This window comes from Mytilus galloprovincialis, chromosome 1 (genome assembly GCF_965363235.1).
Source record: "Mytilus galloprovincialis chromosome 1, xbMytGall1.hap1.1, whole genome shotgun sequence".
NCBI classification, from domain to species: Eukaryota; Metazoa; Mollusca; class Bivalvia; order Mytilida; family Mytilidae; genus Mytilus; species Mytilus galloprovincialis.
The window spans coordinates 83,809,028-83,953,206 of record NC_134838.1 but is presented as its reverse complement, the minus strand read 5'-3'; the positions used below and the strand labels follow the sequence as shown (position 1 = coordinate 83,953,206).

Below are 144,179 nucleotides of genomic sequence, written 5' to 3'. Positions count from 1 at the left end.
CGTTTTAAATGTAAAGATTACTTTGCACTTTTGAAATCAACACTGACTGATTCAATATTCATAGGGAGAATAATTTCACGGCTGATTTAAGTAGCGGTAACAGGAAAGACATGAACCTCCTGTACGCAGATTCAATTTAGTTTGTAGATAATATGTTACATACAATGATATAGAAGCTACGAATTTTCGTTAGAGTAATATTTAACGTTCTTAAAAAGTCCCTTTTGTAGATATCAAGGCGATCAGAAAATCGCAAAAAAATCATTTGAAATGTGTTTTTCTGACACTGTACGCAGACAAATACCCCCAAAATGGGTCTTAAATGCAGTTTAATCTTATCAAAATAGATGTAAGGTGTGTTTATTATTAATGTTCCGAATCACAAATCCGACAAGCTTTCATTTAAACCATTACAACTGACATTTCCATTAGAAATAAAAAAAGTTAGCATGGGTGTACTGAAAATTCGACATTTTTTTAAAACGACCCAATTAGTCAGAGAATTAACAAGAAAACATGGCAACGCACATTTAGAGAGGTTTTGCATTTCTGATTCTTTAATTTTTTTGTGTGTTTCGTGTACAGTTGTTTTTCTGATTGTCTTTTCCTCTATAAGCCATGGCGTTGTCAGTTAATTTTCAACTCGTGCGTTTAAATGTTCCTTTTGTATATTTCGCATTTCGTTCATTATGAATGTAAATTCAGAAAAATGAATCGATCTCAACAAATTTATTTATGAATATTGAACAGCGGTATATTACTCATGCTGGTAAACTGTTTGTCCCCAGATGGTAAGATCAGTTCAGTAGTTTGTGTATCTTTACTAACTTGGTTTTCTATAGCGTACTTTTGCATATGAATAATCCATTGAGAAATTGTAACATTATTTTTTTTCAAAGTCTAAGGTTCTAACTTTTCAGGTGAATTGGAATTACGTTTGTTTTGATTATTCTTTTCATTATTATGCTGTTCATGTTTTCTTGATGGATTGATGATGAAAGTGTTATTCAATTTTTCATCAATGTGCGTTTGATATCCATGTTGCTTACATTTAAATTTGCCATTTACAAATTTACACTTGAATACAAGAATAAGTATATCATTAATACTCTATATTTATAGGTGTAAATTCTTATGTCTGTCTTACACCTACTGTCTGTCTTTATCTCAGGCAAAAGTTCTGTCCCTATCCATTATACCCTCTTTTTACAGTGGCAGTCCAAATTTCCACGACCATCATCCCTAATGGCCTCTATTATGACAAGACCTACCTATTGTATTTATTGTGAACTTGTTCTCGTCCTGAATATGCATGAAATGTTTGCCACTAGACGTTAAGCAACCAACAATCAATCAATCTATATTTATATGTGTAAATTCTTATGTCTGTCTTACACCCACTTTAGTTTTTTATCTATTTTACTTATTTTCTTTTTTTAAAGTTTGATAACAACTAATTCATGGTCAAATAGACATAGTGTTAGTCCGTCTGGGGGCGTATTGCGTTTCTGCAAATTTTTCACAGTCCCAATAATACGTTTCCGGAAATTTAAAGTATACGTTTCCACAATTTGTATTTATTACTTTTCCGGAAACAGTCTATGGAAGAAGCGAATCGATATAAACTTTTCTTATATCAACGAGTGATATTGTCTTATATCAACGAGCATTGTGGAAAATTTCAGATGAATGTTAGCATTTGTACGAAGAAAGGCAGATTTTTCGGTATAAAGTAAAGACTCTTTTCTTAAAACAAGGTTACATATAACACGATACACGTCTGCTGTACAATTTCCATGAATTTTTGTATGTAATAACAAGCTAGGTGTATTAAAGCGAGAAAATTGAATTGTTGAATGAATGAAACATAAATGCACTATTTAGCATTTGTAGATGTACACATTCAATAAATATCATGTAGCAAATTCAGTGGAATGCAATTGAGATGAATTCAATTGTTTGCTAAGCCCAAATCACTTACAAGTCAAAGATACTGCTATATTTTATTATATCTATGCAATGTTTGTCTTGTATCGTAGCGATGTTTTTTTAATATAAAAAATTTATGAATGCAATACTTTTCTAATATAACTGCTATAGTTTTCTAATATAAAATGAATACGATGACACGTCAAAATGCATGTGAAAAAAACCGCAAACATAATTCACAAAGTTAGTTCATGACCGGCTTAATGTTTGAGGATCAATATCACTAAAATTTCGTATCTGTAACAAAATTAACGCTTACATGAACTTATCATTTCGAAAATGTTGCTTGACCCTATTGATATTTGAAAGTGTTAACAACCTGTTCAGTGTATTGTTTTCAATCACATAGTTTAACCGACTAATTCTATTTGAAGTGATGATGCAATGGCGGAATTTAAATGCGGTTGTAAATAGTCTTCCGACCGATTAGATTCTAATATAGGTCCAGTGGCGGATCCAGGGGTGGGGAGAGGTTCCGGGGGTTTGGACCCCTCTTCTTTTTTGCCGATCAATGTATTTGATTGGGGACATATGGTTGGAACACCCCCTCCCCTTTATCCTGGGTTTAGAACCCCTTTTCAAAACGGCTGGATCCGTTCTTGAGGTCACAATGCTAAAGCCTATCCACATGAGTGATATCGAAATAGACAAAAAAAGAACAAAAAATATTCGTTCAAACAATCCAATCCAATACAGCTCCAAATAACAATGAATATTCAAATGGTAAAATAAATCTTCCAAACAAATTAAAATGTACCAATGCAGATGTCCCGAACTTAGAAGATACCAAATGAGTAGCCTCAGACTATAAATTGTTCAGATACAACGAAAATCGAAAATCTTGTCAAACAGAAAATGTAAAAAAAATATGGAGAAGGAAAACAGTTTTTTTTTGGATATCAAAGACTTTTCCCGTTGGTAAGTCGATATCTCTTTGAACATAATCAGCTCGCCGCTTGGACGCTCTTTTAAATCGCGATGACCGTGAGGGCATCCCGATGTATTGTTGCCACAGATATTTGATTTTCGTTTTTGACTAGTAACCGATCGTATAAATACGCGAACATTTCTAAGTGCAAAATAACAATCCGTATCGCTTGTTATGAATTTATTTCTTCAATGAATACTAGAAAAAAATGTTTAGAAAACAAATACATAAGATGTAAATGTCTGTTGACGTTAGAAATGTGTATATATCTTAGAAGTGTGCTAGTTCATATTGCACTTTACAAAAGATTCAGCACCCAAATGACGTTTTTGGAGGACTGGAAAGCAGTTATTTATAAGGGGACATTTTAAAGATTTATAGATATAAGAAGATGATGCACGAGTTCGAATGAGACAACTTTCTATCAAAGTAATAATTTGTTTCAAGTAAACAATTATAGGTCAGAGTATGACCTTAAACACGGAGCCTACACCACCCTATATAGGAACCAAAAAATTACTAGTGCTAAACCATTCAAACAGGGAAACCAACGATCTAATTTGTATAAAAAAGGAGATTCAAAAGTACAGGTCAGATTTTGTCGAATCAATTTGAACGAGGACAGTATGATTCATCTTTGTCACAAGTTAGTTTCATTGTTATCAATAAAGAAAGTCTTCCATGCGTGTGTTGCGAGCATATCATATATATATTATTTCGGTGCGTTCATCATAAAATTTGCTAAATGTTATACATGTGAACAATAATTTTGATACTTAGCTATTTGATTACGACATTGTTTATTAAACCCCATCTGTATACTGGCATTTTCAAATTTTGAAAATGGTGGATTGAACCTGGTTTTATAGCGCTAAACCTCTCACGTGTATGACAGTCTCATCAAATTCTGTCATATATTAACAACGATGCGAGAACAAAACAGACATAATAGGTAAAATTGTCAAAATATGGGTACAGCAGTCAAATACTAATACTAATAAGTACTAATATTGATATAACAAAAACACCGCTATGATATTTTAAAAGTATCGCATTGATATTAGAACTAATAGCATTTGTATATTTATGTATATAAGAAAAACACTGCACTTCAAATTTTACACGGACATAAACGTTTGCTTTTAACTAACTTCTGAATGTATATTTAGACTCAGTTGTTGTTTATATTTGAACAATAAGTTTTAAAGTTAGTATTTTCTTAATTTTTCGTTGCCGAAAACAACATTTTCCACATGAAATGTCTGCATATTTACAATTGATATTAGACAATATCGCTATGCAATATAAGAAAAGTTTTTATCGATTCGCTTCTTCCATAGACTGGGAAATTTACCTGGTATATTATAAATATTTGAATATATACATTGTATTAGATAAATTATTTCTTTATTTCTTTAATAAAGAAAAGGGTTTGATTTTATATCTAAAATACACCATAGATATAACCATGGAAGAAATATTTGAATATTAGGTCGTTTACAAAGACAAAGATTCGGATTCAGGTAAATGGCTAACACCTTTCTTTGGTTTGGCTTACTTGCCAACTGACAAGATTGAAGAATGCTCCCTTTGACGATAATTGCATGTTTGTCGATTATATATTCGAACTTTATATCGATGGCATTTCGAGATTTCCACCAACCATTTGGGCATCACCTCCTGATTCTGAGGAAAAGAGAACAACTAATGGTGCCGAGTCTTTTATGCCCACCTGAGCTAGCAGTTTTATTCTAGCCATCCTAACATTTTTGTCTTTGTCGATGCGTTATTGAAACTGCAAACAACATCATACATAAAGATGAGAACTCTATCTGTAAAACATTATGAAAAGGAGAAGATGGACTTCCTTCTAGAACGAAATACAAAACTTGTAAACGGTGAATGTACTACTGTGGACTTTGTACGGCGTGTTGGCAAATATTCTGCCAGAACTGACATAAGAACTCATCAAGATATATCTGATTAGTGCTGACTTTTGAACATACGTTTTCATACATTTTAATGATGAATTTTACTTGCATGTTATGATGACCTTTAACATAATAAATATTTATTTTTTATTATGACTTTGCTTTCGTTCAACAGCTATACCTTAATTATTTGTCAAAAAGGAATAAAAAAAAATCCGAAAAAGTTTATTCATTTCATTAACACATAGGCGAGTGACAGTTTAAAAAAAAACCTTAGTTAGCGATTTTGATGCACAACCCTAACATACGAATATATTATATAACATTTGAAAGCTTATTTTTGTACTTTTTGTTTTTCCCTATCGTCAATAAGTATTTTCTAAAAATTATCTTAATCTTATAATACAAAATACCATAATTCCGAATAAAATGCAAACTAAAATGTTAACTGCACACAGAAAAATGCATTTCTGGGGAAAAAATGAAAAATTATAAAATTGAAAAAAAGCTTAATGTTTGCTGAGATTTGAATATTATTATGTCAGTAATATATATAATATAGCTATCGTTTATCGGCCAAGAGTTTTTTTTTTTCATCATTTAAAAATGTAATTAATATGATATAGGTTAGGATGCAGCCTTCTAATGAAGCTCAATCTATAAAAAAAACACCATCTGCAAATAGAGATAATTTTGATTTCGTGGGCTTAATAATGTTGCAATTAATTTGTCAATATCGGCAGAAAATCATTAACCATATTTGAAAAAGGAGTAATCTGAAAGACTTTAAGAAACAAACCAGATATAGCTAGAAAACATTAGTTTTCAGATGTCGAAAGACATGTTACGAAGTTTATTTACGTTAGTGAAGTTTTAATTTTAAAAGTGCTCATATGCAGATTGTACATGAAGGGAGTTTATTTCATATTACACATATTCAAATAGAAATAAAAATAGATTGCACTTCAAATTTACCATAACATACCTGCTTTCAAGCTTTCTCATTAAGTTCACCCCGATCTTATTGAAATGTAGATCTCTGATTTCGTTATACGTATACGCTATATGACCAGGCGATTCGTAGTTGGTTTAATTTTAGTCAGATTGTTTTATTTTAACCTATGTTTTACACATGTTACACTTATACGTACCATTTTGTACGTTGTTTTTACATGTCAACTAATATCCCTTATTAGTCGGTGAGATCTTCTCAATTTTATGTACTATCTTTAATAAGATAATATTCAATAAATGCTTGACAGATGATCTACTAAAATAGCTCTCTGTTTTTCGGAATGCCTTAAATGTAAATATCATGTGGCACATCTACATTTAAATTTAAATGCCATCCTATTATATGGCCAATCAAAATTTTTGAAATGAAAGAGATTCAAATGCATTTAAATTTCAGATTCTATTTATTTGTAACATGAAGCCGAAGTAAGCATTAAAAACAAAACTGCTTGGTAATACATGTAGGTTGTCTACGTTCACAAAAGGATATTGGTGCTAATTGGAAGATTTGTTGTTGTGACTCCTACAGATTGTCGTCCTTGATACTAATAAATAAAAGTAATGTACTGTTCACGGGGATTGCCAGTTTTTACTGTCGAAGGTCGGTTGTTCCGTACTTGGGCTTCCACCAATACAAACTGATCGCTTCAAAATACTTTAGTCGCGTAAAGTGCTGAAAATTGCGTTCAACACCAACATTCAATCAATCATCTTTAGTTTTTGATGGGGTTCTTGTTGCTTAGTCTTTAGTTTTCTATGTTGTGTGTTGTTGTGTACTATTGTTTGTCTTTAGGTCTTCTTTTTATACGCCCGTCAATTTTTAACGGGACATATTATGGTATACAAATGTCCGGTGTCCGTCCGTCTGTCCGTATGTCCGGCGTAAACATGTCGCACCGTAACATAAGAACGACTTATCCAAATTTCATGAAACTTTAAATAGTTGTTTGTTATGATGGTCAAACAATCTGTATACTTTTTGGTGATGATTTAAAATTTTAATTTAGAGTTATTGGGTTTTTTTATTAAAAAAGGGGGTGTTTTTCACATGTCGCATCAAATCTCAAAAACAATTTATGATTATTGCTTCAAACTTTACACACTTCTTAGTAATATAAATCTACAGATCTGTATACTTTTTTGTGATGATTTAAAATTTTATTTTACAGTTATTGAGTTTTTTATAAAAAAAAAGGGGGGGGTCCAAATGTAGCATCAAATCTCAAAAACAATTGATGATTATTGCTTCAAACTTTACACACTTCTTAGTTATATAAATCTGCAGATCTGTATACTTTTTGGTGATGATTCAAAATTTTATTTTACAGTTATTGAGTTTTTTATAAGAATAAAGGGGGAGGGGTGTCAGTTTTTTATAAAGGGTGTGGGGTCACATGTCACACTGTATCTCAGAAACTATTAATGATTATTATGATTATTGCATGTAACACTTTCTTTTTCATAATAATTCTTTATTGTTTTAAGTAGTTGAACTTTTATTGACCTTAAAAGTTTACACGCTTATGTTTTGCCGAACATCCCACTAGCAGCTCCATTAAATATAGGGGATTTCAGTCAGTATTTCAGATGTGCTAGAATGGAGTATATTACAGCTTGAAAAAGGTAAATATTGATTAAAATCCTTTAGTAAAATCTTTGCACAGCTTTCATATGGCAACATTCAAATCAGATGTTTTTTTTCACCATTTTTTTTTAAATAGCAGTGTTAAAACTGTAAAAATTCAGCAAACATTCCTTCACTAAAGACAAAACATTTGGTTTGAAAAAGGGTTTCATTACATCTGATGTTTGGCTAATGCTGCTAAAATATGTCACTTTTACATATACAGATCAATTTCATTGGATATCAATTATAATTCTGACAAAAAAACAAAAATTGCCTGTAATGTAACCCTTTCCATGGTCAGCTCCCTCATAGTGTTGCCGGACCCTCTACACTTAAGGTGGTACCCAACACTTTCCCTAAAATAAATTTGGCTGGTTTAATTTTCATAAAATTTTGACAATGTATTTACTTTGACCCTTTAACAAAAATAGAAAAATCTTAAAAATTTTGAACCAACCGTTTTGTCAGAAAAAAATACACTGGTTATATAGCAGTTCGACAAACACCAATTTTGATCATTGAGACGTTTAATATTCCCTTTACAACACAAGGTAATTAAAATGTTTAGCTGACTTTACAGAGTTATCTCCCTGTAGTGTTAGGTACCACCTTAATCATTAGTATGCTTCATCACAAATAAAACATAGTTTATGCATGTTTTGTAGCTTTAACTCTTACCAATGTATCATTTAAATGTTGTAACATACATCATGCTTTTCTATAAATTGCATGCCTATCTTTAAATATATTCGCATACTAGTACAATTAAGTTTAATAAGTTTGGCATGACAAAAGGACCATGGGTTTGCCCAGTGGCATGGACAGTAGCTGCAGTGGCTGGGATATTGGTTAATACATGGGTTTGCTCAGTGGCGTGGACTGTAGCTGTAGTGGCTGGGATATTCGTTAATAAAATCTAGTTTGGAGTAGCTGCAGTGGCTGGGATATTTGTTAATACAATCTAGTTTGGAATGTGACCACATGGCTTTGCCTGGTGGCATTGACATCAGCTACAAGGCTGTGATATTCATTATTAGGGTCTTGTGAGAACGGCAACCTCCTACAGTCAACACTCTCATTGTGTTTGTGCGTCAGCATTTTCAATGATATACCATTACTCAAGTACATGTATTCTTTGGTCAATTTTCAATTTTGAAATATTTTCATACCCTGCCAATTAAAGTATTATGTGATTTCACTAAAAAAAATTGCCATTGATCTGTCCTCTCATGGCAGGTTCCAGATGATAACTAAGAGAAAGTATCAATGGCTTAATCCAAAATATACTATGCCATCTTTCATTTTATTCCCATCTACTCCTTTTCCATCGGTAAGTGGCAGGGTATAACTGAATGTTCCATACTTGTTTTTTATGTAGTTAAAAATGGACAAGATTAACAAAATTGCTGATGATATAATTGCTGTATCATATCAAATAAATGAATGCTTTGGAAAGGTATCAAGATCAAATGATGAACATGGGAGGTTAATGAACTCATTAACATACAAGATTAGAAAACTAGGGAATGAAGTTAGGAAAGAAGCTATGAACCTGAATAACGAACTTTCAAACCTAAAGAAGACAATGGCAGAAAATGAAAAAAAAATTAGAAATGAACTCTGCAGTTTGAAGAAAGAAAAATTTGACACGAAGAGAAAATGTGAAAGATATGAAAGAGAGCAACAATTTGAACTGGAAATGTCACTCTTGGATGACTCAATAGAAGAAAAGAATATTAAACTTTAGAGTGTTCTTTTACAAGTACACCAATTAAGAAAAATGATGAAGCTTCTACGAGTGTAATCACAAAGAATGATGATCAAGCCTCTACAAGTGCCATCACAAAATATTCTGATGAAGCATCTACAAGTGCCGTCAAAAAGAAAGATTATGAAGCCTGTACGAGTGCAGTCACAAAGAATGTTGATGGAAAAACCAAAGACAAATAATCAATAGAAAAAACTTAGTTACAGAGCTGACATTGCAAACCTTAATGTTTGTGTTGTTAATTAATATACTTGTACACAAAGAATGTACTTTGTAAAATTTATGTATTTGATAATAATAAAGTTTTTTTTTAGTGAATGGATAACCCAGTGATGTTTTCATGACTAAATCCAGAAGTATGGAATTGATTGGTGCAAAATAACAGAGTATAGTGGCAACTCAAATCATATTGAAATAATACTTTGTGAAATCGCACTATTATCATGGGCAAGTTTAAGAAGAAGTCAGAAAAGACATTACAATTGGAAAGAAAACGGAAGAGAGAGTCATTGATATGTACCTCAAATGTTGCCTTTTCAAGGCTCTTTCATCAAACATTTATAAAAGCGACCAAGGAGGACCAGAATGGGGGTCTAAGAAATTAAGTTAAGAGAGGATGAAACATGTTAAAATCGGCAAGTGGAGTGAAATGTGAAAAATTCATTAAAAACACCTTTTTTGCCACTTTTGCATGTGGTGGTATGCCCCCTATGAATACATGTTATGCAATATAAGATAACAGTGCATTACAATATAAAACTTGTGTAAAAGGTATCCTAAAAGTTGCATGTACATGTATAGTTAGTTGTCTATGCTTTTGTTTTTAGATTGATTCCACTAAAGGAGGACAACAAAACTCAATGGCTACAGACAGAACCAGGTCCAGCGAAATATTCCAACAAGATAATTATGTTAAGTATCCTAAGAATTTCCAATTTTACAGTAAAAATCTACAAATATTTAACATACTCATTGAATGAAAGAGTTTTATGAATCTGAAAACTGGCTTAGAAATGTTTTGAGGTTTTCTCATACCTTTATGCAGATAATTCTTTCAGAAGTATAAATCAAGAACATATAAAATTGAGAATGGAAATGGGGAATATGCCAAAAAGACAACAACCCGACCATAGAAAAAAACAACAACAGCAGAAGGTCACCAACAGGTCTTCAATGTAGCGAGAAATTCCCGCACCCGGAGGCGTCCTTCAGCTGGCCCCTAAACAAATATATGCTAGTTCAGTGATAATGAACGCCATACTAATTTCCAAATTGTACACAAAAAACTAAAATTAAAAATAATACAAGACTAACAAAGGCCAGAGGCTCCTGACTTGGGATAGGCGCAAAAATGCTGCGGGGTTAAACATGTTTGTGAGATCTCAACCCTCCCCCTATACCTCTAGCCAATGTAGAAAAGTAAACGCATAACAATACGCACATTAAAATTCAGTCCAAGAGAAGTCTGAGTCTGATGTCAGAAGATGTAACCAAAGAAAATAAACAAAATGACAATAATACATAAATAACAACAGACTACTAGCAGTTAACTGACATGCCAGCTCCAGACTTCAATTAAACTGACTGAAAGATTATGATTTAATCATATGAACATCAGGCACAATCCTTCCCGTTAGGGGTTTAGTATCATACGATCATAACATATATGAGAAGATCATAACCCGTGTCATGCCAACAACTGGTTTTTGAATAAATGTGTTTAGTTCCGATGCAAAGACCCTATAAGTGAATCAATATTAACGCCAAAATATGCAATCTTTAATGACCTGACAACAGTATCGTAACTATATCCCTTCTTAATAAGCCTATTCAAAGGTTTTGTTAGTTTTTGAGGTGAATACTGACACCTTTGTGCTTTATAAAGAATATTTCCATAAAAAATTGGATGTGAAATACCTGAACGTATAAGAAGTCTATGTTTTTTTTAGGTTTCTACCACCAAACAGCAGGTCCCAGTTTCAACTAAGCAACAACAGAACATGAAAAAGCCATTTGAAGTGACACAGCTGTGTCCATCCATCACTTCCAGCGAAAACAGGTCCATTTAAACAACAGGGTCCATCTAAACCACATGCAGCCAAAACAAAACCACATAAACAAAGGAGTCCATCCAAACCACGTCTAGCAAAAAAAGAAGCAGATGAACAATCAGGTCCATCCAAACCAATTGCAGCCAAAACAGAACCAGACAAACAAAGGGGTCCATCCAAACTATGTCTAGCGAAAAAGAACCACATGAACAACCGGGTCCATCCAAACAACATGCAGCCAAAAAAGAACCATGTAAACAACAGGGTCCATCCAAACCATATCCAGCGAAAACAGAACCAGATCAACAACCAGGTCCATTCAAACCATGTTCAATAAAGCCATGGTACATGAAACAAGCACAAGTACCCTCCTTTGTGAGACAACCCATTGCAATGACAACCACACCAAGTCATGTGGCACTTCCTAAAGAGGTATAAACATGTATTGAAAGCTCTTTTATGTTCAAATGATTCATCTGTCTGTCTATCTGTGTAGAAAGTAACTAGAGGCTCTAAAGAGCCTGAGTCGCTCACCTTGGTCTATGTGAATATTAAACAATGGACACAGATGGATTCATGACAAAATTGTGTTTTGGTGATGGTGATGTGTTTGTAGATCTTACTTTACTAAACATTCTTGCTGCTTACAATTATCTCTATCTATAACAGTACTTTCTGTGGAAAATGTTATTGAAAATCTTCAAATTTTAAGAAAATTGTTAAAAATTGACTATGAAGGGCAATAACTCCTTAGGGGGTCAATTGACTATTTTGGTCATAGTGACTTATTTTTAGTTCTTACTTTGCTGTACATTATTGCTGTTTACAGTTTATCTCTATCTATAATAATATTCAAGATAATAACAAAAAAACAGCAAAATTTCCTCAAAATTACCAATTCAGGGGCAGCAACCTAACAACCGATTATCCGATTCATCTGAAAATTCCAGGGCAGATAGATCGTGACCTGATCAACAATTTTACTTCCTGTCAGATTTGCTCTTAATGCTTTGGTTTTTGAGTTATAAGCCAAAAACTGCATTTTACCCCCATGTTCTATTTTAGCCCTGGCGGCCATCTTGGTTGGTTGGCCGGGTCACCGGACACATTTTTTAAACTAGATACCCCAATGATGATTATGGCCAAGTTTGGTTAAATTTGGCCCAGTAGTTTCAGAGGAGAAGATTTTTCTAAAAGATTACTAAGATTTACGAAAAATAGTTAAAAATTGACTATAAAGGGCAATAACTCCTAAAGCGGTCAACTGACCATTTTGGTCATGTTGACTTATTTGTAGATCTTACTTTGCTGAACATTATTGCTGTTTACAGTTTATCTCTATCTATAATAATATTCAAGATAATAACCAAAAACAGCAAAATTTCCTTAAAATTACCATTTCAGGGGCAGCAACCCAACAACGGAATGTCCGATTCATCTGAAAATTTCAGGGCAGATAGATCTTGACCTGATGAACAATATTACCCCCATGTCAGATTTGCTCTAAATGCTTTGGTTTTTGAGTTATAAGCCAAAAACTGCATTTTACCCCTATGTTCTATTTTTAGCAATGGCGGCCATCTTGGTTGGTTGGCCGGGTCACCGGACACATTTTGTAAACTAGATACCCCAATGATGATTGTGGCCAAGTTTGGTTAAATTTGGCCAGTAGTTTCAGAGGAGAAGATTTTTGTAAAAGTTAACGCAGGACGACGACGGACGACGACGACGACGACGACGACGACGACGACGGACGACGGACGCCGGACGCCAAGTGATGAGAAAAACCAAGATTCTAACTTGAAATTTAATGGAAAATCAGAAGACCAAGAAAAACACCCACCAACAAAGCAAGAAACATTCAATAACGAAATGAAATATGAACACAAAGTAACTAAAAATAAAAATAGAAAAAATTATGTCATGTTCATATTCCAATCAAAGAGCTGAAAGCTCTGAGGAAAAATGACGCCACTGTCTCTAATATTGGGATATATTTATGCTAGTCTTGATTTTCACATACCGAGATAAGTTTAACATTGCAACATGTCTCCTAAGCATTTAATTGATATTCGTATATGAGTATGTGAAGTAAAGATGACAACTGACTTTTTTTTTTTAGTACAAATGAATAGGTCAAGAGTCAAGACTACCTGAATGATATACAGTATCCAATGACTACTGGCTGTTTTTTTTTTTTTTTTTTTTTTTTTTGTATAAATAAATAGGTCAAGACTACCTTAATGATCTACAGTATCCAATGAGGATTTTGAAAATAAATAACTCAGCCTTGATAAATCACAAAAATAAATGGTTTGTTCTGTGGTAGTTTGGAAATTAAATGACCTAACTTGCAATGTATTGAAAATAAATAACTCAGCAGGTCTAATCGAAAGTATGAGATGGCACCAGATTCCTGATAAATTCATCTTTTTTCCCCAAAAAAATCGGGAAACACTTCCCAATTTTTTTTTTTTTTATAATAAAAGTATAAATATTATTTAAATATACTTGAAATGTCTGAAAATTGGTTTCATTTAACTTGAGGTATATTGTCTCAGGAAACCTTACCTCACTTTTATTTTAATTAACATGACCGTAACTACATTGAGGTAAATGCCTCATGTAGGAAATTTCAAAACCAAACGCTTGTCTCCATATCAAATTGTGTTCATAGCGAGTGCCTAGCAAATAGTAAGTTCTGTTTTCTCTCAGACGTAGCTTTGATTTTTTTGGGATCAATGTTCCTTATTTATTTGTCTTTTGTTCATTGATTACCCTTCTGTATTCTGTTAGTGTTGCATTCCTTTTGTAATCTAGTAATATTGTTAAGAACTTGATCATGAGTTTAAAAGAAACCAGATGCTCCGCATGGCGCAGCTTTATATGACCGCAGAGGTTGAACCCTGAAGGGTTGAGTCAAGTATGGACACAACATTCAAGCTGGATTCAGCTCTAAATTTTGATTGTGATTAAATAGTTGACACAGCATAGGCTTCGGACACAGAATGAATGTGGTCTAATGAACTTAAAAAAATTTTTTGCCTTTGAGCAATTCACTATGCTGTTGAATATTAATCCTCTCAAAATATGTTTGAAGAAATTTTCTTTTTATTTATGAAATCTGAAATGAGAAAAATTGACCCCCCCCCCCAATTTTTTTTTCACATCCCCCTTTCCATTATTCCAAAACTGTTCTCAATTCAAATTTCTAATGGAGTATGCAACAATAACTACTCAACTGAATACATCATAAAATATTAAAATGTCAAAAAAAGTGCTTGTTATCACTGGATGGTAAAGATTGTTTTAATTTATCAGTTGGTAGTAAAAGTGAATATACATTGTATATTGTATAAAACAATGATTTAAGTTGATTCAACTACTATTCTGGACAAAGAAAGATAACTCCAAGTGAAAATTTCTTGCTATTGCGCATTATTGTGAAATTGAAAATACTTGCTATTGCACAATTCTGTGCAATTGAAGATTTCTTGCTATTGGCAATACTGTGCAATTGAAAACTTCTTGCTATTGCACAATACTGTGCAATTGAAGATTTCTTGCTATTGCTGAATACTTTGCAATTGAAAATGTCTTGCTATTGCACAATACTTAATATAATAATTTTGGATCCTGCTTTGGACCAACTTAAAAACTGACCCATAATCAAAAATCTAAGTACATGTTTAGATTCAGCATATCAAAGAAGCCCAAGAATTCAATTTTTGTTAAAATCAAACTTAGTTTAATTTTTGACCCTTTGGACTTTAATGTAGACCAATTTGAAAACCGGACCAAAAATTAAGAATCTACATACACAGTTAGATTTGGTATATCAAAGAACCCCAATTATTCAATTTTTGATGAAATCAAACAAAGTTTAACCCCAATTTGGACCAACTTGAAAACTGGACCAATAATCAAAAATCTAAGTACATTTTTAGATTCAGCATATCAAAGAACCCCACGGATTCAATTTCTGTTAACATCAATCTAAGTTTAATTTTGGGCCCTTTGGACCTTAATGTAGACTAATTTGAACGGGACCAAAAATTAAGAATCTACTAACACAGTTATATTCGGCATATCAAAGAACCCTAATTATTTAATTTTTGATGAAATCAAACAAAGTTTAATTTTGGACCCTTATTCCTAAACTGTTTCGACCAAAACTCCCAATATCAATCCCAACCTTCCTTTTATGACTTGACTATATATGTATTATTTATGATAAACAAATCATTAAAAATTGTATGTTTTCGAACATCATAAATATAGTTGTGAAAATGAATAATCGGTCCCATGCTTTGATGAAAATAAAAAATCTTTCTTCAATAGTGCAGAAAATGAAATAATCTGTCCTCTTAGTTTACAAAAATAAATAACTGATTAAAAACAAATCATCCTGACCCCCCCCCCCCCCCAAATGGTCGTCCCCTAATGCTCCCGAGGTCATATGTTATAGGACTAATTACCCACATACTCATTCCATAAGGTGCTAGTTATTTCTTTTACTTGAAGTAAATTCGATTTCTGTAGATTTACACAATAGCATAATATTGTTATACAAGTTTTATTTCACCTTGAAGATTAGACAAATAGGGATACTCCTTTGATTTTTTATTTCATGTCAGTCAGGTCGCTTTATATGAAACTTGAAACCACTTCTCTGCCATATTGATATTCCATAACAACTCTGCCAAACAATTGATAGATATGTCTCCAAAGCCCAAGAGCCTTGGCTCATCCCGAACAGCAATCTCAGTTTGTTTTTGCATAAAAATTGTTTCCACGTTCAAGCAATACTGATGTTTCTTAAAGTAAGTAAATCGAAGGAAAACGGGTCATTTTTAGCCATTTTACTGCGAGAAAAAAAAATCAGTAGGGGGCTGCGCCCCAAACCCCCCCCCCCCTCCTTAGGGGCCTCAATCGGCGGACCCCAAACCCCTGCCTCCCCTGAATTCGAACCCTAGATACGGCCCTGCCATTTAAGTTTATGCCAATGCATTGAACCATCATGGTATTAAACACAATACCAAGTTATTATAAATAATGGGCAGTGGCGGATCCAGAAATTTTCATAAGTGGGGGCTCATTGACTGACTAAGAGGGGGCCCGCTCCTGTCACGCTTCAGTGATTCCCTATATAAGCAACCAAATTTTTTCCCAAAAAGGGGGGCCTGGGCCCCCTGGGCAACCCCCCCCCCCCCTAAATCCGCCTCTGGTGGGTCAAAATATATTTTCATCTTGGGTGGCATTCCAGTTGTTGAAATTTGTGTCAGATTAGAACAATGAAAGAGACCTTTAGGAATTGATCTCAAAATTTAATATGGAGTCATAGTATGCACCCCCTGTCCGGTAACAAAAATAAACAAGATTGAAAGGATACATGTCAAGCGGCAAAATTTATCACCAGAGATTACAAGTCAAGAGAGGATGGATATGTCTCCAAAATGCTTCCCAAACTGGAACTTACTACAACAAGATCTCCAGACAAAAACTAACAAGGCGTTGAAGCCTAAATTAGTGTTTATGTAAAAAGTAGTTGAGGGGCTGGTTCACGCTATTGAACTAGACGAATTCCTCAAAAAAGCATGTCCGAAGAGAACCATAACTGCTGAGAAATTCAAAGAATACCACGCAACAATTATTGTGAAAAAGTGAAAAATCCGGCAAGTGAAGAATACCTCTGACTGTGAGTGTATTGACATTCCACCAAGTAAAACACCTTACAATATTAATTTGTATTTGTAAGACAGTGGTCGCGTCGAATTAGCTAGACGACACTGTTGTGCAGCATCAAACGTAGAGAGCTTCAAATCTGTTCTCACACCCGCCAATAAATCGGAGGCGATCTCTCAAACCGTTATATTAAAGCCAGCATCAATATCGACAATTTATTCACATGTCATACAGATACAGTCTGTTACAGACTCTGCTGCTGTAACTTTGTAAACAAAGATTGAGTCGGACCTGCCAAGTCTGCGTCGTTAACCACTAGCCCGATGCCCAAGACTAGTATTAAATTTTCAGCTCGGACTAGTAAATTTTAATTATCGCTATCCCGACCTGACTAGTAGGGAATATAACGTCCTTTCTATGTCATTTGCACATATTTGAAGTTTAGATTGACAAGTAATGCAGAAAAGATCGTCAAATTAATGCATGTCACGAACTTAACTATCGAGATCGATAATTAGACATTTATCCTGAGAAATGAAACAGAAACGTAAACCAGTCGCAATTAATATTTTCAGTACTTCGATCTGTAGAAAGTGGACCAACACGGACACATTATATTTTTATTATAATAAAGGCAGTTGTTTGTAAAACGAAAAGACTATCAAGTTTTCCCCCGATTAATTATATATCTTATGTTTTAACAATGTTTTAGTTTTATTTCACATAATCAATAAAGTTATAAAAAAAGATTTATGAGTTTCTTAACAGCATCGTGTTCGTACACTTCGATCTTTTTGGTAATAAGGACCGAACCATGTGTAATCAGACGATTCATGCGCACCGCGTTGGTATTAATTTCCGATTATTCAAAACTTCGTTAATCTGGATAAAAACCAGTATCTATCCAATGGATGTCAAGGTGATTCCGATTAATACTTTTTTAATGGTTGTTAAGTTGAAATGGTAAGAAAGGCTGACCTTATTTAGGAGAACTTTTTTGTCTAGCGATTGCTGATCATTGGTGTGTGAAAAGTCCAGAACCATGTCAAAATGGATCTATTTGTTTATTACGTAGATAAAAGCGAAAGCTTATGAAAAATATAACAAAGGGAAAGCTCATACCATTGTGGTAGCAATAAACATATGAACAGGTCAAAATGTTTTATTCTGTAAATAAATTATGTAAGCTGGTTCCCGGTTAATTACTACACAATAATGATAACACAAGCAGATTCCAGTTTGTATGTAAAATAGTAAATACGAAACCAAGCGCGGTAGGCGGAGAAATGTAATGGAAAGTAAATACGAAACAAGCGCGGTAGGCAGAGAAATGTAATGGAAGTTCAGGTCAATAGTATCGGAATCATGCCGCTGAAAGCGTCATTTTTCCAAAAATGCCTTGATCAGATGTTCTTAATGATACTTGAAGATACATTTCATGTTTATCTAAAGCAGGAGTTTATTCTACCCTCATGTAGAAATTACAGGGAATCTGTAAAATTTATCGCTTCGAACGCGTCAACGTCCGGATTCATTTGTATCGGGATTATACGGGGTGATAATTCACACCTTAAATTAATGTTGGCGTAACAAATGTGGTATGTGTGAATAACTTGATCAAATTCAAACTCTATTACCTTGTCACACGGTCAGAGCTATTTGTAATTATGTTCAAGACGCGCGTTTCGTCTGCAAAAGACTCATCAGTGACGCACGAATAAAAAAAATGATAAAGGTCAAATAAAGTACGAAGTTGAGGAGCATTGAGGACCAAAAATTCCTAAAAGTTTTGAAAAATACAGCTAAGGTAATCTATTCCTGAGGTGAAAAAGCCTCAGTATTTAAAACATTCGAAGTTTTGTACACAGCTAATTTATAATTATGACCATATCAATGATATTCACGAAGAATTTCCTTAGTTAGGTAAATTTATTAAGTCGTATGCATAAACTAACTTAAGTATGCATTTAACTAAGGATACTTAAATCGGAACCTTTCTCTAATTACCGTATGCTATATATTAGCTCATCACATGTAATCGTCTGTGTAAAAGTTTATGATTATTTACATTGATTGATCAATATAAAAAAGAAGATGTGGTATGATTGCCAATGAGACAACTATCCACAAAAGACCAAAATGACGCAGACATTAAGGATTAACAACTATAGGTCACCGTACGGCCTTCAACAATGAGCAAAGCCCATACCGCATAGTGAGCTATAAAAGGCCCCGATAAGACAATGTAAAACAATTCAAACAAAAAAACTAACGGCCTTATTTATGTAAAAAAATGAACAATAAACAAATATGTAACACATAAACAAACGACAACCACTGCATTACAGGCTCTTGACTTGGGACAGGCACATACATAAATAATGTGGCGGGGTTAAACATGTTTGCGGGATCCCAACCCTCCCCCTAACCTGGGACAGTGGTATAACAGTACAACATAAGAACGAACTATAAAAATCAGTTGAAAAAGGCTTAACTCATCAGATGGACAAAAATACAAATGGACGTGGCCCGGTACTTATACATCTCGACACAAAAAGACACAATGAACAGATCTAAGAGTACTCGCAGTTATCTGACAGCTAGTTCAAAGCCACTAACAACTAATAAAAAAATCATGCAACTAAGACTAAATTATTAATCCGTACACATCCAACATCCAATGGATTTAGTGTAAAGACGTCATAAACAGCCAGAGAAAAACATAACCTTGTGATGCATTCTTTTATTTCTAAGAGCTAGGGTTTAATTGAAACCGGTTTATAAAACAATTCAATAATACGTAACATATAACAATGATCTACAATGTTGAAACTGATAAATAAAATGGCTCATAAGACAAAAGATAGATGTTTTGATGCATAAGCCTAGGAAGAAAATATATTTGTAAACCAAAACTTTCCCCTACTTAATCTTTAATACATCTTTCATGTGTGTAATATTTTCTGGAGACAACAATATGTTTTTTTTAAACTCTTTTTAAAGGTTTTAATGACGTTCTGCCAGTGTAGGATTGTAAACATGTGCTACATGTAACAAATAATTTTATAAAACACTTTTTTTCAATAAGAATTTAACTAATCCTGCATCTTTTCCTGTATGGGCTGCCGTCCTCCACTTCCAGATAATTTGCTGGCATCCCCTTTTACAACAAAAAAGGTGGTGGGGTCTAGGAACAATTTTCCACGAATCCCCTGAGGTGAGGCTGTCTGTAGGGGAGGTGAGGACCCTGCCATGGCCTTCCTTCTGGCAGCTCTCCTCCGGCGGTCTTGTCGACTTCTGGTCCTCTTATTGACTTTTCTCTTCTCAACCTCCCCTGTACCTTTCCCTCAGTGGCACCTTCAGACCCCCCGTCTGACCCCCACCTACCTCTAACAAGGGCCCAGAGATTCCATGTGCATCAGGGTCCAGCTCCCACTGCTCCTCCTCCGGTACAATAACCACCAGCTCCTCCACCACTTCAGTGACGGAGGGCTGCACTGGGGAGGATGGCGGGCTGCCATTCCCCGGGTCTATTTCTGGTCTTCGACTTAACTTTCCTTCTTATTGTCCATCTGAAAAAAATTTACCTTAGAGTGCAGGGAGATCCTGGACACGTGCACTCCTGTGGAGACAGAACACCCAGGACACTGATAGGCGTCCATTCCGTCAGCCTCCCTGGGAGTAATATTCACACATCACCCATGAAACATTCCCTGCACTCGTCACACCTGATCATTAGACCCCCATCATCTGGTCCCCGGCATGAGCAATAAATGTTCCTACCCTTTTTCTCCTTAGATCCCAACTCCTCTATTTCCTTCAAATTTTTACTTATGACTTGGGCTTGTAGTTTTTTACACCAATTTGGGACTTTCCTATCCTTACACAACTTAATCCGGTCATGATGTGCCACTACCATTGCTTTTTCATTTTGACCCGGTAAAGGTATGGCGTGAGACTTTCCACCACCACCCCGGGGCCCTTCCATGATGGATTCAATTTTCGACATTTCCCCTGTGGTGGCTGTATCCAATTGATACACTAGATCCCCTACTTTGAACCTTTTGACCACCACCTTGAGGTCGTAATCCCTTTTGAGGCGTTCTTGTGCCGTTTTTAGATTGGCCCTGGCCAGCTCATGGGCCCCTTGGATGGCTTCCTCTAGGTCCGATACATATTTCTCTCTATCCTGAATATCCTCCCCCTGTGGCCCCCTGAACATCAACTCAGCAGGCTGATTGACTTCTCTGCCCAACATGAGATGATTAGGAGTAAACCCGGTGTTTTTACTAACTGACGCACGGAACGCATCAGCTAATTGCGGAAGGAATAGATCCCAGGACTTCTGATTTTTTCCAACAAAGCACCGCACTGAAGCCATCAGCGTTCGATTGCAACGCTCTACTTGACCATTTGAGGAAGGGCGGTATGGGGTGGTTCTACTCTTGTGTATTTGAAGCAGGTCACACATGGCTTCAAACAGATGGGACTCGAAGTTCTTCCCTTGGTCAGTGAATACTTGAAAGGGACTTCCGAAACGAGAGAAAAATTCATTCACTGCTGTACGGGCTGTTAATTTAGCGCCCTGGACTGGAAGGGGGATACATTCCACTCATTTGGTAAACTGGTCTATCATCATGAGTATATGTTCATTCCCTCGTTCAATTTTTGGGAGGGCCCCACAAAGTCTAAATGAACCCTTTCCACTGGTGCCCCGGCATGATGTTTTACCATAGGGTGACGGTTTGGACGGGTAGCCTTTTTGTTTTGGCTACACAGGGCACAACTTGCTACATACTGTTCAATCTCGTTCCTTATCCCTCTCCAATAATACATTGACTGGATCATTTGGTAGGTTCCACTACTGGACGAAAAAACAACTGTCCATACCCGTAACAGTCGATGTACGACTGTCTTATGTAGCAATACACAGTTAGGAGTTTAGTTTCGCATTTTGGCCCCTGTGGATTTTTCAAATAGGAAAGTTATTGTGTAATAAAATTCATTTTTAGACAGATGAGTGCTAATTTAGCCTTCAAAGATGGTTTATAAGTGCATCAAGATTATTTTTTACATGTTTTATGGGCTGTTTTCTGTTTGACAATCCGTATTTTCATAGCTAGACCGGCCATCGGTCCAGAAATTAATGTACTGTTTACAGAAAGTCTTTTTCTACACGAAGTTTTTGACGCAATTTTACAAAAAAATGAGACGAAAGATTTGCTGAATGATATATGTACACAGTTTCAGAAAAGGTATTACTTCAAGCGATTGAAATTCTACTTTTAGCCAAATTTTGGGAAAATATTTGACATTTCCCCCCCCCTTTTTTGCAATATTGTATAACAAATAAATGCAGATTGTTGCCATGGATACACCAAAAAGAAATTATATTTTACCATTTTATCTACTGGATATAAAATCTATGGAAGATTCTGATTACATACATATGCCCATATATGACACAAACAGTAAGCTTGATATTGCAAGAAAGCAATGAAAAGGGGATGGTAAAATTCATCAGGGCAAATTTTAGTATTCTTTCCTAACTGTTTATTGCTACCTTAGTTTGTGAAAGACTGGTGATGATTGTCAAATCTGTCATATTTCGTTGCAACAGTTCATTTATGTCTGTCCCAACTCTTTTACGGGATTTGAAAGTCAAAAAATGCTACCAACAGTCATTTAAAAACTGTCGCAGTGGTTAACGGTGTTGTCACAGTCAAAATCTATTTATTATAGTCTTTCTAATAGTTGTGGCAGTGGCATAATTTGGTCCCCCCTTGATGGCCCGCTGTCGGAATATCATGACACAACTCCATGAGCCTCTTCCGAGATACTGGAGGGATAACCACCCTGTTTGAATCCCCTGTAGGCCCTTTCTTGTACATGATGTTATCCTAAGGATAAATAATTCCAGATTTAGCCAATAGTACTTGGTGGCGGGGCCGCTAAGGAAAATTTCCTCCTCAGAGGGTTCCCCCTTTGTTTTTCTCCATTGTACCACCCATTTTATATCATCCAAGAAGGCCAGCACTACCCGCCATGTTAAGCCCAGGAGTACAAGGCTGATAACTCGCGCGTATTTGGCTTGGGCATTGCATAGCCCAAATGCAATGCGTGTAAACTCAAACAGCTGGACTGGGGCAAAAGCCCACTCGGATACGGACGGCTGAATTACCCCAGACTGTAGCATTTTTTCCAACTGGGCCTCCCCTCCTTGAGTAAAACCTAAGGGGGTACGCCGCATTCGCTGTTTAATAGGGGGATGATCACCCGTGTCAATGCTATGTTCCAAGGCAGTGAAATGACCCAGGTCCAAGTCACTACAAGCACATCCTGAAATTCCTGTAACAGGGAACACAGGGTCTCCAGATCCTCCAGGTCTAGAATTCCCTTATCCTCCCTTAATTCCCAGATTTTTGCTGCAATTTTAGCCCCCACCCCTGGAATTAATGGGCACACTTGGAACACAAATAATAAACAATAAACAATTTAGGTTTAAATTAGGGCTTGGACAGTGGTATCTACTGAAAAGGGGTATTTATACTATAGAACTGTTTTTTGTTTGGTTTTACAACAACATTTTTTTTTAACTGGGGATCAAGCTTATAAGTTGACCCCAGAGGTATGTATGTAAAGGGCAAGTGTATGTGTGTGGGTTTTTTTTACATTAGACACTTACAATAGTTCTTCTTTCTGTTTGCAAATGGAAGCTGAACTGCGTAGGTCAACTTAATGCAATACGCGGCGGAAGTGGATTTGGGGTCTACACAATTCCTTACAAGGGTTTTGCAGAAAAATTAAGGGGTTTACACAGGTCCCTACAAGGGCTCCGCAAACGGCCAAGTGTGAAAAAATCCCTAAAAATAAAAAACCGTGACTAAAACTTAGCCACAAAAGGTTGCCTTCCCGGTCCTGTAACTTTCCCTCCCAAATAAACCCAACAAAGCTGTGGTTAGCGAAAACTGAAAATAGGTAACCTGTCAGGGATCCCCTAAAAACAAAATGGAGGTGCTGTTTGGGGCCCCTTAAAAATCGGTATTTCTCGATTTAAAATTCAACTCCCCGAGTGAATAGGTACGAAAAATGTTCGCAGCGCCAATGTAAGCTTCTACAAACTTACCGTGACAATATCTCGTACTTTAATTGCTATGGAATCGTCTCAGAGATTAAGCGTGCGTGTCTGCTTGCTTGTAGTCCTAGTTGGCCCGAGACCACAATTAATTCCTCTATCATTTCTTTATAACGTTTTGTCGCATTAAAAAAAAATTGCCTATTCTTTTTGTCTAATTTTTTGTGTGTATAATGTACAGTACAAGTCCAAAAATATATGCAATTTTCAGAAAAATTGCATGTATACATTATTCAAATTTGGCCAATACACATCCATACCCCTATAGGCAAGTCAAGAGATGTTCCGATAAGTGTAAATATTACATTTTTGCACCTGGTCTAATCACTCTTTCCTGATCAAAATCAGTTAAAATAAAACACCCAAAAGTTTATTTCAGCTCCCTTTTTTCATTTCCACCCCAGAAAAGCTAACAAATGTATGAGAAAAGGCTTTTTAAGCGGATCATTAATTGTGGTCTTGGGCCAGTTTTCGATTGACAGATCCGGAACGAGGCTCTCCGTCTTCCGGATCTGTCTCCTCCACCAGTGGAGAACCACCAACGACCCTGGGGTACTACAAGTCTGTTTTTTTGGCAGTGGAAATTGAAAACTTATTTGCAGCCACTGTAGCTCTTTTCGGAGCAGGCGAACGTACCCTGAAGCATGAATTTTTTGAAAGACCAGGTAAAAATCTATGAAATTTATACAATTTTGATTATGAAAAATGTGCAGTTATCATGTCTTTAGAGGTATGCACATGACCTGATTTCTGGGTTTTTAAGCTTAAATTAGGTAATGTTTTCCCAGTTTCTCTGGATAAAACTTTTTTATACTATTTAAAAGTACACTTTTTTTTATTGCATTATACATATGACTTATGATTCGGTAAAATTAATGAATATAGTCTTCAAAAACCAATCATAGGGAAGGTTCGTTAGTCATATGATATGTTCTTTTTAGTGAAACTACATTAAGTACGTTCTCACTCTGTCTTTTAGATAGTGAATTTTTAAATATGATTATTTTGTCAAAATGGCAGAAGAACAAATTATTCTGTCAATAGAACAAAATTTGCAATGGATTTTTTTTTTTTTTTAGAAAATCTAGATTCAAACTTGTGACAGTAAAGTGAAACATATGAAGAAGAGAAAAAGAAGTTTGTTTTAAATTGACTGATTGCTGGTTTGTTTTGCTTTCAGCAAAATTAACTGTTTACAAAACTTTGAACTTTTGAAATACTAAGGCTCTCGGGAAGAGATTTTCTTAGCTGTATTTGGCAACACTTTTAGGAATTGTTGGTACTCAGTGCTCTTCAACTTCGTATTTAATCGGGTCTTTAACATTTTTTGATTCGAGCGTCACTGATGAGTCTTTTGTAGACGAAACACGCGTCTGGCGCAAGTAAAAAAAATCAATCCTGGTATCTATGATGAGTTTATTCAGTAGCATTGGCTACTGGGGCCCTGCTAATCAGTTGCGGACCTAGGATTTCCGAAAAGGTGGCTCGCTGACTGAAAATGGAGGCCCCTCATGGGGATGTTCAATTAATCACATTGTCACCGTGACATTTTTTTTTGCGAAAATATCACATAATCCGCATTATAAAAAGGGGCAATCATTAGTTATGAGATATATATTTTAAAAAACCTAAATTATGATATATTTTTGTTCAATCATTAGTAAAAATGAAACAGCCTGTAATAAGAATTCGCTTTTAGCAGCCAGTTATGTTCAATTTTGTCACTTGAAATTAAGTTAAGTAGAACAAAGGTTTTGATTACCTGGTTCGATCAACATTAGAATAAAAATTTCCAACTTTTTTAGTTTTAAACAAGATCATCAAAAATACAGTACTCAAATGGTTATCAAATAATCAAAAAGTCATGAAATGTGTTGTCCGGTAATCAAATAAGGGAGCTACCATTTGATTTTTACGGGGGGGGGCGGCTAGGATGAAAAATTTTGTCCTGCATTTTTTTTTAGTTGTAATCTCTGTCCTGTCTTTTTATTTTTCACTCTATTCGGTCCTGCCTTCTTTTTATTAGTTTATCCTGACTTTTTTTACCTAAATTGTCATCCTGCCTTTTTTTTGCAAAGTGTCTCATCCTGCCTTTTTTACTCAAAACTCCTGTCCTGCCTATTTTTTTCAAATTTCATCCTAGCCCCCCCCCCCTAAAAATCAAATGGTAGCTCCCTAAGTAATCACTAAAAAAGTAATCACATATATAGTCAAAAATCCCATTATATATAGATATAGGTTTCAGAAAGGGGGCAGCTCCAGTCAAGCTTCAGTGATTTCTTATAAATTAAAGCTACCAAAATTTTCTACATTTAGGAAGAAATATAAATATAGCAATCCTTAAACAATTTTTGAAATATTTGAAAACCCGCGGCTTATATTGACGTCAATGTAACATAGACGACAAAAGGAGGAACTGTTTGGCCAATCGAAAATGATCTTACATCACGTGAAATCGATACGGAAGAGAAGAATTCCGAGGTCAATCATATTTTCGCATTCTTCTGAGGTAGTTGTTTTTAGTTGCAGGCCTTTAGCATAATAATGGGTTGACATTTCCAAACACCAAATATTTCACCTGAATGCATTCCCTACTAAAAATACCATCTATGTATCTCTTCACACCTTCATTTCCCCTCCTGCAGGCAAGCCGGTTAAGTGGCCTTCACCACTTGTTTTTGCGAATATGTAAACACTACGGTCTATTCTCGAAATTGCTTTTTAAGAAATCTGTTTCATCACTTGTTGGGTGGAAAAGAAACACTCATACTGTGAAAAGAAATTTGAAACATGTAACTGATAAGTCAAAATTTTAATTGACTAATAACATCAAATTATGCATAATTTATCATTTATCCAAAAAAACACATGAATATGAAGCTGGTTTTGCAGGTTTGCTTCTCCTAGGCCTGCTTTGATTCATCCAATGTGTTTTGACTTGAGTAAGAAAAACAGTGCTGATGGGCATGTGTGCAATCTTTAGGACTCAAAGTGAAAACTCTGTAAACATCAAAAAATTATCCTCGTCTCATGGATTTTGATGCTATAGAGAATGCATTGTGACCTCATAATTTCCAATGAAAAAGCATGCCTATTACAAATTAACATGACGAATGAAACATATGATCTGTCCATAATTATTCAGCATTGGTTTTACCTTTTATTGACCGCGATAATACATAGCTGTTAAGTCCAATCCCAAAAAAAGCCACTTAGACAACTTCTTGTTTTGGTCAAGTCTTGCAAAAATTTAATTACATCAGTAATATCTTACGATGGTTCAAACATGTCTTAGAAAAAGCTTTACACATAATAATTGTTTAAACAGGGCCTCAGATAACTTAACCATGTTAACTGGATGAAAAAATTTTGTAATTTCAATACTTATCCGCATTGCATTGCATTAAAGATGATCAGCTATAGTTGTATGAACAATTTCATGTTCAAAATATATGTTACATAAATAAATTAAAGAACTTACTACTGATGTATTACATCAGTTATTTATTTTCATTCTTTTTTCACTTTTTAGCTCACCTGGCCTAAAAGGCGAAGTGAGCTTTTCTCATCACTTTTCGTCTGTCGTCCGTCGTCGTTAACTTTTACAAAAATCTTCTCCTCTGAAACTGCTTGGCCAAATTTAACAAAACTTAGCCACAATCATCATTGGGTATTTAGTTTAAAAAATGTGTCCGATGACCCGGCCAACTAACCAAGATGGCCACCATGGCTAAAAATAGAACATAGGGGTAAAATGTAGATTTTGGCTTATAACTTTAAAACCAAAGCATTTAGAGCAAATCTGACATGGGTTAAATTGTTGATCAGGGCAAGATCTATCTGGCTAACAATTTCCAGACGAATCGGACAACCTATTGTTGGGTTGCTGCTCCTGAATTGTTAATTTTAAGAAAATTTTGCAGTTTTTGGTTATTATCTTGAATACTATAATAGATAGAGATAAACTGTAAACAGCAATAATGTTTAGCAAAGTAAGATCTACAAATAAGTCAACATGACTAAAATGGCCAGTTTACCCCTTAAGGAGTTATTGCCCTTTATAGTAAATTTTTAACAATTTTCATAAATTTTGTAAATTTTTGTAAATTTTAACAAAATATTTTCCTCTTTAACTAATGGGCCAAGTTCATTATACATAGAGATAATTGTAAGTAGCAAGAATGTTCAGTAAAGTAAGATCTACAAACACATCACCGTCACCAAAACACAATTTTGTCATTAATCCATCTGTGTCTTGTTTAAGGTGGTACCTAACACTACAGGGAGATAACTCTGTAAAGTCAGCTAAATGTTTTAATTACGTTGTGAGGTAAAGGGAATAATAAGCTTCACAAAGATCAAAATTGGTGTTTGTCAAATATAACCAGTATAATTTTTCTGACAAAATGGTTGGTTAAAAATTTTTGAAATTTTTATATTTTTGTTAAAGGGTCAAAGTAAATACTTTGTCAAAATTTTATCAAAATTAAACGAGCCAAATTAATTTTAGTGAAAGTGTTAGGTACCACCTTAATATGCACATAGACCAAGGTGAGCGACACAGGCTCTTAAGAGCTTCTAGTTTTAAATCTCCTGCCTTATCATCCTGGGACTAAGTATTTAAAATTAACATAAAAATATAAAGTCACTATTAACACTAATGAAACTGCATGGCAGAATCCTGCACATGTTCTGTGTAACTAAACAATCTACAAAATAAAAACATGTTGACCAGTATATTGTATAAGTATCTATAACCTGTTTTTATGTTTAGTTATGAAACTATGATACATAAATTATTTTGTATAAAAAGAAAAATTAAACTTCTGACTATAAAACCTGTTTTGGTTAAGCAAAATTGAGAATAGAAATGGGGTATGTGTCAAAGAGGCAATGATCATACCAAGGAGCAGAAAACAGCCAAAGGCCACCAAAAGGTCTTCTACATACTAAGCGAGAAAATCCTGCACCCTGAGGCAGCTTAAGCTGAATCCTTTAACAGAAATCTGTACTTTTTCAGTGAAGATGATTGTCACACTAAACCAGGGCTTCCAAAAAATATTTGAGCCAACCAGACATTTTATATCTGATCTTGATTTTAATCCCCTAAGACTTTACTTTGATATGAATTTGATATTCGGATGTAAACTGTTAAATTGGCTGTGCATCATTCATAGTGTGCACATTAGCGTGCTCATATCTGCCTTAGACTCTTTATTTGTTCAAAATAACATTGTCAAAAACTTTACTTTTGTTTTTAAAACCTAAACTGGATGTTGACTTGTCAATGGTAAAACATGGACCATAAACATGATAAAAGGATATGTAAAATCCGTGTACGTTAACAAAGCACGACTGAGTGAAGAAGCTCTTTCCACATTATTTCTTCAACAAACTACTTGAAATGAACATTAGATACAGTTATCAATGATAATTTTAGCATTTTTGAAGAAATGTAGGATGCATAATTAAATTTAAATTTCCCACCTGTGCACATGCGTACACGTGTTCCAGTTCATACAACGTAGTTCTGACGAGTTTTCATTTACAGTGGCGGATCCAGAACTTTGCCTAAGGGGGGGGCCGCTCCAGTCATGCTTCAGTGATTCCCTATATAATCAACCAAATTTTTCCCACGAAAGGGGGGCCGGGGCCCCCCCCCCTGGATCCGCCTATGATTTAAACCTTTTTAAATTTTTCATCAAATCATGTTGATAACCAAATTTCTTATAATTTTAATCTTTTGGACTAATTCAATTAGATACAAACCGCTGAAATGTAAGAAAATAATTGTGAATAGACCGATAATTTTTACGATGTCCGGTACTGAAAATAGTTTACCTGTCATCTGAACAGGTAGATTTCAGCTGTCCAACAACTAATTAGCCTTGATTAAAATTAGAAAGTATTGAAGTATGGATTGTTTTGACAGTATTTGATCATCATATCACTTTGTTTATGACCAGAAATTTGTGGATGTTAAAGACAAAAGGTTGTGTCAAAAAGATTGTGAATTATGTTAAAATGACCGAAAAAGCCTTGAAAACTAAAAAGTAGATGACAGTTTCATGCTTTGCCCAGCCAGACTTTTACCGAACATTTTACAAATGACCGGAATATATGACCGTTTTGGAAGCCTTGCACTAAACTCTGAAACAAATAAATGAATGAAAATTTATAAAAAAAACATTTGAAACTATTAAAGGCTAGAGGCTCTTGTCTTGAGACAGTGCAAAAAAGGGACGGTGTTTAGCATGTTTTATGAGATCTCAACCCTCCCCTATACCTCTAGCCAAAGGAGAATAAACACACAGTTAAAAATGACAATGATACATAAGTTATCAATCAATCATTTTGCCTACAGTAGTAGATATACATGTATAAGAAGATGTGGTATGAGTGCCAATGAGACAACTCCATCCATGTCACAATTTGTTAAAGTAAACCATTAATCACGAGGATTATAGGCCTTCAAAACAGAACCTTGGCGTACACTGAGCAGCAAGCTCTAAAGGGTCCCAAAAATGGCCAGTGTTAAATCATTCAAACTGGAAAACCAAGGGTCTAATCTATATTAAAAAACGACATGTAAATACATGTCTCTACAGTACAAAAAAATGTATTTCCAATATTTGTTTCTTCAATGGTTATTTTGTGCCTGTAAACATGTAGTTAAGACATCCCTGAAATTACCTATATAAAATACACAACTGAAGAGAATAGAATTCACAAATCAATATTTATAATAGAATATGAAGGTTTGACAGGATAATCTAGGGCTAAATTTAAATCTAGAATTCAAAGACATTACAATGTAAAGGAAAAAGGGGCATAATCAAAATGGAGTGATCAAGAGGAAAATAATAAACACATGATAAATTAAAGATCCATCTGGAAAACTTTTTTCAATGTACATGTTCATGTAGAAAAAAAATCAAAATTGCATGGCTGATTATCTTCTACATGTATTACATTTCCATATACATTTATTTTGTACATACTTAATACCTGTTACAGAGTGAATTATATTTGTATGACAATCTTTATATAATTTCTGACTACTTTCAGATTTTGTGTATTGAATAGAATTAGCTGATAAAAAGATTTAAAGAAGACTTCAAGTTGTTATTTATATCTAGTAAGTAGTAAGATGTTTAGAAAAGAAACAGGAAGATCAATTCATTTGAAGAACAATTCATATAGTATAATACATTTGTCCTTTGCCCCAACTGACAAATGAAAACAATTCAAACCAGAAAACTAATGGCAGAATTTATTTACAAAATAATGATTGAAAAACAAATATGTTACACAGCTACAAATGACAACCACTGAATTAAGGCCTTTATTTGGGACAGCATATACAGTATGTGGCATGGCTTAACTTGTCTGAAGGGGCAAACCCTTCCCTAACAGTGGTGTTATACATGTATATGAAATGATCTGAACTGTGAACTCTCTTTTTTTACACTGAACCTAAATGTTTAAACAAAGTTTTTTTGTATTTGTGCTTAATATTTGATAGCAAGTGCTAATTATGGGGTTCAATCACCACTCAAAGAACTATGAAGGTGGGAAATTAAAATATAATGGGCACCTTACCAGGAAAGGTTCGTAAAAAATGATAAAGTGAAAACTATAATGAAATATGTTTATATTGCATACTGAAATAAATTTTTGAAGGATTATTCCAACTGAGTACTAACAATAACAAAAGAAGACAGTCATGGGACTAAAGTGAGTCCCCACTAAAAAAATGTGCTATCATTTCAATTAAAATCAATATTTTTCCAAAAAAGATATTACTGAGTTACTTTAAGAGCTATTTTTATTAAACAAATGCCATAAGATGTAGAAATGTCTGCAAATTTATTATTTATTTAGCCATAGTTTTTGTGTGGTTCGTTTTCATTATCTGATGGGTTCAACACAAATGCAAATTTTTACTACATTTGTATTTTAATTTGGTTAGAATACATGTATATAGCAAACTTTTCAAGAAATATTTTTCTTTGTGCTCATCTCGTCAGAAAATTAAAATGAGCATGAACAATATCATGACCAAATAAACAGTAAAACTTTAAACATTTCTACAGCTTATGGTATTTATTTGATATAAATTAGTCATGTAGTTACTTAGTAATATTTTTTGAAAAATATTGATTTTAGTTGAAATGATAGGACATTTTTGTAGTTGTAATAAATTTGTATTATTTTGCTCTTCACATAACATGAAAGTAAACTTAAATTCAGAAATTAAAGCAAGCATTTATTATTGCTATTTTCACATGACCAACCAAAGTTTGAGAATAATTAATACATTTTCAGGAAAAGCAAGACACAGGTATATTTGTATCAGATATTAAAGTGCGATTGCTTATTACTGTACTGGTAATACTCATCCAGTTTTGTTATTGCCATAAATAAATATCTTGCAATAACTTATGAGTTCACGGAACTTTTTTTATCTATGCTAAACATTTTAATATATTGCAAGTTGGAATAATTAGAATTTTGATAGATCGTCATTTTTATCAGTGACCTATAGCAGATGTGCTGGAGTTGTCTCCCTTTGTATGTTGAATTTTCAAATTTGAAATCAAAAAGAGGTTTGCCACATTTTGTCTACATTTAGTAATTCGTTATGATTCTTTTTAATTGAGTTATAAAATTCACTTTTATTTTGTCACTTTCAATCCTTATTTATCCTGGAAAAAAGTGCATCATATGTTTTAAAAGGCAATTTGCTTTGATTGTTAGCATGTGGCACCATTTTGAGTTCAGTTACATATTCTTAGATTAGCTTGGGTTCTCAGTTCTTTTTGTTACCTTGACTTTCACCTATGTGTATTTGAACATTGAACATCAGTTAACTACTGTTGCCTCTAATAAATCATCTTTGCCTTGTTAGTGAGCTAGGATACCTGTTTAACCATTGCTTCTGATGTAATACCTTGATTTAGATCATTGTTTTACATGGAAATAAGATTCAACTACTGTAGTTCCTTATTTCATTTTTATAATCAAAGATAGTGTCAACATTTGATTTTGTTGTGTTTTAAGATAGCTTTAAAATGAATTAGTTTGACTGAATAATCATAATTTGTTATATTTTTTAAACTGTTAAATACATATAGTTTTGTTAATGTCATAGGGGAATTCCTCTGTCATCTGCAAATTAGACTGCAATCTTGTATATATAGTTCATCAAAATCAACTTATTTTAGCTTGTTCATGTTAAAAAATTATGCCATGTTTTGAAATGAAATAATACTGGTGAAATTTTGTTTAATCTAAATGATGATTTTTTTCTCTTCATATAATTCGCTTCCATTAATTGGAAACCACAAAATTAAATCCAAATGAAAGTTAATATAGAGACAAAATCAAGCAATTTTAACCACACAAAAATTAGTTTTTCTACAGAAGTCAAAAGTTATCAGCTAGATGAATACTACCAATAAGTCAATATGGCCAAAGTTCTCAGTCCATTAAAGAATTTATAACCTTTAAATGATGATTTTTTTTTTTATCAATATAAGAGTTGTCTAATATTCAAATCATTATAGCTAGACTGAAGTTATTATAAGCAAAAACTATTGCCAGCACAAGACCTTCAAACAAATCATTATGATTGAATCGTCAAAAGACTCCTGACAGGAAATTTGCTCAACTCCAATAACTCACAAAGATGAGACTTTGGCATGAAGTTCCCTGCAATTTAAGTGGCTGCATCATCAGTTTCATAGTTTGTGTTTATGTCAGTTTAACCACTATGATAGGTCAATACAATTTTGAATGAAGGTGAAGTGGCATTGGCACATCCTATTTCCATGGAGATTATTTGGCCTTGAACCTTAACTTATGGTTTATTGACTTGGATGTTTTGCAATGTGTCAAAGTGTTGCCATTTTAATATCAATATTTGTATCTTACTAAGTTTCTTTTTAAAAGACATACAGGTGAGACATTTTTCTGTGTCAACAGTTAAGTAACCCCAAATCACAATTTCAATCAATATATTTGCATTTTGACTGATAAAAAATGCATCTTCAAAATTATTAAAATTGATAGACATAATCTCTTTCCAATACAAATTATCTGTAAGATTTAACCATTGGCCCCAACAATTTCCAATCCATATGTACAAATATTCTATACATAAATGCTAGCTGATCTGACAACACAGGCTGCTTGTAGCCTTTTGTGATGTATATATAATTTCAGCTATATACATGCTGTGTGTTAAGTATTATGAAGCATATTTTATAAACCATTAACTCACCCCATCCGCCAAGTGAGGTTTGGAGTATATACAATGTAGGAACCAATATCTTAGGTATTAGTCCCTTTGAGGATCAGTTAACTTCCTCTTAAACCAGGCTGCTACTTATTGCTATTTGTTCTGTCAAAAAGACTATAATACAATGTAAAGAAATATACAGATTTCATCGATGTGTCATTTTCATGATAATACAGGGAATATATTTACTTTCATCCATTATTCAGCATTGTTGATTAATGTTTGATAACATTGGTCAGTTGTTATTAATAGTGGTCAATGGTGATAGAAATGACTCCTTCTGTCACAGATTAATGATAAATGGCAGGGGAAAATTAGAACCTACTTAAAGGGTGTTTATTATTACCAATCTTTTCTGTCAATTTAGTAATAATTTTGCATTATTGGTACTGTGACAAACAAGAAAATTGATAATTCTAGTCGGGCAACAATGAAGAGTGATTAATATTATAGACTTTGGCTATATATGGATCAAACAGATTTGCATATACATTTATCTATTTTCAATGTACAATAATCATAATAAAGCTTCGTTCTTTAGGATTCAGATGTAACGCTTGTTTTAAGAATCAATATAAACCATAAAGTACCAATTTACGTTTCTGCAGAAATTTGCCCACACATATTAAAGTTAAGCATTTTATATTTTCATAAGATTGTCCAATTTTTATAAATAAATTTTATATGACAGTTATTTATTAATTATGATGAAAATATGACGTCAGAATTTTGTTTTCCTTTTGTTAAATATTCATATGTAAATATAGACTGAACAAAAACTGTTACTTACATCAATCTAACAATAGAATAAAAGGTTTGACACTGCATCAAAATATTCTTTTCATATAAACTAAATCCTGCTTAGAGGTTAAGTATTGTAAGTATGTATTATAAATTGTTTTCTTTACAAACCATCTAATTTTGTATAATTTTAGTAATTTTTAATCATGTGAATCTAAAAAAAAAATAATTTTTTAATGAAATTAAGAATTTGAAGGAATTAAACTGAAACTGGTTGAAATTATTTAAGATTTACACATTTGCCTCATCAAAGTACGTCTTTGTGAAGTGAGCTGTTGGAAATGATGAAACTTTTCTCATGCCAAGTATTTCTTTATTTGAAACCAAGATAAATTCTGCACTATTTTTTGAAATGTGCAAATTTAACAAAGACTTGAATAGGGGACAATCAATGGTGGTATACTGAGTCAAAAAAGTTTAGCAACAAACTTGTGAAATTTTGTATTATTGCAAAATAATAACAACATATAATTTTTATAATAACAAAATGGAATTATGACATGTCAGAAGCAACATGAATGTTTATCACTCACATTCATTAGGATTTTTTTTGTATGGAGCGTGGGAGGGTCAAAATGCGAAAAAGAGTATAGTGTTATTCAAAATCAATTTCTCAGCCATGCCCTAAGTGCACCAATGAAGGACTGGCAGGCACACCAGTAGCTGCCCTTAGTTAATGCACTACTCTTGTGGCCGGAAAAAACTTGTCACACGTTGACGTGAACGACCTATCCTGTGCAGTTGCAATTTGTCGATATCTGTTTGTTAGTCTCTAAACTGTTGCCATATGCACATTAAATCAAGCCACAATGTCAGCAATACTCATTCTGGCATCAACCATTCCAAGAGCTTTCTGAAGGTCATTTTCTTACCAATGGTATGCTTCTGAACGTTAACTAGTGAAAAAGAAAATTTCAATATAGTTTCAAAAGTACAGGTACAGAAGGTAAAACATCAAATGAAATGGCGTGAAATCAATCACCAGGAAAAAAAGTACAACTGTTTTAAATTACAGCTGGTAAAACAGGATTATATCAAATGTATAAATAATTTTTTTCCAGAAACAACAAAAATTAAAAATTAAAAAAAAAGTGTTGCTAATCTTTTTTGGCTCTGTATATATTTACGCCTATAAAACACTTACTCATCCTATAGTAACTAGTAATGTATACTTTATTGTCCTATTTAATGGCAATGAGGAATATTTTAACTGCCGAAGATGAAGCTTCAGTTCAATAAGTAGTAAGACTGCAAAGGTTGAGGTAAAAACATAAGTCATTTCACAATTAAATCAACAATTTTGTTTTTAATTTAGCAACATTGTTATGCCTTGTTTTAGATGGCAGAGGCATTATTATACCATATTGATATCTGTCTGTATTATTTTTTCGTTAGTTAGTGTCATATATTAGCTTAAAATTTCTGTTTAAGGTAGTTTACATGTACATGTGTACCATGAATTTGTGGTCACATGAACTTTAAAAAAGTTAGTACATTATGTTAATTACGATATTTATTTTTTAATTTATGCTATATTAGGGTGTTGACCCTGATTTCCTAATTACTATATATGCATAGAAATTTGCAAGTGTGAATTACTCTACTTGGCATAATGATGTTCAGACACAAATTTTTGTTTTACCCTTTGGTATGCTTTTAAATTTAGGTCATCATCTTTGGTTTTCATGCTGAACTCGCCTCAAATATGGGAGGTTGTTTTTTATCTTTTGATTTTATGTGGTATCACACTTTTACATGTACTGATATTCTGTTAAGTACAACATTTGTTTGCCCTCTGCATTTTAAAACATATTTTTTTTGTACTAAAATTTACATTGTTTTGATGTCATCTATCAGTCAAGTCATATGGCATGATTGATATTTCATTAGTTTACACTGAATAAATAGATTTACCTCAAGTATCACTATCATTACAAATTAATAACTTAAATACATATATACATGTAGATGACAAAGAGGCTTGGTGTTTTCATAGCAAGTTCAGGCTACTAATAAAGTTACAACTCAGTTCTGGCTATCATTATGCAAGTTCAGTCAGTTGACTTAATTTCTTTTAGCTTTAAGGTATTTAAGGTAAATGATTTATTATAGAATGATTTTTTATTAGCTTAAAATTTTCTGACATCTTACTTTAGGCACTGGATCCTAATGAATTTGTGTTATTTCTGTACTAATCTGTCTGTTATAATATTTGGGAAAAAAGAATTTGACTTATATTACTGCTGCTGAGTAACGGACTTTACTTAAATATAAGTTAACATAGAATTGTACTGCCTGAGTTTGTCAACATTTATTTTCCTCAAGTAAAACATCAAGATGTTGTCTCAACTGGACAAATAGTCAAACTCTTTTTAAATTAACCTACATGTACCCTCAATTCAATTTACTTACCTTTAAATTTTTGTAAAAAAATGAAATTAACTGGTCGAGCAGGCAAGTTGAATTTTGGATAAGTTTGCTCCAGTCTCTACTTGCTGCAGGCCAATATGAGATCTCTAATTTTTAAGTACTAGAAATAATATGTATATGAATATATGCTTATCTTGGAGATCATACTAGAAATAATGATATATAAGACAGAACATAGGATATCTTGATTGCACTGATGTCTGACCGTCATCATGTTGAATTACGGCCTTTTAAATGTAATTGACACGAAAAAAATGTTCTTGCTTTTTGACTCACCTTTACAAATAAGGGGAGACAATACTTAGGCATGCTGATTCTGGAATCAGCGCCTACAATGTATTAAAGTTTGTAATTTAAGGTCAGTTTGACAGGGTCTGAAACCTAATGATAAGTCAATGATATATTTTGTTTCAGCATAAGCATATTTTTCTGGGATATTTTTGTCTGGCACCTTCAATCATTGTTTTATTTACTTCAAATGTTTTGCATAGTTCACATGTTAAAGAATTGCCCATTTACATTTTGCTATGAAAGATAACTTACAGGCGAGTTATACATCTGTGTCAACAGTTTATGTTTATCAAATTATTGATGTGATCTTGTTTCATGAACTGAGACATATCCTTATTTTTCTACTACCATCAAAATTTGATGTTGTGATTTGAACTTAACAAAATAACGCCATTAGACTTATTGTTGACATTTATACAGAGGTCTATTCAATGATTCAGTTTGCCAATCTCCTGTCAAGAGAAAATGTTTACAGAACAAGTTAATAAAAAGTTTTGTCACATATATCCTAGAACTTATTGATTATCAGCTAGGCTAGTTATGCCTTAGGGCTGATGAAGGTAAAATTGCTAAATGAACCTTCCACAAATCAATTTATAATCTAAGCTGCCCTGTGTGTTCTGTTTGATGGCTTTCAATCTATATAAATGTTATTTTTACAGTCTTATAAGATACATAACTAGTATTTAAAAGTTCAAAGCCAGTGTAGCTGTCTTGTTAATAAAACTGAATTATTTAAAAGTTCATAGTCAGTGTAACTGTCTTGTTAATCAAAGTATTACAAGTTAAAAAGAAATGACTCACTTGAAGTTGTAGTTTTAGTTTCAAGGTTTAGCCATATTGTTTTATGCTTTATAAGGGTTTGATCATATGTATATATATATATATATATATTATTGAGGAAATCGGGTATTACTGTAAATATATGTAGATACATGTATAACTTATCTTCTTTATACTTGCCTTTATTACTGTAAAATCTTGTTTACCTGCACAGAATTCTTTATCTAATAAAAAAAGTTATGATACTAAATTTTTAGGACCTTAAATGCAGACCGGCATGAAGAGGATAGGTGAGGTGAGGTGAGACCTCCTTGTGTATTATGAACATTATTATTAACTGGCTATTTCTATATCGGCCCTGTTAAAGATGTGAGAGTTGGCTGTATTAGAACTTAGACTCGCAGAGTAGAGGGCTAACACAGATGATCGAGGATCTATAACATGACGAATACAGAAACTGTCAGTTCATAATACTATTATTAAATGATATCAATTCTTCAATTGAAATGGTTCAGTTCTCTCACTTTAGTTTGCCTCAACCAAATGTTATGAAACTTATACACAATGCTTTTTACCATAAAACACAGGTCAAGTTTGAATTTTGTTGGCATCAATTTCATTGTTCTAAAGTTATGTCCCTTTACAAATGAAACAAAATGCTGGAATTTTTGTTTCTGTTCTCTAACTTTAGTTTGTCCTAACAAAATCTTATGAAACTTATACACAATGCCCATTACCACAAAACACAGATCAAGTTTGAATTTTTGTAGCATCATTTTTACATTTCTAGGGTTATGCCCCTTTACAAATGGAAAAATTGCTGGAATTTTTTTTTCCATTCTCTTAACTTTAGTTTGCCTCACCTAAATGTTATGAAACGTATACACACTGCTTAGTATAGCCACAAAACTAATATAAGAGTTCAAATTTAGGTAGCATCACTTTTACAGTTCTTGATTTATGTCCTTGTAAAACGTTATATGCTAGTGGAGGCATCATTTAAATCCCATGGACACATTCCCCATTTATTTTATGATATTTTAGGTTAAAATTGTGAAATAAATGTATTTAATGCATACATATATATCCAAACCATATTTTCCATATTGTACCAGTCTGAAAAGCAATATTAACTCTTGATTTATATTGACAGTGCAATGTCATCAGTATTGCACATGCTGATTTATCCATATTAGGGCTGATTTGCTCATATCATTTAATAAAGTTGCATAGTAAATGTAAATTGGACTCTGGTGGATAGATGTCTGATTAGCAATCATACAACATCTCCTTATATTTATATATGTTATTAGACTTAAATATGATGCCACAGGAGCAATAATAATATTAGAGCTATATTTGGCCCCAGAAATTACAGAAATTATGGAATTTCTAAAGTTCACAAAGGTTATAATTGCAGACTGTTAATTAGAGGATTGTATACTGAATGTTAATATTACCACTTTGATATTTTATTTGCATGGTTTATTTCTGTGAGAAATTAGAGAACTATTTAAGCACACGACCACAGACAAATTAAGTCATCGTAATTATTATAGACTTGATATTATGATAATTGATTTTACACATATATGGTGTACATGTAATATGTATTACCTTTACTGGTTACCCAGTCTTGTGGTGACGATTTCTACTTATTATCATGTTTATTAAAATCCTTTATGTACATACAAATCCGAATATCAATTGTTCAGTTCACAATTAACAAACGAAAGTGTAAAATGATATAGTTGTAAGCAGTCCAAATCTAACTTGATGTTCATTGCTTAGAAAGAGGTAATTAATTTTTTGTTTTATTTGATTTTGTTAAATGTCAGGCTAGATTATTTCCACACCTTTTTATGAATTTACAGAAAAAGTAATTGAACGAGTCATAAGGAGTAAAACTTTTCATGTAAGATTTAATTTAGGTTGTCCTTTAAGTTTCCAAAATCAGTTTGAAAATGAACACCCTATGAAAGTAAGCCATTAATTATCTGATTGGTTTTCTCCTGTAAACAGTTTCTTTTGGGAAAAGAATTTTTACTATATAAAGGCATTCTCTGATGACATTTGATTATTGTCTCTTCAGATGAATATAAAACATCTTTAGAATTTAAAAATCTTTTAGGAATTTCTGCAGCCAAATCTTTTGATCCAGTCTATAATTTTAAAGGCATCAGCCTTAATAGACTTATTATGTTTTTTAGTCCCCTGCATTGACAAGCTGAAAAATCAGTACTAATTAACTATTTTTTACAGGAATTATGCTCCTTCACACAGTACCTATACTTTTTGAGAGATTTGCATGGGGCAGAATTTTAACTCATAATTTGTTGTTTATGAATTTTTTAAAAAATCTTCACTTAAATAACTGGACCAAATTTATCCATACTTTGACACAATCATCATTGTCGACTCAATATTGGGGTCACTGCCTTTTAATGAAGATTTTTACCATATATTTTTTTACTATTTGCCTGATATGATAAAAATGATAAGAGATAAATCATAAAAATGATCAACAAATTTTGCCCCTATAGTTAGTAGATTTTCACTCTTTAATTGAATGGTTACCCTTAAATGAGGATTTTTCTACCCTTTTTTGTGTTTTGAGCAAAAAAGTAAAGAAGATAAAGAGAAACTAAATAAGTTAAATGATCAGCAATATTATAAGTAATATTATAAATTCAAAGTCAGTAGTTTTCCCTCAAACTTGTATATTCATGTAAGTTTAACGATGCAGTTTAAAATTAAAGAAAGTCCTGAAATGTTTTTTGTAAGTTAGTTAATTAAAGTAATCATTATATAATTCTGATTTTCTTAAGTTTTTCTTTTTCCGTTATAATGTTCTCATAATGGACTACTTGGCCTTGCCATAATTAACCATGATATCAAGGTTATTTTAAAAATCCATCTCTCAGCTTGTTGTATGGTATATAAATGGAATATTTATAATAGTATAGTATTACCATACATAATTTATAAGTACTATTTTTAGATTTAATTTTTTAAATAAATTAAGTAACAAATAGAATGTTGATTCGAATTACTCGATAAACAGATTTAAATGGGTTAGATCGTAGAAGTGTTTTAATGTGAGGTAATGATAGTCGAGTGACATAAGAGAGGGTATTAGTCATTGTACAACTTTGGTTAACCAGCAGGCCTTTGAGATTTGTACCACTATAGGGAAATGGACTATAAATGTAGAGTAAATGTCAGTTGGTAGATATTTGCTACTAGAATCAATATCATTACAATTGATTATAACCTTTTATTTGATTTCCTTTTATTCTAACACTTAAACATTTATTTTTATTTTCCCATATATCAACAATTTATTGTTGAAATGGCGATAAATGTAACAGGCTTGTTATCTTTTAACTTAATTGAATGCATCTCATATATAATGTCGAGATCGGTGCACCTTTGGCTACAGGTACATATGTATTTGCTTTTCTTTAATTATAGTTCCAAATGATCCATTATTAACTTCTTACTATAATTTTAGCAGCAAACTGAATAGTTTTATACTCTGATTTATCTCATTTGAATGTATTTTTAGTTCATCTTTACTGTTCTATTATAAGACATGTTAGGCAATGAAACATGATTGTCAGCCTTGTGGGTGTAGATTTTCCTTTATATGGATACAAGAATCTATTCAAAAGTCTGTTTTTATTACTTGTCAGTAGGTCTTATTATTTACATGGATTGGAATTGTTTGATTTAGTGTTTACTTGTCTAAAAATGTAAACCAATAATGGTGCAATTAGGATTTAAATCAGTGTTTTTTTCAGTTTTCATTTATATATTATGTTTTTTGTCATCTTCAGAGGAAAATGGAAATATTATTTAACAACAGAACCAGAATTTGTTTTCTGAATGTTTGAGTGGGACTTTTCGTTGCTATCATGTAAATGTATACTGTGAATTCATTATTATTCGTTGGATACCAATTTTCGTGGATATTGTGGGTACACGTGAACCACTAATTCAAATGTTTAACGAATAACAATTTTTCGAAAGGCTTTGTATACAGAGTCTGAGATTGGCAAAAGCACCAAATCAAATATCCACAAGTATGCAAGTTTTCAGCATTCCTTGAAAATTGATACCCAAGAAAAAAACGAATTCACAGTACTCGTATCTCCTTTCATTCATATTTCTGTTTTGCCAACTTCTTGGCCTGTTGTTAGGTATATATGTATATAATTTTCTCCTATTGAATACAACTAATTATCAGTTAACAGTGGAAATAATACATTTGTGGATTTTCATAAGTGAATTATTGCCGAGATAATCATGTAGTTAAAAGATGAATAGAATTCAAATACTGTAAATTCAGAAATTTTCGTGATGTTTTAATTATTGAAAAAAATTGCGACAGGATTGTTGTTGCAAAAAAAAACTTAGTTAAAGAATGACTGGAATTGCAAAAATTAATCTTGCATTTTTGTTGATTATTAACAAAAGCAATAATAAATGCACACCCAAATTTCTGAGTTGACAGTAGAAACAGTTACTGTAAACAAACTTATTTTCGCGGATATTTTATTTCGCGCTTTACCCTTTCTTGACCACTTCACGGCTATTTAATTTCGCACTTTTCTGATTTTCTTGATGAAGTTTATTAAGAAAAAATCCAAGTTTTACACATATTCGCAACGATTTATATTCACGTAATTTTTCTACTCGCGAAAGTCACGAAAATAAAGCACTCGCGAAAATAAAGTGCTTGCGAAAATAATTTGGTTTACAGTATTGAGTTAATTTTTACCATTTTGAAAGGAAGTACAATAGGTTAATTCAAGAAATGTTTGGGTGTTTATTTCATTAGTTATAATAACTTTGTCTTAAGGGAGAGCATTGATAGCAAGAAAACATTTCCAAAAGATATGATTTATTCCTTAGTGAAAAGAAATATATAGTTATTTTATCATATAGAGCTTATAATAGTACAAAATGAAAGTACTTACTTGCTGCCCAAGTGAAATTGCTAATTTCGAAAGAAAAGGATGGAAAAAAATATTGAAATATGGCATTTTTTATGATATTGTATATATATTTGTAACAGGTATGAGTAACAGTGTTCACAAAAAAAACCCCAGCTCATTGACTTTTCTTTCTCTTATTATGAAAGAAAAGGAATTGTAAAACACTACCATACATTTTATTCTGCCCTGCATTGAAGGAAAGACCATTCTCAATTTCTGTTTTAGTTTACTTCTCTATTTTCTTTCTATACAGGGCCAACTCCTTTCTTATCTTTTTGATGTAAACTTACTGTAATTGACTTGTGGGTGTGTTATATAAGACAATATTTCACAATTGAGTCAGTATATGTATAGAACAGTTCTAAAGCTTCCATCTCTGACTCGGGATCCGGAGGTGACACATTTTTAAGGTCTTTCCTCTCCGCGAGGAAAGACCTTATTGTTTTTCTAATGTTTTTTTTTTCTTTTTTTTCTTCCAGCATTTTTTTGGCACTCCCTCCTACCGCTTCTATTGGAGTTATCAATACCAAAATTGAATCATCGATAGACCTAAACATGAACTTTTACCAGATGAACTTTTGTAGGATTTCACCATCCCCTTTAGAAGTAATCTCCCTTTTATTGATTTTTTTCAACATGGTCCCCCACAAATGTGTTAAAAGATATCATGACTTTATTTGGACAATATGTAGATCTCATCATGATGTATTACCATATGAGGCTGCATAAGATTTCATCATCCCCTTTGAGAGTTGTATCCCCTTGAAACAATTTCTTTTATTTGCATTTTTCTCAAAAAGTATTACGGATAGAATTGAACTGAAAATGACAGCATGTATTAGAACAGATGGCAATGTTTATAAACATAAACAATTAATTTGTTACTAACCCTTATATGGAGTTATTTCCCTTTAAAATAATTTTTCAAAAATTCTATTTCGAGAACCGGAAGTCATAGAGACTTGGAACCTTTACCAATAATCTTAAATTCATATGACTTTTAATATGCACCTAAGGTCAAAGGTCATCGAGTGCAAAAAAAAAAATTAAGCTGCAATTTCAAGCTTACATATTAGGAAAACGATAAGACTTTGTTGCATACATACAGCGTATAAAATGTTGTTCTCGACGAGCTCTACATTTTATACTATAAGTCCAAAAATGTCCGACCGTCTGTTCAAAAGTTGCAACGGGATAAGTCTTAAAAGTATAGTATTGTGTGTATATCTTTTTAAAGGTAACAGATATCAACCTACTATAAACTGCAAAGATGATCAGTAATTCAAGACCTTCAATTTGAGGTCAATGTCAGGTCATGACGAAATTTCACCTTGACCTTCACAGTATACAATGACCTTGACCTTGTGATATTTGAAAGGTTAAGTGGTCCTGAGTTGAATGGTGCTAGTCCCATGTCTCTACGACTTCCGGTTCTTAAGTTTGGTATTGCATCATATATTTGATGATTAATTGTGACCTTGGTGAACTTTGAAATTGTCCCAATTCTTTTTCTATAATGTTGTCCTTCAACTGTAGATCATTTATCATTTAACAGATTTGAGATATCTATTGTCGTTTTAGAGATAATGCAATTTGAAGTTTTGCGAGTGGAGGCATGTATTTCTGAATCATCAAGAGCTTACCACTTAAAATGTTTTAGAAATTGAAGAGATTGACATAGTTATATGTTTGACCAAATACCAAAAACATTCCATGGAAAAAAACACCAAAAAATCAATTTGAAATTTTCAAGTTTTGCAATGACTTTGTAAGTTTCATAACTTCTATTTATATAGTTGATATTGCATCATTTTTGGCACTTTGTCAAATGGGGTCATCTGATATATCAAATTGAAGGTCTCAATAAACTCTACTTAAAAATGAAAATTTTAAACCTCTTTTTCATCCCAGGCGGAAGGGTGGGGTCATTTAGTGCAAACATTCAAATTTCTCAGATGGTAAGGTTGTCGCATATCAAATGAAAGAACATAAAGCGTACATTTTAAATTTCAAATTGACGTTTTCCAAAAATGGGTTGGATGGGGTTATTAAGTGCAAAAATAAATTTTCTTTTAAGATAGGGTTGTTGTATATCAAATGAAAGGTCATGATGTGTACATTTGAAATATCAAATTCCCAACCTCCAAAAATTAGTTGGATAGGGTTATTAAGTGCAAAAATCAAACTTTCTAGAACATGGCGTTGTCGCATATGAAATGAAAGCTCAACTACTCTATGTTACATATATCATACTTCCAATCTCAAAAATGTAGGCGGATGAGGTCATTAATTGTTAAAAGCGAAAAGTTTGAGAAGGTATGCTTGTCGTATATCAAACGAAAGGTCGTACAAAGTACATTACGAAAACATCACTTTTACAGGAAAGACCTTTCAATTGTTTTACAAACAATTGAGATACTAGTTTGGACAATGTAATTATGAAAGTGACTATTGTCTAACAAACTGCATTAATAATTGTGTTGTAAAAGCACATTTTATACTAATCATATATATGATGTCTATATATAAGTTTGATATTTGTACTGTCTAGTGTGAAGTACTAATTACAGTTGTGGTTAACCATATTCAGTACCATGCCTGAATGTTAAAGGTCACACATTGCTACATGTAAATCATCTGGTAGTAGATAGTAGGTATCTTATAGACTAGTTGATATTATCCGTTTCTTCAAAATCAATTTTACAGATATTCTCGAGGCTTTATGTATCTGACTGTTTACAGGCCATTTGTTTTGTTCACACTTAAATAACATTTAAGTAATTCAGTTTCCAAGATAAAATGTAAATTACAGGAGAAAAATCAATCTGCATATTGTGTTCTTTTTCTAATTATTCAGCTAAAAAGCGAAGTTTCTGTTGATGATGATATTCTAGGCATGAAAATCTACCAAATAATGCCAGTGTATTGTTATTGGTAAAACTTCAGTTTTTTGCCTACAGTTTGTATTTAAATTAAGAGCATGATAATGAAATTTGTCAATCAACAAGAATTAAAATGAGAGTGTCATGACATTTTATTCTTTATCACTCAACTTTTTTGTTGGCGAATGAAAGGATTTGGTTTGTTAGAAAAAGAAAGCTACAATTAGTTGAAAGCTGGTCTTAAAATTTCATGATTGAAAAACTAATTATGTAAAAGGTTGTGTCAAATCCTGTATTGATTTCATAGAAAACAGATTATCAGAGTTGAAATGATTGAAGAAATTGAAAGACGTTCTCTTTGAAGTCTTTTTCTTTTTTGAACGAAAAATTTGAGGTTCATTATGAGAACATTAGGATAACGTTTTTATCTGTATTTTATAGTTTTATTGAAAGTTAATGATATGAGGAAGTCTGAACTCAAACTTATATAACAAATCTAACAAATCTTGAAATAGATTTAAGTTCATAACAAATGGTATGTTATACATGTTATATGTGTTTTGTCTGACAGTCCTAATTGTACTACAAAAACAAGCTGCATTGCATGATTAGAAATAATTGGTATGGTATTTCTGGGCCAAAACTCAATAAGTTATTTAGATATATATATATGCAATTATTGTTGTTAGCCGCAAACAAAGTTGAACTTGGCTTATAATTCAATGGATTCCTTTAGATGCTCAGTCTAGTTGTCTACATGTTGTAAATTTAATGGTAAAAAGTGATCTCATTCACAATCATACCAAATCTCCTTATTTATGTAAATTTTTTAAATCCTTGAAATGCAATTTAAGAAACTAATGATCTTGCATGTATATGTATGGCCCTTATGTGGGAAGTGGGGTACCTGATAAAACCGAGAATGGAAATGGGGAATGTGTCAAAGTGAAAACAACCTGACCAAAGAGCAGAAACATTTTGCATAGATATTGTAATATGAATAATTTGTTAAGGCTAATATAGGAATCCATATTGGATTATGTATGGGATAGCCTCCACAAATATAGGAATCTATATTGAATTATGTATGGGATAGCCTCCACAAATATAGGAATCCATATTGGATTATGTATGGGATAGCCTCCACAAATATAGGAATCCATATTGGATTATGTATGGGATAGCCTCCACAAATATAGGAATCCATATTGGATTATGTATGGGATAGCCTCCACAAATATAGGAATCCATATTGGATTATGTATGGGATAGCCTCCACAAATATAGGAATCCATATTGGATGATGTATGGGATAGCCTCCACAAATATAGGAATCCATATTGGATGATGTATGGGATAGCCTCCACAAATATAGGAATCCATATTGGATTATGTATGGGATAGCCGCCACAAATATAGGAATCCATATTGGATTATGTATGGGATAGCCTCCACAAATATAGGAATCCATATTGGATTATGTATGGGATAGCCTCCACAAATATAGGAAATTGTATTGTTTTGAAGACTCTTAAATGTAAAAAAATATACACACATGTTGAAAGTTAAACAATTGAATTTTACCGTAGGTCTTATTACATAAAATCAAACCTTTGTAGTAAATGTAGATACAACTTTTGTTTTTAACGTCTTCACGAGTAGTCTATTATGATTCTTCCAAAGTATAAACTAGAGTTACCTCCCATTGAACATAATTTCTTTTCTTTTTAGGTAACAAGCTTGGGGAACTCAAAGGATTATCAAACTATTGCCATAAAGAGTAAGTAAATTATATAATAAAAATGTCGTGCTGTGATAATAAAAGTGCAGATATAAAATTGTAAGATTATGGTAATAAAATTTTCTCCTACCATGATTTTATGTCCTACATAATGCATTACATATTTTAGTTTGATGTTCAATGTTGTAGACATTTATGAATGTATAGGCATTTATTGATCATATCTTTTGTTCAATCAACTGATGAAGTGTTGATTGGGGCTTGAAAATAATTTGGAATGCAGCCCTCCATAATTGATTGGAAAGATGAAGTTAACTTTATAATGTGAACACTTTCTCACTAACTAGAGAGTTCCTTAGTTACTGAATTCTCGAGCGTAAAAACTATAAACTTCTTATAGATATTCATTTATATAGTCAGAGGAATGCTGATACTAATGATGTTCTTAAGATTCACTGATCTCTAAAGCCTAAAAACTATGCTCTATCTAAAATGTTGTTTAGTCATTGATATCTATAGCCCAAAATATCTTAAGTGTTCTTTAGTCACTGATATCTATAGTCCTAAATATCTAAAGTGTTTTTTAGTCACTGACATCTATTACCGAAAAAAACTATGCTCTATTCTCAAGTGTTCTTTATTCCATGATATCCATAGCTTCACAAATAAGTTCTACCTAGAGTGCTCCTTAGAGTCACTGATATCTACAGCCTTAATCTATGCTCTAAATAGTGAGTTCCTAAGTGTCGATGATATCTATAGACTTAAAGCTGTGCTCTATTTAGAGGGTTCCTTAGAGTCACTGATATCTATGACCTAAAAACTATGCCCTATCTAGAGGTTCCTTAGAGTCACTGATATCTATAACCTAAACACTATGCCCTTTCTAGAGGTTTCTTAGAGTCCCTGATATCTATGGCCTTAAAACTATGCCCTATCTAGAGGTTCCTTAAAGTTACTGATATCTATGGCCTAAAACTATAGCCTAATATCTAGAGGGTTCCTTAAAGTCACTCTGACTACTACTAGTCACTGATATCTATAGCCTAAAAACTATGCTTTACTTAGAGGGTTCCTTAGAGTCACTGATATCTATGACCTAAAAACTGTGCTCTAAATAGAGGGTTCATTAGAGTCACTGATATCTATAGTCTCAGACCTATTCTGTATCTAGAGGGTTCCTTAAAGTCACTGACATATATATATATAACCTAAAACCTATTCTCTAACTAGAGGGTTCCTTAGAGTTACTGATATCTATAGCATAAAAACTACCCTATCTGGCTCCTAATAGGGAGTTATCTTTAGCTTAAAAACTACTCTATCTGGAGGGTTCTTTAGAGTCAATTACAGGGGTCCAAATTAGCTCTGGTCTGGTGGTCCAAGACCAGTAGAATTTGTGTCTGACCAGTAGATTTTGACAGCTGATGGTCCATCAGACCAGTATAAATTTGTCGATAAAAATCATGGACAAAAAAATTTACCTGCGAAATCAATTACACGGTACTCATGGTACAAAGTATTACAATTAACTTCACAGGTGAGCTTCCCTCACAACACAAAATGAGGAAAGTTTTTGGAGGAGTTAAACCACCGGACAAAATTTTTAAAAAATAAATGAATTTGTCAAATGAATGTAATTTTTACAGGACTAGGAGATTTTTCAGTCCACTGGTCCAGCTGGCCAGTACACAAAAAAGCTTAAATTCGACCCCTGGTCAATGATATCTATAGCCTTTAACTATACTCTTTCTAGAGGGTTCCTTAGAGTCACTGATATCCTTGATTGGGTTGTTCCTTCTGCTTTTTCTTAAAGAATGTACATATCTGAATTTGAGTTTGATATAAACTGCATGTGTTTATATATATACTATGATGTCTCGCATTTCAATGATTATAAAATTGTTGAACAATTTAAAAAAAAAACTTTTATACCATTGATATAGATAAATCAGTCCTCAGTTTGACTCAATTTTATCACAAATGTAAGATTTATTATTGAAGTCAATTAAATTCAACTGCTAGAGCTCTTTTTACAAAATATTGTAGGATAAAATTAATGTTATAAAAAAGTTATACTGAATTGTTCATGACTTGCATGTACTTTTTCTTCATGTGATTTTTTTGTGAAATTAGTTGAAAGATTTTGATAAAAGATAGTATTTCACACCCACATTTTTACACCTGTATTGTTTATAAAGTTTCAGGAACTGATCTGCAGACTTTTTCTTGCTTTTAGATATTTTATAAAGGTTGTTATAAACCAATTATGATGTAGGGTAATGTAGTTTTTGGATAAACATATAATTTGATGATAAATAATTAGAAGTAAGAGTGAAATGTTTTTTGGGGGGATTTTATGCATTGAAATTATGTGGAGTTCACTCTTGGTATTGTACTAAATTTTGTCAATAGGCAGATTGGGGGGAGCTGGACCCCCCCCCCCTTTTGTGGGAAAAATTTGGTTAATTATATAGGGAATCACTGATGCATGACTGGAACGGGCCCCCCTTAGGCGAGTCAGTGGAACCCCCCCCTTATGAAAAGTTCAAGATCCGCCACTGGTTTCTTTATACAATGATAATGGAATCTTCTGTGGAGTGCAGTCTTACAGAATATTAGAGTGTTGGACTGCATTATGTCCTACAATATCAGCAGTAGTTCAATTGACATCGTAACATCAAGCTTCATTTAACGTTAAATAAAGCAAGTATGGACACAACATTTTAGCTTGATACAGCTCTGAATTTGGATTGTGATTAAATAGTTGACACAACATAGGTTTCTGACACAGAATGAATGTGGTCTAAGAACTTAAACTTAAAAACTTAAAAATTTTATATTGGACATTTACCTATTATGGTCCAATATCCAAAATCTAAATACATGGTTAGATTCAGCATATCATAGAACCCCAAGAATTCAATTTTTGATGAAATCAAATAATGTTCAATTTTAGACTCTTTAGACCTCAATGTGGACCCGTAAATTTGATAACCGGGCCAAATATTAAAAATGTAATTACATGGTTATATAATGAGCATGCATGTTCCAATAGAAAGAGGCTTGCTTGGTTTTCTGAAGCCATATCAGAATTTTTTTCTTTTTATTTTTGAGAATTTAGAATGTGGTGCTATTTTTGTTAATTTATTTAGTAACATTGTAAAGGCAACCTTGTTAGTTAATTTTATCATTGAGTTGCTGTCTCATTGACATATATTATACCCACATCTCAATTTATTCATACAAATATAGAAATACTGTTATACTACTATCATAGACCAAAAACAAAGATAATTTGTTTGATGTTGACCCCCAGTGGTCAGTTGTACACTGAGATAAGTAAAATAATGAAATGGTTGATCCCCAATAGTATATACATTATCATTTGTATAAGACATGACCTTATGTTGCCCAAGGAATGTATAAGTTAGTATAAAGAATTTTGATAACATCATTATTATTTAGGCAGTCAGTAGTTATCACTGTGTTGGCCAGATGCTGAAGCCTTCAAGATGTATATTGATCAGCATTTTATTGATTATTAACTGTATGTATTGTAATTAAACGTATATTAATTTTGCTTGATTAATTAAAGATGCATAGAAACCCCTGTGAGGTGCCCATAAATTCCTATGATAAAGATCACTAGATATAAAATTACTGACTAAGAGATTATGTTTCACTATACCATATTGTCATATATACATGTGGTATTATGAATAATGAAAAAATGTAAGCAATTATTGATCGATTTGAATGTTCCCCCTTTTGGTACCCCTTATTGGCAGGAACAATTTCTCCCTGACATTGGGAAGTGTAATACACAGAATTGACAGGAATTACCACCACAATAAGATCACAATTGGTTTCCATAGTGAAATGTACAAGCTAGGTTGCACATTTCTACAATAGTTGGGGAAATATATATGTGTATTTTTTCCACCTACATTTTTTCTGTGTATAATTTAGTGGTGTACAGGCAATGACCAGTGAAAGTGTATATTGATTGTACAAACCAGCAGATTTTATGTTAATTTTATGTCAAGATTACTGTATTTTATATATCTATGGATTAATATTTCATTGGTAAGTTCTTCTTGTTAAGATTACCTCTGTAAAATTTGATGAGAGCACCAATTATTTTGGCTGTGTGTTAAAAATAACACAAAATGTGTAACTATTGATTGATCTGTTATCTTGTAACAGGTTTTCCTATTCTAATGAGATTGACAACTCACAGAAAACTTGTTTTATCTACTTAATTCCTTACGAAAATTAAAATATTAATTTTGATATTTGACAAGGAACAAGGAACATTTATTGAGTAGGATAATAATTTACATGTTTAAAAACAAGATTGATTTACGATTTAACTTAGCTGATTAATCTAATTGTAATACAAAAGCATGTTTTTGTCAACTCAAGTTGTAATAGATAATGGGTGTTAGCTGTTAAATCAGTATTATTTAAACACTTTAGCTGCCTGTAGTATCTCACAAAGATTGAATAATCAATCAAATAATTATCACACACTGATTAACATAAAACTTAAGTCCTTGATGGTAACAGGTGTCACAAATCTTTTTTAATATTGTAGTAAGGTATAGTTTTCTCATAGTGACTGTATATAGAAAGTTTGTCGTCATCCATCATTAACACCTTTGTTTCCTAGTGTGTAAACAAGTGATGTCCTTGTTATGAATTTCACAGTATTTTAAAGATCAGATTTCAGAAATCAGTGACCAATTTAAAGATTTTCTGTCGATCAACCTATAGATATTTACTTCGGAATATTCATGCAAGAATAGTTTGCTTTGTCAGCGGAATAAGACTTCTTTCCATAGTATTTCGACGAAATACTATTTAATTTATTTAAGGTTGGCATTTAAATTTGATCCTACAGTATGGATTAATTTGGTCATTCATAAAATGCATTCCGTCATTGTGTCAATATTTGTACAGTATGATCTCCTGGAGGGGAGAAGTTGAACTTAAATTATATAATTTATGATCATCAGTAATCTCCCTTTGACAGAAAAGAAAAAAATATGGCTTCCTTGGAATTAAACTTTGATTATCTTGGAATTTAAAATCACTGGACTATAGGTTTATCATTCTGTAACCATCTATCCAGGTAAAATATACTCACATTTAATTTAGGGAAAGGTAAATATACATTTTTCTTTCACAAATGCATAAACAGCTGGGATGTGTATGTACATAAATTTTCTATTTTCGATATATTCTTACACTTAGGAATATCTTGATTGTGAAAAGTAACCATGCATTGATTTTATATCATAATTGTACTAATTATGGACCTTATGAAACCTAACTGTAGTTGAGTAGAAATACTTGGCATTTTGTGTAAGTTGTATACCTTATTAGCCAGAGATCTTATCCTTCAGCTGTATATAATGTGTATTCTTGGGATTAAAGAAAACAAACAAACTTGGAATAAAACAGATGGTTTTAGATTTATTTGATGGGTTTAGATGTAAAGTAAAGGTTAACCAGTCATGTTTATATATACAAATGTATAAGACAAATTAGTGGTAAAATCCATGAAAATGTCATGGTTTTTCATGTCAATATTTAAACAGAATTTCGCAATCTTACAGAGAGATATTTTAGTGTGGCAGCCCCCTCCCCCTTTATGGAGCTACATAAATGTTTAAACTGTATAGATATGTCACAGGTTCAACTCCTTATGTTGCCTAGTTTAACAACCTCAAAACCCTTTCACACACACACACCCTTTTCCCCCCTTAAAACCTTAACCAATGGGGAGGTTAACGCATAACAATAGCTCAAATAGTCCTCAATGGGGAGAGCATCCACATTGTACCATTAAAAAGATGAAATAACTTCATGGTTGTCTGACCAAATTGCTAGTGTTTTATAAACAGGGCTAGGGTCAGTTGATTTTGTGTCTTCTTAAAACAAATTCAGGACATATATATTTTCTGGACTGATCTTGATCAAATGAACTTACAGAAATAAAGTAATCAATGACTTGAAACAGCTGATAATAACTATAACTATAAGAAAAGAGAGAAATGTATCTTTGGAAAGTAGCCATTATGCCAGTGGCTATAGATGAAGGAGAAACTTTGATGGTGATGTTGTCACTTTGTAAGAAATAGTATGATGGGGAAAGTTGTTGTTTATTGACATTAATCATGTAAATAAAGGTGTTAAAAAAAAGAGAAGGAAAACAGTTCATAATGATTTAAATAAAAAGTTTTTAAAGTAGTTTATCAAAAGTGTAGATTAAAGTTCACCTAGGTCTAAAATTTGAAGTCTAAGAAATGTGTTTACCATGATATTTATAGGCCATTTGTAATTTTAATGCTTGAAGGAGGTTGTTATCATTGGTGCTAGCATATCATGTTTTAGGATAATTGGAGTAAGTGGAATGTTTCTGAGGAAAATAACTGATTACTTTTGATTGATAAGACAAGTTTGTTGTTGATCATTAAAATTTTAATTTTTTTATATTTTTTAGTATCTTTCAATTCAATGCAGAAATAAATGTCTCATATCAATTTAGCATTAAGTGTAATGTTGATAAGCTCTTGTTTAAATTATATAAGTTTCTATACTTGATGTATGACTAAACACAATTGTGCAATACCTCCTACAAATAATGAATAAGTCCATTGCAATGTACATGCATCTTCAGCGATCAAAATGTAACACATTCTCATTTTATTTCGTTTCTGAGATATTATAAGTATTAAGGACAACAACATTTGGTGTTGAATGATTGTAAAATGTACATTTTCCTCTATTAGGGTTTATATAATAACCTTGACCTCATTTTCATAGTTCATTGGTCAAAACTTTAAGTTCCAGTGGTTAGATGTGTTTCTTTGATACTATGAGCAAACAATCAGGTAACAAGATCAAGTATATTTGTTGCAAGGAATGGTGCCATGGTGTCCATGTTGGTCTGGTATGGTAATCCCTTCATCTGACCTTGACCTCATTTTCAATTGACAATATTGAGTTAAAACAGAGTTCTGGAAATCTTTTCCCTCTGATGTTCCTTGAAGAAAATCTGCTGGTTCTCGATAGTGTTTCTATTACAAAATACCAAAAATGTGTTGGTCCTTTGTAAAAGTTTGGTGGTCAAAACATTCAGACCACCACTTTGGTTTAAAACCTCTACCTGAAATAGTTTTAACATAAAATATTCCATTATGAACAATTAAACAGACAATTCACTGGGTACACTCTTGTATTATTTTTGTTGTATTCAAATTTTTTGAGTGATACCACAAATTTATTCATTAACAAAGATGATGCATTTAATTAATCAGTTTTGACAGTCAAGTTGAAGTCTATAGAATATGAAACAAAATTGCAAAATGCAATCTGTTACTTGACTAGAAAGGAAAATGACTGGACTTATGGGAATGAGTCACACTGTCACTGGTATGATTGCCAATGAGACAACTATCTATTAGGACAAAGAATGTAAAAACTATAGGTCACCATACAGCTTTCAACAATGAGCAAATCCCATACCTCATATTAAGCAATAAAAATATGCATTACAAAAAAACTAAAACAATGACTGTTTAGTATAAGATTTGTCTATAGATGATTACCTACATTCCTCCCTAATTACAGGAAAGATTTGTTCTGTTTGATGAGGAAGATAACATAGACTACTACTCAACCTTTGATTAGGGTTGTGATGTTGTTTCTGTTTTGTCAAGGGTGACATGGTTTGATGCATATCAGTTTATGTAGCTTCTGTTGGAGGGGGTGTTAGATATGTATTGCACAGGCATTATTTTACCATTGTTAGGTTAAGATCTTCTAATATTTGAAATGTCTTGAAAGGCGTTGTGGAACTAGATCACACAACTATCTGGCATTTTTTTCCTTTTTATCTTTCTGTCCAATTTTCCAGGTTAAACTGAAATATATATGTACAAACTTTGAAATATAACCCATGTTTTTAGATCTGCAAATTTTTGTCAGATATTTTTTTTCTACCTGCATAGAGATTAGAATCACTGCTTTTGTAACATTGTGGTACATTACTGCCTTTTCTGTGTCCAGCGCTTTGGACCACTCATCCTACAAGACAGTATATCCTCCTTTAAGACATTTAAGTCTCTGGAGAATACTGATTATATATTGAATGAATTTTAATATTAAAATTTCTAGCATGAAAATATGTAGACCACAACAGGAAATAAATTCATATGATAATTATACATTCATATTTAGAAAACTTGGATATTTTTAGACAAAAGTTATAAAAGGATTATGATGGTCATCCGATAGAGGAAGTGATATACATGTATGTTGACTTCTTGTCTGAGTGAATGTACATCATCAGTTAATTAATCACATGTGTGTAATAAGTATTGCATGTAATTAGGGGGTGGAATGGGAATAAGTATAATGAACTCATTGACCAAAGGAGGAATGAATGAAAACTATCATAAAACTAAGGTACATGTAAAACAATTATCCTTACTGGAGGTCTGCAAAAAAACACTTTTTTAAACAATTCAATTCCTTAATCATAAACCTAAGCCATGAATCAATTATTCAATGATCCTTTAATTTTGTCTTGGGTTTGACAATAAGAAAAAAAAATATTGACCTAAATTTTGCTCTTTGGGGGTCTAGCCAAAGTGCATTAATATTTTACAAAAGTCAATTTAGGCTAGCTTTGGAATGTCTTTATAAGTATTCCTGGGTTTGGTGATATCTGGATGTGGGAAGCCTTGCCCTGGAAGGTCCAAACTTGGCTTATTTTCGTATCATGCTTTAAAGATCGTAAGCCAAATGTCAGGGATTTGAAAAATACTTCCTCTCTTATGACATGTAGTTCTTTGACCTTTTTGAAATTTGTAACATTATAGACCAAAGGTCAATCAAAGTTAATGATGTCATTGTACAGTTGGTTCTAACTTCTTACTCAGGGAAGTAATGACATAACAATTGTCTTTAACATAAATCACTGCAATTACTATATAATTTCAAACCAATTTCCTACTAGTAAAACAGTTTGTTATTGTTTGTGTCCTTATACTTTACCATATTAAGATATTTAGAAAAAAAGTGTGTCTGTGTAACCTGTAAGAGCACCTTGTGTAAGTGGAGGTGTTTTATACTAATTACTGGTGATGAAAATGCTTTTTTCTGTATATTTTTATAATATCCTCACTTACCAACTGATTACTGATGTAGAAGAAAGTATGTGGTGCATTAAACATAAACAGATGGATTTTACATACTGACTTATCTCACTGACCTTGAACAATGGTTTGTAAGGTTGTGTAAGGATACAACTTCAGGTTATTTGTTTAACAGCAGTAGCAACAGTAAAGTCAACAAACAGAGTTAATATATATGTCTCCTCTATGAGTCCTTATGTTTTATAGCTGTTGCTGTACTAATACCTGCAGCTAGAATCTGCTAGAGCGTACACAATTTTGATCAGTTCTAATTTTATGTCTGATAGTCATTCACGGGTGTTGCTTATAGTAAGACCTAAGACTTTTCTTTGCCCAGTCCCTCTCATGCCTTATAGCTGTTGGCACCAAAAAAACTTAATGCTAGAGGAGACAGACTTTCGGATTATAGGACCCCTTTCTACTGCTGATATGGGTATTGTTTTCTCCAGTGTCCCCTTATATTTCACAATACCATACTTGAGAATATTACATTTATAATTCAGTTTTTTGTCATCTCCGTTTCTAATCACATTTACCAATGCTTTATAGAATATTTTCAGATCTCCAATACCTTCTGGGATTAACTTATGGAAATGGCGTTTTTTCCCCTCAACTACTTGAAATTGAAATGCCTCATTTGCAATAATTTGTAAAATGAATAGAATAGAATGAAAAGCTGTTGAAATAAATGAGTGGGTGAGGTATTATATAACAACACTCAAATGTATATTTTTTTTATTCCCTGAACTTTAAACTGAAATAGATTTAACACCATGAACATAGTGTTTTATAACCGTCCTGAATACAATAAAAGATTATAGAACAAGAAGATGAAACTGAAAATGAAAATTTCTCAAATTTGTGGATTCTTTTGAGAACTTAACAGATGAAGTAGATACTCTCAGGTTGCCTTTATTTAGTAAAACTATATGGTAATATTTTATTTCATTGTTTTAATGGTTTCTTCCTTATTCCAGACATTCAATAGTCTTCTAGACAAATAAAGATATGTAGTATAAATTGATTGTCTGAACTATCCACTTGAGATCAAAAGGACAGAGGACTTTTACAAGTATAGGTCATATTACTGCCTGCAACAATGAGCAAAACCCATACAGATAGTAAGCTTAAAACAAAACAGGAAGCACAAAATTTGAAACAAGTAAAAAAAAGAAAAAAAAAACAATGGCCATATTTATCTTAAAACATCAAAAGAAAGCTAAGAGATCTGTATTGCAAATAAACAAAAATGCTTTTCAAAAGACAAAAACACAAAGTTCTGATCTAAGCATACTCTCAGTTACTGAATATTTAAGTTCAAAGAATACTATAAAGTAAACCTTGTTTTTTTCATTAATTAATAAACCACTCAACATGTTCAAATATTATCTAGTATTTGATATAAGTGACAAGTAGCACTAAAATACCTTTCTAGATTACTTGTCATGTATGCTTGTCCCCAAACCAAGACTCGCACCTGACTTCTACATGAAACAGTAGTGCAAAATTTTTGAATTATTCCATGTACAAAAAATACAGTCCTGGTATAATATATATTCAGGGTAGAAACTCATAGACTTGCGTTCATTGAAGAATGCTTATGATAAGCAGTTAGTTTTATCAGAAAAATCTAATGCTTTACAAATCTGATATAGGAAATTAAAAACAAATTAATTATTTTTTGAAACCATTCAATGTTTATAGATATATTTTTTCATTAGCTGAGAGATATTACTCAGAGCAAATAATTCTGTCTGTTGGAAAAAAAAAAATTGATTTTGCATCTGTACACAAAAAACTAATAAATTTTCTCTTCTGGGTTTTAGATTAAAAGTGAATGAACTTCATGTACTGATAATTAATACCATCAAGATTAACTTAAGATTACCTCATTTTACTTTAAAACAAAAAAGCATTTGTAAATATCAATACAAGAAAGCCCCATTTAGCTTGTTAAACTTTTCAGTCCAAACATGTGATTTGACTATGATGATTTGGCATTTATAGACCTGTTTGCTACAAGGAAACAATACTGGCTCCATGGAGCCTCTAGTTTTGTCAGAATATTTGTCCTGAATATTCTGATCTGTTTGTGGTATTGTATTACAAGTATGTACTGTTAGATAACAGGTTTCTATTCAGTAACATTTTATTACTAACCCTTGGGTATTGAACTCTTATTCTAGCTTAATTTGCCATATTTCTTTATTCTTCCTGGTTGAGAACAGTTTGTTAACTATGTAAATTTATCTGCAAATAGTGACTTGGATTTTTCTAGCATTCCTTTGAGTCTAGATAATAAATGACAGAACTATTTCAGAATTTAGTAGTCATGTATTATTACCCTAAAGGCAATTTCATACATATTCTTTACATTTGTGCCATCCAAGAAATTGTAGTCATATTCTTCTCCGCAACTACAAATGTGCAAATCTGAGCTTCTTTATTTTGATATTAATTTTCAAGCTTTACTGTGTGATTTGTTTTCTAATTTATCTATGTTATTTCTGTTTATCAATTATCATACATATGTATGTTCTTTATTATTCTTCAGGTTTGCAGAATACACATGTATGTTCTTCATTGTTGTTTCTGTTTGCAGAATACACATGTATGTTCTTCATTGTTGTTTCTGTTTGCAGAATACACATGTATGTTCTTCATTGTTGTTTCTGTTTGCAGAATACACATGTATGTTCTTCATTGTTGTTTCTGTTTGCAGAATACATATGTATGTTCTTCATTGTTGTTTCTGTTTGCAGCATACACATGTATGTTCTTCATTGTTGTTTCTGTTTGCAGAATACACATGTATGTTCTTCATTGTTGTTTCTGTTTGCAGCATACACATGTATGTTCTTCATTGTTGTTTCTGTTTGCAGAATACACATGTATGTTCTTCATTGTTGTTTCTGTTTGCAGAATACACATGTATGTTCTTCATTGTTGTTTCTGTTTTGAGCATACATATGTATGTTTTTTATTGTTCTACCTGTTTTCAGCATACATGTATGTTCTTCATTTTTATACGACCGCAAAAATTACAAAAATTTGGTCATATATTGGTATCACGGCGGCGTCTGCGTCGTCGTAGTCGTCGTCAGCGTCATCCGAAGACGGATTGTTTCCAGATAATAACTTTTGAAAGAAATCAATAAAATTTAAACACAATGTTTATAACCACAAAAGGAAGCTTGAGATTGATTAGTTTCAGGACAAAAAGATATGTATTTGTATTTCAATTGTTCTGAAATTGTACCACAATGTTTAATACCATAAGTAGAAGGTTGGGATTGATTTTAAGGGGTTATTGGGAAAACAGTCTAGGAATTAAGGGCCAAAAAGGTGCCAAAACAAGCAATTTTCTAGTTTTAAGACAATAACTTGTGTGTAACTGTATGGATCTCTCTGACATTGTACCACAAGTTTCCATATAACACAGGGAAGGATTCAGTTTGGAGTTAATTTTCTCTGAATATGTAGGAACAAGGGACTAAAAAAGGGCCAAAAAGAAGCATTTTTATACGACCCGCAAAAATTGAAAATTTTTTGGTCGTATATTGGTATCACGTTGTCGTCGTCTGAATACTTTTAGTTTTCGCACTCTAACTTTAGTAAAAGTGAATAGAAATCTATGAAATTTTAACACAAGGTTTATGACCACAAACTTGCCCCAACCGTTCAGGGTTCAACCTCTGCGGTCGTATAAAGCTGCGCCCTGCGGAGCATCTGGTTCTACTTTACAGACAATAACTTGTGTTTAAGTGTATGGATCTCTATAAATTTTTACAAGAAGGTTTAATACCACTAAAGGAAGGTTGGGATTGATTTTGGGGGTTATGGTCCCAATAGTTTAGGAATTAGGGGCCAAATGGGGGCCCAAAATAATCATTTTTGCAGTTTTCAAACAATAACTTATGTTTTAGTTTATGAATCTCTCTGAAATTAAACCACAAGTTTCAATACCATGGAGGGATGGTTAGTATGGACGTTGGCGGTTATGGCTCAAAACGTTTCGGAATTGGGGGCAAAAAAGGGGAAAAACTAGGTATTTCTGGTCAATAGACAATTAAGACAATTTAAAAACAGTGTAAGGGAGGTAATTCTAAAACATTTAACATACAATGTTGGGTATGTTCGGATTTAACTCCCTTACCCTTCTTTTATATTATGTATATAGAAATGTCATGTTTTGGACTAATTGCCAAAAAAGGGGGAGGGTAATAAGGTGTTTTCAATTTTTTTTTTTCAAATTTCTCAAATTCCAAATTTTTGAAAAGTTAAAAGAAGTAATCTTTAATTAAACAATATTGTGCAATAAATTTGTAAGATCTTGACATTTGTTTTGTGTCAGAAACTCGTATTATGTCAAAAATTTTATCGCAATCCAAATTCAGAGCTGTATCAAGCTTGAATGTTGTGTCCATACTTTGCAGCTTACACATGTTTGTTCTTTATTGTTCTACCTGTTTGAAGCATACATATGTATGTTCTTCATTGTTCTATCTGTTTGAAGCATACATATGTATGTTCTTCATTGTTCTACCTGTTTGAAGCATACATATGTATCTTCTTCATTGTTTTACCTGTTTTAAGCATACACATGTATGTTTGATATTGTTCTTCCTGTTTGTAGCATACATATGTATGTTCTACCTATTTGAAGCATATATATGTATGTTCTTCATTGTTCTACCTGTTTGAAGCATACACATGTATGTTCTTTATTATACTTTTTTTGGACCATTTTCCCCAACAACTATAAAAGCTCATTGATATTCAGTACCAAGCTTCATATTGGTAACCTTTGCAGTTTGACAAGATAAATTTCTATATCATCTTCCTGTATGTTACATAATTGTATACTCTTCAGTCTTCACATTGATGCACATATAAAATGTTAATGTTTTTCTCAGGAAGTCCAAGTCAGAGGCTTTTGTGTGCATATCCATTGTTAGCATTTACATTGTATGATATTGTATTTTCTTTCACTTGAAAGTGAAGAATAAGGAAGAGTAGTACTTCATATTACAACTTGAATGGTTAAAGAATAAACTGTCAGCTACAGACTGCTTATTTATAAAGTAGCTCTTAAGACTTATTATTCTACCATTGAGTTCTCTCTCTTGCTTATTGTATATTCTTTATTAAGAAAAAAGTCAGCATGGACCAAATCTTGTGATGGCCGAACAGACTCTTGACCAGTGACCAAATAAGATAATGACACGCAGTTAAAAGTACATCCAAAAGATACCATTGAGACATGTATCAACCATGTTTGTTTTACTGTTTAAACCTAATTTATGAGAAATTTAAGATTTATTATTATCTTGGAAAAGTAGTGGAAGCAAAATTGTAATATTTGTTATTTTTATTCTTGCAGGTAATTAATGGCTAAAGACCAGGTAAGTTTCTCATATTTATCATGTTTATAACTCACTGTATTTCATTATCAGAAAAATCTAAAAAAGTTCAAAGATTTTAGTCAAAATATGTACTGATATAAATATAAAAGATGAGGAAGCTTATATGATTTACAACTAGACCTGTATTATTCATGTTTGTTATAATGATGTTAATGGAACTTTTTGAGGAAGAATTTTGATTAAAAACCTAAGGACACAAACATTTTGGGCATATTGCAACTTTTCAACAATGATGTCAGTTATTTTGCACATTGTATCTTCTAGTACTGGTTAATTTACCTTGATTAATAAAAAAAAGGGATTAAAGGAACAAAGTGTAGCTGTTTTATAATACAGGTGAAGGTACCAAAGAGGCAGTAAAACTCATAAGTCAAAAATAAACTGACAACACCATGGCTAAATAGAAAAAAGACAAACAGACAACAGTTTAAAGAACAAAAAGGAAGCAGAAATATAGAGGACAAACAAAAACCATAAGTCAAAGAAAAAAAAAGAACATACAATTAGCCTAAAGAAAAATTACAAAAAACCTGTTGTTAGCTACACAGAACACTTAGATTAACCAACACAAATTCCATTTCATCGCAGGATGCTCTGTGAGGGAAAGCTGTTTCTCTGCTTTAGTCATGGCATCTGCTGTTTTACTCTGGATAAGTAAAAATGGGAAGATGAGTTACATTTAACATTATGGACTCTCATTTCAATATATTATCAGGTCTAAAATTGTCTGTTTAAAAATTGAGAAAACAGGAAAAAAAACTTAGATTTAAACCCCCAAATGCATTCTTTTTTTTTTTTTTTTTGGTTCTATTTGATCATTCTGCTCTTCTACTTTTTTGGTTCATATATATCATTGGCTTTTAAAAATTGGGCTATAAGTGATCATGACATGTCAGAAGTCAAATTCAGGAGAGAGTTTTGAATTCATGGAATTGATACAGTGTTGTTTTCGTTTTCATGTAAGCAGCAATAGTTATATTAAAACTATTAGCATTGACATTTTAAAAAGACTTTGATCATATAAAGGTCTTATCTTTCAAACATTATCTTAATGAATTAAAATGTAGTTAGACATCCATATCTCAAGTACTTACAAGCCACCTAGCTCAATAAAAACAGCAACATATGTTGTTAAACATTCATTGATGAAACTGTCGATTTCCTTTATGTAACAGTCCTTATATCTCAGATACTTTTCAAATTTGAAAAAGTAACATTAAAAATGAATTAATTGTATACAAAGGTCACAAAAGATAAGAGAATGTCTTTGGAATGTATTGACTAGCAATAATAATGATTAGAAATGTGTTAACCCACCCTGATCAATGGCATCAATATTACCCCCTGCAGAGGATCATCAATACAGGTATAGTGTGCAATTCAATGGATACAATAAATGTGTGAAAAAATTATTCTTGCTGTCGGTCTTATTTTTTGGGGTGGAATAGTTTGTTTCCATAGTTACGTCTTGTGTTAATTGATTGGAATGGAAAGGTATAGCAATCAATGCAGTATTTAAATCCTTGTGTATACTGGTGTGTGTTACATCATTGACAGTCCACGGCCGATATATATGTACTATGATCAATAGCTGGGGGATAGTAAGAGGATATATGTTTTCTGTGAGGGATTAATTCATTAACAATGCATTCTGATGATAGGATCTGCTTGAAGGTTTGATAATGAATTAGTACTATTTTTAGATTTGTTTGATGAAGATTTTGTATTGATGTACTTTGGGTTTTCAATAACACATTAGATTAATGAGAGCAGTATGGTCTATATACATGTCATATGGTCATTTGTTATGGATAGATATTGTTTTATCAGTTTTAACTAATTATGCTTTATTTTCATCTGAAGATTTGATTAATGTATGTATAGTGTATTACAGTAAAGGCTATATCAAAACTGTTTAAAACAGAAAATTACAATCAAATAGAGAGACATATGGTACCTGGAGTGACAGGAGAGGCTTAGGAATCAAATGCATAAAGTGCTAAAGATGAGAGTTTAAAAGGAGATGAGGTCAAAAAAGAAATGAGTGGCTTAATTAATAATTTGAGTTGGAAGCATTTTGTGATAAGTTGGTAATATTGGGTTTACACAGAGATATATTTACTCGAAAGATTTTGTCTTGGGTATAAAGTAATTCAAATTGAATTATTTGAAAGATAAAATATTTATCTTGACATGTTGAATTTTAATGTATTGGCGAGTCATGTGAACTGATAAAAGAAGGAATGCTCTTATTCATCAGTTATACATAGGTTCTTCTTTCTATCTTCAGAAATTTTACAAAATTGGTCTTTAAATTGTACAGTTTGACTTTGGTATGGAATAATACAAATGACCCCACAAAACAGGTACAAAGAATAGTATATATCTATATGATTCCAATTCCCTTTACAGTAGATGGAAACAAAAACTAGACTGAAATTAGGAAAATAGATTTTACTTTGACATATATTTTCAATTTGTCAGTTGGTTTCATTTTCCAGATTAACCTAGATTTATAGCCTTAATTTCAGCAGTAACTTTTGTTTATATAATCTTTTTTATATATATAAACAGTATCAAGTCAATAAGTCTGATCAATACAAAATATGTTTAAATATCATAAATCACCTTGAACTTTTTAAACACCTACATTTTTGGACTGACTGACTTTGATGGATTGATTGACATGTGAAGAACTATTAATTTTCAGTAAGTGGCATTTTTGTATGGACTATTTTCATCTCCCCAGTACCTTTTTATTTGGCCTCAGGATACTGAACAAAAGTCCATGTCAAAAATGATGTTGTGTTCAATTGATATATTATTTTACTATAGGACAGACTTGTAAATGTATAGGGTAGGTCTTTTTTCATATTTTTGACTTGAATTATATTATATTTTAACCAAATACAATGCAAACATAAAACTTTAAAATGCTTTAAAAGAAAAAGGCTAATAGATAAAAAAATATGAAATTATTAGCTTCATTGTAAATTTATTCAAAAAGCAAAATTGCTTCTGAAACGGATCTTGTTGAGTGAGTTTATTATGTTATAAATCGTTTTGCATTGAGTGTAGAAATATTGTTCTTTCCCTGCAACTGAATATTATGTAGATGGGGTTTAATACAAAATACATGTTTTAATAGAGATGACATTTAGATAGTGGAGAGGAGACAAATATGACTCTATTGCAATCCAGTGTGAATGGAATTTATGGAGATTTTGTTAAATAAATCAATGATTGCAGGATAAAAAGCATGTATTCCAATTCTTAAAAATCATTATTTTATTGGATGAGAACCCATATTGGACATAACCATTGCATAGCAACAATGACAGCATATTAAAAAATGGACCTTTTACTATTGTTACTTTAGGACCAAGTCTTTTTGTGACTAAAAACAAATTATAGGATGAGATCACTGTCAGTTTTTCTTTTAAAGCAGTCAGGAATCGTGTAAAGAGGCCTTTTGAGGGAGATTGTTATAAGTGTTCTCCAAATTGACTCCAATTGCCAATATAATTTGAGGGGATTGAAAGAAAGCCAATCTTTTTGATCTCTCTATTCTCCATAAATTAAAACTTAAACCAAAGATTCTCTTTCATGAGTTTTGTCAAGTTCACAAGTTGTGAAGAACAATACTAAGTGAAGTAAAATTTACACCACGTCTGTAAGTGTCATGGACAAAAAAGTCTGTAGGGCTTTACTGCACTTATCCAGTACACTTGTTATCATGTACACCATTCATGAAGGTTTCTGCATGATCATTAATTCTTCACAATATTAAAATGTAATTGTACTGAGACAAAATATGAATTTTAAATACTATGCATAATAATATGACTAATTAAAATGACATGCTTTATGTCATAAGATAAGATATGGAAACAAGTTTCGGCTTGTATTATGTCTAACACTTTAACTTATTTAAATGTGTTACATATGTTTGCAAAATCATATAGAGAAATAATCCTAGAAACATTATAAATGGGTTTCATTGGGGTCTAGGTGTGATGTAGGACCGAAATATTGAGCGTGATAACGGGAAACAAATTTGTACATGTCCCACGTGCAATCACAAGGGTTATTTTTACAATGATAAGTAGGAAACAGGAATTGGCCAAAACAATAGGCATGGCTCAGGATTCAACCCCCCAATTAGACCCCTTTGTGTAACATTGCTTTAGAACTCCAGTTTGATGTGTGTCATTGTTGACTATCAGAATTTGTAATTAATGATCAAAAATCAAATGTCATTTCCTAACTAGATTTATGCATAAATGCAAGACTACTGATAGTTTATTTAATAGTTATGTAATGCAGGATGTATAATTTATCCATTATAAATAAACAGGATTCAGTAAATAAACGAAAGAGTACATATTGTCCATTTGGCTTTACTATCAGTCCTAGATAAGTAAGCCTCAATGATCTAGCTATCATTTCTTGTTTACATATTCCATTTATGAATATGAGAAATGTACAGATAGTGATCAAAGCTTCCATTGTCTGTTATAATAACAACTCATTAATATACTGTAGAATTTCTTATTAACTTTCTAAAGCAAAGATCTATTGTAAAAGAACATTTAAATATCTCCATTTCTATTGACAGAAGTCATTTTTTTCTGCTCAACCATTTAAATGATTTTGTTTTGTCTCTTATTTGTTTATACGCAATTCAATATAAAAAATAGAAGACCTTGTATGATTGCAAATGTTTTTCCTTTTGATAATATAATGACTCTAATTATTGTCTATTTATATTCGTCTGTCTGTATACATGTACAAGTTGTGTCATATTCAGAACTTATGAATGCCTTGTAAGTTGAAGGATGTTAATGAAACTTGGTATTAGAGTTGCCCACAACAAGAAGGTGTGACATGATTTTGTTTGGAATGTCTTTCTGCATGCCTTGACAGTGATAGTCACAAACAGTTTCAAATGTATATGTTTAATCTTTTTCTACTCATAACTAATTTGAATGCCTTGAAGGATATAGGGTGCTTTGCTAATATGGTTTCAATATCTGTCTGTAAAGTCAAGGCTAGTGCTTTGCATATTTAGATAGAAATACAAGGGTGGAAAATCTTGTTTTTGTTGGTTTTCTGTCTTATTTGTGGATTTTTCCCACCTCTTCTTTTATTTATATGCGATGGTTTTCTAGTCTGAATGGATAATTATTTGTATAAGAACTTGTGAATCTTTATCTAAATCAAAAATGACTTTCTCAGAATTGATAATGACTATTTTGCTCTATATCAGTGTACGCTACACAATAAGCTACACAATGGCGTTGTATTACTCCTGACTAGTTCCTCTGAGCAATGGCTCTTCTTTGTAAGAAATAAAGAAATTTGTATCATGAATCACCTTAATGTGAAATATTTCTCATTCCTCTATTGACCAATACTTGATAGTGGCATCTTTCCTCTCTTAAATCTTGCAGAAATCTATGAGTTCCGTTAAGGTTAATGATTACTTGATAGACTATAAGAATCTATTTTTCCGTTCCTGCATATTGTATTTATGGAATGTTTGTTAATGTAGGAGGTTTACTGTAACTTGGTACAATCAAAGCCTTTTCTTCAGGAATTGTCTATACAATGAATCATAGAATTGATTTGTCATTTCTTTATCAATAGCATTCATGTTGTATTATACAATACAGTTTATATATATTCTAGAAAATAACTGTTAACAATAATCTTTAAATATATTTAGTTAACAATGTTCAATATTTAATTTTATTTAAAAGAGTTTGAGATTCATTATAAATCACCAAAAAAAATGACCTTTTACTCTACTATTTCAGATGGTTTAAAGTAAATGGATCCAATGCAAGTACCTGTCAATGTCTTTTTATTGGGATACAACTTCACGGATAAGAAAAAACACTTTCTACTCAAAAATATTTTTTACATCTTTATTCAATAGCAAATTTAGAAAAACCTAAGATTTTAGCCCAGCTAATCCAATGGAATAGCAGTATTTGTCTTAAGATAAAGGTCTCAACCGCAATCCATATTTCATTGTTCAGTGTCACTGATCAAGATTTTAGGCTTCTGAGACAGAAGTTTTATGTTTATTTCTCTGGCAGACTCACTCACTGTGATTCATATAGGCTAACAAATCATAATGGTGTTTCTTTCTTTAAGCCCCTCTGGACCTTATTGTATAGGTTCATGGTGGAGGAGTTTTCAACTACATTTTTGTATTTGAATTTAAAGTGCATGAAAGACAAGCTCAATATCCTGGGTGAGATGTGTCAAGGCATTTTGACCACCCTCCCCCCTAAATATTTACCTTGTCAATAAGTCTCATGTAAGTCTGACAGAAATATAGGAGAACATGAGGTGATACAACTGAGGTCTTGTCTCCCATGTTTTATTGTCTGTAGGATTATTCATTGTTAAGTGTCAATATTCTATTGTCTTTTACACTCTGTCTAGTATATTGTGACATTTATGAATATTTATGGAAAATTTATAATTTTTTGTTGTTTGATTGACATAAAAAGATTGTTTGTGGTTTTGATTGTCACTATAACACCCTTGGACATGATCAAGGTCACCTGATACCTAATTGGCTGTATTGTAAAGATGGGATACAGTATAAGGGGTGTCATCTATAGTTTCCACTGTATTAGAATTAGGGATATTTTGACACAGATAATTTTGGACAGAAGCCATATTTTGAAAACATTTATTTTTTGTTCTTCCGTATTCAATTGATAAATGATATTACATGAAAATAAAGTCTTGGGTTAAAGTTTGTAACATAAATTACTTCCTTCATTGACTTATATGAAACGTTGGCAGAAGCCTTTTTATGGTAAAGAGACAATGTATGAAGCAAAATTTTAAAACTATATTTTTAGCTCACCTGGCCCGGAGGGCCAAGTGAGCTTTTTCCATCACTTGGCATCCGGTGTCGTCATCCGGCGTCGTTAACTTTTACAAAAATCTTCTCCTCTAAAACTACTGGGCCAAATTTAACCAAACTTTGCCACAATCATCATTGGGGTATCTAGTTTAAAAAATGTGTGGTGTGACCCGGCCAACCAACCAAGATGGCCACCATGGCTAAAAATAGAACATAGGGGTAAAATGCAGTTTTTGGCTTATAACTCAAAAACCGAAGCATTGAGAGCATTGACATAGGGTAAAATTGTTTATCAGGTCAAGATCTATCTGCCCTGAAATTTTCAGAGGATTGGGACAACCTGTTTTTGGGTTGCTGCCCCTAAATTGGTAATTTTAAGGAAATTTTACTGTTTTTGGTTATTATCTTGAATATTATTATAGATAGAGATAAACTGTAAACAGCAATAATGTTCAGCAAAGTAAGATTTACAAATAAGTCAACATGACCGAAATGGTCAGTTGACCCCTTTAGGAGTTATTGCCCTTTATAGTCAATTTTTAACCATTTTTCGTAAATCTTAGTAATCTTTTACAAAAATCTTCTCCTCTGAAACTACTGGGCCAAATTAATCCAAACTTGGCCACAATCATCATTGGGGTAGCTAGTTTAAAAAACGTATGGCGTGACCCTTCCAACCAACCAAGATGGCCACCATGGCTAAAAATAGAACAAAGAGGTAATATGTAGATTTTGGCTTATAACTCTAAAACCAAGGCATTTAGAGCAAAACTAAAATGGGGTATAATAATCTATTAGGTCAAGATCTATCTGTCCTGAAATATTCAGACGAATCGGACAACTGGTTGTTGTGTTGCTGCCCCTGAATTGATAATTTTAAGGAAATTTTGCAGTTTTTGCTTATTATCTTGAATATTATTATAGATAGAGATAAACTGTAAACAGCAATAATGTTCAGCAAAGTAAGATCTACAAATAAGTCAACAATGACCAAAATGGTTAGTTGACCCATTAAGGAGTTATTGCCCTTTATAGTCATTTTTTAACAATTTTCGTAATTTTTTGTAAATTTTTAGAATATATTTTCCACTGTAATTACTGGGCCAAGTTCATTATAGATAGAGATAATTGTAGCAAGAAGAATGTCCAGTAAAGTAAGATCTCCAAACACATCATGATCACCAAAACACAATTTTGTCATGAATTTATCTGTGTCCATTGTTTAATATGCACATAGACCAAGGTGAGCGACACAGGCTCTTGAGAGCCTCTAGTTTTGCGTTGCCAGTATTTTTCTGATAGACTGACTTGGTTTTTCACATTTAACATTTACAGACAGTCTGAAATTAAACTTTTATGTCATAATAGATTTGTTAACCTTCATGGATTGTGATGAAATTTGGACAGAAGTTAAATCTTCAAGACATGAAAAAGCATCTAAAGAAAAAAGATTGAACTTTTATTTCAATTCTGTGTTTACTAATAAATGGACTTTTTAAGTCAATATTTCACTTTTATACTGACATCAGCAAATTGCAGGCAAGATTCACACTCATTTGGGTCTGCAGAACATGTAACAAATGATTTTATTTAGGAATGACGCTTCTCTCCTAAAATTGTTCATCTGGAAAAGAAATAACAGGGGAAAATGTTATCCTATTTATTGTGTATTGTGTGTATCATCAAAAAGAGTTAGATGGAGATGCTGTGAATACCTCCATCAATTAAGAAATAATTTGTATCAATATACCTTTGATCCTTAAATTGAAAGGTCAATATATAAATACCATAAATAAATAAAGCAACAAACAATCAGTCAATCACACATAAACTCTCTGATGGGGTTCATAATCATTAATTAAAAGTATATAAAAAGTATTGTTTCAAATTGTATTTATTTTATAAACTAGATATTTCAAATAAAGGTTCCCAGAACACCAGGTGCAGATTTTATGTTTACCTTGGCATTCAGATAATAATGCCTTTTTATCATCTCTATACTCATAATTAAATTAGCAATTCGCATCTATAAATAAGTTCAAATATCTTTGTGTTAGGGAATGATTGATATGTATATCTTTGAAAGCTGGTTTACATTTGTGCTCTAAGGGCATAGAAAATAATAGTCTCATTGATTCGTATCTTATATGCATAATAAACTTGTCTTTTTACAACCATTATATAATTCTTGCAATAAATTTTGAACATGGATTATTGTAATATTGCTGTCAAAATCACCATTTATTTTAGTCTGTTGCAAAATATTGTGGTTTAAAAAGATAGATAGAGGCGTGATCTTACATCAATTGTACAAAACAAATAGTTCATTTTAATTGTGTATCCTGTCTTGAAGTAGGATCTCCTTGATTTTCAAGGTTCACAAAATTCTTTCTATTAAAATGTAATGATGTGAATGGTTGATTAATTCTGTGTCCAGTCCAGGTGTGTATTGAGTGGTCAACAATTATTTACCTGTAATCATTATTGATCTTTAATGTATACAGGGAGGAAAGTACACAAGAAATATTTATAAAGAATGTTGAAAAGTAGGGTAAGCGATCAATTTACAATTTTCTATTTTAAATGCAAGAATTTATTAAAAGATGAGCTCAATGGTGTTCCTATATATTTAAATTCCTGTCAAGGCCAGGGAAATATACACCAATGTATCCATTGCATATTGTAATTATGCACAATAATTATTGAAGACATTTATTTTATAGCATTTGTTTACACTTTGTTATGAATATTTCACAAGTAGTTGGGTCTTGGTTAGTATTTGTCATTGAGTGCTTTTGAAATAAGTGTTATCTGTTACTAATATTACATACATTGTAATGACCAGATGTCTTGTTCTTTGGTGTTTTACATTCCCTGTCTCAGCCCCTCCAACCTCACTGAGTAACAGGTTTATTTTGACAAACCCAAAACTAGACTATGGGCGCTCAGTTGCAAAAACCATTACCTCAAACTGTAACATCTTGCTTACTGATTGATTAGTAAAAGCTTCTGAACAAATATGGATACTGTTACAGTTATGTCACCTACTCTAGCTAGAAATTCCATTTAATTCAACAAATAAGTTGGAAATTTAATATCCTTACAATAAACCCCTGTCTTTGGAGAATTACAAAATGTTTTACAAAGAAGTCTAAAAGAGCTATTTGTTTCATCCAATATCATTTTAAAAAAAAATAGAATGTTTAATTCACTGCAATTCTTCTAGAATCTGGAATAATTTTTTAGCAGAAGCTATTTAAATCATAGACTGCATATCAAGTTATCCAGATTGCAATAATGGATTGTAATAATGACGTATATATAACTAGTGGTGTGTACTTGATGATGTCAGAATGCTTCTACAGAAGATTAGAGTTACAAACTTCATGGCTCAGAGGAATTATGCTCAGACTACATGCAGTAAAATGATATTCTATAGTATTGAAGTTTATTTTGATTATATGTCTTGCTGTAATGATGGCTTAGATTTATGTTTATTTCAATAATGGAAACTGCAATGTTGAAAATATTATCTATGTGAATTTGAATGGTATTTGTTATCATACCCTACGATTCAAACTGGTCCCCTGATAATTTATTGGAGTGTAGTAGAAAGCCTATACCTATTTGACCCCATGCTTTACTTACTATAACATTTGTCTTTCAATGGTTTTTCATTTTTACTAATTAGAGTTAATTGTTTCAGTTGAGGCCCTAGATATTAGAAAATTGCTTTACAATATCAGTTTTCTCCACTTTTTTCTGTAATGCCTAAATTGATTACTAATTTAGGTAATTAATTTATAATCATATTAAAAGAAGTAAATTAAATGGATTAAGCTTGAGTTGTCATTCTAGTTGAGAGATTTTTGCAATCTAAGTAACATCAGAAACAACTCTATTACTATTTAAATTGAATTGCACTAGTTGTTCTATCTCACACTTGAATGATTTTGTCCATACGGGCATAAAATCATCTTAAGCTCTGTCAGAAGAAGACATCGTATGATGAAAACATGTATATGCAATACCAGCAGATTGCTTGGTTACTGGCAATAATGGCATACAGTATAGATTTGGTATTTCACTAGTTCCCAATATTATAATATACTCCAATAAATCGAAAGATATAGGTCTACCACAAAGATATAGGTCAACCACAAAGATATAAGTCTACCACAAAGATATAGGTCTACCACAAAGATATTGGTCTACCACAAAGATATAGGTCTACCACAAAGATATAGGTCTACCACAAAGATATTGGTCTACCACAAAGATATAGGTCTACCACAAAGATATTGGTCTACCACAAAGATATAGGTCTACCACAAAGATATTGGTCTACCACAAAGATATAGGTCTACCACAAAGATATAGGTCTACCACAAAGATATAGGTCTACCACAAAGATATTAGTCTACCACAAAGATATAGGTCTACCACAAAGATATAGGTCTACCACAAAAATATAGGTCTACCACAAAGATATTGGTCTACCACAAAGATATAGGTCTACCACAAAGATATAGGTCTACCACAAAGATATTGGTCTACCACATCTCCAACAAAATATATGGGTCTTTTATAATAAAGATGTAATTTACAGGAGTTCAAAGAAGATGTTGCTTTAACTGGTCTGATATCCTGTTTTACTGCTGTACATTTGAAATATATTGTCTTCTCTCTATCTGGTCTCCTTCCTTTAAGGATTGACTGTGATTTATTGGAATGTGTTATAGATTTTGTTTCTTACTGGTGCCCCTCACATTCTTCCAGATTTATTGGAACCAGTTATTGATTTTATTGCTGTATATATCTAGGGTATTGTAACAGTCAATAGCTTTAGATTAAATCCATTGTATTTCTACACAAAACACTGATATATTATACTGTCTAAATAAACACAATAAGAGGACCAGAATAAATCTGCTTATTGTCATCAGCAATGATGGATCACAAACTGTTTACAATCATTGATAATCAAAATATTCCACAGTCTGCATCCATCTATATTTATATTGCTTTCTTTATCCATCTTTATAACTTATGTTGGTAGCACTCAATAAGTGTCAGTTTGTTTAATAATGTGAGCTTGTATATATATATTTAGTTTTTTTTTTGCTCAGTCAGCAGTGAGCACTGACAGCACTCTTCACCTTGGACTGTTTAAGAAGTCACATGACATGTGTATTTCACCTTCCCATCTAATATGATGGTCTTCTGGGGATAGTAATGTCCCATTAATGACAGTCATTTCTAATTTTTGTCCTGGTGATGTAACCTTTAAAAAATGATTTTTTTTTGTTAGCATAAGTAGATCATATATACATATTAAACTACTAGTATACAAAGGATGTGGTAGCGTTTATATTTCCAACATAGGTGGCAACATCTGCATTTCTGAATTTTCTACTTTTTTATATAAAAACCTTGACAAGAAAGTGTTTTGTGATAGAACTGTTTTAGAAATTGAACTAAAAAAATGGCATTTTGCATAAGAAAATCAGAAGCTTTTTTTCAAGGAATTCTCAAAAAATTGGAGGGTTACTGTTTATAAATGCATATTGATTGTTAGACATCTGCTTTAACTGTTATTTTGTAAAAACCAAATTCACATACATTCTGAAGAAAAGTCTTTGTTATTTATCAAAACATGAGGTTTACAATAATCACAATATTATTTATTAATTCCACAGTTGGATGCCTACTTTGACATTCATTATAACAAAACAATCATACTGAAACATATTATGGATAATGGGAATTCTAGATATCTCACTGCATATTGTAGTTTTTGTTTGTTAGTGCAAATAGAGCAGATCTGAAGCTGACTTTCAGTTGTATGAATAACTTTCCAGACATTAGTCTATCAAAACTTTATTTACTAGGGGCAAGATGTATATAAATGGTTATCATAATTATTTTCAAATTGAACCTACGTCATTTGGGGTCTAGTAAATAGTTGTCTCATTGGCAATCATACCACATCTTCTTATTTTTATATACTAATATTTGAACTTTATGAGCGTAAAAATACTTGTGCATCTCAACAGGTGTATTTTAATTATGTTTTTAGTTTGTAGTTTTATAGAACATTCCTATGTCAACTTAACCATTGTTGTTCCGAGATGTTTTCCATATGTATGGATCTTTTATGGGCTATAAACGTTTAAAAGTTTGGCTCTATTAACTACACTGTAGCAATTCTCAGTCTAAGCAATGCTTTACTTTAATCACTATTGGTTGTTCAGTGAAAGCTCCAAGTGTTTGAAACATGTTCGAATTTCTAGAATTGTCATTGTACAACTTCGTATCTGATCTAGCTGTGACAACTGGTAGTCTTCAGGTCAATTAAGATGAGAGTCAAATCACCTTGCTACTGAGGATGTAATTGTGGATTGTCATCCTTCCCTTTTGTCTCTCTCATTCTGCTCAATTTATAGTCCCTGTAATTGTGGAGTATCAACTTTCCCTATTGTCCGTAAATTTGCTCAGTCTCAGTAATTCTTGTATCACAATTTTGAAAAGGGGACCAGATATTATCAGCGAAGTCATAATGCCTGCAGAAAAGTTATCAGCAACATCATAATGAGATAGGATACATTATCAAGATTACTTTTGTCAAGAGTAAAACTGTACAAGAGGGTCTACAATATCAGAGGGACATTCAAGAGAAGGGAGAAAAGACTAGTAATAGAACAATAAACATATTATCGGGTCTTATATATATATATATAGATATCATCAAATATCATCCACTCTTGCAATGTGAAGCAGTTTGCTCATTCACTTCTCTTACTCTCCAAAAAGATTAACATTGTGGCTCATGTCTGATATTTTAGGATATCAATGTGTAGAGAACTCAATACTGTATACTTATCAGACAAGACGCAGTCAATGGTGTAAACAAAATAATATTGAGAATGCATGATAACTACTACGTCTTACCCCTGGGCTACAATGTATGCTTAATGTTGTATACTTGCTGATATTTGTAATTATGCAAGTTCTCTGAAAAATCCATTGCTTTAAATTGATATTAATCATAGAAAAAGAAGGAGCTCCAGAAACTGTTGTAAATCCCATAAGACTTTGCATGGAATATAGCTTGATAATATGCAAATGCTGCATATCAAATTAAATCAGAGATTTTGCATGAAGTATGCTATATGCATTTTATATATTGCTAAAGACACCAAAGAGTACTGCAGCTTAAATTTGAATTTTTCTATTTTCAGACAAATAAGCTGAAGACATAATCAGAATTATGGCAGGTGATGAAGTGGATGGCCTTGGTCCATCTCGTTGTAGAGATGGAAATTATGGAATTAGCATAGCAGATTTACGAATAATTAACGAACAAAAAGGATTAGAAGCTGTAGAACATATACAAAGCAAATATGGCAGTGTTGTAGAAATCTGTAATTTATTATTTACTTCACCTAATGAAGGTGAGCATAAATGAAATATGTACAGAGAATGTGTTAATAAAGACAATTTAGTTAAAAACTTATTGCTGTAGCTTGTTTTAAAATGATGAAATGTCAACATTGACCATCAATATTTGAATTATGATTGAGGTCATGGGATCATTCTAAAACAGAGTCCACCAAAGACTAAAATTTTTATTTGCTGCTTCCCTAATTTATTGTTTGTAAAATTCTGGGGTAGAATCAAAACAGGTGGAAAAGGTCTGCTATGAATCATGATAATGTGTCTGGGTAGGATCACATGTCTGCCCTAAAATAAGTAAGGCTAATTTAGAGTCGGCAAAGTATGTACACATCAGGACATAACATAAGCTGTATTAAGCTTTTAAACGACCTTGCCCTGGGACAATTACGTTGTAAGCTAGAAAGATAAAAATCTGATTGAGGGTGTGTCTAGTAGGACATAAGCACATGACATTTAAATGTTACTGATCTGAAATTTATATATAATATTTGCTTCTGGACATAAGGCATCCACAAATTATGAATTATTATTGCTAATTGAAAAAGCTGCAATATTGGTGTATGGAAGTTATTGGTGTATGGAAGAGAAGTTGTTCTTTTAAGTCATAAAGACTCCCTCTGTATTGTCATTGAGGGGTGCAGGTTCCGAGTGTGGAAGAGGTTCATGGGCTTGACCCTTTGGACAGGTCAAACCGAAGATTTGAAATTTGGTAATTGCTAGTTCTGAGCAGACTAGTTTGTTGGTCTGGTACAAGTAGTATGAAAACAGAAATAGGAAGTTTTTGATGATTTTCAAGCATGGGCATTCTTGTCATCTATCCCTTTACACATAGCTTCCATATTTTATTTATTGAAGTACCTGCTAAGAAGGTTTGGGAACATTGCTGCTCATTAGAATCAAGTTATATGTAGGTCATATAAATGCTATGCCTTATAATGATGTTGATGACAAAATTCTAATCGAGTTGAATGATTTGACTGTTGAGAATTTGCAGTGCCAGTTTGATTAGATAAGAAAGGTTTGAAGTTCCCCTTTATAAGACAGAAAATCAATATTGGAATAAATACTCCATAATTCAAACTTGATTTCATTATAATTTGGATATCATGTGATTTATACTTACGAAGCTAAAAATACATTTAGAATATAAAAGATATTAATTTTGGCTTTAACTGTACTGGTAGTTGTCTTTTAGGATTTGTGTTTGGTTTTGTTGGGTTGCTGATTTATTAATGCATATCTCCCCTCTTTTATTCATATCTTTCATATTAACATGGTCTTTCAATGTATTTTGTAAATGTATTAGATGGTAAAGTTAAACTGAAATTTTAAAGCAACACTGGCTGTGATGTTTATTCTGATTTTGATTGGATAAAGCTAGAAATAGTAGGGCATTAATACTGTAAGTGACAGTCTCAAATTGCATATTCCAGCAAAAGAAATTTTTAATTGATTTTAAAATGTTTGATTTGTTGATGTTTTCATTCATTTGTGATAAAAGTGCTGTGTTATAAGATTTGCTAGTTCAAGCAAAGCATGGCCAGAAAAATTACTCAATTTCCCACCATCAAATTGCCAATTGATGTCCACAAATCTTCAAATACAATCTGTCATCTCCTAAATACATGTAAAAATGTCATTCAGAAGCATTACTGCATGTAAAACAACTTATTTTCACAACTTTCATAACAGGTTAAAAGTCCTTCAGAAAGATTTTTTTATTAAGGACAAGGCAATTCATGAAAAAAAAACAAGTGTTTTAAAACTGGCAGAATAATGCTTATATCAACTCTTGTAGCTAGCTAGCTAAAAGATGAATCTATTTCCTATGTAAATCTTATACCTTCCTGATAACATCTTTCAGTGGTTTTCTCAAGTTATGTTAAGCCTAAATATTAAATCAGTTCCTAGTATATAATTATATAACAATGCCATTATTCATATTTGAATGTCTACTTTAGTCTTTTTTGTGGAAGTCTGTCGCACTAGTTTTAAATAGCTTGTAGATCTGATTTTAGTTCTGTGTGATATATTTATAACAGTTTCTTCAGACAATTATTGTCAGGCTAATCATGGCTATTGATTTTTATGTCACAATGAAAAAAATAGGCAATCTCAAGGGAGAGAAGTTGAGGATTCCACAGAATAAATCACTTCATTTACATCAAAATGTTTCCTACTTTTCCCATCAAGAAAGTCTTAGTTTACACTTGGTTGAATTGCAGGACATCAATTTTGAATTGTTATAAACCCCGGTTAATTCCATTGCTTGATTAATGGACTTTGAATGGTTGAAAAATACGATATGACATTCTCTCACCCTCGCACCATAGTAATATCGTCACGTTAATTAGATTAATTATCAGATTGGGATATTTTAAAAGCATAATATAATGTGCATGTTTTATTAATGGGAAAATTAATAGGCATTTATTCTTTATAGAGTGTCATAATGTGTGATTGATGTTAGATTAATAGTTTGCTAATTTTATGATTTGTGAAAGGATCTTTTATTTGATAAATTTTGTAAGAGTTGCTTCCCTTTGATAGTATAATTATTATTTAATGAAATAAGATTTTTCTTTGACATTGCAAGGACTCTTCAGTTAAGAATATACAATTCCTGATTTTCGTTGTAATTTCCCCATAAAATCCCAGAGTTTAGTGCTGAGCCACTGTCCTAATAAGGTCTTGTCTAGCCGTCTTCAATTAAGGTTTTGACCTAGATTTCATCAATCACTCGGATAAGATTGAAGATTTGCATATGTTTACTATGACATGACCTTGTGAGAATATATATGCCAGAGTTTAGATCCAGAATTAAGGGTTCACTGATCATGAATATGGTAAAGTGTTAGCAGGGCATGTCGTCTTTGGACAAATATTCTTGTTTTATGTAATATAATCTTTAAATATTCTTTTTGTAAAGGACCCAATATTGTTGTTTTATACTATATAATCTTAAATTATATACATATTGAATTGTATGTTTTTCAGGATTATCAGGAGCACCAGCTGATTTAGAAGATAGAATAAAGTGTTTTGGTTCTAATGTTATACCACCCAAACCTCCGAAGTCATTTTTACAGTTAGTGTGGGAAGCACTTCAGGATGTGACTTTAATTATTTTATTAATTGCTGCATTAGTTACTATAGGTTTATCATTTTATCCTGCTGGAGATGACGGTAAGTACATCTGCACCGGTCTGTCGGTCATTTTGATAAGATGAACTCTTGTTAACTTAGAATTATAAGGATGTAGTATTCTAGCCATCTTTTAATCTATGTCCTACATCCATCACTGGTTCCCAGGTTTGTGTAGTGAGATGTAAGGAATTGAAGGAACAAAACTTCATAGTATGGAATGTACTGTGGATTCGTGGGTATCAATTTTCATGGATTTAGGAAAACTTTTTAGTGGATATTTGATTTCTAGGTTTTGCTGATTGCTGTGTACAAAGCCTATAGAAAATTGGTATTCTTTGAACATTTGAATTTGTGGTTCACCTGAAACCAAGAAACCCATGAAAATTGGTATCCAACGAATAATAGTGACTCCACAGTACTAATTTTCTAAAATGAAGAAAGAATGGGTGAAAAGATTATCGCAATTATTTTTTCATTCAAAAAGTTGTTTACATTGTATACAGTTTTGTCTGTAATCTACGTTGGACTTTGAAAACTGTATAGTACACATGTACTGTTCCAACCAGAAACTGTTAAATCCAACCGACTCCAAACATTAAGAACTTAAGTGCCATTAAAACTCTATTCACAACTTTCTAAAACGTTATTACACTCAAACCAGTACTGAAATGGAGATTGGTTTTCCATGTTGAAAATTATTGCAATATATATTTTTAATTCTTTCCCTTGATAGAGGGAAAATTGAAAGTACTTTGAATATAATAGAATTTGATGTTATTTTGAGTTGGATTGCTCTTGGGAGGATCCCTCAAGTCAAATGTATTATAGCATATTCAAATCTTTTCCACATTAACTAACACATTAACATTATTGATGGAAATTCTCCCTAACCACATGAAACTTGGAAATCTGCACGGTATATATGTAAAACGCAAATCGATAGAAATGCATCCAGAAATAAAACGTCAATCAATTGATGTTACGACTGAAAAAATCTAACGTCTGCTTCCAAAACAACAGCGGGAGAGAGATGGCAGTCCCGCCATTAACAATATTCTGTATCAATTAATATCTGTTCGATGAGAAGCAATCGTGTTAGATCTGTATATCTAGTTTGTTAATCATATTGTAACTGATGGTTCGATCAGCTGAAAATTAAGTTGCCGTTGTGTGAAAAACGTAAGGTAGAATTAAATCAATATGTGTTCCTAGTCTTCATCAGCTCAGATTTGTAATTATTCAACAACGGCTTTTAAAGTAAATTGAATCACCGATTCACCTTGATGTAATCTTATTTTCTTTGTTTAATTTGGCAGTTTAAATAATGAAATACGACAGGAGTGCTTCTCTGTTATTTCTTTAGCATAGTACTGAATACTATAAATCTAAAATAGTACTCAATCAGATGAATATAGATTTTTTTATGCCACAGATAATGATGTCCACAAACAACAAAAAACTAGATGCAATTTTATGCAAAGTAGACCCCCACAAGCTTTATTTCATGAAAAACTTCATGCTCACTGGGTATTATATAAATTCAAAAGATCTTCGAATGGAAATTGAAGTATGGCAGGTCATGTTGAACATCTTAACATTATAATATTCCAGACCATATATCAAATCTTTCAATAAAACAGAAGTTGTGTAACACTGCGTGAGTGGAGAGATTATAATCAACTTCATAAAGGAAAAGATTGATTTATTAATAGAGATATCGTTTAATAATGTCATATTTAATGTTAAGAGACTTTGAAGTCCAGAGCTGTAGTTAATGTTGTTTTAAAGGAGACTGCATGCAAGGTGCAGTTATTTGTCTTTTAATGTCTTGATGTCATTTTTATAAACCTTATTGCCATATAATCATATTGATAAAAAAAAACTTTAGTGTCTCTGACAGAACAATCATCCGTTTTTCTGTAAATTCTCATTCCTTTCACTATTGAAACTGACTGCTATGTATAAATAGTCATTAAACAATTACATTTCACTAAGACCAGTCTGTCAGTAAGCCTCTATTGATAGGTTTATTCTTATCAGACCTAGTAATATATGTAAAATCCTTTAAATAATTAATAACTGAAGTCATCATCAATACACCATCACAATCTTAGTCTGGTGACGTCATCAAAATTATCAATATCATCATTATATTTTCTTCTGTCTGTACATTGCTTTTATTACTGTGTAGAGTGTCATTTTTATACTCTATTTCAAAATGCACTCTCAACATGAATGTAAATGCAAATAATTTTCATTTAAGAAAAATTATTGTTGCATGACCTGAACCACTTCATAAAATTCATTTTTCAAGAGGTTTTAATCAACTAACTTAGTCCTTTTGATTATCTAAACACGAATATTAGGTAAAAGAGAAAAAAGTAAAATATTCCTCACAGTATTTCAAATTAATTTAGCCTCACTAACAGAAATGACTGTCTGTCCTTTTTCTGTCTTTTACTCCTGTATTAAGGGTTGTTTTGATATTTGGTCAGGAACTTTATAAAGTTAAGTTGTACTGTGTAACTGACTTTTTTGTCTGCCATGAAAGAAATATCTGTTGATCAAATTTAGAAATTTTATTGTATCCACTTCCACATGTACACTTGTCCAGGAATTTTCCCTCAATATCAATATAGAGGTATCCTTTGCGTGACATTTCGTGCAATTTGTTTCATTTTAATAATTTTGAAGAAAGTGTACATTGAAATCAAATTTATTAACTGAAATTGAATTGATTACAGATTTTACAATTATGGCGATGTTTGATTTTGCAGGACATGTTGTTGTCCTTGATATGATTATATAACAACATAACAATAAATGTTACAGAAGTATCCATAAGTATGATTGGCAGACGACAATTGCTAGGCATTCCAAAATTATATCATATTTCCCAATAGAATACATCATTTATTACTCCACATTCTCAAAATGACAATGTCGCAACAATGCATAGGAAAACAAATGTTAACCCAAATTTCAAGGTTTTTAGCGTAAAAATATAACAAGAATTGAATGCATCTTTTCTGTAATTTTGTAAAAATGCACTTCAACTTAATACTACTTTGATCTGAGTGTCACTGAAAAATCTTATGTAGACAAAACATGTGTCTGGCATATCAAATTATAAGCCTGGTGCATTTGATAATAATTTGTTAAGTTTTATATAAGCAAACTTCATACATTGTCATACCCACATTGTTAGAATGAAGCACTTTTTTGCTTCATGCAAAATGTGCCTAGGTCAACATTCTACTGCCCAATAAAATTACAAAAAGAAGCATTGAATTCTTTAATAGTTACTATCAGCAGCGATCAATTGAAATGGAGAAATAAGGCACTTAATATTGCACTATATATCATAATAAATTTTGTCATATACAACAAGTGTTCACCTTTTTTTGACTACTTTCAGGGGGTGATTCTTCAGAGCAAGAGGCAGGATGGATAGAAGGAGTAGCAATTTTAGGAGCCGTTATAGTTGTAGTATTAGTAACAGCATTTAATGACTATAGAAAAGAACAACAATTCCGTGGACTGCAAAGTAAAATAGAACATGAACATCAATTTTCTGTGATTCGTGGAAGCAAAGATATGCATATTCCCGTAGGAGATTTAGTTGTAGGAGATATTTGTCAAGTAAAATATGGTATGTATTGATATATATTAGGAGATTTATATGTGGGTCAGTGGAAGTATAGGGTATTACGTACAGTGATATGCTTCTTCAGTGTTCTCCCAAGGGTTTTTGCATCATGGTAATGTGATACTACATGGTTAGAATTCGAAATGAGTTTCTTATAGATATTGTATTGATGTGATGCTATCGTTTCTAGAAACAAGATAATTCCCTGTTTGCCATGATGATATAAGAAATTTCTGAGGAGAACACTGTACTGCAATCTTTTGCTGCAGACAAAATAACAAATCTGTTTTTCTGTAAATGATTCTTCCAGTGCATGTGTGTTGTAAGTTTGACCGTCGACATATATATATATCTTGAACTACCAAAAATACTGTCAAAATAATAAGAACCAATCAGTGTCTTATGTGAGGATTGCAGTCCAATATGGAAATTTAAATAATTGGAGAGATATTTATTTTGTTTTTTTGTGTATTAACATCAGTATTTATATGAAAAAATGCCAATGCTTGTAGTGAACTATGATAAAAGAACAAATTAATCAGAGATAATTAGATTATACATGGAAATACTTGATACAATGAAATAGATCATTTATAGTTTTTCTCAACAAAGTTTAGTATGTTAACCTATCAATGGTGTCCATGTTCATGTGTGTAAGTTACAAATTTAGTTCAGTTTCTCAGATTCTGAAAGACTTACAATCAAATTAGAAAACGGAAGGATCTCTTTACAAAGTGTTATCAACCACCTTCTAAAAATAGGTCACTGTGAGCTATATTTGATGATCCATTGACCTAGATATAGATTAGTACTTCTAGAAACAATAACTTGATACAATTTTTGTTAAATTTTTATATCTAGTGCATTTTTAAACCCTTATCACAGAGCCATAAGATTTTTAGATTTTGAAAAACTTGTTTATAAAATACCAAAAGAATATAGGCATCAAAAATGAAATACTTTCAACTAACTTATTAGGAGACATTTAAATTATCAAAAGCCAAGTTCTTCTCTGAAATCAATTCAACAATTTTATAAAGACTAAAGTTTATATTAACTGTATATTTGACCTTACTGAGAATGCAAACAAGTAGCAAATAAAGTGCTTAATTATAACGTCAATAACGGCAGAAATGTCTATTTATCAAATAGTTATTAATAGACATGTGTAAATTGTCAGGAATAAGTCATGATACAATACACACAGCACCATTCAAGTGAATTGTACAGACAATAATTTTTAAATGAAATTGAATAGAAGATTAATGTTCTTTGGGGAATAGTATTTGGAAAAGTTGGATAGAAAATAAAATAAATGAGGAAAGCTGGCAAACTAATCAAAAATGACAGATTACTCCCCCTTATCAAAATATCATTATCTCATCATTTATTTTAGCTTCCTGACAAAAATCATTTGCTGCTTACAAATCCGTGACATAGTAACACATACTATGAATAAAAGTAGATTTGGGTACATATTTTATATTGTAATGCACTTAAACAAATGGTTAGATTGGTGGATAGAAGGATTGATTGTTTTTGTCCAGTTGCAAATATTTCATGTGTATCAGAAAGAGTAAATGTTGATTGATATGTATATATGAACCATTTTGTACTAGACAAACTTGCTGATGAGATGTTTAACATGTTAATTCACAGGGTAACAGTCTGCAAGAAGACATATCACCCTACCATACACATTATTCTGTCTCAATTAGACAACTGGTTGATAAGAAGAGGCGAGCAAACACAAGTTTGGGTTTAGTTTAACCCAAGTTTGGATCAAAGCTTCTACATTTTGCAATTGATTAAAGCAGATATACTGTTTGATGTATTTTCACATCACTTTCTTGTCAGCTTTTCTGTTTACCTCATACTTATATAGTCTTACACATGATGGCCATGTATGAAGTTGTTGTGATGGCCATGAATGATATTTTTAAAGGAACTACAAATCAGTGTTTACTGAAATTGTGTATAAATCTTCATGTGAGCAAAATGTAAAACAGTAACAATACCACTCTTTTTACATCTATTGCTCGTGAACTTCCTGCTAACTATATAATGGTAGTAGGGGTATTGTTAGTAATAGCTGTAAATCTTTTTTAATTCCATGCATTGAGATTAAAAAAAGTAGTTCAACCCAGTTGTATATGGATGTCCTTAGTCAGAAAACATGTCAGTTGATGTCAGTTGATATATGATAAGTGTTTTTTCCCTTTAAATATGTAGTACATTTGTATTTTGTGAAGACAGGTCTTTATTAGTTTATAGAGAATAACCTAGACTTGATTTGTTTATAGCAATGGGTTGTACTTTCTCATATCTGTTAAATTGGTTCACAACTTGTTAGTTTTATTCATTATTATGGTCATTTAGACATGTCAGATTCTATCAATCAGACAAGACAAAAAGAGAGATTTATGAAGTCTTAGTGTCTCAATAATGCTGAACAACTTTACATAGTTATTTAAGCCTGACCTCTTTTAAAATCTGTTCTGATTGTATTGAGTTGTTGTTGTTGCTGACTCTTTTATCTATACTAAAATCTCCTTTTATTGATACCAATGCCAGTCTGTCCTATCACAGATCAGATTATCTGAATGTCACACTACTGTCACCAATGTTTGTTTATCAGGAATCCAAAACTTTTGACATTTAGATTCTTCATTGAATTTGAGAATCAATAATCTTATTTGTATTTTCATTTCTGAAAATAAAAAATCTTTGCGATTTTCCAATTGTTGAATTATTTGTCATTGTGTGTGGGCGTGTTGAGGCATACTGTAAGTTGTGTTCTGGATAAATGAAGACATGTAAACATACTGAGTTATATAATATAGATTGACAAGTTGTCAGATTTCAGGTTTGGAACACTGCTTTTCTCTGAGGCTTTTCTCTTCTCTTAACATCAGGGTATATGCATTTCAAATAAGACTTTTGTCATAGCTTTTAAGAATGAAATATTCTTTTTTTGAAAAGTGTGTCATGCAAGAGGTCACAAATATAATGTATCTGCAAAAATCCTTGTTCTTTAAATGACAACTGAATCTTTATAAGCTGAGTTTGTCAATATTTTGTCATATTTTATTTTTGAAACCCATTTCTATGTTCCTGTCTATCAAGCTGATCAAAGATATAATCCATCTTTCTTTATAAACGACATACTGACCTGAAACAGTGGTGTAACAGCACAACAGAAGATAACCTATATTAATCAGTTGAAAAAGGCTTTACTGATCAAATTGACACAACACATGTGAAAACAATTAACAAAAGGACTTTTTAAAAGACGAAATTAAAGATCTGGCAGCACTCTCAATTACTGAAAGCTAGTGCAATGTCAATAAATAACATAAAAAAATTATGAATCAGAACACATCCAATGGATTTAGTGTAAAGATAATATAAAAATTCAGAGTAAATCAATGATTTTGTGCACACTGCACAAAATCATGATTTACTCTGAATTTTTATATTATCTTGCAAGTGCACAAAATCATGATTTACTCAGAATTTTTATATTATCTTGCAATGCCCAAAAATATTAGAGGGGTCAAGCATACTTGAAATTTCTCCAAATCACTCTAGCACCATGCAACTTTAACTCTAGACAGAATACCATAAGTAAATAAACAGTCCATGCCTTTGTGATTCATTTGATGCATGGAGGAAAATTGTTTGTCATAACTACGGCCCTTTGTAGTATCAGTCAGAACAAATTATAGATAAAGTAGAGCTCTTGATCGATAGTGCTTTAAAAAGATTTAGTAAAGTCATTGATCTGAGAGGAGACAATACTAGCAGTAGAGAAAACAATAGTCAATTATGTATAGATGTGATCATTGATTTGCATGGTATTAGGGGGTTACTTAAATTAATTTGATTCAGAATTTTACTATAGTTTTAGATTCAGATTTCCTGTATTTTGTATTTTTATGAATCCGAAGGCACAACTTCCTGCAATGTCCAAAACTTTCCCTTGTTTTCTTAACATATCACTTTGATAGAGATATTTCTGATATTACCTCTCTTAACCCTTTCCTCCATAATGACGCCCTTTGATGCCACCCCCTTTACTCCATAATGAAGCCTGTGTAGTGCCTCAGTTGAAATGTCTTATACCTAAGACAAATCTGAATTAGACTATAATATTTGTATCTAATATAAAAAGGATATTCATGAGAATATCTGACTGGAATTTCATTGATGAAATATATGTTTTACAAATGCATATTAATACTTTAAACATGATGGGTTTTTTTTACAGAAAAAATCCTATGCGAATCAAGTGTGTTAAAAAATAATTTTAATTGGAGGAAAGGGTTAAAACAAATGTTTGGCAGTAAACTTCACAAAACTGGAAGATTTGTTACTTTTAGTTACCCATATTTTGACGTATTTTCTATTAGTTAATATATTGTATGTGCACAATTTGATCAATCTAGTCTGCAATTTATTTACATTTCCCACTAATATTTGTTATTTGTTTATATGTGCACAATTTAATTAATTTAGTCTGAAATATCGTTACATTTTCCGCCTTATATTTGTTTTACCTAATATGAAAACACACCTTTATGGCCTTTATCTAATAGTCATACAGTGATCTGTGTGAACAGTCTAGGACATATTCTTGTTTGAATCGCTCCTGCTTCAATGTATATATTTATTGGTAACGTCCAGATCAGAGGAAATAGTATGTAAATAGGAATTCTACACAATTGTCCACTCCACTTCATCACAATCAATACCAATGTATTATCATTTATCTGAACTGTCACCGTGGAAGAGAATCGTGCTTGACCATTTGTTACTTAGAGAAATCTTCAGATTAATGACTTAGTGACCATCTAGTGAGAGAAATTAAACATTATCTGGATAATATTCCTTTAGAATGAGAATTTTGACACAAGTTTTCCCAAGTGGTTGAGGGTTTTTATGTATTGATACAATGTTTTACATAATTATATTGTGATTTGGTATTCATGAACATCTTTATTAATATTGATCAACGTTAAATAAACATCCTGAAGGAATTCTGTGGAGAGAAGAAAAATCTTGGCATCAGCTTTCAGTATTTTGTCACAGAGTTTGAAAAAATAAACAGATTCTTGGAAACTTTGTATGCTTGTTGATATGTTTCCATGGCAATAGGGAGTTTAATTTTTTGTTGAATAGACGCTTTTCAGACCACAATTTCGGTTATGAAGTTTTAGTGATCATTATACAATGTTTATATATTTCCAACTAAACCATACCGTAATACTGAGGTTGTGAGTTGGATGGCAAGGTGCGTTTGATCTTTACTGGCTAGGACTGCCAGTTTCCTGCATAATGTAGAGAGTTCAAGTACCAAGACTTCTACCACCAACAAAAACTGGAAGAGAAATTGTATCTTGCTTTCCTCTGGTATCTTAAATGACAAAGTGTATCTTGCATTCCTCTGGTATCTTGTATGAGAAAATGTATCTTACATTCCTCTGGTATCTTGTATGAGAAATTATATCTCACATTCCCCTGGTATTTTGTATCAGAAATTAATATTGTATCTTACATTTGTTGGGTATGGAAAAATCATTCAAGAGATGCATACACATTCATATGGTATGTCTTATTTAGACAGAACCTAAAGCTCTTAACCCATATCTGGCATAAAATATTGTGTTATGAGGTAGTACTGTATGTAAAGCTAACATTTTCAGTGAGATGTTGTCTTGTGAAAGTCACAAATCTTATATATATCTCTAGTGCATTGATGTCACCTTTTAAATGATGTTTTGTGAAAATGTATTAAAATGTTGATTTTTATGTAGTTTTGATCTTTAGAAATTTTTCAACATTAACATCATAGAGTTGTAGATTAAATCATTAGATGCCATTATTCTAAACAGTTTGTGATCGATTCAGACCAAGCTGAAGTCTGTCAATATTTATTGGATTGGAGTTTGTGGCAAGCAGAGTTTTATACAATAGCAAATCAAATTTTCTACAAGATCTAATTGAATCTGCATTGACATTAGGACTTTCTAAATACATTGTCAGTCAATGTTACTGTCTCAGGTCAGCTACATAAATCTACAGATCTGATGCTGGATGCTTCACTTAACATCCTGTCCAGTTGACAATATTATTTAATATTTATTAAAAAAAAGCATTGGACAATCAAGAATTAAAACTCTGACATTAGGTCAGATAAAAATCTCAGATATGTTTGACTGACAACCATTTTTTGTTTGATTGAGCATGACTTATGAGTCTTTTGTAGATGAGATTGGCATCTGGCGTACAAAATTTCGATCTTGGTATCTGCAATTATTTACTGGTTTTGACTTCATCCAAAATTTTACACTATATCTTTTTATCCACATGTTAAACTATTGCAAAAAACAGTTCTATTAGCTAATTTGAATTCCTGATATGTTCCTGATACTGTTTTTAAAATATCATTCTGATAATGAGATACCATTGTCTACACACTGATGTAACTGCACTTTACACACTTGTGTAACACTCTACAAAACAGTTACAGTTGTTGGGTACAAACCAAACATCTTACTGTTAAAAACATGGTCTGTTAAAATCATTACAAATCTTGCTGAGTTTATGATTTTTGTAAAGGTCAAAATTACACAAAAACTGCAACACTCATTGTTTATATAAAAGACAGAAAAGATGAAAATCCCACAAGTAAAATTTAAAGAACTGTAAGCCTCAAGTTTCCAAATCTTTACACAGCACTATATCAGGTGGTTACTGGTTGTTTATTTTATTAACAGTTACTTATTTTCATTGATGCAAGCAATGAGTAGAAAATGAAGATGTTTTAGCATTAAGTTTAAGTAAGGTTGTATCTCCTCCTGATCTGGTGCCAAGATGAAGACCATTTGTATCAGTTATGTTCACTTTGATTGTAATAACAGATTTATCCAACATTGGCTTCTTTACATTCCATACATTTACAGTCAGTCCCTATTGATGTTGAAATCTCGTGCAAAATGTCCACATGTTGCAGTCAATATTTGAAATGTCAGAATAGTTGTATGAAATTTTGACTGCATGTGAAGTTAAGTAGTAAAAGAAATCAAATTTTATTTTATTTGAACAATGTTTGAATAGAACTAATTGCAGGAAAGTTTAGCCACGGTCATCCTTTATTTATAAAAACGAAGATATGGTATGATTGCAAATGAGACAACTCTCCACAAGATACCAAATGACACAGAAATTTATAACTACAGATCACCGTACGGCCTTCAACATTGAGCAAAGCCCATACCGCATAGTAAGCTATAAAAGGCCCTGAAATGATATTGTAAAACAATTTGTCTTTATGTGTCATATTGTTGAGTTCACTTCCTTTTTAAAAGAAGATTTTTTCTGGAAATATTTCTAGTTAATAAAGTTTTTATGTCAAGGATTGACAAAAGTCAATATTTTTTGCTTGGCTGGTTGATAAGCAATCTGTTGAATGATGCTGTTATTAAGTTTCTCCTGCTTGATTTATCAATCTAAATTAATCTGCCTCAATGAACATGCTTAGAGGACTGATTGTGGGCAATGGAAAAAAACATTGGAAAATGCCATAGCAACTATTTAGGACCCTTAGCAAAGTTCTAACTTATTAGATTTCAACGAGTGTCCTTATTATAGTGATATACATGTATAAGATATAAAAGAAACAGAGGAAACATTGAAAAAATAGTTTAAGATTTGTAATATTTCCGATGATACCAAAGTTTTAAGTCATAACTGCGAACCAGTTGTTTTCCGAAAAGGCATGCTAACTGTTAGTTACTCACATATGTAGCTCATATTTTATTTTTCTTTGATTTCATATTCACCATTACGATGACCTATATAACATGGTTGACTAATTTCTAATTTCAGGTGATCTTTTACCAGCAGATGGTATAATCATTCAAAGTAACGATTTAAAGGTAGATGAAAGTTCGTTAACAGGTGAATCAGACCATGTCAAGAAGGGAGAATCAACAAGTCCTATTTTGCTGTCAGGTATATAATCAAAACAATAAAGTTTACCGTATTCTGTCGTGTATAGTGTGCAGTTATGTATAGCATGCACCCCCAAAAAGTACTACAAAAAATAAGAAGTTGTGATATGATTTCCATGGAGAGAACTCTCTATATTTTACTCCTGCTTTTGAAACAAAAATGAGGGACTTCAGATTTAGGGATGAAATTTTCAAATATAAGGAAGTCCCTTATGAAAATCTTTAAACTTTTGCTGTTTTAAGTTTGTTTTTATGATTCCTGGAGGACACATTCCATAGTTAAAGGCATCTGTAGCTTTTATATCAGCTTAAAAAAATAGAACCATAAGCCACCGTAAAAAAGACTATTGATCAGTCATTCATTATCAGGTTTAGACATTGACAGTTGTGGCCATGAAATTTAATTTGTACAAACATGGAACCAAATAGAAAAAATTGTGTTGTATTTAACCATCTTGTCTTGAGATATTTTCTTACATCGAATCCTAGATCAATATTGTAGGCATTATTACCATGTATAACTGACCATTAGACAAAAATCAATAGTCTCCGAACATCGAACAGAAAATGTCAAAAGTTACGATGGAACACTTAGTCTATCAACACAGTAATGAAGAAATTAACGTTTAAGGGAAAAAATAACTGCTTTTCACACTTATTTGATAGACTGGCATTTATTTGAAATATAACAATTTTCAATCTTAAATGAAATTGAATGTCATTGGGAAAATTGTGAGATGTAAATATTGGAAGAATGTCTATCTTACGCTAAATTGTATCATTACTATTAAATTGAGTTTAGAATGGAGGGTCTTACTGGGAGCATCAACCTTTGCTATTTGTTTATAGAATGACATGGAAAGAGTTTTCTGAAATGAAGTTAGAAATATTTTTTTAGATTTAAAAACTGATCTTAAGAAACATATCACTTATATTCTTGTACACACAAAAAAAGGTACCCATGTCATGGAAGGAAGTGGAAAGATGTTGGTCACAGCCGTTGGAATTAACTCACAAACTGGTATTATTTTTGCCCTTTTGGGAGCCTCACAAGGTGAAGAAAAGGAAAAAAAAGAAGAGAAGAAAAATGGGAAGAAAAAAGGAGATGGTCCAAATGAAGGTATATAGTCCTAAATAACAAAAGTCCAAAAAAAGAAATTTAGTAATCAAGATTGGTTATGGAGATTAAGTCGGCATGATATAAGTTCTAAAACAGAGAGTCAAGTTTATAAGAACAATTTACTGTTCAGTTAGTGCATCTTGCTTTAAGCAGAAATTTTGGTTATTGGGTGAAACCATTATCTGGAACATTAATTTGCATGACTTGCATAAGTGCACATTTAAAAAGTTTGTGTTTTTTCTGTCAGAATTTTCTTACTCTTATGTAATTCTGCCAGAAATCTATCTTTGCATTGATTTATAAAAAGATATTGTGTTGTTATTGAATGTTGTTAATGATTTGTTCAATGTTTGTAATAATAAGAAATGGTGAAATTGTTTGATAAGGTTTTTCACAGGCCTTTTTTTTCATTGATGTTTTAAATGATAAAACAGACTATTACACATATTAAACTTAAACTATTATTCAGGGGAGATAACTTTAAATGTCTTGTGTAAGACCTATGTCCCTTGATTAGGTTAAAACTGAATATACCAAATTACTGACAGTTTAACTTTGATAAAACTGACTGTTAATTAAGATAATTTAGACTTAACTTTAAAATCTGAATATACCAAATTACTGACTGTTTATATAGATAACTTAGACTAACTTTAAATCTGATAATTGACCATTCAACTTTGATAAAACTGCATTTTTCTATAATTTCAAACCTCCCAGATTGCTTGTTATTGGTGTTTTTTGAGGTATTGTCTGTATGGTCTGACATTAAATTAATATTTCATTTTCCATTAAAACAATTAGGTTTAATGGTTGAGAGACCAGATTGGCATGATAAACAGCTATTTTTTTTCTAACATCTTAATATTTTGTATATTTAGACTTGATTTATTTAAAATTAAATGTATTAACTTTAAAAGTAATTAAGAAGGTATGGAAGTCAATGATCAGTTGTTTTATCACTGGTCACTATGACCAAGTTTTAAGACAGCCAATTTATGTTGTTTGTGTGCTTTTGTCAATTTGTTGTATTTTGCATGTTTTATACAATAATCATAAATACTGTTAAGATATTGGGGGTTACCACTTAGAAAAAATAGTTTTGAGAAACACTGAACTGTTTGTGACTTATTTTAGGGTCAGTCAAATCGTTTGATGTTATTGAATAATCCTTACAAACTTCACATTTAGGCATATTGTCAATACTTAGAAAAATCTTACTCAAAAACAAGCTTTCAAGTTAGAATATTTTTTAATAGAAAATTTTTACAACACTAGTACGTATACATATTTGAGATACATTATTTCATAAATTTTATTACCGTAGAAAGGCTTGTATAATTCGCACTGGTACATAGTCCGCACCATCTTCTCCCCACAAATTTTAGGAAAAAAAACTTTTTGTAACTGTTAGAAAAGGTCTAATGAACTCCGGTAATGTCAAATCCTGTGCGATAGTTTGCGGTATTTTCTTGGGAAAACCTGTTTTCCATCATCAAACAGAAGCTGAAACTGCTTGTAAATGATTCTAGAACGCTTCATGATTGTTAAAATAAGTTTAATTAACTGGAAAAAACAATTTAGAAACTTGTGTATGTCTAAACAGGAAGTTTGAAAAGCACATGTAAAAGAAGAAATTAACCGGTGAGAGTCGAAATCCGTACATGACAGATATCACTATAATACAACTTTGAAAGTAAAACAGTTCCATCCTTTTGTAAAACAGTCTTTAATATACCTATCACATTAATGTTTGAAGGGTCTTAAGCTTATACAAACCATATAAGTCGGTATGAAACACCAAAAGGGAACGAACAATAACCGATTACATTTTGTAGTTTACAAATTCTAAGCTGGTATAGGTTGTCTTTTTTACTATGTTTGTATCGTTTCAATCAAGCAGATACCAGTTTATTTCAACCAATGCATTGAAAAGAAAAGAGAAATTTGTAATGAAAGGTTTAGTTTTGATATTTTTCAGTATTAATTTGATATTGAATAGAAATAAATTATTAATATGGATGAGTTAAAATTATTAGTTTGAAAAATGATGAGCACCCTCTATAATTTCAATAACAAAGATGCGGAACGTAAACAAACCACCTCGCCAGCGAAATTGAACTTGTTCTCTTATTTCTTGCTTATTGATTCTATAGTCCGCACCCCCTCTGGAAGGTCCAATTTTGGAGAATAAAACCGCGGACTATACAAGCCTTTCTACGGTATATTGAAATTGCAATTTACTGCATGAATAAACAAGACCAGTTTGAAACAGTACAAATAGACTGTTTACATTTTCTGCATAGTATCAATAGTCTAAGTTAAAAAAAAGTTAGTAAAAGGATCGATCTTTTGCTCTTGGTTCATTTATATTTTGCGATTCTTAAACTGTTGTAAAAGCACACCAAATTATTAAATGGTAATTGTAATACATAAAAGTTTAGATCAATTTCTTTTTTTTTTAAGAATAACAAGAAAGTGATAATGTAAAAATCATCCATTTATCAGATATGGAATTAGATAGATAGATAACTCCATAAATAAAAAATGACAAAAATTCAATTAATACAATAATGTTATAAGTCTAGATCAATAACTATATTGATATAGGACAATGGCCTTCAAATGATTGATATAGTAAAGTAAAGGTCATTCCATATATAATATAACATAGTGTGTTCGGTCAATAATGTTAGTCCCAAGCTGGTGCCCCCTCATAGATCATATGTAAACTAACTGATGAGATATTATGGTCATTCATAATGGCATATAAACTAAATGTAATATTTCATAAGGAATAGAAATTACAAATTCATTACAGTTTGAGTTATAGTCCTAAAATTTTGAAGGATTAAATGGGTTCATAGTTAAAAAATAAAACAATACTTAAAAATTAAGTGACTAGAATTACCCAAGTAGAAAGACATCTTAGTCAGTCATTATATTAAATGATATTAGAATACTCCAAAGTGTACTAATGATATGAGAATACTCCAAAGTGTACTAATGATATGAGAATACTCCAAAGTGTACTAATGATATGAGAATACTCCAAAGTGTACTAATGATATGAGAATACTCCAAAGTGTACTATCATCAGAAAAAGAGTACATATCAACATAATATGAGGACGAAGTCCCCAATAACAGTAGAAAATTCCGACAAAAAAAGAAAAAAAATTGGGAAAATTTTCCCGATATTTTCATTGTACTAATAAACTCAAAACTCGCGTTTTTGAATTTCCAGATCTGTGCAGAAATCGAAAATGTACTTCCTTTTTCCGGTCTCCTTTGTATGAAACTTTGAGTAAATTATATATTTATCAGTCTAGTATAAAATAGGAAGAAACACAATACCAATTTCATTTTTAAAAATTCCTTGATATGAAAAAACGTTACCTTATGATAGCGTTTCTTTGTCTACATCGCGTATGGTGTCATAACTTAAAAAAGCGTCACAACTAAAATCCCTAACAACAGAACCAAAACCGGAAATGTTTCTGTATTTCCGTTTCTTTTTTTTAACAAATATTTAAGTTACAAAAAAATAATTCATACAGACTTCGTCCCCATTTACAGGTAATGCCTGCCTCATATTATATAGATATAATGAAGATAAAGGCTGTTAAAGGGGTTATTTTGGCCTAATTTATAAGCCATGACTGTTGCTAGTTGCTACTAGTAAAGTGTGTCTTGTTTCTAAAAATATTTTATAGATATTAATTATTAAAAACTTATCTTTTTTAAAATTATATACACATAAAAACAATTCCAACATTGTTGGTAGTATATTTTAAGATAAGTAAAATGTTGTTTGTTTGTTGTATCTATGTTGTTTACAAATAGTCATTGTGCTCATTTTGAGATATCCATGCTAACAGTCATTGTGATCCAGTAATACCTAATTTTTTTTGTCGAGCCTGCAACTTTTGTTGCAGAAAGCTCGACATAGGGATAGTGATCCGGCGGCGGCGGCGTTAGCTAACTTCTTAAAAGCTTTATATTTTAGAAGTTAGAAGACCTGTATGCTTCATACTTTGTATATAGATACCTCATGTTACGAACTTTCCGTCAGTCACATGTCCAATGTCCTTGACCTCATTTTCATGGTTCAGTGACTACTTGAAAAAAAAGTTCAGATTTTTTGTAATGTTAATTTCTCTCTTATTTTAAGTAATTGGATAACTATATTTGGTATGTGCGTACCTTGCAAGGTCCTCATGCCCGTCAGACAGTTTTCACTTGACCTCTACCTCATTTCATGGATCAGTGAACAAGGTTAAGTTTTGGTGGTCAAGTCAATATCTCAGATACTATAAGCAATAGGGCTAGTATATTCGGTGTATGGAAGGACTGTAAGGTGTACATGTCCAACTGGCAGGTGTCATTTGACCTTGACCTCATTTTCATGGTTCAGTGGTCAAAGTTAAGTTTTTGAGTTTTGGTCTATTTTTCAAATACTTTATGCATTAGGTCAACTATATTTGGTGTATGGAAATATTTTATGATCTATATGTCTGTTACGCAGGTTTTATTTGACCTTGACCTCATTTTCACGGTCCATTGCTAAGTGTTAAGTGTTTGTGTTTTGGTCTGTTTTTCTTAATTTATAAGCAATAAGTCAACTATTTTTGTTGTATTGAAGAATTGTTAGCTGTACATGTCTGCCTGGCATGGTTCATCTGACCTTGACCTCATTTTCATGGTTCATTGATCAATGTTTTGTTTTCTTGGTTAATGTTGAGTTTATGTGACAGTTGTAATAAAGCTTTATATTTAGGTCTATCAACATAATATCAATGATTAGTAAAGAAGGCGAGACATTTCAGCGTGTGCACTCTTGTTTATAAAAAGCTTAAATAATAGATAAGTTTCTTCCATGTTTAACTGCATAGAGACATTTGAGTTTATGTGACAGTTGTAATAAAGCTTTATATTTAGGTCTATCAACATAATATCAATGATTAGTAAAGAAGGCGAGACATTTCAGCGTGTGCACTCTTGTTTATAAAAACCTTAAATAATAGATAAGTTTCTTCCATGTTTAACTGCATAGAGACATTTGTAACCTTTAAAAGTTTTAAACAGACTGACAGTATAAGAAGCTAATAAAAAGTCTTTTTTCCAATTCCCAACTTTTTTCTCAATCTGTTGCAAATAGAAACAAAACATGCTTCCAGTTTTAACATAATTTTAAAAAAAACATATATTTTTAAATTTAGAATCTTTTTTTTTAAAAAAAAGGGAAGCAAGGCTTGTTTCCATTTTTACAATATTTTAGAAAAATGGAAACAACCCATGTTTTTTCAATTTTAGAATCAATCCTTTTAAAAAAGGGAAAGGACATTTTAGTGTAGACAGTGACTGTTAGAGTATAGGTGTCAATTCTTTTTATGGTCACAGCTGCTTAAATGATATATGAACATTGGCATTGATTCTACCAACTGATTTATACTTTTTTGGTAGTCTTTATACTTAATTGAGTATTGTAAATAGTTTTTTTTTTTTTTAATTTCACAAATTTAATTTTAGAGCTAAAAAGAATACAATGTTTTATTTATATTAGGTTTTGAAATTTTTTTCCCATTAAATTTTTTGTACAGTTTGCATGTATGTTTTTTCTTCACTTGTTCTCCTTCACCTTATTTTCCAGTTGGTAGAAATTTTGTCTGTCTTCAAAATAGACATATGTTCATATTTAAAAAAAATTATTAGCACTGAGTTTATTTTACAAAATTATTTTTTATATGCTTTACTTATATGTATATCCAAAATAAAGTAAATGTCCTTGGCTCCCATAAGGTTAAAATTGATGAATGAGCACAACTGACTTGCTTGTTTTTTTATTTGAGATGTGACAATAGTGGCATATCGAGGTAAAGTACAATAATGCCTTATCAGTTTTATTTTATTTTGTTGTCAGAAAAATGGCAAACAATTTTCATGATTAACTATATAGCTAACATTTCTGTTTGAAAATGAAAAGAGAATGATACTTTTATGCATAAGATGTTTTAAGACAAATAGAATTATAATTGTCATCACCATATTTTGGTTCGAATGAAAGATCTTTCAAAATTTTTCTTCTCATTTCAATCTTCTTAAAATGTTAACTTGTGTTGATTACAATTAACATGTTAAAATCGTAATTTAATCATTCATGTATTTCAAAAAAGATAACTTTTTACAAATTATCTTCTCTGCTAGTTTTATACACTTGTCTCTGAACAATTTTTGAAGTCTGTGCCTCTCAACCTTAGAAAATTGCTTGCTGTTTTTTGGTTGTTAGATAGCAATGTGTTCTGTTGTGAGACCATACAATATGCACCTGTGCACTTATTCAATCCTTTAGAGTGTATTGATATGATAATAGTCTGTTATATGAATGAAATTATATGCACTTTTGAAAATGTACTTCACTTCTTGTATCTTTTGAATTTTTTTATGTATCTTCCCAGTTAGTATTTCATTGAAAAGAATATACTATCTGATTGGCTCATAATTTGATGTTTAAAACAAGACCTTACACATGTTTATGTTTAAGAGGTGAAAAGAAAATTTGAGGTACATTTTGAAGTGTCGATCCTTTATATTGGGACATTTGTTGACTTTTATAACTATGCTTCCTTCCCGACTCTGGCTTACAGGTTCACAGACTAACACTGCCGGACAAACAGTTCCATGTAAGTCAGTTACCTCCCTTCTATACATTTTAGATAGTTTCACAAATAAAGATCAACATACAGAATACAGCAACATTTACCAGAAATTTTTGTTCCGCAAGTGTGATTATAAACATACAAAAACTTTTTACGAAAAAGACTAAATAATTTATCCTTTGGATTTTATGTTTGGTATGTTCATAAAGTTCTAAGGATATAAGATATGTTGATCTTATGTTGCGTTGATATGTTTTCCAACAAAAGTGAAGGTGACATAGTGCCATTAATGTCCACCAACCTTGACCCTCCCTCCCCTATTGCTTTGTTTGGTGAAAGATTTAACATGTTTTAATAAAACATTCAGTGGGATATATTTAGAACCAATTGTGATGACAGTTTTCCATATCTGTTTACATGGATAAAAAAGTGGGAACTCACTTCTTTGTTTACTTTCATATTTGCCTTCATTTATCTGGGGGAAAATACCAGTGTCCATCTCTAACATTCTGTAATGTGGTTATTGTCTGACATTAACATCTAGAGTTTACATAAATACTTTTCATATTCATTTTCTTTTTTCTTTTTTTTATAATATCTTTCCACATTTACCTCACTGCATTTATTATCACAAAATAATAACAAGCATGCTTCCAAGCACTGCACAATATTGAAGTAACAACATTAACATGTAGGTTAAGCCATCTCTATACATCCATTGTCTGTCGTCGTCTCTCTGTAAAAACCTCACCCTTCTAAAGATTTGGTTACATATTACTCAGGATCTTTATAATTATAAGCTGTGCCCTGTATGCAAATTGAAGATCAGCTGGAAAGTAACTTCCAGGTCTGGGTTCATAAACATTTCAAGTAAGACTATAAGACTCAGGTATTTCCAGCACAAATATAGTACTCTAAGTACAGCATAAAGTTTTATGCCCAAGGATTGATCATACTTGTCAACATTTTTAGTAGTGTCCAAAATCAAGAGGTGTAAACATCATATACAACTTCTTGTTTCCATTTGCAAGTGTTCAGTAATATAGATAGAAAATTTGGAGCCTGAAGTGGATTGTCTTGGGGTAGTATTGACATGCTAAATGCATTGAAAGTCCCAGTATTGTCAAGATGGTGCATAAATATTGTCTTGAACATTCATCAAATACTTGCCACTGGATGGTTAACACACATTAGGCCATTAATAACAACTGGTGAATGATACAGCTCATTAGACTCATTAGGCCATTAACCTAAGAACTGGTGAATGATACAGCTCATTAGGCCATTAACCTAAGAACTGGTAAATGATACAGCTCATTAGGCTATTAACCTAAGAACTGGTGAATGATACAGCTCATTAGGCCATTAACCTAAGAACTGGTGAATGATACAGCTCATTAGGCCATTAATAACAACTGGTGAATGATACAGCTCATTAGGCCATTTATAACAACTGGTGAATGATACAGCTCATTAGACTCTTTAGTTTAATAACTCATTTAGTCATGACCATATTCTGTAATGTAAAAAATCATCTTAATGTGATATTTGTTTAATATTTGTCTTGTTTGAGGTTATCCTCTACTAATTTGGTACGATGGGAGGGGGGAAGTCACATGTCAGTCCCTACTTAAGTCCACCAAGCCTCCAAGCAATCATTATAAAGCAATAATGTTCACCTTGACTTTGTGCTTTGAATGTTACTTTGATTGTTACACTACATCTGTTGTACATGTTATGTGGCTTATTCTATAACGCTTTTCTATCATACACATTTTATACATGTTATTTGGCTATTTATTTATTACTCTTTTCTCATATACATTTTATACGTGTCATGTGGCTTGTAATTTATTGCCTTTCTATCAATATCATTTCATAAGTCTTGTGTGGCTATACTCTTCTTTATTATTGCATTTCTATCATACACTTTGTGTAAATGTTTGGCTTTTCTGTTACTGCTAATCTATTATTCTTATTTGTATATGTCAAGGTATTGAGCAGTTCATATTATATTATTATTTTATTTTTTTATTTTGTCATATATATATATATATATATATATATATTATTTTTCATGATATACATTTCTTTCTATAAGGGATAAAGATGATAATCAAATACTGCGTCTTAGGAAAGAAAATAACACTTGATACTTCTATATCACAAAAATGTTTTACTTCAATATCTCAAAAATGTTTTAAACAAGTCAAATACTTATGAATATTCAGCATTTGTGATGCAAAACTTTTATTGGGATTCACATTAAAAATGATTTCTGAAATTATGCCTTTAAAGTTTATTAATTACTGATATTTGTTGAAATTTGAATTTTAATGTTTGGGATTCGATGCCAGTTATCTGTTTATTTAATATGAATTTATCTTTCAGTCTTGTAACGCATCTTTCCTTTCTATGCTTGTGCTATTGGTGGCTGGCTATTATAGCTACTGCATGGTCTTCTTTAGATATATCACACGTCATGGAAAATTTTCTTATTATGATATGACTTATTATAGAATTAAAAAAGAGATGTTTTAAAGTCCATTGAAATCAAATTATGATTCTGAAAATGTTAAGGATATAATTGAACCAATGCATTCATATATACTACGTCTTCTGTGAACATTTTTATTTACATTAGGTTTGAATCCAAAATATATTTCATTCAGTGATAATTGATAGAAAACATTGGCTTCTAATTAATTTTTGGGTAATCTGGACAAAGTTTACCCAGAGTGATCTGCACATAATTATGGAGCATGTGTAACAAAAGTGTGACAATAGAGTGATGTTTATTTGTTGTTTTTTTTTTTTTTTAATTTTCCATGATATGTTACGGAAGTATTTTCTAGAGTAATATGCTATTTTAAGTATCTCACTCTAAAAAAGTAAAGTAAAGTAATCTTTATTTAAAGTCATGTTGCATATATACACAATAACAATGAACATGAGCTCTTAAGAGTTCTTTAAACTGACTCTGTGCTGTATTTGAATACCCATTGGCTTTGAGTAAGTTTACATCCATGTTTTGATTTCTTATAAAAGTGACCAATGTCATAATTCTCAGTTTAATTTAGTATCTTAGAAAGATAAACGGATCTATCAAATAAGAAGTTCAATCTGACCTTTATTTTATACTTCATTAACTTTTATGATGAAGTAATCTCATGTTAAGTGACCTATATTCCTATGACTTGGTATAAGGATTAATCTTGGCGAGAATGACAATCACTTTAGAAAAAGAGGCGATATGTAACAAGTAATTACAGTAAAACAGAACAAATACATAACTATCCAAGTTTTATGAAATAAGAACTATTTACGAGTTATTTTCAGAATGGGAGTATATATCCTTATTTATTTACTTCAGCATGCAATTTTGTATGAATATACAATTTCCATATATGATATGTTCTACATTTTCTTTCTAATTTATCTTTAATTTACAATAGATCTTCTAGCTCTGTACTATATTCATTTCAAATATTTATAAATTTACCAAATTATTTATTATTAATTTTTTTATTTTATGTTTTATTTTATTAGTGCTTACTAGTGATGCTGACGTTAAAGTGGGTATGTGTATTTATATATTTTTTCGGCATGTGTTTGGCATGCGTTTTGACTGCTTTGTCATGTCATTGAAAGAACATTGTGTTAGGCATACAGAAAGTTGTCCTTGATGCAAACTTGTTGAATTGTTTCGTGTGTTTCTGAATAGTTTTGGCTTTCGATTTCTTAACCTAAGAAAAAAGTAAAGGTTATGAATAAAAGGCACTCAAACAAAAGGAAGTATTTAAACTGAAATGTCTTCATGAGTTTTGGGAAAACATTTCAAGCTTGGCTTGAGTTTTCTTAACCTTAGTCTTAGAATAAAGTAAAGGTTATGAATAACTGCACGTGGATAGAAGGTTTCTGAAAGATTGTTTAATGCTTGGCATCAGTTTTCTTAACCTAAGAATAAAGTAAAGGTTATGAATAACTGCATGTGGATAGAAGGTTTCTGAAGATTGTTTAATGCTTGGCATCAGTTTTCTTAACCTAAGAATAAAGTAAAGGTCATGAATAACTGCACGCTGATATCAGGAAGTATAGAACAGGAAGCAACTTTAATCTTATGATTGATGATCAATTCTGCTGCAAGTTGTTCATTAGATTTTAAACATTTTTTAAATGTCAGGTATTAAAAACCAGAATTGCTCAGATAGAAAGAATTGATGTAAATCTATGGTAAAGTCACCTGAAGCAAGAAGCTTACTCAGCAATATTGATTTCAATACTTAGGAAAATTTGAAATGTTTAGAGATCAAATTTCCATTTCTATTAAAAAAGTCTATTGTTTTTGAAATGGTTTTGCATGGACAAACAGTTGAGATTTTGCGTGCAGGTTTTTAAACAGAGCATTTGTTTCTTTTGCTTGTGACTTTATTATTATGTTGGTTTTGCAATATGTAAGTGAAATTCTCTGCATGGTTTCCAATAGTGAACACAACTTACATGTAAGTGAATGATCCCCTACATACAGTAGATGTCACTGAGATGCAACCATGACAAAGTAACAAATACCATGAGAAATATCACAGATCAAAGAACCTGGTTACTCATGATTTCGTGATGTTGTATGCAGACTTCTATGTGTGCATTAGATTTTGTTTCAAATGAGGATCTAAGTTTGATATTCATACTCATTTAAAACAGTTTTGATAAGGGCTTATAAGTTGGTTTATAAAGGACAGGATTTTGATTAGTTCTGGCTATCTACATGCCATGTTCTTATATATTTGTTTCTTGTGATTCAAGTTTCCTTGACTGTTAGTGCTTTTGTGAGGATTATAATTAGTTATCTTTGGTGAACAAGTTTAGGGACTGGCCAGTTTTATTAAGATCCAAAGCTGAAAATTGTTTCCTGTAGGTAACTAGGTTATATAGGTAATAATATAAATTGTTGCATGGCGATCTAGAATTGCTGTAGATGCCTGAATTGATTGTTGAATATAGTTACATCTGCAATTGTTTCATATATAAGTGTGTGATTGTTTCATATCTATAGGTGTGCAGTTGTTTCATATATATGTGTGTATTTCATATATTATGTTACAAACTCCCAACATTTTAAAATTATGCATAAAAACAGTCTATTTTGACTTATTTTAGTTAAATGCACTTCTGTGTGTCTTATGATCTTTGGTTTACACAAAAGTGCAGAAAAAATATTGTTTACATACAAAATAAAAGAAAAATCACTGGTTTAATAGAGAGTATTGTTTCATTTGGACTGAAAGATTAACAATTGAAAAAAGGAATACCGGTTAAGAACAACTCAGAAAATATATTTTTCCTAATTCAACTCCACTTAAAAAAAATCCAGTTAAATTAAGATATATTGGTGTCTTCATGCTCCGTTTCTATTTTGATAGATCTTGGATCAATAAATCCAGAAGTGCCAACAGGAAACTCCCATAATTCCAACAATACCAATGCTGTTAACAACAAAGTAGGTAACGGTGAGCCAAAGAAACCTCCACCACAGGCATCAGCAAGGAAAGAGAAGTCAGTCCTACAGGCTAAACTTACCAGACTTGCCATTCAGATAGGATATGGAGGTAATACAATGTATTCAATACTAGCATATATATGTATGTATCTAGTTTATACTTATGATCTATTAAGAGCATACATTTTTAAAGGTGTTAGAAATAACCTTAATATAAGAAAAAGAAGATGTGGTATGAGGGTGGCCACTGTGCAGCCTTCAGCAATAGCAAAGCTCATACTTCATAACAATCTATAAAAGGCCCTGAAAAACATAGGTCAAACACTCCAAACAAAAAAATAACAGCCTGATTGATATATGTACAAAACTATCGAGGTAAAACAAGTATGATGTACAACAACAAAAGACATTCACTGAATTGAGCGATTTACTTGTTTGAGACTGTCATTGCTATAATTATCTCCCTTTGTTTCAAACTTTTGTAGCTATAATTATCTCCCCTCATTTTAAACTGGAGTGGCTATAATTGCCTCCCTTATTTCAGACAGACTATATTACCTTTCTTTGTTTCAGGAACTGCCATTGCTGTAGCTACTGTATTAATTCTCATTATCAAGTTCTGTGTGAAGGAGTTTGCCATCAACAAGAATGAATGGACAAGTGACAAGACTGCCAACTACATTGAACATTTTGTCAAACATTTCATCATTGGTGTGACTGTGTTAGTTGTAGCAGTACCAGAGGGTCTTCCATTAGCTGTTACTTTATCTCTAGCTTATTCTGTTAGAGTAAGTTTATCTGGAATTTAGTTAAAAGCATATTTAGATGAAACCTAATTTTGAGAATAAGTATAAACTCAACATTTCAATAATTGTTTGTTGATTTATTCTTTTTAAACCAAGCATTACTGCTACATGACTACCCAATCTGCTATTCCAGATACTGTACCTTTTCAATATTGATTTGTAGGGAACTCTTTTTTGTGAAGATCGTTGTTATAAAAGGTAAACAATGAAAATGTTCAAAAAAATACAAATTTCCCATAGGCTTGTATACTGAATGCTAAATGATAAAGTGACATATCTTGTTGTTGAATTTTATCTTATTAGAAGCATATAATAAATCAACTTTAGTGTAAATATCATAAAGGATATCTTCATCTGACATACCATGTTATTGTCCTGATATCCTTTCAATATTTGCCAATAAAGCTTATACAGCTTCAGTCATTCAGCTTTTAGTAGTACTGAATACTAAGTTGTAAGTAATCACTAAATAGACCTGTTGTTTTTATTTTGATAGAAAATGATGGATGACAATAACTTGGTGCGACATTTAGATGCTTGTGAAACAATGGGAAATGCAACAGCCATTTGTTCTGATAAAACTGGAACATTAACAACCAATAGAATGACAGTTGTTCAGAGTTATATTGGAGGTAAGGGCGTAGCAGTATGATGTTTTGTAAATTCAGAAATTTTTGGGAGCATTTTGTGATTGCAACTTTTTAATGACCACCCAAAATTCAAAATTTATCATTGTGATTTCAGCAAAAAATTTCATACAGGTATATATATTAGAATTCAGAATGTGAGTTTGTATTAAATGCGATTCTCAGGCAGTGGTTGTATGCACCTATAGAAAAACCTCACAATAATTTCTGATTTTCCGGTATACAATTGGAACTTAATCAACTAATGATAAGTAATATCTTAATAAATCATACATTTCCCAATTTATATGTTTGTTTATTTCTTATATTTTAAGCTTTGATGCATTATACCCAAGCAATAAGTCTTTGACAACCAGGCTGTAAAACTAATAAGTCTTATATGTTACTCTATATTTTGTATTTCGTTTGAATGCTAGAATAAGGTTAAAGTAACAACACTAGATAAAAAGTCATACAATTTACAGGCTAACAAGCCACAAGTCTTAAAAAATGAATCCCAACATTAAACCTTTGTTTTTTGTTGGAGTACTTCACTGAATTATATGACACACACAATGTAATATGAGTTAGAAAACATTGCAATTTGAAAATAAATATAGTTAATTGACTTTAAATGTGTAAATTGATTTTAAATTAATCTTCTTTTTTTCAGGAGTTCACTACAAACAGGTTCCTAACTTTGAAACTTTAGCTGCCAATTTTAGAGAGTTGATAGTGTGGGGCATAGCTATCAACAGTGGTTATACCTCCAGAATACAGGTAAATGGTTCCCTAAAGCTGTATTTTATACTTCTAACTGAGCCAGTACTAGGACCATTGAGGTTTTATACCCTGTTATCCGCATAGATAGATATAGGAAGATGTGGTATGAGTGCCAATGAGACAACTCTCCATCCAAGTAACAATTTGTAATAGTAAACCGTTATAGCTTAAGGTATGGCCTTTAACATGGAGCCTTGGATCACAATGAACAGCAAGCTATAAAGGGCCCAAAAAATTACTAGTGTAAAACCATTCCAAAGGGAAAACCAACGGTCTAATCTCTATAAAAAAACGAGAAAAGAGAAACATGTATGAATATATAAATAGACGACAACTACTGTACATCAGATTCCTGACTTAGGACATGGAAAGAACCTGTGATATTGAGGACAATTTATACAAGCATTTAATGGGAGAACCCGTCATATATCCACAATTCTTCCTAAACATCTTAATATAATGAATGATACTCTTTCGGAATCTTTTTATGCCCCCGGCCTAGTGGAGGGGGCATTCAGATTTACCCTTGTCCGTCAGTCTGTACTTGTGTACGTTCACAATAGGTTTCCCTTCACTGACTTTAGTTTGCCTCAACCAAATGTTAGCTCATGACAACGAAACACCTATTAAGTTTTGAAAGTGGTGGCATCACTTTTACCGTTCTAGAGTTATGTCCCTTTACAAATGGGAAAAAGCTGATTATTTTGTTTCTGATCTCTTACTTTAGTTTTCCAAGTGTTATGAATCTTATACATAATGGTCGTAACCACAAAACAAAAATCAAGTTTGAATTTTGGTGGCGTCTGTTATCACTTTTACCTTTCTAGAGTTATACCCCTTTACAAATGCAAAAAATGCTGAACTTTTCATTTCCATTTTCTAACTTTAGTTTGCCTCAACCAAATGTTATGAATCATTTACATAAAACATAGATCATTGTATTGATGACAGATGTTAAATTTATTGAGGTATTTGATAGACCATTTGCTGATTTAAACCTTAACATATTGTATAGACACTCATTTATTGTTGAAGACAATATGTCTACCTCTAGAAATCTTTTGTTATATATTGTCATTGGATTGCTGTGTGTTTGACGTATACTCCATAAAATATATCACTTTTTATATATGATTCAAGTAGTAAAATTAGTTTTTTTAAAGATGAAATTGAATTATATAAACATACATGTATTGTTTTTAAACTATTGACATTTGTTAATTAATTTTCCTTGTGTTGAATTGTTTATTTGTTTCTGATTTCAGTTATCAGATGACGGGGGTCTTCCTGCACAGCTAGGAAATAAGACAGAGTGTGCCCTGTTAGGATTTGTTCTGGATATGAAACAGAGTTATGAATCTGTAAGACAAGAAGTTACTGAAGAACATTTAACCAAAGTATACACCTTTAACTCTGTTAGGAAGTCTATGAGTACAGTCATTCCCACCAACAAGGGATACAGGCTTTTCACAAAGGGAGCTTCAGAAATTGTTTTAAAAAAGTAAGTAAAATTGATTTGTACTTAAGGATGTACACCTCTGAGGAGCCAAAAATTTCTAGAATTAAACTTTTTTTCTTAACCTGATTTTTGGGTTTATAAGACTGTAACAAAATAATTGGTGAAGAAAATATCATATGGTGGTGCACTTCTTTTTTTGCTACGACTCTTTGAAAATGCCCAATTTTGATGATTTTACCATTTTTCATCGATTTTTACCTGTTTTTGGGCTATTATCGTGAAAAAAATCACAGTTCCACAATTAAACTTTTTTTTCATACTTTCTATAAAGATGAAGTGGACCAATCTGAATAAATTTTACTTAAAAAAACTATAGGCAGGTGTTAATATAAGAAAGTTTTATCATATTTTGACGCTTTTTTGTGTAAAATTTACCATGCTGTCAATTTTCTATTTTTCGGATTTTTCTCCGTTTTAAGAACATAATGCATATTATTTCAACTTTTTCGTTATAAATAATTGAAAAAATACATATCTAAGAAATTGGAAAAGACCAAAATGATATGGGATGTACATGATTCTTGTAAAATCATTTTTTGTATCCCTCACCCATTTTCTCAAAATTTTGGCTAAAAATACTGACTTGATTGGTTGTAAAATTTGAAAACTGGATTCCTAAAAAACCGTTTGTTGTAAAAACCCAATTTTTTCACAGAGTTATGTTTGTTTATGATATTTTTAAAATTCATTGATATTTTTCACTTGTATCACATTTTTTTGAAATAATTCAAGAACGAGATTTCAATGAGACTGAACGAGACTGAAAAGTCAGAAGAATACATCCTTAAGTTTTAAATTTTAATATTTGACCTCAGACTTTTATTGAATAACAGTATACGATACAGTAACAGGGGAGGTAATGACATCGCTAATGTTAGATTTAAAAAATAAACTCAATATCACAAAGTTGTTAAAACACTTCCTTTAACAAATCTTGATGCATATCACAAATTTGTACTAAACACTTTGTTCAACAGAGCTTGATACATATCACAAAGTTGTACTAAACACTTAGTTGAACAGACCTCGATGCATATCTCAAAGTTGTACTAAACACTTCATTAAACAGACCTCGATGCATATCACAAAGTTGTACTAAACACTTCGTTAAACAGACCTCGATGCATATCACAAAGTTGTACTAAACACTTAGTTAAACTGACCTCGATGCATATCACAAAGTTGTACTAAACACTTCGTTAAACAGACCTCGATGCATATCACAAAGTTGTACTTTTAAAACTGTACTGTATAGAATTCTATTGCTATTAGAAAGGTTTTCTAAACGCTTTTTGAACAGTGCCATTCATGATATTTATAGGGCTTTGTTCAACAATGTGTTTAGAACATCTTTGTGATTTCTGAACACTTTGTTGAATAGAACTCTATGGATATCACAAATGTGTTCTGAATTTGGAACGCTATGCTCTGTATGGCTGTTTAAAAGTTGGACAGAACCTTAATGATATTCAAGTATGCTGCATACTTATTTTATTGAAGCTATCCCTTATACATGTAGTATGAAGTAGCATATCTTTAAATGTAAAGAGGTTTCAATAAATGCTTCATTATTCTTCTTTCTTTATTTTAGATGTACCCATATCTTAGATTGTAAGGGCCAAGTTTTACCATTCCCCCCAGAGGATCAGGATAAAATAGTGAAAACAGTAATAGAACCAATGGCAAGTGATGGACTTCGTACAATCTGTTTGGCTTACAAAGATTTTGTTAAAGGTAAAGATTCAGATAGTACAGTTTATAATTTATTAAAGCTAGTGTTATGCTCATTTAGCATAATAAACTAATACAAGATGTACCTAAATTTAAGCAACTGTCTTCCATCCATCATTGAACATTGACATTCTAAATTCCAATGAATGACAATTGGGACAAGTCTTCAACAAAAATTTTAAAAAACTTTTATGCATTATGGTGGTAGAAAACCCTTCCCATATAGATACTTCATAACCAAATTGTCTCTTGCTGGACTTAATGATCAATTAAAGAAATAGGAGAACATTTTCTCTTCTGCAATTTCAATAATTTTATGAGTTTTCTGAAATAGGCAAGACTGGAATCTTGAGGTACAAAGTAAATTTTGTATACTGCCTCTTACACTAGCTAAAATTGTCAAAATCTATACTAAGCTATATTTCTGTATTATAGGTGAAAGTGACGGCGTCAATGATGTAACATTCTCCGAGGAACCTGACTGGGAGGAGGAAGGTGACATAGTAAAGGGTCTGACATGTTTACTGGTTGTTGGTATTGAAGATCCAGTAAGACCGGAGGTTTGTATTTTAATGGATTTCATGCTAAAAATATGTTAATTTGAAAGTAAAGGTTCAAGTTAAAAATTAAATATATTTGATATGCTGAATATAACCATGTATCTAGATTTTGGATTTTGGGCCTGTTATTAAATTGATCCACTCTGAGGTCCAAAGGTTTCAAAACTAAAGTTTGTTTGATTTTATTAATAATTGAATGCATTGGAATCTTTGATATGATGAATCTAACTATGTATTTATAACTTGGATATAGTACCATAAAAGTAAATGTCCAATTTCAAACTATTAAGTTCTAGACTACATTTATTCTGTGTCAAAAACCTATTTTTTGTTTTATCCCAATCCAAATTAAGAGCTGTATCATGCTTAAATGTTGAGTCCATACTTGCACCAGCTGTTCAGGGTTGGTCCTATGTGGTCGTTTCAAGCTATGCTCTAGCAGAGCCTTTTATTTGTAGATTATAAATTTTTATATCTGATTTGTTGTAGGTACCCAATGCTATCAAGAAATGTCAGAGAGCAGGTATCTGTGTTAGAATGGTCACTGGTGACAATGTGAATACAGCTAGATCTATCGCCACTAAATGTGGAATTCTTGATCCTAATGAAGATTTTCTCGTCATTGATGGCAAAGAATTTAATAAACGTATCTTAGATGAAGACGGCGAGGTATTACATTATGATTAGACACCATTATTTGATTATTTACAGAATCTCAGTTTAAAATTTTAAAAAATACAGTATTTTGAAAAATGCACAAATCATGTTGTTTTAATAGATTGTTGAAAATTGGCCTAGATAAGTCCAGATAGTACAGTGTACATTAAAAAGACAGTACCTTGTTATTGTCCATAATATGCATGAAATATTTGCACCTGCAAGGGAAATAACCATCAGGAAAATGGGTTTCCTTATAAAATGGTGAAGCCTTTACAAGCTATGGAAAATACTGAAACATGTTGATGTTGTGAAATCCTTTTATTATCTTTTTTATGCCCCATTTATGGGCATTATGTTTTCTGGTCTGTGCGTCCGTTCGTCCGTCTGTCCCGCTTCAGGTTAAAGTTTTTGGTCGAGGTAGTTTTTGATGAAGTTGGAGTCTAATCAACTTGAAACTTAGTACACATGTTCCTTATGATATGATCTTTCTAATTTAAATGCCAAATTAGAGTTTTGATCCCAATTTTACGGTTCACTGATAGAAAATGATAGTGCAAATTTCAGGTTAAAGTTTTTGGCTTCAGGTTAAAGTTTTTGGTCAAGGTAGTTTTTGATGAAGTTGAAGTCCAATCAACTTGAAACTTAGTATACATGTGCCCTATGATATGATCTTTCTAATTTAAATGCCAAATTAGAGTTTTGACCCCAATTTTACGGTTCACTGAACATAGAAAATGATAGTGCAAATTTCAGGTTAAAGTTTTTGGCTTCAGGTTAAAGTTTTTGTTCAAGGTAGTTTTTGATGAAGTTGAAGTCCAATCAACTTGAAACTTAGTATACATGTGCCCTATGATATGATCTTTCTAATTTAAATGCCAAATTAGAGTTTTGACCCCAATTTTACGGTTCACTGAACATAGAAAATGATAGTGCAAATTTCAGGTTAAAGTTTTTGGCTTCAGGTTAAAGTTTTTGGTCAAGGTAGTTTTTGATGAAGTTGAAGTCCAATCAACTTGAAACTTAGTATACATGTGCCCTATGATATGATCTTTCTAATTTAAATGCCAAATTAGAGTTTTGACCCCAATTTTACGGTTCACTGAACATAGAAAATGATAGTGCAAATTTCAGGTTAAAGTTTTTGGTCAAGGTAGTTTTTGATAAAGTAGAAGTCCAATCAACTTGAAACTTAGTATACATGTTCCCTTTGATAAGATCATTCTAATTTTAATGCCAAATTAGAGAATTTATTCCAATTTCACAGTCCTTTAAACATAGAAAATGATAGTGTGAGTGGGGCATCCGTGTACTGTGGACACATTCTTGTTTCAATTTGCTTGTCTTATAATGACACTGGTTTTAAATACTGAAACTAGCTATATAAATATATACACAACAATAATTAGGTCATACTTTTTTAATTTCTGATTTTTTTCTGTTTCTGGAGAGTATATGTAAACCTTGATACAAATTTAGTATTGTTGTTTTCAGGTTTCACAGGAATTATTTGACAAAGTTTGGCCTAAATTACGTGTACTGGCCCGATCATCACCACAGGATAAATATGTACTGGTAAAAGGTATTATAGACAGTAAGATGAGCACTGCCAGAGAAGTGGTAGCAGTCACTGGAGATGGAACCAATGATGGACCTGCTCTCAAAAAGGCTGATGTCGGATTTGCAATGGTATGTTCAGTTAAGATGCTTCATTGTTATATAAAAAAGAAGATGTGGTATGAGTGCTAATGAGAAAACTCTCCTACCAAGGCACAATGTATAAAAAGTTAATAATTATAGGTCAAAGTATTGCCTTTAACACAGTCTTGGCTTCCACTGATCAGCAAAGTATAAGGCCAAGGGGTCCCAAAATGTCTAGTGTTAAACAATTCAAATAGGAAAACCAATTGTCTAATTTCCATGAAAAAAAAAATGAGAGACGCATGTGAGACATATGCATGGAGATATATAATGTTATTGTGGTGCCAGACTGAAAATCTATAACCTCACATATGTGGTGGCAAATACCTGTGTTACACATTTTTTAAATGCAACTCCTTTAAATCAGATATTTTACAGGACACAAAGTTGTGCACCTGTTATTTTAATTCTGTTTCCTAATGATAATTATTGTTTCCCATATCTAAACATCTATAGAAGCCATTTCTATTTATACTATATGGAGTTGTCAAGTTACACTCATCTTCCTTTAAAGACTCGAGACATTTTCTTTATTTTATATGATATATATTTATAGGTATTAAAATGTTTGATGAGTTATGTTTGTTCTCTATTTCATAGGGTATATCAGGAACAGATGTAGCCAAAGAAGCCTCAGACATTATTTTAACAGATGACAACTTTACCAGTATTGTTAAGGCTGTGATGTGGGGTAGAAATGTTTATGATAGTATTGCTAAGTTTTTACAGTTCCAGTTGACTGTCAATGTTGTTGCTGTATTGGTAGCTTTCCTTGGAGCCTGTATTATTGATGTGAGTTGTCATACATTAGCAGTTAGCAAAACTTGATTGTTTATGGTGGGGTGTTAGGTTATAGGTTCAAATGATTTTATATAAAGAAGCAACCTTTTTATTTATCAGTAAATTAGAAGTCTTTCATTAGAAGATATGAATTCTTTCCAACACACCTTTTTCTCCCTCATTTCTACATTTTTTTAAGGAAAACCCCTGATAACCTAATTTTGTGTTTACCTTTGATATTTGTATTTAAGTCACAAAACTTGCTTTGTTCCTTACTGGATATTTGTTTACTTGGAAACAACACAAACTTGATCAGTTTTTCAAATATTAAGGACATTTCCATAAAAAAATATATATCAGATAAAGAAAAGTCCACTTCCACAAATATGAAAAGCTCATTAGGTTATGGTATTTACATTTAAACAGAATGCATATGAACACATTATTACATTAGTGTTCATGTTACATTTTAATTATATGGGATAATTATTTGATGTGAATCTCATTTCAGGACAGTCCTCTACGAGCTATTCAGATGTTGTGGGTGAACTTGATTATGGACACTCTGGCTTCATTAGCTCTTGCTACAGAGCTTCCTAGTGAGGAGTTGTTAGAACGTAAACCTTACGGAAGAACCAAAGCTCTCATTTCTAGAACCATGACCAAAAATATTATTGGTCATGCCATCTATCAGCTAACTGTTATATTTTGTTTACTTTTCTTGGGTAAGTCTTTTATAAGGCAGTTAGTCATACTTTTTAAAAAGCATTTTGTTGATTAGTCCATTTGCTTTACAAAAAGCTTGTGTGAGCAAGTGATAAATATTGAGGTACAAAGTACAAACTTGTTCTAAAAATACAAAGTAAAAAAAAGTATCAAAAAGCATCAAAAAGCATCAAAAACTTAATACACAATTGGATCAAGTCACCTGTCTTGTGGTGTAAACATGCTTGTCTGTGGACGTTTTAGCTTTCAATACACAGTCAATTCAAGTCAATGACTTTAAAATGGGTACTTACTGAATCTCCACTGAGAGCATGCAGCAATTTAAAGCTAAGACTGGTCGCATTGGATTGAGAATAAGAGTGTCAAGTTTTCTTGGAGACAATCAAATTGTGATTTAGCATGTTAAAAACTTATTCAGCTTTTTGGTCTTGTACAAAGCAGAGATATAAACTGTGGTAGTCCTGATTTTTTTTTTTATTATGTACACCCGTCAATCAATAAAAAAAAAATATGCTTACTTTGTCTAAATGGATATAAAATATACGCAATTTGTCATATATATTAAGTTTTGAATCTTTACATAAGAGTTGTGTTATTTATAAACATATGAAAAAGATATATTTGTATTGTCAAACAAGTTTACCAAATGATTTATTTCTGTATTTTGCACAGGTCCTCAGTTTTTTGACATTGATAGTGGAATAGGAGGAGATATTCATTCTCCACCAACTCAGCACTTTACTATTATATTTAATACATTTGTTATGATGACTCTTTGTAATGAGGTCAATGCTAGAAAAATCCATGGGCAGCGTAATATTCTGGAAGGATTACAGAGGAATCCAGTATTTATAGTTATCTGGATAGGAACCTTTATAGCTCAGGTAAAGTTATAATTATATATTACAAATGTAGCTGAGTGCTGTTTTAGTACGGGTTATAAGGAGGTTTTAGAGTACTGAAAATCATGACTGTTCTGCTGAAGGGGAATGGTAATATGTTTTAGAGTGAAAAAAAAAGACTTCTTTAAATTTGGTTAGGGGTAGATTTTTCTGAAAATGCCTATAGTTTGATAGGAACATTGGAAGCTCAGGTCACATCTCTATATTTTTATGCCAAAAGACAAACAAGACAATTGCTATGAAAGCTGATGCAAACAGAATGCATACAAATTAAATTTTAATCAAGATATTGAATAATATAACATCAAATTTTACAATTTAACCATATTTCAGATCTAATTGACAAATATATATTATGATGTATATGAAATATTTGCATCTGAATACTAAACAACAAACAAGCTGGTAAGCAGAACTGCCCTTTGGCACTAAATGTTTTATTTTACTATCAAAATTGGTCAATATGTTTTATACTCAATCCACTGTTTATTTGCAAAACACATATATGTACTGTAATGAGTTTTAATTAATAAGTGATATGCCATATAATTTCAGATTGTACTAGTACAAGTTGGAGGTTCTGTGTTTTACACCAAAGGATTAACACTAGAGCAGTGGTTTTGGTGTATATTTTTAGGAATAGGGGATCTGATATGGGGACAGGTAATTATATTAACCGATAAGATTGATAGATTGATTGGTGCCTAACTGATTATAAAGGTGGTGTATACTTTGAGGCTAACAAATTGTTGAAGTATTCAGTATTTGATTCAAGTAAAAAAACTAATAATAAACTGGTGTACATTATATTTTAAGTTTTAGAACAATACTGTTATAACTGGGTATTGCAGTCATAATATTAATTCTTATATGTTTTAAACAAGAACTTGGTTAAGTTAGCACAACAAAAGGGGAGAGAGAATCCTGTGGATTTGTCTTATTTCGGAATTAGGTAGAGGAAACTGTCTCTACCACTGGTATACACTCACTTATTGAAGCACATGAATAAACATTTCTTGATTTTAAGTTCTGACTATTGTCAAGTCACTCATCATTGTGTATATTACAAAAAAGAAGGAAGTGATAACATGGGAATTATTTATTTTCTTTTATGACAAAAAAAAAATCAATATATATGTTTTTATGTTTTTATGTTGAAAAATGTTTGATATATTTTACAGCTTGTTACAACTGTTCCAACAAGTGCAATACCTAAAAATGTTTGCCGTCGCCTACGTGGCAGACACGAAGAAGATGAAGAAGTTGATCATGACATTATGATGGAAGAGGAAGATGTAGGAGGAAGGCGTGGCCAGATCCTATGGGTCAGAGGCCTTACCAGACTCCAACAACAGGTAGGAGGTCATTTTATCTGTATTTGGTCAAGTATATGCCACAATAAATAAATGGAAAATCAATCTCGTGTTATGTTGTACAGTTACTTACGTAAGATAATTATTAAAATCTCATGTGTACGGGAAGTTTTAAACAATTTACAATAAAAATATATAATTTTCAATGGGAAAACAAATTGTTTCACTATTTAATAGTTCATGAGGCCATTTCATCTCAATTAAAATATCTTTGCATTGTTGACTTGTAACAATGTGACTGGATACATTGTACAAAATTATTGCATTTTGAGTCATGTTATCAAGGCTGCAATACATTGATTTAGATAACTACAAAAAAAGATGTGTTGATACATGTGGCATGTATATTTCTAGAATCAATATTCATAGTCCTGTCTTGTTTGATAGACATATGTTGTATTTAAATGCCTGCATTAGTGTACTGTAGGGTTGAATTAAAATGAATGAATTAGAAATGATAAGAATTTAATCGCATTATTGAATGAATTAACAGTAACACCAGGATTGAGAATTGGCAACTATTTGGTTAGAAAGTTTCTTTTATTCCTTTAACTTCTCCCTTTTATAAAAATATGACTTTAAAAGTTTTGAAATTAAGAATAGTAAAATGAATCAATGAATTAGAAATTGATATACAAATATTTTATTTATATTATCCTTTTTTAACACAGATTCTTTAATTGTAAAAGGAAGTATTAGGGAAATAGTAAATTTTAGATAAGCTAAGCACCAAAAAGTAAAATTTATCAAATAAAATTGTCACTCAGATTTTATTTTGGAACACAGAAAACTTATTACATATTTCAATCCTGGTGAATTATTATATAGATTTTTATGATGTTTGTTTATTTAATTAAGCTTGAAACATTTTTTTACTGATTATGTTTCTTGGTCTTGGTATTTGATTTTGATGGCTTTCTTACTTTCTATCTAGCTAATCTTTGGTTATCCAACATTTTTTAGTGTAGACTAGTGTTTTAGTTTGAGTTATTCCCCTTTCTTTCTTTGTTTATTTTCTTTTACTGTAGCTGCGGTCATCAGATTATCAACCCTTTTTCATTTTGGTGTGTTGTCTTGGCAACATTAAATCATATGTTGAACACACAACTTTTTTTATTGACAGCTGCGAGTTGTTCGAGCGTTTAAGAGCACACTGGAAGATCTTGAAGAAAAACGTAGTATACACAGTTTTCACAGTTTGCACAGTTTACGTAGTTCGCGCAGTCACCCTGGGCCGCGTCCCATTAGTGAAGATCTGTCTAATCACCATCAAAGACTTCGTATCACTATGACAGATGCCACTCATTATCGTTCTCCTCATACTTTTGCAGAACGGACTTTTAAAGCTAAAAGTCAATCATTTGAAAATGTACCATTAGTTAGTAAACAACCATCTCCTGTTTTGGCCCCTATTAATCCAGCCCACAAAGAATCTCCCCCTAAGATTGTAAGTCAGTTAGACCAGAAAGGTGTGACTGAAACCTCTATCTAAGTAAACAGTGCAATATTGATGTCAGCACAGTGTCCTTTTTATTTCACTCAAGCTTTAGGTGTTCTCAAATTCTGTGAAAGATATTTGAAATGTATCCATAATATTTATACACACATGTTAACCATCAGATTGACATTTTTACTTTTCATTAGAGTGCATGTATACATTGACATTATTGAAAGAACATTTCATTTTTCAAAAAAATAATCTTTTAGTTTTTTGTAATTGTAAAAAAAAAAAAAATTTATTCCCAAATCAAAATTTTAAACATTTAACTGAAGTTTTTGAAAATGACTATTCTCTATTGTTTCTTTGTCAGTGGTTGAATTTACAAAGGTTTAGGAATACACAGAATTTGAAGTTTTCAAATTAAGTGCATGCTCCATGCGCTATGATCAAGAATGTGATAATTCTCTGTTGTTTAAATTTCCCAGCAAACATGTTGGTATTGTATAGATGTTTTTTGTCCTAAACCATTTGTTGTTTTGTTGTGTCCATATTTTTAAGAAAATAACTGAACAGATCTTTATGCTTAATTGTTATATTCTCAATGTTTAAAAGCTTGTGAATTCTCACACCACAATGCTTCTGAACTTTTGTATTGTAATTGTTTATAGATGTTCTGCTGAACCTTGTGTTGATATTTTAAGTGTTTTTTTGGCTTTCTGCCAACTCTTGCCGGCATTAGCTGCCATCCCTTTTGTAGTTGGTCTGTAACTTTGTAGTCATTGATTTTCTATTAAGGATCTGAAGTTTCAGAGGATTGATATTGATCACCAATATTTTATAGGATAAAAAAAAAAATAAAAAAAATATCAATTGGTGTATTTACCTGTCAAACTTTAAAAAAAAATAACATTGTCAATTTTAACCTTATGAAAAGTGATTTTTTTTACAAATTTTATTTTCATGTAAGATTGTAAGGTAGGGTGTCTACCTATTGTTTTGTAAAATCATCAAAAACAGATCCATATAATACCCTAGATTGGCAACTACAAAGTAGAGCCTACAGCTGTATATCATTTCCCTAAACCCCAATGTTTCAGTTACAATTCTGTAGACTAGGTAACAGTCAAGATTGAACAATTCTTGGAAGAAAAACTAAATTGATTTCATGTGAACACGATACAATTTACTCTACACTAAATTGGTTATTTATCATTCATTCCTATGTAATTTTTTGTTTTCAAACTATGTCATCAGAAAATTAGCCACATGTGCACATATGATTGTCAAAGATTCATAATAGCTGTATTGTAAAGTTGTCAATCTTAGGTTCCATATTTGTCTGTCGAAAAAATCCTTTCGTTAGTGTAAGAAAACAGCTGTTATGAGAGCTAAGATAAATTTGAGAAGAGGGTTGCATCCATATAATAGTTTTTTTGTCATGACATTTAAATGCTGGACTTTTTTTTCAAAGTTTTCTTGATTTGTGATTGTTTTCTGTCTTGACTTTTATCATTCATACTACTATATTATTCTCACTAGATGTTGTTCCTATATACTCTTAGTCATGTTTTTTTATGTTTTCTTTATTTACAGATACGTGTTGTTAATGCTTTCCGCATGGGCTTAGATGCACGATTTGACAGTAATAGTATGTCTTCAGTACACAGTTACCACTCCTTACAAAACCCAAAGATTCGTAAATCCAAACCTATGTCCTCTCCCTCAGTTGATGAAGGGGCTACTGCCGAAACTCAGTTTAAAAATTGAAGATAACGGCATCTGGAATTATGTTGTATTAACTGTCAGCAATTTTGTAACTTTTGTCATAATAACAGTGTAACATTTTCTTTGCAATATTATGGCACTGGACCATTTTACTGATATCTTTTTATACTTTTTATTATGTGCCAAATATGGAAAGCTCATCGGGAAAAGATCTATTTGAAGAGTTAGAATTTAAGAAAGATTTTGAAATTAATTGCTCTAGATAATGTAAGTCCTAAATGTTGATTTTTTAACAAAAATCAATAATCAATAACTCAAACTAGTGTTATTTGAAAGTGAAAATTTTACAACTCTTTTTTTTTTTACTTGAGCAATAAGATAATTTTTTGATAAGCAAGTAGCTTTTCATTCCACCTTAAACTTTTGCCATAAACTTTAAAATAATTGAAAAGTATGAAGATTTATGCCCTGGTAGCTATAGGTAGTGGCATGAATTAGAGAATATTTTACATATCTAGTGCCACTGTATTGTATTTTATCACTAAAAGTCCTGGAAAAATTGAACATTATTCTGTTGCATACAAGAAAAAATTGATTTACATGTAATGAATTTTTCAGATATTTTTTTAACTTACTTTCCAGTATTTCTGCTTTTTAAGGGGGTGGTATTCAAAGTAATTGATTTATTCAAAGTTCACACGTCTTGATTTTTCCAGGGCTTAAAATAACCTCATATATTTCATGATTTGACACAAGTGTGTGCGTGTGTGTGTGTCTGTACTTGCCTACTTTAATACCTTCATTTGTGTGTTTGTGATTAATTCATATTTTGGTTTTGCCCCTGTTTTTCTAAGTTGTAGACTACTTGTATGCTTGAAATAATTTTATGCAGTTTTGTTTTTGTTTCAGCAGAATGAAATTATCATGGCATATCATTTCAGCATTGGCAGATATATTTGATTTATTTTCTGCATCGTATCATGAATCATTTAATTTATATACCACAAATATTTTTAAATTGTATAAATTTTAGAAGTTTTGTATACAATCATGCATGTATCATCGCTCTCTTGGGTTTTTTTTTTTTACCCTTTTTAACCATCTTTTAAAGTCCAAGTATGTAACATATATATCATATGTTTTTTAACAGAAGTGAGAAATACTATTTTTATTTAAAGTGATGATGCAAAATGATTAGATAGTGTTAAAATATGATTGGATAAGGGAAAAAAAGATATTTCAAGGTTTTCAGATACTTCTGATTCATGAAATCAACCTCTGGGACATCTTCATTGATATAAAGTTCAAAATTGTTGAATATCCTTACAGTTTCAATTAAAAAGGGAGACAAGTGCAATATATTTCTCTTTTGGTATCAGTATGATTTCACACAAAGGATTGAAGCATTAAAAAAAAAAGTTAAAAAAAATGTATCTTTTACATCTTAAATCATTTTTACTGACCCATATGAAACATTAGTAGGGGGGACATGGCCAGATTCAATAAAAGAGAAAAAGGCAATTTTTTTTTATAATCAAGCTTTTTGATAAAATAACAATTATGGATCATATTTTAAATTTTTGTTTGTTTTAAACATCACTTTTGGTCCACAAAATGTTCTTTACATTAAAACAAAATGAAGCTATATAATCATTGTACTTCAATTTTAGGGGGTACTCTGACTGTGTAATGGATTGTAGGGATGAGCCACCAGTAATAGATCATAATTCCAAGCTTTATAATATACAATAAGGGTAAGAATGTAGGTTGAATATTTATAAAGGTTGATTATTATATCTCAAGTATCTGAAATATTTGGTATTTTTTTAAACATGTAATTGAAACCAAAATCATTATTGTGTCATCTATTTTTAACTCTAAATGAAATACTGTATATAAAGCTAGAGTTTTATTTTTTTGTCAGACAATATATGAAAGGGTAGGATTTTGATAATATTCAAAATATTCAAAAAGGGTGGGGTACTGAATGTATCGGCTCCTCTTCATTTCTGGCAAAAGGATTGAAAATTGTCTTGCAATAAAATTCCCTACTTTTAAAGATGTCAAATTTTCATTAATGCAGGTGTCTTACTAACATGACCCCATATCATCTGTTATAAAAATTACTGAATCAAGTTATCAAGAGGATTCAGGGATGGTTCTATTTTTCTTTTTTAATAAAAAAAAAAACTTCATGCACATAAACATAAGAATAAGATATATCAAAATAAATAACAATCATTGAAAGCTTCTGTCATTCCTGTATAGCAATGTATTTATTCTCAATATTATTAACATATATGTAATGTTTGCCATGGATACATGTGATGAAAGCTTTGTCATAATGAAAGATATATCTTATGACCTTCCGTGAGTAGTATAGAGTTGGAAGGAACTATGTATGAATGTATTTGTCAAAACTAAGAGAACTAATGATATTGGGACCATATGGTGAAATCTGTATTATAACTGCTTAAATTATTTTTTTTTTTGAAAAATCAAGAAAAAAATTGTTGCTTTCGTCATAATGTAATAGTCTTTGATATCAAATTTTGAATTGACTGGCTAATATTCAAATATGTTGTTAACCTCACCCATTGAAATATGTTGTAAATCTTCATTATGTTCCCAATATCAAGTTGTTTAGTCATTTTGTACTATAGTGGTCACAAAAAAAACATAAACACACACTAAGTCCTTTGTAAATATTTATAGATCAAATATACAACTTGTAATGTATTAGTGATATATTTCTATACCTCTGCAAGTTAATCAAAGTAAAAGTATGATATTTAATGGTTATATGGTAGCCAGCCTAAAAACCAATATTAGAATTAAACAGAGACAACTCCCACACTGCAAAGTAGGAGGAGTCTAAATTCCAATGTTGTGCAATGTTCAGAAGAAAATCTACATATGCATCTCTTTTGGAACTTTGAAATTATCTCAGGATGAAACAGCTCAAAAATCAATAATATACATTCCTTGAATGAAGACCTTTCTCAACAGCAGTTTCTTTTTCTGATGATTAAAGTTTTGAACATGGATTTAGGTGGGGCATAAATGAAAATTTCAAATCGGCATTAAAAGTAAATGAAGTTTCAAAGAAGACAAAACTACAAGAATTGTTCTCAGGAATAGAATTTATACTTGTAAATAACTGTTGATAGGCTTCAAAATACTATTATATTTTAGTGTTATTTATTAGTGCAAAATTATGGACTTAAGAAAACTACCCATTATTATGCTGATTCAACATGTAAGGGATTTCCAAAATAAACTTTTCTTTAACAATGTCTTCACATTGTTTGTCAAAGATTTATGTAGGCATTGTTGTGAACAAAAATGATGTACAAATTTTTCCCTAATCTACCAGATTATTGTATTATTTCCAAAACATTTGTGTTTTTTTAATTTAAACAAAGGTGTATAAAGTATTTTAGGTAATAATGTAATTTTATGTACAGGTAATAAACTGTATAAATTATGTGTAATGTGTGTATGTAGATTTCTGGCTAGAAGAAATGGTTTTAATGTCCATTTCTGTTCTAGCAATTAACATTTTAGGTCAAACTATATGTTTAGCAATACACCAAGACTCTTTATGTATCGAGTAGATGGGAGTGCTGTCCCTTTGTTAATGGGTTTTTTTAATAGAAAATAAAGAATAAAGAATATTTTATTGTTTTTGTTATGAAAGATAGTTGGAGATACAGACAAAAAAATGTGCAAGGAGAGACACATCAAAAATTGGCACCACTTGGATTTTAGTGACATCTTATCCTGACAAAAATCACTTATTTAGTCAAAAACAAAATGTAACTATAAAGAAAACAAATTTTCTGACTGTTTATGTGTATAATATATGGGTAATCTCACAAGGAACTGTCAGTGTACATTGATTCATTGTATTTGTCAGTTGTGCACAAAAGCATGGATGCTACACAAATTTCTGGTCAGACAAAATCCTTTTCATGTTCTATTTTTTTAATAAAACTCACAATACAACCGCAGCACAGTAATGTGATTATTTGCATGTTTTTGTGTTCTGCATGCTTTTCACATTTATTTTTTATTTTATTTCAATGCATGTTTTAATTACAGATTATTGATTAATATTCCTTTTTTTTTAAATTTTAATTTTAATTATTATTATCAAGTATTTGTTATATATATATATTACAAAATATTTTCAGAGGAAGAAACCAGGATTTAATTTTGAGAGAAAAGCAATGGTATATATATGAAAATATGGAATTCTCCTTTCTTGAAAAAAAAAATTGCATAGGATTTTCTGATTATAATTTCAAATCTTGTGATGAAATAATGGAATAAAGAGAAAGTATTATAGTATTTCAGCAATAATTGAACCTCTTTATATGACCAACCTCTTGATAAAAATATCACATATGGATACAAGTCATTACAAGAATTACCAATGAGAAAAAAAAATAAGCACATGAACAAATTGCACTTAAAACTATTGATAGACTGACAGCTAGGTATGAAGGATATCTAGTGTCTGTTATTATGGGTAATCAAGGTTAAACATCACCATAGCTGCAAGTGTCTGACCATTTTATAGTTTTAGATTAAAAATCAGGACATGAACACAAATTTTTAATATGACAGTTTTTTCAGGATGTGCATTTCTGCTTTCTAAAAATATATCCTCTCAGTTGCTTCTAAGTTTAAAGATCCCAAACAAATGGTTTTAAGAATTTAAACTGAACTTAATCTGATTGTATTCATTGTACTGCACGTGTTGACAAATACCCTCTAATGAATTTGAATTAAATAGGTCAAAGGACATCCGACAAGGTCTTGGCAACATTTGATAGACGAAATGTGTAAAATATTAGTTTCTGGATGCAATATTATGAACATTATTCAACCTTCCGTAACCTAAATCTGAAAATTTTATCTTGAATTAACATTGAACAAGCCCTGTTCTTTTATCCTTCATTATTCGTTCATCAGTTTCTCTGAATTTGAAGTTAAAGGTCACCTTTATATTTTCAAAGTAATTAATATTAAGAATACATGTTTGTCTTAACTTTGACCTCATTTAATAGGTCAACTATATTTGGGGGAAAGAATGACTTAGGATCTGGCTCATGCATGGTATGGCCATCTTAGACTAAGATAAAAAGATCTCCAAAATCACTGAACCAATTTAAGCAAAAACCGTCCAGTACCTTGTGAAAGGGTTCATCTGATCTTGACCTCATTTTCATGGATTATTAATGATATAAAGCACTTATGAGACCTTGATCTCTAATACATGCAATCTAAAATTAATGATATATCAGACATTTAGGCATTTCAATGTGTATTTATTTTCAAGGCTACAACAATATTGGTCAATGTATTTGCTATAACAAAATAGTTTAAGGTAAAAAGTACTAGTGTCTCAATGTATCTTTGTTTATGAGATATTAAATTATCAGGTATGTCATTAATTCAAGAGTTCAAGAATCTGTTAAGAAATCATATTACAATATTTAATCAGCATTAAACACTGATGTTAGTTTTCACCTGGAGGCATAATATCTTTTTTTAATTAATTATTGGTGCTTTATCCCTGATTACAAATGACACTAAACTGATTTAATATACTTGGGTTATTCAGTTGATAACTAAATATCCTTAACTTTGGAGGGATGAAGTATTCTCTGTCAACTAATTGGTTCATGTTTGTGTTGTTTTCGATGAAGTTCAGATCTAAGTACATGTATTGATACTTTGTTACTATACCTGTATAGTTCATGGAGAACGTAAAGCAAACTAAATTTTGTTACTTTGACCTGTGTTACACAATTAATGGTACAACTTAAATTGATAGTTATTATATAACTGCTCTTTCACAAAAAATCTGACGAGTAAACATATTTATAAATCATAAACATTTCATTATAACTTGTGATCAATTTTTCTTGTAAGATTATTTGATAAAGAAGTAGCAGGATTGTGTATGACTTACGATTCATCAATTTAAGTTATAATATTTTTTGGAAACCAAACCAGAACCCAACACCTAAATCAAAGTACTGGAAAAATATTTAATATGTTAAAAGTGGACATATCTTGTGTTGAAATGAAATCACCAAAATTAGAGTTATCTTTTACTGCTGAGAATAGGAGTCAATATTATGTATCACTGATGCAGTTAGTTTTAGTAACAATGCCATAAACCCACCACTTATCAATAGATGTTTACTTTAAATATTCATATGATCACATATATAGCAGTGACTCTTCTCTCAATTTTAAATCCTGGATCTAGAACTGTTAAATGATAAAACAGAAAGCATTGAGTATGTCTGTTAATGAACCCCATTCATACGCACATATAAACAGTTACACACACTACATTGACATATTCTTGAAAGTATAGTAATTTACCATGAGAGAGTATTCAGTGAAACTTCTACATGAGTACTATGTAGCAAAGGTGGATCATGTGTATCATGGGGATAGGTTTTTGAACTGCACATATGTAACACATAACAAACTATATGTTCTCACTAATATATATGGTATAGGTGTTTAGTGCTAACACATCCAAAGCTTAGAACACTTCACTGTGGCGATCTGAATTCAGGTATGTTAAGCACAGTAGGTCTGGGACTATATATTCAGAAATCTTGCTTGTATATAACATTATACTCCATATACATATCTGTTTGGGCTATTTTTCTACAACACTGTAACTGTTCGGTTGCATTTGCCTTTGAAGAATATCAAAAACATTTCCTCTTATAAAAGATTTTATTTGAAATTATTATTTACAGGGTCATATATTTAACTCTGTTGTCAAAAGTCCACATGTGTAAAATTCTCCTTTTTTCACTGTAAATCAAAACAATTTCAAAGTTCATATTATTTCGCATCCGTGTGTCTGAAGTATTAAATATGCCATGCTTCTAGAAGAAAGACTTGTTCTGCTTTATTTGTTCAAAATTTGCTTATTGAGGTCAGATGAGGCTGAGCTTAAATTGTTGGATCCTATTGGATGCCTTATATAGTTCCTGTGGTAATCAAAATATATTCCACTTGTATGTTCTATCCTGTCACCTTTTATATTCAGTTTGTCATCCACATCACATTCATAACCTTAACATAGCCTTGTGCTGTAGGGAATCAACACAAACAACCTTAATATAGCCTTGTGCTGTAGGGAATCAACACAAACAACTTTAATATAGCCTTGTGCTGTAGGGAATCAACACAAACAACTTTAATATAGCCTTGTGCTGTAGGGAATCAACACAAACAACTTTAATATAGCCTTGTGCTGTAGGGAATCAACACAAACAAAAAAACTATCATTCAGTTAAACAGCGTCATCCAATAATGATCGTGGCTTCTACTACTACTACTACTAGTCACATACATTTTGGAGTTTCTATCAAAGAATGTAAGAAAAAAAGTACTGTCGTCAATGAGACCAATATATTTAGTACAAATTATATGGTAAAATTCAAAATATGATTTTGAATGGAATCTCATTTCTGGGAAAATTTCATAATGCAGGATGAAACAAAACTGGTCTTACTGTAAAAATAAAAACATTGAGTGCAAATTTTTTTCAAACAAGTATTAGTTATTTTTCTAGAGTTTCATACTTTTGAGGTAAAAAAATAGTCTTAATTCCTTATGAAGTTTGTTTTCTTGAAACATTGTTTACTGTAAAAACGTGAAAGCTTAGCTACAATTTGCACATAACTCATCCTCTCAGACAAAAATGACCTTGATAAACCTAATACAGATGAGTCTTCTTACAAAATTACATGTGTGATAATTTACCTGACAAAGACGAAATAAACTGCAGTCATGATTTCAACAGAAGTGTTCATTAATTATAGCACAGAAACATATATTTTGTTTTTTTTTCTCATTCTGCCATGTATTATACAAGCTACCCGATCAATATATGGTAAGATATAGGCTCTGTTATACCAGGTTTGGTTATACATATTGCAAGTCCTAGAAATATTAAATGAGTATACAAATACATGTATATCTATGATATGAGGGATTCTTTCAAACAATATTTGCTTAAAAATTTAATCTTGTTAATGGTGTGATATAGTATTTTATTATTTAAAACATTTCAATAAAAAAAAAACATGACAGATTAAATTGAAAGCTTGAATGTATGTGATTTAAAACATTGAATAATTGCATGATATAAGTAAACTGTTTCTGTTTTCAAATTGCATCAATAAAAATTACTAATGTACAAGTATAACATAGGTAATTATTAATAAAAACATTTCCTAATTGTAATTTTTTCATTTTCAGATCCGAGTAGTTAATGCATTTCAAATGGACCTAGATACCTCTCATTTAGACAGCTACGATAAACGAAGTAGGCCATCACTAATTAGCCTACAGTCACTCCAGGCGAAATCTGGGGTATCAAAAAAGCCGATGCTTGCAAGCTCTCCCGAGGTTGAGGAGAGTCGATCATCACCATGGTTAGGACATCAAGATAGTATACCATATGCTGATGAATAATATGTGTACAGACTTTTTATAACCTTAAAATTTACAGTGGGGCATTTCATTATGAACCTTCAAAATATCAATTACAAATAGATGTTAAATATTATTTAATGAAACAAAAAATGCATACAAGACCGCTAAAAATGTCTGATCATTCATTTGGTTTGTTACTACAGTAGAAATGAACAGATATAGAGATGTGTGTCTTAACTTAGTGAAATGTCTGACTTGAGCTTTTAGGGTTTTGTGTATTTAGTTGCATTGCTTTCATATTTTATTTTAAAAACAGCAGGAGTGGATCTATCAGCAGTCTGTCGGTTGGTTTTTAGTCCCAGCAAATCAGTTAAGATATTTATAATCAGTTTGGAATGCAGATACAAACACTAAGTTATGTATGATAAATAGAAAATTTCATTGTATCTTTTAACTTCAAAACAGAATCATATTGCTTCTAGAACCACTCCTGTATTTTACTATGTTGTTTTCAGTGACAATGTAACCGTTTTCAGGGTTCTAGCTTGTTCTGTGTATAATTATAGTTTGAACATACTATAGTACTTTTGTACTTTGATTTTTTTTCATTTTTTAAGTTCATATCTCTTGCAAGTCTTGAGCTTATAGTATATTGCTTTTCTATATCTTCAACACAGTAATCAGGGTACTTGGTAGCTAATTTATTTGGGAATGATGCCAATAAATATATTGGATTTAAAAATATCAATTTGTAAAAAAAAATGATGTGGTCAGCTTTTAAAATTACATCAAACCAAAGATATTTAATTTCTTATACCTCTATAGGACAAAATTCGTGGTTCAGGATGCATTAATATCAAGATCAAGTTTTTCTTGGCATACAAACTTTTCAACACAGTTATCATTTAAAATCAGCAACCATGTCTGTCCTCTCTTAGACACAGTTTAAGCATTTTATCAAATTGAAAAACAGAAAATATTTTAAAAAAAAACACAGTTATCAAGTACACCAGGCTACGAGTGTGAATAAATTAAATATAGAAACTTGTACATATACAGAGAATTATTTATTATCTTTTGTGTATATAGTTTAGATTGTTAGTGATAACATATTTATAAGTTCATACACAATTGTTATTGTCACAGTGCAAATAGTGGCTGAAATTACATTTACAGTCACTAACTTTTATCATTTTGAATATTTAGTTTTCACAAATTTTTTAATTTGAAATGAAATAAATAGTTTTTTGTTTTTTTAATTGATATCTAAAGTGAATCACCTTTTCTGCTATTTTTGATGGATCAGATAGGTCTAAAGCTAGATGGAATGACATGAAAGTAGCATATATAGAATTATTACATGCATGAGATTATAGCACTATTTATAGGAATTTAGATAGAATACTCAGCAAGATATAAATGTAGTACCTCTTCCTAGCTCAAGGAGGTTAGAGTTACTTACCTTTGTGAAGAGTTATTCCCCTTGAAGTGCATGCGGAGAACTTGTCTGAATAGAAGAATAAATTTTAATATGTTAAACATAACATAATATCTTTCTGTATGATAAAATACAAATACATTCCTCTTTTCTGGGTGTAATACTTTAATTAGGAAAACATCAGGGGAGATTACTCTTGTAAAAAGATCAAGAATTGAACTACAGAAAGGGGGATTACTCTTGAGCAAAGAAAGTGTCATACTTTGTTATATATTTATGATCATGTGAAAAATTGTGTCTAAATGTTGAATGCAATAAGGGTGATATTTGTAATATTATGTATAAATGGCTTCTGTTTACAAGAGTTTTTTCAAGGTCATTTCGAGGTGATTTTTTAGATAACTATGCATTTTAAATGTTTTAGTTCAAAAAGTTTTCAAATTAGAATTCATATCATCCACAATTGAAATTTTTAGAAAAATGTTAAAGCAAAATAAATAGTTACATATCAAGATTTAAAAGTATGAAATCAAAACAATAATGTTATAATCTTTTATACTAGGCATATCAAAAGTTGACTGATGGATCTTTAACAGAAAAACAAATAATAATAATTTATAGATTTTTTTTCTGAAAAACAGGTCAAACCTTAGCTTCTTTAATTAACAGAGAACATAATGTTAAAAATAAAAGAGATTTTTTAAGTATTATATAGCATACACATGACCATAGATTCTATCACCAGACATGCATGTATGTAGCTTCTAATATGCATTAGTGTAAAATCTTCAATATTTAAACTGTTTATTTTTGTTAGTTTTTTTTATTAATTTTTGTCTATATCTTGGATTGTTTATTTTAATGTCTATAAGTTATTTTATTTTAAATTAGACTAAATATTTGTTTTTATTTTATCTAAAATGTTTATGATGTTGTATATATTTATTTGTGACAAAAATCTAAGTTCCATGACACAAAGTAGAAGGTATGGTAAGACCATTTTCTAGAGCGCCAAAATAAAAAAAGTAATAAAGAGGTGTAACTTAGCCTCATGACATTCACAAGACAGCATATTTCAATTATCTGAAAATTGTATTTAAATTACATTTTTAACTTAGCATACCAAACGTTTGATTTTGAGCCCAAATTCATTGAACTGACTAGGTAAATTATGAGCTTAAATATTGTACAAACATTTGTTTATTATTGAAGATCAAATGTTGACCTCTGTTAGGCTTTTTGTCTCTTTGGATTCCTTTAGAATATCACCCATATCCATTATTTTCACCAACATGTATTTTTCTTCAAAACATTGTGTTAGCAATGATCAGTATTCTACATTTATTTAACATAATGGTGCTTATCATACCTCTATTAAGATGGCAATCAAAGTATTAACTGCAGTGTATTGTTTCTTTGGTATGAAGCAATTTTACATAATCTACAATTTATTATATAACATTTAACATTAAACGTATGACCTTGCTTTTTATGTTACAGCTATACAAAACACTTAACTCAAACTAATTCTTTCAAGTTTTAATGAATGTACTACATGTACGTTATAATTGTACTTCATATGAAAACACTAAAATTCTTTAGGAGCTCTTGACTTAAGACTGAAATAAAAATGAACTGCCATACTGAATACATTGAAATAATGCATGTTAAAACATCTGTTAATCATGTGATTCAAAAACCTTTAAAGTTGTATGCTCAAAAATTGTCAATAATTTTACCTTCATCAGTATTACTGAAATTGGTTCATGATAATTTGACAAATGCGGAAAAAAATTTGTTACACATAATAATTAAAGTTGACCTAAGGATAAAAGACCTTGGCTTATATTTTGCAATAGTACACGGCCTTTGATTGTTCTATGCCTCTTAACTATTAAAGTTAAAATGGTTAAGTAATTTGTCAAGGTCACTCTAGAGGTCATTGTCCTTCCTTCTGTATAGGACCACTCAAAGATCAAAGAAGGCTAAGTGTAAACCATAATCCTTTTGGTATTTTAATAACAAATGGAATAAAAAAAAAACAGGCAAAAAGTATCTATCCAACTTAAAAATTCAATTTGATATGAAAATACAAATGTAATCAAATAAGTGGGCTTGCTCTGCATGATGTTGGATTATCTAAAATTGCTTCATAATCTCAGACCATATAAATACCGTGAACTTTCAGATTTTTCAAAACATATCACTCAGATTAAGAATATTGATTGCATGGTTAAGAGAATTCTAAGTATACAAAATTATTTAAATTTGTACAAAATATAAACCTAATGTTACTTTTTTTTTTAAATTTATGTCTATGCTGCAATTGCTAGTCAAAACAGTAGCAGCATCTTAATCTCCTCTCTTAAACTAATTTTCTATTTTCAGATGTTCAAGTTTCAAGAGAAAATGACCAATAATTTACGAAAAATCAAGACTTGCAAGAATTTTATGTATTGTGAAGTCATAGCTAGTAGATTCTGTGTAGAACTGTTGTGTATTATGTACCCATTCAGCTTGTTAATTTTCATTTGAATATGATACATCTTATTTCTTATTGGTTTATAATCCCCATCATGTGACATAATACTTTTTTCTGATTGGTTTGTAATCAATATCATATGAATGAAAACAATTGTGTGCATGTAAACTAATTTGTTACAATAAATACACATTGAATGAGAACAAATGAACAATGTACATATAAAAAAGAAAGTTGAGTGTCACTGCATGTTCAGATATTGCACGATGTAAATATATATACCATCTTTTTCCAGTGTTTGCCATCCCTGCACAAAATATTCATTAAAATGGAATCAAATAGACTTCCAGATGTAATTCATTCATTAAACAGATAAAGAAATACTTAATTGAATGATATGCCAAAAGAAAGTGGTTCATTTTTACTGTGAACTTGTATACAAAATCAAATGATTAAGCAAGATATATACTGGGGAACAATGTTCAAAGTTAAGATATTTTACATTTGCTTGTTAAAGACAAAGATTGGTTGGTATCCCAATATGAATAAAGAAAAATAATTTGATGCTTTGAATTTAGCTCAATAACCATTACTCAAAGTTTCTGTAAAAACTGACATCACTTTTTCAGAAACTAAAATCAGCAATTCCATTTTGGAGGTTCAATTTCTGTCATTAATAAGAATTTTTAACATGGATCTTATTGGCAATAAATTTAAGATTGTATTTTAAGACTGAAATACATTTTTTTCTTACCAAATTAGTTTTTGTCTTGTTCTGGATCATTTGATTTTAGTATAAGAGTTGTCAGGAACTATCCTCTGAACTCAAATCTAAGCTCAGGGATGTATCACAATTCTGCTAGGAGTTTGAATACTTCGAGTATTACAATATAGTAAAGAATGATCAACATTTGCATTTCTAAAAAATCAAAATAGCTTCAAAGTCCCACAAAAATGATGCATCAATACCCCATTGCTTAAATTTTATCTATTGTCTTTGCTTGGAGGACATTTTCCCCTTTCACTCAATAATTCTTTCAAAATGTGAATTTTCTGCTAAATATCAGCTAGCTTTGAACAATTATAAATCATGATTTTTATATGATAAAATTTCAAGTATGTAACCTGTTACATTTTTGTATAAGCGAAAGTTGCTTGTCAGGCAGATGGTTTGAGATATCAAACTTTATTATCTCCCCTTATCTCCCATCAGATATTTGTGAAATGGGAGACAATTCACTTATGTCACTCTTCAATATTTTTTAACTTTAGAATAAGTAAATGGAGTTAATTACTATGGGTCTAGTGCATGTCATAGTTGACGTTTTGAAATTGTTATGCATTTAATCATGCTTTATGTAAGCTATGATTTAAATTTTGACTGAAAATTGTCCATATTTGCAATGAAAATTGTCCATATTTGTAATGAAAATTATTCAAACAGTAACAACTCAGCCTATTTATGCATACATTCTTTAAACTTTAAAAAAAAATAAATCTATGACTAGACAAAGTGGAGAGTTGAATTGCCCTTCATCCTGCCAAAAGTTTTGAAAAGAACCATTTTTTAATTTAATTTTTCTTATTGGAAGTAACCGGTTCATCATTATTCTATCAGCCTTTACGATAAGATGTTTTTCAAAAAATATGACTGTTTGTTACATGTTAATTCAATAAATAACTGCATGACTTTTAGATGCTTTTCCTATCTATCCAAGGTAGAAAACCTAACATAAAATAAAATTGACCAGTTGAAAAATTGCTAAAATGTGTTGGTTGCTATGAATGATTAATGTTATGTAAAGAGAAGTGTTTGAGCCATTACATGGCCAAGTATTCCATTCCCTTTAACACCATTTATGTGTGTATATGTTAGATTTTGATATTTTTACCTTTAGCCTGATTGTTCTGTACATACAAGATTGAAACTAGTTCATTGTGATATTATGAATATTTAATGATTTCTACAAATTACTTTGACATCTCATTAGATATATACATTATATATATATACTGTATTGTTTTTAGATGTTACATGTTATAAATGTCTGACTTGGCTTTTCTATTAGATTGTAGAAATGGTTGTAGGATTTTATTTTTTTATTTTCTTGGAAAGGGATATGCCAAAGGAAAAGGTATGATGAGAACAATTTTTGGGCCCTTTGAGATCACATGTCAAAAGTTATTTAATTTATGTCAAATACGTCCCTCACATGTTCAAAAGATTTCATAATTTTTGCTTTTGAATTGTGTCTAATATACCTGTGTTTCTGTTTCAACCTTGTCATTAAAGTTCCAAAATAGCCTCATTTTGAAAATTGGTTATAAATGAGCACTATAAATGCATTATCTAAATAGATATTTCGCTGTAAGCTGTCTTATACAAAGACACAAAATTTCTTTTTGAGGAATTGAAAAATTTTATTTGGCAATTTCAGGAGCCAAACTAAAGCTCTTATCATACCTTTGACTTTATTGTACAATGTAATTTTAATTTTTCTTAAATCTCACAAACAGATTTTTTGAGTCCTTTGCCAGAAATATATTCCTGTTTAAACCCTTGTGTTGGAAAGTAAAACTACTGCATAAAGACTTACATTTTGAACCAACGATAACACAGAGTAATTCAAAAACATTTGCAAAAAAAAAGATTAATTAAAAAACAACTAAAAAATGATTTTTGTATTTTGTCAATTTAAGCCATTTATAGACATTTGAAGTGTTAAAAATTATGAAAAAAAAACACATTCTAGATTCTGTATCTGTATTTTACCCCAGAAGAGCCACCCATTATATCTGAATCTGTCATTAAATATTCATATTGTCATTGATAATAATATAATACCATTTTTATTGTTTTTAGAACATAATGTTGCTTTATTGGTAGTATTGTTATATAAAGCTATTAATAACATGGTACATGCCAATGTGTTAAAAACTAGCAGAAAAAATAGTTCAAGCTTTTGTATTAATAAGTCAAATTTCCTAAAACTTTCTCCTTGTCAAATGCTAATTTTTAGTTTTTAAGTGAATATTTTTAACTGTATAATGGAGTCTTATTCTAATTTTTCTGTGTAAAGTGTTATTGAAATGGTAGTCTAAATTAAATCTATTTATAAAAGTCAATAAGACATAACACCTATAATAGATGAAATCAGTATTGTTACAGATAGTATACTATTTAGATTTCTGTCAATGTTCTTTTATCTTGTGTGTAATTCATTATGTTTTAACTTAAAAATATAAAAGGTATTGCATTTTTTCTGCTGACATTTTAACATAAATTTAACCGGCATTATCATGGGTTATTTCCCTTTGACATGCTGAGAGGATTGTTATCCATCTAAGAGTTAGATATTCTAGATAATGTTAAACGTGTAAGTTCTCATCATATTTGTAATAAAACCAATTTTTACAAAGATTTCCTCTGTTTATTGATTTCCCTTGTCATCATGAGTCCAGTAGAAGCTATTTCAATCCATCCATTCCATTCGTTCCATCCAAATAATGAATGAATTGCGGGTTTTCATGTGTGGGCAATGTCACCTCTTGTCCAATGAATTTCCTCATGTGCATTCTGTTTTTGTTGGCCAGAAAATATGTTTAACAACATCCCATTATTTAACCTATCACCTAATGTTTTACTGATCATGGTCAAGATGATGAAAGTCCATACTGTTAGGTCTGGCTGTGCTTATCTTATTGGAGAACCTGAGTTGGCCTCATCACCCAACCCTAGTTTTTTTAGTGTTTGTATTGGTAAGTCTGTTTTTTGTTTGCCTGTCAGTAACATTTTTCCTTAAGTCATTATATCTGTATTTTTTTCTTACTTATGGATTTTGATTTGGTCATTGTTATCTACATACTCTTTATTGTGAGGTGTACTGATAACTGATAAATGCATGTTATGATTTTAGCTCACATGGAAATGATGGAATATGGGGAAAGTGAGCTTTTGCAATCACTTCAAGTCTTGGTGTCTGTTGTATTAGTCCATGCATGTTCACTCTTTTATTAAAAATCATCCTCTAAAACCACCTTATCAATTTCATTTAGTTAAAACAATAGGACAATTATACATAGTAGTATACAAATCCTTGATAAGTACATGGAGAAAACTTCTACAAGTAAGCAAACACATCCAAAAGATGAAATAAATATCAAAAGGTTTTTCTCAAGCCTGCAACTTTTGTCGCAGGAAGCTCAACATAGGGATAGTGATCCGGCGACAGCTGCAACTAGGGCAGTGTTAGCTAACTTCTTAAAAGCTTTATATTTTAGAAGGTGGAAGACCTGGATGCTTCATACTTTGTATATAGATGCCTCATGTTACGAAGTTTCCTTTCGTCACATTTCCATGGACCTTGAAAAGTAAAGATATTTTCTCTCTTATTATGAGTAATAGATAACTAGATTTGGTATGTGTGTAACCTTGCAAGGTCCTAATGCCCGTTAGACAGTTTTCACTTGACCTGGACCTGATTTCATGGATCAGTGAACAAGTTAAGTATTGGTGGTCAAGTCAATATCTCAGAGACTATAAGCAATAGTTCTTGTATACTTCCATAGACCTTGACCTCATTTTCTATTCAGTGGTTATAGTTAAGTTTTTATATGATGGCAAAAAATGTTTGATGATGTTGTCGTCTTCTGCGTTGTCAGCGTACAATTTTCTCATTTCAGATTTGAGAAATTAAAAATAAAAATTTCTTCAAATATTTTTTGAGGGGATTAATATTCAACAGCATAGTGTATTGTTCAAAAGCAAACAATTTTCTAAAGTGCATAAGACCACATTAATTCTGTGTCAGAAACCTATGCTGTGTCAACTATTTAAAAACAATCCAAATTCAGAGCTGTATCAAGCTTAAATGTTGCGTCCATACTTGCCCAAACTGTTCAGGGTTCCACCTCTGCGGTCGTATAAAGCTGAGCCCTGCGGAGCATCTGGTTGTGTTTTTGGTCTGTTTTTAGCTCACCTGGCCCGAAGGGCCAAGTGAGCTTTTCTCATCACTTGGCGTCCGTCGTCTGTCGTCCGTCGTCGTCGTTAACTTTTTACATATTGAACTTCTTCTAGAGAACCACTGAATGGAATGAAACCAAACATGGCATGAATGTTCCTTATGAGGTGCTGACCAAGTGTTGTTACATTGTAGCCGATCCATCATCCAAAATGGCCGCCAGCGGGGGACTTAGTTTAACATAGGACCCTATGGGAAATGCATACAAATGACATCCTCTAGAGAATCACTGAACGGAATGAAACCAAACATGGCATGAATGTTCCTTATGAGGTGCTGATCAAGTGTTGTTACTTTGTAGTCGATCCATCATCCAAAATGGCCGCCAGCGGGGGACTTAGTTTAACATAGGACCCTATGGGAAATGCATACAAATTATCACTGAACCAGTATATATTTGTTTAGGGGCCAGCTGAAGGACGGCTCCGGGTGCGAAAATTTCTCGTTGCATTGAAGACCTGTTGGTGACCTTCTTCTGTTGTCTGCTCTATGGTCGGGTTGTTGTCTCTTTGGCACATTCCCCATTTCCATTCTCAATTTTATTTTTAAATGACTTCTAGAGAACCACTGAATGGAATGAAACCAAACATGGCATGAATGTTCCTTATGAGGTGCTGACCAAGTGTTGTTACTTTGTAGCCTATCCATCATCCAAGATGGCCGCCAGCGGGGGACTTAGTTTAACATAGGACCCTACGGGAAATTCATACAAATGACATATTTTAGAGAACCACTGAATGGAATGAAACCAAACATAGCATGAATGTTCCTTATGCGATGCTGACCAAGTGTTGTTACTTTGTAGCTGATCCATCATCCAAGATGGTCGCCAGCGGGGGGACTTAGTTTAACATAGGACCCTTGGGAAATGCATACAAATGACATCTTTTAGAGAACCACTGAATGGAATGAAACCAAACATGGCTTAAATGTTCCTTATGAGGTGCTGACCAAGTGTTGTTTCTTTGTAGCTGATCCATCATCCAAGATGGCCGCCAGCGGGGGGACTTAGTTTAACATCGGACCCTATGGGAAATGCATACAAATGACATATTTTAGAGAACCACTGAATGGAATGAAACCAAACATAGCATGAATGTTCCTTATGCGATGCTGACCAAGTGTTGTTACTTTGTCTCCGATCCATCATCCAAGATGGCTGCCAGTGGGGGGCTTAGTTTAACATAGGACCCTATGGGAAATGCATACAAAAGTTTTCTTCTAGAGAACCACGGAACTGAATGAAACCAAACATAGCATGAATAGTTCTTTCCTTATGAGATGCTAGCCAAGTGTTGTTACTTTGTAGCCAAATTTTATCTGTTTTTATATGATTTCAAAAACCCAAGTAGAGTCAGGTGAGCGATACAGGCTCTTGAGAGCCTCTAGTTCTTATACTTAATGCAATAGGTCTACTAAATTTGGTGTATGGAATGATTGTAAAGTGTACATGTCTAGCTAGCAGATGTCATCTGACCTTTACACTCATTTTCATGGTTCACTGACCAAACTTAAGTTTTTGAGATGTGGTTTTCTTTTCTATTACTATATGCAATAGATCAACTATATTTGGTGTATAGAAATATTTTATTATGTACATGTCAGTCTTGCATGTTTTATTTGACTTTGTCCTCATTTTCACGGTTCATTGCTCGGTGTTAAGTTTTTGTGTTTTTGTCTGTTTTTCTTAAACAAAACTATAAGAAATAGGTCAACTATATTTGTTGTATGGAAGTATTGAAAGCTGAACATGTCTGTCTGACATGATACATCTGACCTTGACCTCATTTTCATGGTTCATTGGTCAATGTTCAGTTTTCTTGGTTAAGTTGATTTCTTCGAATTTATTAGCAATAGGTCAACTATATTTAGTGTATTGAATGATTGTAAGGTGTACATGTATCTGTTTGTTTTATATGACCTTGCCCTCATTTCTTGGATCATGTTAAGTTTATGTAATATTGAAGTAAAGCTTTCCAATTATAGGACTATCAACATAATATCAATCGTTAGTAAAGAATGTGAGACATTTCAGGGTGTGCACTCTTGTTTTCTGTTCGTTAAGTTCCGTTAATTATCTACATGTATTATTGATTAAGGGTAGACTCAATATTTTATTTAAGTCTCACCACTATATCAAATTAAATACAGGCTTTTAAAAAGCTTGTTATTTTGAAACATAGACAAGCACATCCTAAATCCGCCTTTGTGGTGACATTTATCATGATAAACCACAGACGTGACAATTTGTCTAAAACAACTTTTCCAGGATACAGTTCAAGATTTGTATGGCATAGTTATCCTATTTATGTTTTTAAATATTTCTGACTGCTTCGAGCATCTAGAATGCGCATCTGGTGCATTCGAATTTGTACCGTAAATTATTATTACAATCATTGGTCTCGGTCAAATTACAGATCTAATCACATCCAGATTCAAATGAAGTAACATAGATATTTTGCACTATGTGGGTCCTTGACTTTGTTATTGCTTTCCGAAGTGGTACAACGCACTAATATTGAACCTACATACATAATAAAGAGGGGGTCGTTATTCGGAGAGCCTGGTGTCATCGAACCAATAGAATCTGATGTCGTCAACATCACAACTTAATTGGACAGAAATTAATACGATACACAAATTACGCGAGCCTGATACAAGAATATGATATACCACTTAATGATAAACTTGTTTAAATTTGATATCCTATTGCGAATTCACCCTCAACACTTGTATCAAACTTAATAAATTACAAGTATATCAGGTTTAACATGTATTTTTAATGTAATTTTCACACAGTCTCGCATTGCCATGGAAAAGACTCTTCTTTTTTTGGCATGGAAAAAATTCTTCTTTTTTTTTTGGCACACCCGCCTAAAAGAAACAGTGTGAGCTATCGAATTCTTTTGGCGCCTGTCGTCGTCCCTTTACTTTTACCAAAATCTTCTCTTAATGTCTTAGTTCGAAACAGAACTTCATACATGATCATTTTCAGAGTATCAGTATCTAGCTTAAACTAATATATGTCCGATGATCCTGCCTACTAACCGACAAGAACATAGTGATAAAATGTAAAGTATTGTCTTATATATCTAAAAAAAAAACTATAATAGATGGGAGAAAGGCAAACACATGTTCAGAATGTCATGACCTATCTACAGCAATTTTCAATTGTCTTGCTGTCGAAGGTCAGGGGTTCTCCACGGGCACTCCGGTTTCATCAACTTCCTATATCAAAGTGTGCTGAGAGTTGTGTTGAATACCAAGAAACAATCTAGATATCTATCAATATATGAAAGATCGTATATCTTTCAGCACCATTCATTACGTTGCATGTATGACATCTACTAAGAACCACACATATAAAAAATGAATAAAAGAGATGTGGTATGATTGTCACATCCGCCAACAATGAGCAAAACACATACCGTATGCTAAGCTATAAAATGCTCTGGCATGGCACAATTCTAAACAATGAAAAAAAGACTTGAAAAACAATGACCTTATTAATGTTAAGACTGGCTTTGTTTGGACTTGTTTGTTTGCTTTTTGGCCTTGAATGTTTGTCCCTAATATTTTATTAACTGCATTTGCATTCAGATATCGCAGATCGAATTTATTCGTTTATAGTGTATTAATGTACGTTTTTTGATTGAGTTAAGCCTGCCAATTGACATTTTAATGTGTGTTTTTCTATGTTGTGATGTTATGCTATTGTTTCGGAAAAAGGGAGAGAGTTTCGATCCATTAAAACGTTTAATCCCGCTGCAAATGTTTGCACCTGTCCTGAGTCAGGAATCTGATGTACAGTAGTTATCGTTTGTTTATGTAATTTATACGTGTTTCTCGTTTTTCGTTTTTTTTTTTTATTTTATATAGATTAGACTGTTGGTTTTCCCGTTTGAATGGTTTTACACTAGTAATTGTGGGGCCCTTTATAGCTTGTTGTTCGGTGTGAGCCAAGGCTCCGTGTTGAAGGCCGTACATTGACCTATAATGGTTTACTTTTTTAAATTGTTATTTGGATGGAGAGTTGTCTCATTGGCACTCACACCACATCTTCCTATATCTATTGGATGGAGAGTTGTCTCATTGGCACTCACACCACATCTTCCTATATCTATTGGATGGAGAGTTGTCTCATTGTCACTCACACCACATCTTCCTATATCTATTGGATGGAGAGTTGTTTCATTGGCACTCACACCACATCTTTCTATATCTATTATACACAAATATCTTCACAGACATGCAACAACCAACGACAGCCACTAAATTACAGAATTTTAACTTTGGGCAAGTAGAGTCCTTAACCCTCTTATTTCATGCAGCTGTCATTTGGAAAGAACTTCACACATAACATTGACCGAAGAGAAATGACACATAGTACCGATCTAAGAGTACTCGCAATCACTTGAAGATAGTCCAAAGTTACTTTAAATTCTTTAAAAAAACATGCTTTCTCAGAATATGCTATTAATCAGTACAAACATCCAACGTATTTAGGTACATCAATTATATAACTTTATAAAAGCGACACGTATTTTTATCATGTGATATAACTAGCCAAACGTATCTGTGAAGTCATTGATTTTTTTCACATGAATGAATTTGAAAAGTAAAAAAGGCAATTTCCAATGCATAAATGTAACCAGAGAACAAAATTTACTGTCGTTTTAGCTTGGTGTCTGTTTATCCAGTCATGTCTACATATTATTCCCGTTTTCCAGCATATTTTAGAATGACATGCTAATTCTAAAACTTGAAATTAAGTATGAACCGTATGTGAAGGTGTCGCAAAACCCTCCCTCTCATGCCTCTGTCGGTAATATAATCTACTGTTTCTTTAAAGGGTAGCTACGTCTATAATCATAGGTCAGCAAACTGCGTATAAATAAATACATATATGCACTAATACTAAAGTTATTTGCACCCTGAATAAAGAGTTTTAGTGTACGTTTTGTCATCTCGTTTACAGTAGATTATAAAAAGGGGAAACGGTATTTCCACAAAAAAAGTATTCAACCAGCTATATCATATATATGATAGTGTGCCCCTGTTCAAATCAGTATCCTCTTTTGTTGTAGATGTGTGTTATACAATATCGTACATCTCGGCTTCGTCTCAATTTTTCAGGTTTTGGAGTTATGATCTTTCTATTTCCCTCTCAACAATCTATATTGTGTGTTTGTACTGCAACAAGTATTTGAGTTAAATTAAAAGTTGCAACTTTTGATTGGATATAATGGGGAAGATATATGCTGAAATTAAATTCGGAAGTGGACATATGGTACTTGTAATCTATGAAGACCGCTATGTTTATAGCAAACTTTGTGTGTGTGTGTGTGTGTGTGTGTGTGTGTGTGTGTGTGTGTGTTTGTGTGTGTGTGTGTGTGTGTGTGTGTGTGTGTGTGTGTGTGTGTGTGTGTGTGTGTGTGTGTGTGTGTGTGTGTGTGTGTGTGTGTGTGTGTGTGTGTGTGTGTGTGTGTGTGTGTGTGTGTGTTTGTGTGTTGTCGGGTTCTTACACCTCATATTTATTCAGAGTTTTACTTATATGATTTGTCCGTATAATGAGCACCAAAACGTGCAAAATGTAGAACTATGTGACATGTTTTTGGCATAGACAAACTGTGGGTACTATACCAACGAGGTTAGTTATCATCTCCAAAGTGCTTACTCAAAAGAGTAATATGTAAGAATGGCAAGATACGTCACTCGACCACTGATGTTACATCCTCACAAATTGAAAAAGCTAAATATTGATGATTTGACGGAGACAAGATTGTCCAAATATTGACATGGTCGATCTTATAATAAAGGATGAGGGACATATATACAAACGCAGTTACTTTTAGTCTTAGAACATTGATGGTAAAACCAATACATTTGTATAAGTAGTTTTAGTCCAATGTTATAAGATTGCAGATGAAAAGAAAGATAAATAAATAAACAAATGAAGAGATAACAAATCAATTAATTAGATTAATCAGTAAATAT

The 144,179-nt window shown here is 31.7% G+C and overlaps 1 protein-coding gene across 11 annotated transcripts; it reads left to right on the top strand.

Moving 5' to 3' along the window:
- Positions 1 to 26,550: 26,550 nt before the first annotated feature.
- LOC143042399 (plasma membrane calcium-transporting ATPase 2-like) lies at positions 26,551 to 136,582 on the top strand. 11 transcript variants are annotated; one of them, XM_076214741.1, is made up of 27 exons: positions 26,551 to 26,637; positions 31,197 to 31,266; positions 48,350 to 48,398; positions 62,952 to 62,973; positions 77,125 to 77,337; positions 80,339 to 80,527; positions 83,907 to 84,140; positions 92,028 to 92,153; positions 93,108 to 93,272; positions 99,919 to 99,954; positions 103,480 to 103,509; positions 105,351 to 105,536; positions 106,001 to 106,215; positions 106,730 to 106,865; positions 107,533 to 107,639; positions 108,908 to 109,143; positions 110,753 to 110,895; positions 111,328 to 111,452; positions 111,942 to 112,121; positions 113,604 to 113,798; positions 114,411 to 114,602; positions 115,102 to 115,315; positions 115,989 to 116,200; positions 116,774 to 116,881; positions 117,400 to 117,573; positions 129,065 to 129,240; positions 133,068 to 136,582. In XM_076214741.1, coding segments are annotated over exons 5-27 (3,564 nt in total). In that variant the 5' UTR covers positions 26,551 to 26,637; positions 31,197 to 31,266; positions 48,350 to 48,398; positions 62,952 to 62,973; positions 77,125 to 77,153; the 3' UTR covers positions 133,069 to 136,582. The 11 variants fall into 11 exon arrangements, with proteins under 11 accessions (XP_076070856.1, XP_076070818.1, XP_076070798.1 ...); XM_076214703.1 differs by lacking the exon at positions 133,068 to 136,582 and adding an exon at positions 51,828 to 51,909 and having other exon boundaries at positions 129,065 to 131,839; XM_076214683.1 differs by lacking the exon at positions 133,068 to 136,582 and having other exon boundaries at positions 129,065 to 131,839.
- The last annotated feature ends 7,597 nt before the right edge of the window (positions 136,583 to 144,179 follow it).

Coding starts and splice junctions, on each gene's coding strand:
- LOC143042399 (XM_076214683.1), top strand. CDS start 77,154: ATGGCAGGTGATGAAGTGGATGGCCTTGGTCCATCTCGTTGTAGAGAT. Junction 92,154..93,107: donor AAGTCCTATTTTGCTGTCAG/GTATATAATCAA, acceptor ACACAAAAAAAG/GTACCCATGTCATGGAAGGA. Junction 117,574..129,064: donor TTACCAGACTCCAACAACAG/GTAGGAGGTCAT, acceptor TTTCATTTTCAG/ATCCGAGTAGTTAATGCATT.